Below are 111,621 nucleotides of genomic sequence, written 5' to 3' on the forward strand. Positions count from 1 at the left end.
AACAACATTGCTATAGATGATTAGAAGGAGGATGGTCTCCCTTGTAGCTCTTACAAGACAAGTAATTTCTCTGATTGGATCTGTCATGCTAGTCTTATGGACTTGGGGTTCAAAGGGCCTGCCTATACGTGATCTAACAAAAGGGCGGCGTGCCATAGGATTAGAGAGAGACTTGATAGGGTCCTAGCCACCCTAGAGTGGTGCTCTCTCTTCCTCTCGGCGAGAATATTCCACCTCCCGGCCATCTCAAGCGACCACAATTCTATCCTATTAAGCACCTCCCCCTCATCCAAGTGAGTCAAGCGAAGGTTTAGAGTGGAAACCTGGTGGCTAACCTCCGACTCATTCCAGGATTACTACAAGAAGGCTTGGTCTGATTCATATATCTCAAACCGCCCTCTTTCCCAACTTATTTTCCATGGTAAGGAAACTCAAGGATTGGGCAAGAATGAACAACCACATCCTAAGAAGCAAATCCAGGTGCTAGAAAAAGAAATACTGAATATCCAAACAAATGTTGCATGTGAAGCTGACTAGACCAAGGAGCTTGTTCTTAGGAGTCTGCACAATAACGTCCTCCTACAAGGGGAGATCTACTTGCATCATTAGTCGAGGGTAAGATGGCTAGCTTGGGGAGATTGCAACAACAACTTCTTCCATTCCATGGCTACAACCCGCAAACGGTGACAACTTGAGGATTGGCACAGATGAATGGAGTAACTGCCCTAAGAAGATTAGAGAGGCCTTGCAGGATCACTTGAGGCAACAACCACTCACCCTCCCTCCTTGTTCAACCGTCACCTATCCACCCATATCGAGTGACCTAGGATTGATCAAGAAGTAGTGCCGGGGTTGTTTACCCCTGCCACCGATGAAGAAGTTGAAGCCACTTTAAAAAAATCTTGCTCTAGATAGAGTGCCAGGCCTGGACGACCTGAGCGCTAGATTTTTCCAATCTAATTGGAAAGAGCTGAAATTGGCCATCTGTGAGACAGTGCGGAGGTTCTTCATCACCAAGAAAATGGATAAAAGCATCAACAGAACAACCATTGTCTTGATTCCGAAGAAAGAGGCCCCTACAACAGTGAGTGACTATAGACTTATTAGTCTATATAATACGATCTATAAGCTCATCTCTAAGCTACTAGTAGAGAGAATGAAACCCCTTTGCAACCCCTAATCACCGACGCTTAGAATGCTTTTATCAAGGACAGACAAATTGTAGACAACTTGGTCCTTGCTCAAGAAATGATGCACTATCTCAAGAGCTCCAAAGAAAAGTCTGGAGCCTTTATCATCAAGGCAAACCTCTCCATGGCCTTTGATCACTTGCATATGCGACTCCCTCAAGATCTTTCGCTTTCCGGTGGAGTTTATTGACCTGATCAATGGCTATCTATCTTCGGCTACTATGGCGGTGGAAATCAACGGCCAAATTGATAGTTACTTTGCTCCTTCTAGAGGAATCAAACATGGCTGTCCTTTTTCACCATTTCTATTCATAATCGGCTCAAATGTTCTCTCAGTGCTATTGGAAGATGATATTGTTAGTAATTTCATGTTTTTGACATGAATTTTTATTAACTTTGAGCTAACTTTTAAGTGGGGCCCAAAAGGGGTACCTATTTTGTGGGTAAAGGTTACTATGCAACTTAACTCACACACACACGCGTCGCCCGGCTCGGTTCAGTTCGGTTCGCACGCACGGGTCAAGTCCAAAATATACTAAGTATTTTTATATATGTACATGAGCATTTATACAAGTCTAGAAAGTATTTGGATTGAAGAATTGCAGGATCAAAAGAGAAAAGTTTTCGCGTTCGAACGACGCACTCTCAGGAGTTCACATATATAGAGAGATTGCATTCAAGCTGTTCGAACGCGAACACAGGCGTTCACATATACAGAGAATGTGTTTCAGCCATTCGAACATCAGCACAAGCGTTCGAACGCAATCAAGGGTCATTCGAACACACCCTGCTACGTTCATAGTGGGTTCACACATATAGAGGAATGCTTTTGTGCGTTCGAACGCATCCTATGAAAATCAAGCTGTCGCGGTTGAACGCACCCAAGATCAAGTCAGGTCGTTGGAACGCACTTGGGCCACGTTCGAACGTACCTGCGTATTTTGCAATTTTTAGACTTCCTGATTACGGATATGACTTGGATTTGACTCTATCTTGAATACATATAAAAGCATTATGAAGCCCTAACTCTAGTATGCTTGGTGAAGGCAATTGAAGGAGAATTCTTGAGCTACATCGTTTCTTCAACCAACAAGATCCGACTCTTCTACAAGGCTTAAACTTTCGTCTTAAGGGCTATTTAGACGAAAAATCAATCTCGAGAGCTACTGAAGTTGGATATCAATCACGAGAAGCGGTGAATCATGGGTTCTAACTTGCAAGACTGAGAGGAACAAAGTTATTGGGATCGACAGGTTGTTTTGTGAGTCAGTCATGTAACTGTCATTATTCTAATGATTGGTTTTGATCTGAGTTTGGATCCGTGATTTTTTTTCCGTTTGGGTTTTCCCACGTTAAAATCTTGGCGTCTATCTTTTCTTTTATTTTTTAATATTTCTTTCGTTTTTTACTTAAGCAAATGAGTGATATCATTGCCTAGGGTTTAGATACATACGTGTATCTAGGTGTTTTTTCACAATAGACTAAGGACATTAATTGTAAGCCCATCACATAGGTTAATGTCACACATCAATACTACCATCCGAGCCCTCGGCTCCACATCATCTTACTACCATGCGAAAATTCTAAGTCATCGCTTATGAATATACTCACCCTGTATCATCAGGTACCGCTAGGTCCACATCATCCTACCATTTTATCTCTCTATCTTAAATACCCTAAATGGTATTACCAGAGGCTTAACACCCTTTCATCTAAATCATCATCTCGAGAGAGTACTGAGACGTGGGCGTTAAACCGATGGGGCTACAAACCACTGCATGAGTAACTTACATTTTGACAATACAGCTCTAAGGATATAGTAGATCTTAGTCAAGAATAATCTCTCATCTTTCACAATGAACCTTCTAGGGTTTATATGAAAGTGAGCTTCAAAAACCTTCTTTCACCATTGTTTTAATCTCTAGATCTCTTAATCAATCTTCTCCTAGAGATAACCTAAGTTTAGGTCAAAGACCCTTAAATTACCTCTTCATACCCCCCCTCCCCCCCGCCCCCCCCCCTCATAGTAATGTAGATCGTGATCCGTACATGCGTTCAAACACCTTTAAATTCATTCAAACATCTGATACAGAAAACATTTCTTTGTCATTTTCAATCTTAATATGTTGGAACTCTTTACAAATGCCTTACCCACATAAATATCGGTATCATATGCGTTCTAACAACTTCTATATGGTTAGAACCATAACTTGAAATTTAGTCTACCACTTTAAAGCTTCATCAAATTTGTGTTAATGCTTGTATATAAACCTATACATGATTACTTATAAAATTCTATTTTAGAACACATTATCAATTACACAATAAAATATAAAAACCCTTACATTGTATATGAAGGTTAACATCAAGTTGCCTTATGATATATACTTTTTTAAAGCTAGTTGAGCAGCCCAACTTGGTTGAACAATTCATTACCAATTGCTGGCCGCTGTAGGTTGATGCAGTTGTAGAGCAGTACAAGAAGGAAGCAGAAGATGTTATTGTAAAAGAGGCCGGGAGTTCCAACAACTTAATTTTTCTTCTTTTTACTTAGAGCCGGTTATTTATTTGAAAACTTCTATAAAGCTTGACAGTTTTAGTATAACAAAAAATATTGTAAACATTCGAAATAAATAATAAAGTTATAGTTTTGAAATAATAGATGGAAAGGAAAATTTCTCATTGTCCTTTAGGTAATAGTATTTTTGCCATCGTCACTTTATATATTTTGAATAAGAGACTATTAGATATTGGTTATCCCTGATTTACCTCCAAAATTAATAGGATAGCAGCTAGCAACTCTCTTCTCGTTGGCTTAGCCAGTCTTGAAAATTTCTTCTATTAATCATACATACAGGACAATGCCAGCTTATCTTAATTTATCAAGACCAAGTGGTCTGCAAGTGGTTTTCCACGGAGAACTTTCACGACTGGAATTATGTGGACGGCTTACCAACTTGATAGTCATTTCTGTCGAAGATTAGCCAAACAGTCTTAGGAGGAATAGAGAAAGAGAGCAGTTCTGGTTGAAGAGAGAAAGAAGAGAAGAGTGATCATGGCCGAACTTGCTCTAGCCTCTGCCATTTTGAAGCCTGTGATCGAGAAATTGAGCTCTGAAATCTGGAAGCAGCTCGAATTACTGTGGGGTCTTGATGGAGATCTTAACAAGCTGAAGGGGACACTTGAAAACATCAACAACGTGCTCCACGTTGCTGAGAAGAAGTCCATAACCGATCCAAGCGTGGGAAAATGGCTGCAGGAACTGAAGAATCTCGCTTACGACGCGGATGATGCGCTGGATGACTTCCAAGTTGAGTCACTGCGGCGCAGTGGCCATCATCATCCCATCGCAGGGAAGGTACGCGACTTCTTCTCGGCGGACAACCAACTTGCATTTCGTTATAAAGTCGGCAAACAGATTAAGAAAATTAATGAGAGGATAAAGGAGATAGATGAAAACAAGAATAGATTTCAATTTCCAGTGATAAGTGAGGTTTCTGTGAACACTGGATCACTCTCCTACTCGGGGAGGGAGACTTTCTTGGCCAATGATAATCAGGTCGATGAGTTATATGGAAGAGGTGAGGACAAGGAGAAGATTATAAGCTTTTTGGTCGAGACCGACAATGATAAGATGTTATCCATCCTTCCAATAGTTGGATTAGGAGGAGTCGGAAAAACATCACTTGTTCAAATGGTCTTAAAGGATGAGAGGATTAAGGAGGCCTTTCGACCTCCAAGTAGCCCACCTCCAATCTGGGTTTGTATCTCCGAAGAATTTTCCGTAAAGGAAATTGCAGGAAAAATCATCGAATGTGTCGCAGGAGAAAAATGTCATCTTTCTGCCATCGAGCCCATGCGAAGTAGACTCTCCAATCTAATTGGCGGAAGGAAAATTTTGCTTGTGTTGGATGATGTTTGGAATGAAGATGTTTTCAAGTGGGAAGACCTTAAATCCTTGATCAGTTATGCTGGATTGGGAAGTAAAGTAATAGTAACTACACGCAGTGACGAAGTTGCAAGGATAATGCGTACCACTAATTCACATCGGTTGGATGTTTTAGAGTTTGAATATTGTTGGAAGTTGTTCAGCCACAGGGCATTCCAAATTGGGACAGAAATGGAGAATCCAAGGTTGGCAGACATAGGAAAAGAGATTGTCAAAAAGTGTGGAGGGGTACCATTGGCAGCAAAGGCTCTGGGAAGTTTGATGAGCTCAAGACGACGAGAAGATGAGTGGGTTGGTGTTAGAGACAATGAAATTTGGGAATTATCTCGGAATGATCAGCATAATCAAGTTAAAATTCTGCCGGCTCTTGGATTGAGTTATGAGCACCTCCCGTCTTATTTGAAGCAATGTTTCATATATTGCTCATTGTTCCCAAAGGATTACGTGTTTGATGTTGAGGAACTAATTCAGTTATGGATCGGCGAAGGCTTTATTTCTTCATCAAGTAGAGGAGAGCATCCAGAGGCCACTGGCAGGAGGTATTTTAATTCTCTGCTCCAACGATCCTTCTTTCAGGAGGAAGATAAAGACGAGCTTGGCGATGTAAGATGGTGCAAAATGCATGATTTAATCCATGACCTTGCTTGCTATATTGTGGGGCCTGAATTCTCCGTCAGAGGGAGAACAGTGGAGGAGAAAGACAAATGTCGCTATCTCTCAGTAGATCTCAGTGTTCCTCCTGAAACAATGATTGAAATGGATGCCATTGCTAAAGCAAAGAAGTTACGTTCGTTCATCTCAGTGCGATGGACAGAAGAATGCAACATAAACTTGAATATACTTTCAGGGTTTTTGCACTTGCGCGTGCTACGTCTAAGGTATCTTGTAGAGATGAAAGCGTTACCTAGCTCAATTGCTAGACTAAAACATTTGAGGCACCTTGACTTGTCAAATAATAATATACAAACACTGCCTGAATCTATAACTAGACTTCGTAGTTTGCAGATATTGAAACTCGCTGACTGCTTCAATCTCCAAAAGCTGCCTCAAGGCATCAAGAAGATGATCAACCTCAAAACTTTAGATATCTCAAATTGTTTTAATCTGGATCGGGTGCCACCTGGGATGGGTAGACTAACGAAACTTGAGACGCTTTCATTATTCGTCGCTGGCAGTGAGCCTGGATGCAGCATTCTTGAGTTACGGCAACTAAATGTGCTGAGAGGTAAACTGGAAATCCGATGTCTCCATGAAGTGAAAGATGCAGAGGAAGCCAATTTAGCAAATTTGAGTGCGAAGACGAGGCTACAGTCATTAACACTGAACTGGGGCTTGGACGATCAGAGAGGGAAGACAGAAGATGTGAAGAACGATGTGCTCGAAAGCCTGCAACCTCCTCCTTTTCTGAAGGTATTGAAGATCTATCACTTTGATGGTAACAGGTTGCCGAGTTGGATGACAGGAGGAATCCAGAGTCTAGTGGAAGTAGCACTGGAGGGTCTAAGAAGATGCGAATGTCTTCCGCCACTTGGCAACCTGCCGCATCTTAAGTCTCTTTCTGTAAGTGGAATGTCTGCCGTGACGGAAATTGGACGTGGTTTTTATGGGGATAGAGGCTCATTTCCTTCTCTGGAGAATCTTACCTTGGACGAGATGCCTCTACTGGAGAATTGGTGCACGGTGGATGCAGAAAAACCCTCAGAGATAGCGACGTTCCCTCGCCTTAGTACAATAAATATCTGGGAATGCCCCTTGTTGAAGGTTCAACCGTGTCTTCCGCCAACGGTAACGACATTGCGAATTTCTAATAGCAATGTTCAGGTATTGTCGGCTACGAGCCTGCGAGATTCGTCAAAGCTGAAAAGCTTATACATACGTGGATGCCAGCTGGCATCATCGGAATCCAACGGTTGGGATGGACTATCTTTCCTTACCGCCCTCGAAGAGTTGGGAATCGATGGCATTCCAGATCTAGCCAGTCTTCCGGCGAGCATCATCGAACCTCGCTTCCCCTCCCCCCGAACAATGCAACTTGGATACCTTCCGAGCTTCACATCACTGGGAATGGATCTGGAAAGTCAGGAAGAGACGCCTCCCTTCTGCTTCGCTACACTCCAACATTTGGAGATAAATAGTTGCAACAGATTGACGGCACTGCCCAAATGGTTGGGATGCCTCACCTCCCTCCAGAATTTGTACCTTCAACATTGCAAGAATCTCGCGGCGTTGCCTGAAGGTCTGCAACACGCTACTTCACTCAAGGAATTGAACATCTGTAATTGTCCTCTTCTAGTGAGTCGATGCGAGAGGGAGCAAGGCGAGGACTGGCACAAGATTGCTCATGTTCCTAATCTCAGGATCTTCTAATATCCTCGTACTTCATTCTTTTGTTAATAGAAGTGATCTCTCCACTTTCGCTTTTATATTATCAACTCCTCTTGATGGATTACCTCGCGCTATTGTAGCTTATCTTATGGCAGTAGCAATAGACATGTCAAATGTTTTCGTAAAGGAGGATTATACAAATCTGCCTTTATAAATAAAGGAAGAGTTGATGGCAAATATGTTGAGTGAGTTGGTCTTCTTTCTGTATAGAAAGTATGAATGAACGTGGTTATTCGCAAAAGGGCCTGCTTATGTTAATACATTCTTTTTGTATCATTTCGTTTTGTCTGTGTTGTAATTTTCTAAAGCATAACATGTTGGAAATGTTGAATAGATATTGTTCATATTAAATAAAATTTGACGATAGCTTTGTATCTTTATCCTATGAAACCTACGTTATTATATAGTGTGATCAATTTTATCATAGGTTCAAAATCAGCTCTCCATTTGAAATTATACAACTCTGTGACTAATTAACCATTTGGTCCTCCAAGAACAGTCTCGAGAAATTTGGATAGATTTGAAATAGTTGACTACTTTATATGTTTATTCATGTTAAAATGATTGTAACATAATTTTGTAGCCGGTGCATCTCGTGAATATTTGACGAAAGGAGGTTATTTTATCTTTCTTCGTATTGGTTCATAGGTAACATTGATCCAATTTTCATTGATATTATTCAATAATTTGATCAGGAATATAGAAAGGGCCCTTCACAACCAAAAAAGATAGTTAATGTAAGATTTAGTTTTTAGACTTATGACATGTTCCGGCCTTAATCGGGTCACCTCACGGGAACGTTAGGTTCGGTAGATCAAATCCGTTTATCTAAATTTAGTTTTTTTTACTATTTTTGTAAGACTTCTAGTCTTGGGCTCAAGCTCAAACACCGTTCAAGGCCAGCTCATGGGCTTAATGGGCTTACATGAGTTGGTCTATAATCTATATAGAAACAATGGTGTAGGATAGGATTAAAACCCAAGTTGGTTGGATTACTAAAACTACTTTAATCAACTATGCTACATAATATTTATATATTTATTTTGATATATATATATATATATAATATAATCTCACATATTATATATCAAGCTTATCCAAACCGAGTTCGAGCAAATTGATTTTAGCTCGCCTCAACTCGATTAACCTTTTAAGCTCAAAATTTTAGCCTGCGAGCTTTTTTGACAACCCTATTACCCAAAACTAATAACAAGTCTCCTCGATGCATTTCAAATGCCTTTCTAGGCTATACAAATGCACAGATCTGATGTGAGTTCAATTACAGTTATTTTGAATTATTTGTTAAGTTATCCATGAGAAGAAAGACCTGTCTGAAGCAAAGGTCATCACTCTTCCTCCTTCCTTCAACTGTTGTATCTTCCTAATCCTTTAAAACTAGCCACTATTCCATCATCTTCTCCCTAAATAATTTTTTCTAATAATTACGCAAGAAGGTGTGAAATAAAAGTTTTTCAAAAATATTAGAGGTTTATAGAAATTTTAATAAAATAAAATATTTGTGGAGAATGACAACCCCAATAATTGACGCACTGTCTGAAATTTCTTCTATAATCCTCCAATTTTGTCACTACTAGTACTTCTCGTACCAGGTATCATCACGGTCTGTCAGCTTCTTATGTGTTAGGTAGTGGACTAGTGAGCATCTCCATAGCAATGGTCGTTTTTTCCCTTCTTATCGACAAAAGTAGGGTTCTTTTTGCAAAAAACAAAAGAAAATTCACATTCCTTGCTCCTGGATGAGTTGAGTTCCAAAAGTAAGGTTCTTTTTGAAAAAAAAAACTACAAAAAAAATTAGATTATTTGCTCCTAGATGAGTTGGGTTCCAAAAGATTTGTTTTTGTTCTTACTTCTTGTTTATTTTATAGATTATAAAACTAGACGTTAATCATTTATATATATATATATATATATATATATATATATATATATATTCTAAAAATTAAGGCTAGTCATACTTCTCGTATTACTCTTCTTTCTATATTTATAGATACGAGCATATAAGGAATACGAGAATAAATTAAGCTAAATTTGAAGTTTTCCTCCCTGATAAGATTCCCTCTAATATGCGTACTACCATCACTCGTGCCTTTAGCATGAGGGAAGCTTAGTTTCCCTTTAAGTACTTCGGGTTTAAAAATCACTCCTAAGAAGTTACTTATTAGGGATCACGAGAAACTTTTATCTAAGATTAATGTTAAGTTAGCGGATTGGAAAAAAGTCATGTTTGACTTAGACTAGATGCATTATCTTTATTAATTCGGTTCTTAACTTCATGCCCATATATCCGATGTCCTCTACTCCTCTTGCTACTACCGATCGTATATCTAAATTGACCCGCAAGTTCCTTTGGGATACGAAAAACTCCAATAACAGCTTCAACTTGTTGGCTGGGATCATATCCCTAAGCCTAAAAGTGAGGGTAATCTAGGTTGTGTCTACTTTATGGCTAACAACATTCAACGTGTTATTAATAAAATTCTGACTACTCGCTATGGTACTCCTCACGCTTGGTTTCTAGAAAATTAAAGCATTGTTCTTCTACCTAGAGTATATAAACAGTCGCTTTATTAAGCTTATTAGAATTGACCTTTCCACTAATGTTCGGAAAGGTCCACCCCTTAACTAGTAGCCAACATATGTTAACATGCAATTAAGACACTTTATTACTTCTCTTTCTTAGCTCATTATGAATGGCCAGTACGACTATAATATTGTTACGACTATGTTTAGTCCCGAGCTCATCGATTCGATCTTTAGTATCAATCTCCCCATTTGAAACTTTTGATGACATTTGGATCTAAAAGCTCCATTTTACATGCTAGTCTTAAGGAGAGATGATCTAATGGTTTTTAGATGTATATGGGTAATGGGTTTATCGGATCTTGAAAAGGCTTGGGTTCAGGGCTATTGTGTTGTTCTATTGTGACAAATATGGAAATTAAAAAATAAAATCAATTTTTTTAATAAGGGGGAAGAGTTTCACAACATTTGCACTAAAACTTTAACACTTTCATAACAAATACCATGCTCAAATATATGTTGGAAAAATGAAGCTTAGTCCCACCCCAACATTTGTTCTACTGGATCCCCCATCTCTTGGGTGGATCAAAGTCAACTCAGATGGCTCTTTTGTGAACAGGTCGATAGCTAATGGGTTAGCTTCATAATTCGACAAACTGATGGTTACGCTATCTTTGCAGAGTGCATATGCGAACCTCGCAAGTCAATTCTCATAATAGAAGCAATTGCCATGAGAGAAGCTCTTATTTGCACAATCCAAAAGGATAACTCTAATGTTTGGCTCTAGTCAAACTCAACAGTTCTAATCGGTATTTTGAAAGATGGCAATAGCTTTCGTCGTTTATTGCCTTTATCATCAATGACATCAAAAATCTAACTAATAATTTTGATAATTGTAAAGTTACTTATACATCTCACAAGCTAATTATGGTGCTGATTGGCTTGTAAAAAAGGAAAGAAGCCTTGAGTTTGGGTATACTTGGGATGAAGATTTTCATTATGAAATTGTTCAATTTTTGTCTTCGACTCTGGTGAATACTTTTGTACCCAATTAACCATGATTTTTTTTTGAAAAGAAAACTACCTCAAGATAGTTTAGGCAATTTTTAGTCTTTTATTTTCAAAAGTAACAAAATTTTATTTATTCCATTAGGGGCGAAGATAGGTCAAATTAACCCCGACTCAACCTGCTATCAGACCCGATCCAAATCAAACTCGGATAAAAAAAATTTACTCAACCTAGATACAGATTCAAATACAAATAGAAATTTTTTTTAAAAAAAATTGGATACGAATTTAGATATGGATAGATTATTTAAAAAAACTCGGATACGAATACGGATATGAATATTACCTAGAGATTTTTTGAATTATTTGTAGTTATTAGTTTGCTATTTAAATAGTGAATACTGATATTATTATTAATGATGTATTATATATTATTTGTAGAGATTAATTTTGCTAATTCTATAGGTATTTAACATGTAAGATTTTTTGTAACTCTTAGTATGTTGTATTAATTGTGTCAAGAAAATCGTCATTTATTCAAAATTCGATCTATATCTTTTTACAATCTAATTGTCTATCCAAAATTTATTTGATCCGTGTCCGAAATTTATCTGTATCTAGTTAGTTAGGTTACGATTTTAAATATTTTGTTATCCATTCAGTATCTCAAATATGAGTTGAGCACTATCTGACCTTTATTAAATCAGTTTTCGCCTCTAACTACATTAGTAATTAGTAGGTTAAATTTTGGGATAATTACACTAATAAATTATTTTTCATTTTCAGATGCACCCTCTTATCTTTTCTTGATACACATACACCTCATAAACTAACCAAACCTCTCACTCCCTAACCGTGTTAGCAGAACACATCGAATAACTATTTTATCCACAACTTTCATCTTTTCTTTTCTCTAAAATAATAGCAAAATGAATCTTAGAAGGCATAAAAATTGATTGCATATATTCACATGTCAATTTCTTATCAGAAAAATCTAAGTGATAGCCAACAAAAAAAAAAAATTCAAAGGTATTCCTATGTTATAAAAGAATAAATAAGAGGATCAATGTAAAAATAGTCAACAAGTTGTCTAGGTGTAATTATCCTTTAAATTTAACTTACCTTATTTTAGAGGCAATACAAATAAAAAAAATAATTGGTGGAATGATAAATGCATTTCAATATTTTTTTTTTCCCTTTGAGATCACAATGTCAGATTCAATAAGAAATATTATCTCTAATCAATACAAAACCACATCATTGGTCAAGCTTTATCTATCCCAACCATAGGATAGATTCATGACACTAGGTATAATAGAGATAGGTTAAAAAGAAAAAAAAACCTTTGGGCATTGAGGAGGACCCCACATTTGTGTGGTGTTTGGTTATATGGTTTGGATATGCTTTGGAATTATTCATTATTCATGCATTTCTTATCCAAGAACATGAATGCTATTTAATTTTGGTTGTTGGCATATTAGCTGGAGACCTCCTTTGAGAAATTTATTAGAAACATCCTATAATTTATTTTTTAATATTCCAAAAATATTTTGACTATGTAAATGAAGTCCTACTAATCACCCTAATTATAATCCAAATTGAAGCTTTTATAGAGCAAAAAAAAAAAAAAATCTATATAGGTACTTTCCTAAATGATAATGTTTAGGGTTTATAAAAGGAACCACTGACGGTTTCGATGAGTAAAATATTCTATATGGCTAGGGCAAAAATATAAAACTTGTTAGGTGTTGTAAATAATTTTTTAAAGTCCCGACTAAACTCAAAATACAAAAACATAAAACTTGTTGATGCTTGTATAAATCTTTCAATTTGAAAATTTATTTGATTCATTCAATCTTAAAGTTATTTGATTCACACTTACTAATCTGGGAAGAGGAAATAAAATATCTATAGTCTTTGTTAAGAATATCGAAAGAAATAAAAGTGCAATATATAAAAGAACTATTAATTAGGGTTTTATTTTAAAATTATATTTATGTAACATAAAATATAATTTGGTCCGTTTAACTTATCCTTCAACACTTTAAACTTAAGCTCTTAACTACACCAAAGTAAATTACCAAATATTCCATCATTCGTAATAATATTTCTCCAAAATAAAATATGTTACTAAATGATCAAACTATTTGTATCATTATCGTATCAGATTATATTTTTATTTAAGTTTGAAGTAAAGTAAAGTAAAAAATAAAAATAAAAATTTGAAAATCGAGCTAAATCTTAGAGAGGTAAATCCAGCATAAAAGTGAAAAATATAACTAGAAAAGCCTGCTATCATATGAATAATCCATTATTCTTAAATTTTATCCCTATTCCTGTAAAGGGCCAGATTTATCCATCGATCTATGCTCATGTCAAATCTTTCACAAATCAAACTGGGATAAGTCGTTTCCTTATTCCAATTTGGCGACTCTAATCCACGCTGACTTGTCCATTGGTCAAAGTCTAAATGGTATCCTAAGAATCTAAGAGGAATAATCATCACAAAAATACCAAGTAGACAGTGATCGATTTCAATTAATGAAACCAATAGGGAACTTAATTATGTTCTCCTCTTTACTTGCTTATATTTGAACTAATTATGTTCTTAATTTTGAGGTAATTCCCTATATAATAATATAAACCCTTTATATAAATCCAAGTCGCATATTTATTTATAAAATATATATGTAAAAGTATTCGTGAAATATATAAGGAAGTACGTAGAATTATTGTTTGCTTCATTATTCATATGTGAAATAAACCTGAATTGCAAATAACACCCTATATTTTGGCTATATTATGAGCTCTTTTTTTATTTATACATTAAGCCCTCACTTTGTTGAAAAAAATATTAACTGGATAGGACGGAATAATGAGTGGAATATTTCATCCATTTTAATAATATTTTTATATTTTCTATATTATTCTTATGTACTTCCTCTGATATCACTTCTGCGAGTTAATAGCAATAGTTAAAATTAATTAATTTTTGTAAAATTTAATCTTATGATGCGATTTTAATATAATTGAGATGGGCTTAGTTTTTTTTTATACTTAACTTAACTTGATGGTTGGATTAGATTATATCCTGTCTATCAAATAAATAAAAGAGGAGTGTCTTATTTATAATATAATTAAACTATTTGGTGTTATTTAGAATTAGAATTGTCATTTTATTTTTCTTTTTTATTATATTATATTTATATTTTTTTTAAAGAAAAAAACTTATGGCTACGGGCTTCCCCTAAAATAAGAGAAAGAAAAATAAAAATAAAAATAAAAATAAAAATAAAAATACAGCTCATCTAGTCAGAATTGGCTTTGGAGTGAAGAAATTGAACTCTCAGGATAAATGTTTAAAATTTCCCAATTTCTCTCCCCCATTAATTAACTCTCTCTCTCTCTCTCTCTCTCGTCTCAACCCTCTTCTCTTTCTTCTCTCCGACAAAAGACCAAATGGGAAATTTTTAGACAAGACCAGGAGAACCCTCTCAATGCCAAAAAGCAAATCCTCTCTAACGCCACCAACCTTCTCCTCCCCACCACCTCAATAGAAAAAAGAAGAAGAAGAAGCTCCAATTTCTCACCTCTTCTAAAAGAGAGAAACCTTCAATTCCTTTCCCAGACTACACCTCAAAGTTTTGGTCTCCTTCCAAAGTTCTCAACTTTCTCCATTTCTCCGCTTCAAAATCCAGTATTTTCTCCATTTCTTGTTCTTTTCTATTCCCAATAAGTCCGACTTCTCCTCCTCAAACTGCCCATGTTGTGGTCTCAAAGGCGCCTCCTTTTTGTGGGCTATTTATAGCTTCGCTTCTCTCATCCCTTTCTCCTGCTCGAAGAATTGGGAAACGAGCATCTGGGTCTTGTGGGAAATCTACGAGGAACCATGTCGGCAGCTCCGATCGAGCCACCATTGCCCGAGGCATCGTCGCCACGGAAGAGATTCTCGAACCTGCGAGGAGTCCGTTGGCGAATTGGTCTTGGAATTCTGCCTTCTTCTCCATCCGCTTCGATCGGTGATCTACGGCGTGTCGGCGCGGATTCCCGGAGAAGGTGAGATTGGATTTTTAGCTCTTGTGTACGATTTTTAATATGTTATGTATCTTGATATCTTGGTTCCTATGCTTTATTGTGCCATACTTCCTTAATTTTCTCCTCTCGATGAAGATTCTTGTGTTTTCTCATTCGGATAATGATTGTTTTCGTGTTTCTCAAGTTTAGTTTTCCGAATATGTGATATATATATTTTTTAATTTGATCATGCTTTGGATGCTGATTTACTATCTTTAATTTTTTTTCTTCCTTCTTTTTTCATGTTATGGATGTTTTGTTTGTTTACTTACATACCTTGATAAGGTGATTTTAGTTTTATCCTTCCTTTATTTATGTATTAAGTTTTATATGGGTTCTCTTGTATCTTGTAATTCCTTTGTTAGTGTTGGAAATGTGCTTTGTTTTCTTCCTCTTATGTTTGACTGCATGTTGCTTGTTCCTGTGCATAATATCAGTTCCTTTTCTAGATCTGATTATTGGCTTCGCATCCATAATCTCAACATCCTCATCGTCAAGTGCATGTCTGACAATTGAGCTGTTGGATACAGATCTAATATTCTTTTTCTAGTAGTGAACTGCTACTGTCAGTTAAATTTTCTAGTCTTGAATGTTGTGCGCACTTGATAATTTTCAGTTGAACAAGCTGCTATAAGAGATTCATTTTTTCTCTTTTTGTAATTTATTGTTTGTCTGTGATAGATTTGATGCTTCCAATAAAATGTATTAGTTACAATATAGGAAAACCCTACTTCTTGATGGATCTTCTCCCATCTTCTTGCTGAAAGAGTGCGATACTGGTCCTGTAATTATTTTTTGATCCTCTTAAACAGTATACAATTTTCCCAAGCACAGCGAAGCCATTTGATAAACAGTGCCCTTTTTATAGGCCTTGAACTGTTTTTTTTCTTAAATTATATGTACTAAAGTTTTATTGTATGTCCAATATGAAGAATATTTGCAATTCCCTAGAGTGGATAGTTTAATGTGGTTGTGAAGAAATTCTTAGACCATTTTTGTTTAGTTGGTTATAGATGCCATTTACATAGCATCTTCTTCCTTTTCCCTTGTGTACAAAATAACTAATTGCATCTGAATTCTGCCTTCACAGGTATGCAAGTCTGAGGAGGCGTCTTCTAATAGATCCTCATCTTCCTAAGGATGAGAAAAGATTCCCCGGTCCTACCATGGACAATCCTCTCTCACAAAATCCTGGTACTTGTTCATTTACTTCACATTGAGAAAGTTGTATATGCGTGTCACTGATACCCTTTCAGGGCATGACTACTGTCACTAGCCAATTCCCTGTTAATACATGTTAGAGTATAAAAGAGTTAAACCACAAGTGAAAGATCATATTCTTGTTTAGCTGTAGACTTTCTGGAATTCCTTTTATTAACATTCTCTTTGGCTGGATACAAACTAGATGTCTCCTTTGAAGCCTTCAGAAAGTTATATATTGAAATTCCTGTATAATTTAGCATCATGCCTCATGATGTCTGCATTGCAGATTATCATCCAGATTCTTCTGCTAATAGGTTTTGGTCAAATTTTCATGCTAAAAATATGACTATATGCATGCTTATATATTCTCAACTTTGAAATCTAAATCTAATTGGACAGTCTTACCAGAATGGGCTCAATATTTATGATTGTTTACTCCATTTTGGCATCAACTTAGTGCTTTTCCATTTGCCTTAAAGTCTTTCACTTATCGGAAGCTTGTCTTAGTGGAGTGCACCTATGGTTGATGGTGAAGAGCAATTTAATTATATGAAAGTTAGCAAGCTCTTAGATATAAATATGATACACACTTCCTCTTAGATATAAATATGATACACACTTCCTCCTTTGAGAAATATAACATTTCAAAAGTGATGAAATTCAAGAGCATTTTCTTTTTCTGCTCATAATCACTTATTGATATACCCTGATCTGATCCTCTCAAGATTAAGAATGATGATCCTTTCTGCTCACATTCCTACAGACAGCACTTGGAGCCGCTTTTTCCGAAATGCTGAGTTGGAAAAGATGGTTGACCAGGATTTATGCCGATTATATCCTGAAGATCGAAGCTATTTCCAAACACCTGCATGTCAAGCCATGTTAAGAAGGATACTGTTGGTGTGGTGTCTTCGGCACCCTGAATATGGATATCAACAAGGCAAGTTACTTTGGTATGAATGATATCTCGTAATATCTGGCTCAAAGAATCCTTCTTTGTTGGTTGTTAAACTTAAGGCATTTATTTTATAAGTATTCAATTCACAGCTATGTTGAGAAAACTGATCACCTTACTAACATATTACACTGGAGGCACATGTATATCATTTTGGTCTTTATATGATACCTATCAGTTTCATGTATCTGATTGGATGCAAGACAAGCTCTCATCATGGTATCATTACCAGCAAAATTGTGGTGCATGTTTTGAACATCGTGAAAGATGCTATTTGAATGTTTGGAGTCCTATAATTTTCTTTATGATTTACGAAAGTGACAAAATTGGTACATTATAACAGGAATGCATGAGTTATTGGCTCCTCTGGTATATGTTCTTCATGTTGATCTGGATCATCTGTCTCAAGTGCGAAAACAACATGAAGACTGTTTTAATGATGAATTTGATGGAATATCTTTCCCAGAAGGTGACCTGATTTCAAATTATAGATTCAAGAAGGCCGGCAAATGGAACTCAATGTCTGATAAAGGGAATGATCATCAATCTGCTCCCCAAATTTGCAGCCTTGATGAGCTTGATCCTGATACAAAGGATATATTTTTGCTGAGTGATGCTTATGGGGCAGAGGGTGAGCTAGGTGTTATATTATCAGAGAGATTTATGGAGCATGATGCTTATTGCATGTTTGATGGATTGATGAGTGGGGTTCATGGTGTGGTTGCTATGGCGGAGTTTTTCTCGCCCTCTGCCAATATTGGATCTAGCACAGGCTTACCTCCGGTCATTGAAGCCTCATCTGCATTATATCATTTGCTTTGTATTGTGGACTCGTCTCTTCATAATCACCTTGTCGAGCTTGGTGTGGAGCCTCAATACTTTTCTCTTCGATGGTTGCGTGTTCTATTTGGGCGAGAATTTTGCCTTGATGATCTTTTAATAGTCTGGGATGAGTTATTTGATTCTTCCAATAGTATGTGCCGAAGCAATGATATAGACTATAGCTTTAAGGTCTTATGCTCTGCTCGAGGGGCTTTTATTGCAGCAATCGCAGTTTCAATGCTTCTTCATCTAAGATCATCACTACTAGCCACTGAGAATGCAACCGTCTGTCTGCAGAGGTTATTGAGTTTCCCCAAGAATTTTGACATGACAAAGCTAATTGACAAGGCAAAAGCACTACAGGTTCTTGCTCTGGATGCAAACGTGTCCTCATCTTCTTTCCAAAGTAGTTCCAACAGGAATAATTGTGCAATTACCAGAGGTTATAGTCTCCCAACTGGCTCAGCTTCTCCTAAAACTCCAGTCCATCTAGTGCCAGATAGTTACTGGGAAGAGAAATGGAGAGTGTTGCATAGGGCTGAAAGTGACAAGGACTCCGGTTCTAGTCAAACAAAGAAACAATCTCTGGGTGCAAGATTTGGTCTGTCCAGGACAGAGTCGACTCCTCCGACAACAAAGACTGCAAGCAGGGTAAAGGATTCTGGGTCTTCTATAAGGCGAAGGCTTTTGGATGATTTGACTCCAGATACAAATAAGTCAGTGGCAGATGATGGTAATTCCCGATATGATGAAGTTCATGTTATCTCAAATGAAAATGCGTCTCTCCCTGTGGAAGTTATCGAAGAAAAACTTTTTCCAGAGCCAGCTGACCAAAATACACTGAGAAGGGCCTCAGATTGCATGGCTGAAGAGACATGTATTAGTGGAGAGAACTCTTCACTGTTTTCCACGGCTACCAGTCCTCAAAGTGTTGGCAACGATAATGACAATGACTCTGAGAAGAGTAGTGTTACTTCAAACTCATTTATTGGTGATAATGATGAGGAAGTAATTCATACCGAGGAATCTTGCAGCCACAGTTGTGATAATTACGTAGTTCCAGACATAAAAACCACATCTAGTGTTAAAACTGACCCAGATGGATCCTTGGAAAAGACAGCAGCTTCGAAGGAGAGGAAGTCACTCTCTGGTAAATTTCAGTGGTTATGGAAGCTTGGTAAAGGCTCTGCTGAAGGGAACATGGAGAAGGAGTCCCAGCCACCAGCCACCAGAAATACCATTAAAGATGTTTCCTGCACTTTAGCTTCTGATGGTTGTTGCGATTCCTGTGGAGTTAGCCGAAGGATAGATGCAAGTGATAAAAAGGTCATGGGCACTTTGAAGAATCTTGGGCAGTCCATGCTTGAGAACATTCAGGTAAAATATGTTATTCTTAGTATGTTACCTTTTTCAGTGAGTTTTACATCTAACTTTTCAAATTTTTGGTGCTTACGGATAAACAACTAGAATTTTACCGTATCAGAACATAAAACTCAGTTTGTCTAACTACCTAAGTCCTCCTTAAATTGTTTCTCCATTTGATCTCTTAAAACTCTGCAACACTTGCCAAAAATTCCCAGGCTTTCCAAGGCTATAGCTAGTTTCTAGTAGACTGTCTCATCTTTTGCAGGGGATCATAAAAGAGCTATAATGGCTCACAGTCGGCCCGTTCTATACACACATCTTTTGTGGTGCTAAAATGGACCTGTTATTACTTTCCTTATTATCAGAATTTCCTTGTTTACCCTATTAGTTCAAAGCACAGCTGAGTTAACGATAACAAGGATTTTTTCTTTTTCTGCTTTAGGTCATCGAGTCGGTCTTTCAGCAAGACCGCGGTCAGCCCAGTTCATTAGAGAACATCTCAAGCAACATTCTTGCAGGGAAAGGCCAAGTTACTGCAATGGCAGCTCTCAAGGAGCTTCGAAAGATTAGCAACCTGTTGTGTGAGATGCGAGTGGAGCTATAATAAATCCTACTCTTTTCAGATGTAAGTACACCATTCTTTCTCGGCCAGTAACAATAAGAGTTCAATGTCTCTGGGCCCTTTCTCCCTCAGTGTGTCTACCACATTGGTGGTTGTAATGTACATACAAGCTCCATTCATCTGTGAGAATAATAATCTTCTACGGGAAAAAAAACCTCTCAAACTATGAATGATAGAAATCACTTTTGATCAAGTTGCCAAGTAGTATAGAAGGGTAAAATATATCTTACTCTAGAATTTAAACTACATAAGGTTTTGACTTGGGAAATAGAGTTCAAATCATTAGTAGTCCTCTCTGATATGTGCTTGCTCGATGTAAATGGAAAAATGCCGTTCGTCAGTATTCACGTTACATGCCACGTGGAAAACACTATCTTCTGAGCCACTTTATATGAATAATAATGAGATAAGCCAATACGTAGCAGTCAATAATGGCGACGATCCAGAGGTATCCAACCAACTTACTTCATTGATACTTTTTAACTTGTTTTTATAAATAACACCCCGTATTTTGACTATATTATAAATAAAGCTTTTTTCTTTATTATAAAAAGAGCCTTCTATTTGCTAAAAATTAAATGTCGAATTACATTCTAAATGTACAACAAAATTAAGCCTATGAAATACCCTGATTTCTAATAAAATAGAATTGAATCAATCTTCTAAAACATTAAAATCGCATCTAAGCACTAAATCCCATGAGATCAATGAATCTAAAACTTTTGTTGTTTAATCTCAATTGTCCTATCAGAGAAGTAAAGATAATATAAAGATATCATTTTATTATCACATTCCTTCGGGTGTGTTAAGTTAAATTTAACTCAAAGATTTGGCATGGTATTTTTTTTAACAAAATGAGGGCTTAATTTATAAACAATAAGAATAGAAGGCTTTATTTCTAATATAGCTAAACTGTAGGGTGTTACTTGTGATTGTTTCCTCATATTCGGTTCCGTTGGATGCTTACGAGTTGCATTACGTAGGATGCTGAGTTTACTCCTTTGCCCCTGACACTGTCAACTATCAAGGGTACTTAGGGAGGTACCGGGAGGGACAAATTCGTACATCTCATCGTAGTTGATTTAGCTTGGAAATTTTGCCGTGTTACACGAGTTCATGTCGGATTAGTGAAGTAATATTAATTAAGCCTCCGTATCATCATTTCTCTAACACATTTTTCGATGATTAATTAACGAAGGAGCTATATTAGAGGTTTAACATAAATAAATAATAGAATCTATGTGAAACTGGACAATAATCCAGAGGATCTTAGATGTATAGTTAACCCTATTTTTAAATATGTTTACTCAAACATAAGTAAAAGGGGAAAGAAACTCAGCATCTTGGATGAGTTGTATCAGATTATGTAAGTCGATCATGGAGACAAATATGATCCGAGTTAATGTGTTTACATTAGTAAGAATATGTTAATCGTTGTTACTTTCAACTTTTTAGAGCATCTCCAACCCGGTTCTAAAACTCTAAATTTGGAACCCAACGAAGCTCCAATCTGACTCCCAATTTGGAGCCAAGTGGAGTTTTGAAGCCCCATCTAAAAATTTGGAGCTCAGCTAAATACCAATTTTGCCCTACAAAACTTAATCTAAAAATTTAAATTCCATTAGTATCTTTTATTAAATAATCTAATTAATTAAACTGAATATATAATTAATTTTACTAATTATTTTTTAATAAAAATAATACTATTAGAATGCTCTCATTGAGATCTTTCAAATGAATTTAATATTAAATTATTTAAGTTATTTTAAATATTTTATTTTTATTTTGTATAATATAATTTCGATGTTTTTAATTAAAAAATAGTAATCTTAAATTATTTCTGAAACTATTGAATATTAATATAAAAATATCAATGAGATTTTTTTAATCATATCTTTTTTATTAAAAAATAATAATACTAAGATGACCTGAGTTGGCTTAATTATCTAAATATATGCATTGAGAAATACTCGCCCTTCTGAAATGTTGATTGGGTGAAAATGGCTCCAAAGGACAAATGAACCTTAAGGAGTTGATCCATTAAACTTAAGCCTATTAAGTCTTGTTGGATTGGAAGAGTGAGTCTAACCATCAAATTAAGAATGACCCAAAATTGGCTCGGGCCAAATGAGACCCAAACTCTCATCGGTTTGACATTGTTAGGCCCAGGCCGACCGACCTGGCTCATTAAATCTAGCCCCGCCCACCAGATGATCACCTTTAAGCTTGACTCGGCTCATGGCCTGCCCTTCTTTTGTATGCTTCCCATCTCCCTCCCAGAGTCCTTTTAAAGCATAATATTCAGGATGCTCATGGGGTGAAGGTAGGAGGCACATAAAACTGCAATGACAATTAGAAAAGAATTGTAGTCTCTTCTGTTTTTATTCAATTGTGGGCATACACAACATCATTTGATGCCAAGATTGCTGCTTGATCCTTACAAGTAGATGTTGATGGCCTGCTGAAGTAGTGGCAATGAAAGTACATGCAAATGGAATGAGAAGGGAGCTTATCTGGAGATCCTATGGCTAACATGGTTCCTTGTAAGCAGCAGTACATGGCAGCAGAAAGACACTAAACATGGTTCCTTTGAGATAGGGGAGTAAAGATACAGTCCAACATTGTGGCAAGTTAGTGAAAGACTGAGCTTAGTTTGGCAACACAGTTCGGTGAGCATGCTTGTTCACTTGCCAGAGAACATTCAGCACACCTTGAATGCAAAAGCTGGGGGTCAAGGTGAATACAATGGATATAATGAACAAGCACTGTAAAATCCATGACAACGAAATCATCTTAGCAGTTTTTCCTAGTATGCCATGAAGCCAAGGTGTACTTCAGATAAATGGCAATGTATCATGTTGTAGATATGAATATGAAAGCACCAACAAGACAACAGGAGGTTATTAAGCAACAAATAACTAGATGTGCTTCAGTACTTTGCAAGACTCTAGGTTGCATTGGAGTCAGAAGAAGAAGAAAAATACCCAATGCAAAGACTAGCTATTACAGCTGCAATCCAGTTTTTGAAGAGAATACAAGAACTTCATTTCCTTCATCTGCTTAGACATCCCTGTAATTCTACTCAATTGAAATTGTCAAATAGATTCCCGGGATGCCTTCGGCAGGTGTCCTCGAGTGCTGCACTTGTTCATCAAGATATTGCGTAAGCATCTGATTCATCCAGATACTCAAAAGGCAATAATTTTTGGGCATACACAGAAAGTAGTTATAGCTCATACAATTATGGCTCATTGGTAAATCATGCGTTATTGCTTTGGTTGGCAAATCATGAAGCTTCTACACACAGATAATGTTACAAAAGCACTAGCAGATTCGCATCATAAATAAGAAACTCTACTAGTACTAGCTAATTATTTCTCTTAGATTTGTCTCACCATATAAGGCTGATGTAGTCTCATAGATCTTACGTCAACAACCTCAGTAGATACCAGGTACAATCCTGTAAGGCACTTTATTGCAGTACATCTTCCAGTATTTGCCATACCTGCAAACAGTCATGAACACATCATGCCAGAACTACTCAAAAGGCAGTCAAACTTCAAATGTAACCTCCTAAAACTGCAAAGCTCAATTCTTCATCCTAGTTTCTAGAGAGCACATTCTTTAGAATATCAGATGGAGATTAAGGAAAAGAGAAAATATTAATCCATGATCAAGAGCATGCAAACAGCAAATTGTTTGAGAAAGATAGCTTATTCTTGTTTCACTTTCTGGTGAGTTGAGTATCTAGTGGCGAACATCTAAAAGAACAAAATTTACTTCATGGGCTCCTGTAAGCTGAAACGAGGCTTATGAAGTATCATCAGAATATTTGAAACTCAACAATGTCCCAGGTTCAATTTCCAAAAATAATACTTATCTCTTGATAAAGGGAGCAGGTTCCAAGCCACAGCCTAATTTTAGCATAATATCCTTAGAGACTCAATCGTGACAGTGCTTATCTTTCCTCAGTAAGGCCACATCAAAATATGCACGTAAAAAGTAATATACTAATATGTACTTAATACTCATATAATGATCCAGAACAAGTTTGTTTTGTTTATGTTCAACACTTTGACCCATAGAAACAGCCTTTTCAGAAAAAGCAGTACTGCCGTGCACATCTTACTTTCCCCAAAACCATTCATTGTTGAGAACCTAGCACATAGAATGCCTTACTGTCTTACATTTTAAAGAGTTAATTGCATCTGGTAAGTTTTCACTGGATATTAAGAGTTGTTTAATGGTCTTAGATTAATATGTAAACAATAAGCATTCTAACATAAGCAATTGATCTAAAAACTTAAAACAGTTAGATGCAGACCACCAATGCATATATCATGCCTTAAGACGCCACATCACGAGCGGCCCCTATTGCATTGCACGTGGAAAAATGATTTCTAAGAAGATTGGGAACTTCGTATAAATACTAGAAAATAGGGACTAAATGGGGCTTGACGAGGTTTAGACTCACAACTTCCCTAAAAACTACCTCTCATACCATATTGGATGTCCAGTTGACCAATACTACGTCACACATACAAAGTTAAAACAGAATGATGAGGACCAGATTTACTTACTTGGATGAGCACCGATCATCGTCCCTTTTTGCTCGATCAAAAAGAAGAATAGTCAAAAACAACACATAGAAGTAAGGCAGGAACTGCATAAGGTACAAAAAAGGAACACATTAGAAGTATCCTAGAAAACTAATTATGGATGAATATTACACAATGAGTACATGATTGAGAAGGGCAGGTGCAGTCCAGAAAAATGCAGATAGTATCTCTGGCACATAGTGGAAATGACGAGATAATCCCCACCTATAGCAAAAGTTTAATTAGTGCATCTTAGTTGAAAGCTTTTTAACTATTAATGAGATAAAGCTTTCTAGTTAAAAGAAAATGTCACGTTAAATATTCATCTCTGGTGACATAGCTAATGCAGACATATTACAAAAAGAGCCCAGAAAGACTCACCATCCAGAAGTTAGGAGAAGGCTGGTTTTCGTTTCACCTCTTGTGGTGTTATATGAGGCCACTATCTGGAATTTAGTCATGAACATAGTGAACAAGAGATTCCCCTAAATTGCAAAATAATTAGAATGACATTGAAACACTCGAGAGGATAGCAACCTTTGATGGAGCTCTTCCCCAAATCAAGCACTTGCCATTTGTTCTACGGAATACTTGGCGTTGTCTATCACAGTCATAGTTGATATATATGCAGAGAAGTCCGGCAGCAAGTATAAAAAGAGCAAGCTGCAGCATGTCAAAGCCATTAAATCTTCAAGTTAAATACTTGTTAACAAAAATTATGAATAAATTATGGACGAGAAAGCAAATCTTTCCACTGAAAACTTCAATGTGTTTCTTATGACTGGTGTAAATATCAAATTAAATTACCTGGGTACCCAGATTCACCGGGTGGTTAACAAGGTACATCCCAGGAGAAGTATAGACAGATGGGACCCAAACCAAGCAACCCCAGCAGATGTAGAAACCAGCTGATAAAGAACACAATGTCAGTGAGAAGTTAACTATAATTATGGCATTCACAAAAGAAAGAAAAATGTCATCTAAGTCAAGATTATAACTGGACCCTTTTTGATATCATACACAATACATAGCGGATGATATTAGTGCTCCAGGCACCCAGTCACCAAAGTAAGTTTGAGAGGAAAAGGGCATCCTAGTGCCATCCAAGACACCATTAAATGTAGTCGGGAGAGGATAAGTTTCACGTAGCCCTACCGTGGTTCCATGACCAAGTTTTTTAACCCACAATGCAATAATGGATGCTGTCAAGCCTTACCATCACAATAAGGAATGCCCTCCGAAACTCAAAAGTGCAGTAATACTTAGGGTGGTTTCTATGTCCACAAGTGTACTCTAGTGTTTCTCTTTTAAGAACATGGCATGCTAAGAAAGAGCATTGAAGATGCATGTATTTTCCGTTGATGCAAGCCCTTCAATAAAGAAGCAGTAGAGTACATGTCCCTCACAATGCAGATGAAGTATTCAATCATTAGCCATCTCAGATGCATAAAATAGCTCTGAAATTTTGTCGCAAGAAATTCGACTTCAGAAATGACTTCCAGGTACAGCCAGTTCAGGCAACATAACAAGATAGATAGTTAGCCTATTGGTAAAATAGTAGTGCTCCAAGAATTTAACAAGGTGGAACATCCTTAGAAATCCATTTCTTTTAAATTGGGAAAAAGAAGACTTACCTTAATTATCTGCAGAAGTCTAGTAATTTTTTTCATAACTTGATCCTAGAAGACAATGCATATCTGGTGATCAGTTATATAGTTATGTATTCTGCTACTTCTGTAGAAGAAAGGATTACTGTTCTACTTCTGTAAAACTAGAAGAAAGGATTACAAATACGGCCTTTCATGATTGCACTATTTTTAATTATACAATGATGCAAATCAGGGATGCCATTAGCAAAAGAACAAGCATTACTGAGGGAAAACTAACGTTAAAAACAACTACCCCTTACAAAATCTTAATAAAGTATAGGCTATGTTAATGTCAACTTGAAAGACTAATGTTTTCACAATCTATCTTACGCTGCAAAGGGAATCTGGAAGTAACTCTTCTTCTAGATTCACGTTAATCTTTGACTTCCATTTACATAACACAGAAAAAGAGCAAACATGTTAAGTTCATTCCTTGAAATTGAGACATATAAAGCAATTCTCCACCTCTGTCATGTGCGATATCCATAGTGCACCAGTATCCAGACTCCCACCAAAAAAACTTGGTGATGTAGACCAGCATCAGTAGAGTATTCACAAGCATAGAATCAGCCACTTGTCCATTTAATTCATACTGCAAAACATGAAATTATATGTAGAAAGATTAGAAGGGCATATTTTGTAGTTTTTAATGCAACCCTTGAATGAATTTCTGACTCAAAGATATGGCATTAGATTATAAAAGAGAAGAAGTCTTCTGTCTTTTCTTAAAGATGAGAATAAGATAAGGGAGCAACTATATGTACAAATCAGCATATGATATATGGATGATCATTTCCTAAACAAGTTCCTCTTGTTAAAGGCAACATATTTTCCATTTTGACATGCACATTTATGACTATCTCAGGTGATATCCTCTCATAAGTCAAAACATCTTGAAAGTGAGTAGACAAAACACACAAAACTATATGCATCTATGAAACCTAACGGTCAACAGTTATGTAGTATAACAATCATGGAATAGTCAATAGAACTTTTGATTGATAGAGCTAACGACAAAGTGAAAGAAAGCAAGATAGAAATTAATATATAGGTGAGTTCAGACAAGCAGTAATGAATAATAAAATAACAAATACTATACTGACCTGTTTGATGCAATAAGTCACAGCAAGAACAGCCCATGACATCATGCCAAATCGGCAGTTTGTGAACACCTTGATATCAAAATGTTTACCGATTCGAGGATAAAGTTCCATTCCCTGCATAAGGTACATATATCTCAAGCAACTAGTTCAATGAAGCATATACTTCCGGTCAACTGTACATGCAAATTGAATTTTCTTTTCAAATAGCAAAATTTCTTTAGCTATTCTTGGTAGTTCATCAATTGAACAAATGCTAAATTGCTCATTTTTCATATGGTAAAAACTTATGACTGGATAAATTGAAGGGATCACACTACAAAATCATGAGCAAACAATTTACTCTATGTCCTTCAGAAAGAATATTACCAGCTAATAATGTAGCATCAGCATCATCCTTCTCTCTCCCTCTTATCCTTTAAAAGTCTACTAGCTAATAATTTAGTATGAGCATCAAATTTTTAGTCTTCAATTAGTCAACTAATGCCTATGGTAAATTGATAAAATCATAAAACCACTGCATTCATCAGCCCCTTGTTAGAAGTTGTGAATACCGTGATCTTCAAAATTTCATATAGAATTATAGATGCTTCAACGACCTGAAAAGAAAAGGATGATGTCTTCATCCTGCTGTAGACATATGAATTAAATTGAAGTATTCTTTTTCCTATTTTTTTAAATAAACATTAAGATTAAAAAAACCAATGTTGTAATCAAAGTGACAAAGGACCAGATAATGGATTGTTCACAAATAAGGTTCAATAATAAAAATTCTGTCAGCCAGGCCAATTTGATAGTCATTCACGGGAAGAGAATCAGATACTAACTCATAATCATTAGTGGTACTTGTACTTATTTATTTTTGGTTAATACCAGCAAAATGTTTTGCAAGGGAATAGTTTAAATTATTAAATCAAAAATGGCAATCTGTACAGTCTTCCACAATTAAACAGTTCTGATAATATTTTTCCAATTCGCATTTAGATTTTTGTTCTTTTTTCCTTTTTGCATGTCCAACTATGTTAATTCCAGTTCTTCCAGAGGAAACTCTTATGTTTTCTTGCAGAAAAATAAAGAAAAAAGAAGAGTTGTTCTTGGTTGAACATGAGAAAAGGTGATCCTGAAAGGAACATTACATCAACTTCATGCTGACTTAAAACATTACAAACTAACATGATCTTTTATAGTTGATATCTTCTTGAAAAGTCTTTACAAGCACTGTGCATTACCTTGTATTACCCTAAATTTGATGGAGATACAAGGGAGGTCTGGAAAAGGTAATTTCAGTTGTGAAAAGAACAGGGATGCAAATCTAGATAAATATATGAAACCTAATTTAGAAGAAAAAATAAAAGTGCTGTCAAAGGATCTTATAAGGGTTAACAGAGCAAAGCTAAATATGGATACAAAATATTCCACGAGTCAATCATTGCTTAGAACATAAACCATATTATTGTGTCTGCTATCATAGGAGTCCACTTCTAATGACCAGAAGTTGAAATTTGCCAGGAAATGAAACAGATAATAATGTTAGTCAAAAGGTAAATGGAAGATAAGATGCTTGCAAGACTCACCCAGTAGAAGTCAATTATCACATTGCCAGAGGATCCAGAATCAGATGAAGATGGTGCCACGTGACCCTTAAGAGAGATGGAGGATTTATAATACAATATATGGGGGGATATAAGAAAAAATAAACATTGATAGTCGACTTACTTTTATGTACAAGAAAATGCAGAAGACAAAGCTACCCACAATTAGTGCTGCATAGATCTCCCCCAAATGATCATATACGATTGCAGGGTTAAATATCCCAAACCTAATGGAGAGGTAAGTTAGTGACTACTGGCAGAGTACTGTAACTCTCATTGAGGAAACCAATAGAAACAGCATTAGTACATAAAATATACAGAGAATTACAGGCATAGAATTGTGTTATACAGTTAAATTCAAATTGATAATTGCGCACAAATTGAGAAAACAAGAAAAGCTATTGGCACCTAGATGTGATAACATAAATAAATTGTCTAATAAAAAGAGTAGAACAACAATACTATTACCTTAGATAGGAAAGAGGCTGGATCATATATGACATGGGCAATTGGTCTAGAAAGCATAAGATATCTTTATGTTAAAACAAATAGAACTGGTCATATTTACACCTTTGGAATGCAACAGGCATTTTTATAGTATTGACCACCAAAGCGCAACCCACCAAACCTAATCCTGAAGTAAGAATCCTAGCTACTAGATGTGTAAAGAATCTAAGCCAGGATTGCAGAGCAGCTATCCAGCTACATATTCCTTAAATGCTTCAGCCTTCATTTGGGTTAAGATCGGGTCTTCCTAGGTAAGTTCTGGCTCGCAAAGGCCTACATACCATATTTAGGTCAAGTGGGTAACTCAAATAAATTGTTAAAACAACCTCCAAACATTTTAATAATCAAATAAGTTCACTTAGTAATATAAGTACTAGATTTTCAATAATGAGATATGTACATTGGAAGAAGAAATTTTAAAAACTAAGATATTCAGCAGATTATGAACTTGATATATGACAGAGTTTCAAACTAGGTCTGCCGAATGTTGAGTTTACAACTACATAAATAATAACATCATCCAGCTAGATTTGCAAAAATACAAAGCATACCAAAGTCCAGAATCAATTAGGTCAACCGGGCTGATGGTTAGCTTTAAGTGAGCAAAATACAATTACAATCAGGACTAAGTATATCATATATCCATAGTTTGCATGCATTCCCGATATTCTGGTCACTACCACCATAGGCTACAGTGGTAAACTACATGATGATTTTGCAATACTTGCAGCTAGTGCTTTTATAAGCATATGGCACATGCTTCCTAGGTTCCCTTTCTTGTTGACATGAATAATTTCCTTCATGAAAAACTCTGCACTTATGCGAAGGAATGAATGAGCAATGAGGTGAGCTTAACAGTGAAGGGGTTTGATAGAGAAAATCGCAGTGAGGTATGCTTGGCACCGTAAAATCAATCATACTATAGTTATATGAATGGGCTTGTTAGACAAAAAAAAACGATGCTTCCTTAAATTATTATCTGACCCTTACTAAAAAAAGTTATAGTAACTAGTAAGATATGTAATGGCCATGCAAGGACTAAAACCAAAGATATAAAAGCATTGTAACAAAAAATGAGAAAAGAAACTGAGAATTAGACAAATTATTGAAGAGCTACTTGATTAAAAATGAGTAATCAAGACCAAAGACAAGTTCTACTATGTGATAGGTAAGACTTACCACCAAAGACATAGATATGTTAACAACGTTACTGCATAAGCTTGCAAACCATTGGCCTACAAGAAAAAGAAAAACTATATCAGATAATGCTTTTTATTGAAATGATAAAAGTAAGAACATATATCAGTCCACATTCCACAAGGTCAGTAGATTGCTGCTTTTGTTGTTTTAACGGCAGGATCTCCCATAGTGCTTCTCATTTCTTCACTAGCTGTCTATCATTTGCCAAAGGAGATTGGTCGGACATTTGAACCACACAATCAATCAAAGTTTTAAAAGACCAGAAGCAATAGGCTGGCAAATAAGGGACCATCTAACTACTGAGCACTAGTGGTTTCTACACGGCCCCATGAAATCAAGGCAGCTCAAGCAAAAGTACACAAAAAAATTAAATAAAGTAAAAATACACAAAAATTACATAAACTAATGCTAATATTAATACATAAACCAACAAAATGATATACTGCATATCTACTGAAAACTAGGGCTGTCAAACAATCACCAGCTCAAGCTTCGCTTGATATATATTCAATTTAGCTTGACCAGATTATAGATGAGCTGAGATCGATTCATTCTTTTAGGCTCTAAATTGATTTTTTGACCTGAGACTGATCATAGGCAGACTTGCACATGCTCGGCTCGATAAGGCTCGAAATATTGAATGTGCATGTATAGGTTACATCCTAATAGAAATCTAAGGGCTCAGATCGACTGCACAAATTTACATTTCGGTCCAATTATCAGTTCAAGCTTGACTAAATCAAGCTCGACCAAAATAGTCTTAAGATTAAGCTCGAATGTAAACAAAACGAGGCGAGCTTGATTTTAGGCCTCAACTAGATCAAGCTCAGCTCTATTATACCCCTCCTAAGGACATAGTAAACCCACATACTTGGCAAACTATACAACATTTTTAAGATTTTCAAGCCTACTAACATACTCAAACATGATAAGAGCTACTGAGGCAGACAAGCAACCCAAGTGAAGCCTAGGTATACCTTATCCAAGGAGGAATTTAAACAATAAGGGAGTCATTTTTTCAAAACAATGCAACCAATATTCTTCTTTTTCTTCTCTTCTATGTTTAGATGCTCCTAATTAGTGCATCAATTAACTGGTGAATATTGTGATGCAAAATGCTAATCATGAAATAATTTCAACTTGTATCATTACACTGAATATGTAAAATATGTAGTACTAATTGAGAGAGCTAAGATAATTTCTTGCAATTTTAAAAGGTTCAAAATTAAAATAAAAGGTAGGATACAGGAACATAGATAATCTTGCTCTTATCTTTTAAAGTTTCAAATTTGTAACCACTAAATGCAGATAATGGACATAACAAATAGCAACATCACTATCATGGATTATCAAGTTTTGAGATTCAACTTTGATCATATGCAAGCTGCCCCTCATTTTCTGTCATATCGAGTAAGTTTGAAACCTTTTCCTGGATTAACAATTGTTCTGCATGCCAAATCAATGCAAGATGTATCTAATATCATTCTTGGAATAATTTATGTGATACAAACCTTGTAGACAGGTATATTTCCAGATGGAGAAACGGGGCCTTCAAACCTTTTCCCAGGAAGCGCAAGCTGAAGCACAGCTTCAAAAGCAGCAAAACAAGCAATAATCTTCCATGCAATCAGGGATGGCACTGGACAGATATTTTTAAGACCCTGCAGCCCATGTTGCTTGAGATACTCATAAGTTTGCAATACCGAACCATCAGCATGAACCATGGTGTACCATCTGCGACAAAAAAGAGAGTAATAATTCAAGCTACATCTTCCTGCATCTTCAGTGATAATCTCAAGAGAAACCTGATAAAATAGATTTAGTAGACGAACACCAGGAGAAACGAAGTTGGCAACCAGAGGTACACCCATTGAGGATCCGAATTTTAGTAATTATTCTGTATATGTCCCAGGTGAGATATCCCTTTCTGCAGCTAAATTAGAGTAATTCCCAGAACTCAGGGACTCTAAATATGCACAAATTTAACACGGATTTTCTTTATCAAGACATATTATTTAACCACTTTAACAATTTACTGAACAGTTCGTGGGAAAAACAAAACGAAAACATAAAAGACATCCTCTAAGGTTAGATCTTGAGTCTCTCGGTGAACAACGTACAAAATACTCAATAGTATGAATGCCCTGACCCGGCATTCATATAAAGAAGCTCTCTCGGATCCAAAGTTGGCTGCTTACTAAGATCCACAATTTATTTAATTAAAGAGAAATGTTTCTGATCCAAACCAGAGTCACAGAACGATCAGCAAAGCGTGATCAAAGAAGCACAGAAGCCCAGTTCCAAGATTTATTAAGTTCAACAACAAAAGGAAACATTAAAAAAAAGTACCATAAAGAAAAGGAGGTCACGGATCACCGTCCAACCTAACAATTCGCAAAAACAAAACAAAAAAATGTTCCAAAAAAATTACAAAGAGGTTATCAAAAAACCATAAAAAAGGTGTCAAAAAGTAAACAAAAAAAAAATCCAAAAGAAAGGGGAGAGAGCTCACATTAATATGACAAAGGGAGGACAAAGCGTGAGGAGCGAGATCATGGAAGTGTAGGTCACCAGCGCCGAGTGCACCGTCTTCGATTCCCCCATCTCTCTCTCTCTCTCTCTCTCTCTCTCTCTCTCTCTCTCTCTCTATTTTTCTCTGTCGCAGGATGATGCGGAATAAATAATATCTCCTCTTTCCGATTGCAGTGTTCGTACTTCGTATCTATTGTAAGTTGCACAGGTAGAAATGGCCCCCGCCAACCCCTCATTAACTTATCGTATGCGGCGAGTCCATTATTAACCTAAAACTTTTGACTATTTCCGCCCACTTAACCTCACGAATAACCCCTTCTTCTTTTTTTAATTCCCCTTATTTCAAAATAACATTTAAATATAAATAATAATTATATTCTAAACACAACTACTATTTATCAAAATTATATCCACATTAATTCAATTACTAATTTACCCTTCATATTTATTCTACCTATCTATTTTATATTAAATTAAAAAGTACTTATTACAATTTCATAATAAATTAATAAAATTATATTTTTCAAAGATTATATATTATTTTTCACTCTTTTTTCTTTTTTTCTCGCTTTATCTCCTAAAATAAATTTAAGTATATTAAATAAACGCATGTTTTTATCATATTTTTGTATGATTGATATTATTCTAGATGCAGCATTAAAAAATTTATTTAATCGTATTCAATTTTGTATCTAAGTATCTTCAAATTTGATCTATAAATTAGTTGTATACGATGAAAAAATAACAATTACGAGGCATCCCAAAAAAAATTAAGGGGGGGTAAAAGTGTAATTTCACGAAATAGCAACAAGGGTGAATATAAATATAACTAACAATTTACATTAAAGTATTATGGAAGTTCAATTTTTTAATGAAAAGAAATCTGAATCTCAAACGGGTGGGTCCCAGCCTCTATGACATGTTGGTCGTTGGTCACGCTGCCCGACGAGAGAGATTATGGCTTCTTGGGTCATGTTTTACTCCCACTTGGACTCCTCATTAGTAAACTTCCATTGCGTAAAACAAACCATCGCCGGGGGCCCACCACCATGTTCACCGTTTGTAATGGTTACCGTCGATTGCACCCAGTTTGGTGAACGTTGCTCGTCCCAGCTCCCGACAAGCTGTGCTCGACGACGCCAGAAGAGCCAGCTTTTTCCTCTAACGGAGTTGTGCACGTCGCTCTCACGTGGTCCATCTATTCAGCTGAGTGCTCGATTGTGCTGCATCTCTGGTCCTAAGTTTGCCATGTGCAGCATCTTTTTGCCCACACATATTTAGAGGTGATCATCCGTCGATGCGGGCCGGGCCGGACCGAGTTCGGGCTGGGCAGTGGGCATTGTGTTAGCCAGCCCGCCAACGGATGGGTAGGATCGGGTCAAGTTGGGTTCGAATCGGATTAAAATAGTTTAGCCCGTTACTGTCTGTCGACCCGTGAGAGAACAGGTTGGCTTGGCCGTGCTCCGCCTCCCTCCTCTCCCACTCTAGCTTCTTCTTCCTCCCCTTCGATACCAAAACCCTTTCAACCCCTTCATCTCATCGTGCAAATAGAAGACAAAGTCTCGTTTTCCCGCTCCTTCCATTTAAGAATCTACGTGGAAAGAGATAGGCCGGTGCTCGTCCTAGTGCTGATGATTATCCTAGTGGCAGAAAAAATAGCAAAAATCAAACAAGTTGTGGATGAAGGAGATGAAATAGCAATTTACTTTGGAGGTTGGTGCTCATCCCTGGTAGTCTTTCGGCTTCGGCGAGGCAATTCGGCCGACGGCGGCCTCTCCACGCCACGCGGCTCGATGAAATTAGAAGCGGTCGCGCGATGAGAGGACCTCCTCACCTAGTTACCGGCTCACCCTGAAATCTAAATCCCCAAATTTAATGTGTTTTCTAGTCTCTACTCTCTAGACTCTAATTAGTAGAACATATTTTATATATAAGCATATACTCAATTCAGATCAGTGATTCATTGATTCTAGACCTGTCAGATCTTTGATGGAAACCACTAGTGTGATCTAACAGTCTAGAATCACTGATTTGAGTGACTAGTGGTTTGCATCAAAGTGACAGACTCTTAGCAAAAAATAAATGAAGTAGGTGGAAATAAATTAGTTATAAAAAAATCAAATAGTTAAACAAAGGAGTAAGTGGAAAGATATTTTTGTAATTAAACAAATAGTTATATATAAAAAATAGGAAGAATTTTTTTTTCACATTCCAACTAGATTGGCTCCTAACCATATGTCTATCATTTGCATAATTTATTGTTAATTATGAAAAATAAAATAAAATTATATTAGCCATTAAGATCTAAATATTGAAATCCTATATTTTCTATTCCAAAATGATCGTCTTTTGCGATCTATACCATTCCAAAATGCTTCAATTATTTTTTTCCCCAAACATGATCTATATTCAACAATGAGCCACCCATTTGTACTGAAAGGAGATTCTAAAAGTACAATAGATATAGAAATAGTCAATATATCAGAGGCCATAGAGACAATAATAAAAAATATCATCTCATTTGTTTTTCATCATGCTAAAGTATCTATTTTATCCCTACTTATAAAATAATTAATTATAATATGCTTGAAGCTCGATGATTTCCCTCGATACTAATGAAGAAAACTCATCATTTTAAGTCAGGTAAGAAATGATTTTTTAGTGCTACCACTTAAAAAATAATAATAGAAAGCGAGACATATAGAAAGAAGAACTATATATAGAATAATCATTGAAAAGCCTTTCAAAATAATAGTTAATAATTATAGCACGAGAAACATAATCATCTTGTTTATCTTTATATAAATGATTAAAAAATCAAAATTATCAATATCTTTAAGTAGAACCGCCTGATAATGAAGCCAGAGTTCCCAAATCAGGTTGAGGTTGAGATGCTGGTGTAAGATTAATTAAATTTTTACCCTCTAGTTACGATTCTATATGATTATCAAAGTAATCCATATTGGAGAGAATTTACTAATTTGAAAACTAAAATTCTTGAAACCTTCAATCTGGAGAGAACTTAAAGAAATTAAAAAATTTGAGAATGTACGATAAATCTATAAGATTTATCATCTATTTATAAGCATGAGAAAATTTAAAAATTATCAAATTACCGCTATAAACTAGTTGTTTATTTTTATTAAAAGGGTAAAACGATAAAAAATTGTAGGTCCTATTTTGTGATTTTTCAGAATATTTATTTCTTTTTAGAATTTTTTACCGTTAGCTTATTTTTAAAAAAAGAATAATTTTGTTCCTCCCTAATTTCAGAAAGATAATATGTCTGAAAATTTTTAAAACTGTACAATTTCGGCAAGACGCACTGATGGGAGAGGCTTTCATACCGAGCTTTCGAATTGAGTTGATGGACGGGCTTCCAAGCCAAGCGAGCAAATGGCTTGCCCGTGCCACAAGCAGGGCACAGGCAGGCTGGGACGTTTAATCAACTCTACACATATTGTATTAATGCCCTTCAATCTCTAGGAAATATTTTATGACTTAATTACACTTTACTACATGTACTTTAACACCGTATAGTAAAAGTGCATAAATACTCCTAGAACTATAATCTTCATTTAATATCCTAAATTTACATATTGTGAGAAAAAAATATTAGATTTTATTAGTTGATAAATTAAAATTATCTATCTGACTTTACTTACTTCACCTTTTTTTCTTCTTCTTCTTCTTCCCTTTTCTACCTCTTTAATTCGTCACTACTTTCACATAACTTATATCCGACTTATTTACTCTCTACTTTGAAAAATGCCAAAAGGTATAACTTAGAGAAGAGATAAGATTGCCAGAAGTCATGCGAAAAAGATGTAGAGAGATATGATGTCTTTAGTATTGTTGTTGCTTGTGCTAAAAACCATATGGGAAAACTGTAGAGAAATAGGATAAAAAAGTTTAGGGCTCGGAAAGAAAGCAGCAAGCATTTTGTAGTTCAGCCGAATAAAGGAAACGAGGACAAAATTATCTAAAACTTTTTTTTTAAAAAGCATACTATATACGTGTACTTAACATATGAGTTTTATTTCATGGAAGGCTAAGCTAACAAATGCGTTTAATTGTAGATTTTTAAAAGTATAAGAGAGTATATATACACTTTTGTAGTACATAGTAAAATGATATCGATCAAAATATATTGGATAAAGTGTAATTAAGCTAAATTCTATTTCATCCTCTTCTTTAACTTATTTATGTTTTAATATTTTTTAATCTAAATCGATCATTGCTTTTTATTGTAAATATTTTTTTTAAAAACCTCATATTAAGGGGCATGATATTGTAGTAATTTTTTGGTTTTAAAACATAACTACTAAAATTCTAATATTATCTATGGCACTTTAGTAATTTGGCTTCCCTACTTTTGTCTTGACCTATTCTTATGATTTTCTCTCGTTAGGGCAACAAAGAGCCCATTGGATAATTAGAAGATTATTTCCATTTTGTAAGCATGAAGTGTCTCCTTTTGAGTATTATATTTATTTAATATAAATTCCTCTTTAGAAATCTAAGAGATCTTCTACCTCATGTTCTTAATTTTATAATTTATTTAAATTTGAAATTATTAATTAAATAAATTTAAGAACTTAAATGTTATAAGAATTTTTAAAAAAAATTATCGGCCATAATGGTTATTTTAAAATAATTAATTATCTAAATTTATTTATGGATTACAAGTTTGAAGAAATTTAAAAGCCTCAAACAACTATAAGTACTCCCTTTTTATGATAAACTATATCGGAAAATTTTAAGTCAAATACAAAGAATTGACTAGTGTCTCAAAAATAATTTCTTATATATTATTTTAATTGAGTTGGAGGAGTAATATTTGTTACGATCCGACCACATGGGTTAAGTCGAGTAAAGTTAAGTCGAGTCAAATTAGTTACTTAGTTTTAACTTTCTATTTTAAATTTTAATAAAATCGAATAATCCGCATGTGGATTCGATCCACTAAGGATTTTACTCTTATAAATATTGGTGGATAAGAATCATTGAGAGAAATTTGAGTTTAGCCGGTTATTATTTTCATCATTATCTTTTTACATTAGCCGTTAAATTGTCCTTATCTTCATACGAATAGATCATAATCGTAGATCTCTTTCAAGCATCCAAACCCTAGCCACCTTCTACCTCCAGCAGCTACCCTATTACACGGCCGTTTACCACCCTCCGACGACTTCCACAACATCAAAAATTACCGTTCTACCCTCCCTAACATATCTCTACTATTTTATTTTTATCTTTTCATCTTGACCTCCCATTTAGGTGAACCAAAACCATTAGAACCCTACCTCACGAGGCTACCTCCACTTAAATTTTCATAATCATCCTATAGACAAATCGTTCTAAATCTGGTTCGTAACATTGGTATCAGAACCAACGTTCCTCGGAAGATGGTAAACACGCGATCCAAGACCCACAAGAAGGGATCGACCATGGAGGACCAGGATCTCATCTTCGTTCCATTGGGAGTTGATCTAGTGCCCCCGCCACCACCACCACCAGTAGTTGACAACGAGCCACTGGCATGGGCGAAGGCAATTTTTAAAGATTTTTCTAACGAGATCACTAGATCCATTGCGAAGAGCGCTAAGAGGATGGACAAGGCTATTCAATCCTTGGCGACAGCCCTCCTAACTCAGCACAGCCACCTTGCGCTACCAGCATTGTCGGCCACAGCGGGACCAGGCTAGCCGCAGCCACCATTACCAACTCGTGAAGGAGGGGATGAGTCGGACCAAACTACGGCCTCAACCCCTCCTCCGGTAGCGGTGGGGACCCCTCCGGCCTTGTAGACCTTCCCAAACACAGTGCCACGCTAGAACCGCCCGCAATAGTGACCGCAAGATCATCTTCCCCACCCGCGGTGGGAGCTAGGACTAAAAACCCTATCTTCCCACCGGTGGCCATCCAAACGCTCACGACCCCTGCCACCACGACCGGTCCCTTCCACGGGACCCTCACACCCGAGCCCAGGCCACCTTTCACATCGGCACCAGCTAGAAGACCGCTAGCTGCGGCGGTTCATGCTGTAGTAAACCCGCAGCTGGTGGTCGCGGGTTTGACGCTCCCATGCCCACCGGTGGCCATGGCTAACTTCCTTCGGCAGATTGCTAGCCAGTGATGGCCGCCATAGCCATCGACAACCGTCGCGTGGCCGAACCCGACAGCCACAACCGCAGGAAGCTACCCATATGTCGGGGTGGCTCCGCCGCAGCTTCCTATTCACCACTGTTCCCCTACGGTGGGGCCTCTGGTCCCTTCCACAGCTGCTAGGGGCCGGTGGATCGGCCAACGACACTCCAAGACCACCGCTGCATCAGCTTGAGCCGGAGCTCGAGTTTGGCCCTCCACCACAGCTCGCCACCGTTCCACCGCCACAAGGACTAGCTAGGGGTCGACTACCGGCGACACTCGACCGAACCCAGCCATTGTCGCCCCCATGCACTCTGTGGTGGTGCCCCTAGGCCGAATTCCAAATTTAACCTTATGGTTAGAGTTAGGTTATTAGAATGAAGGAGATGAAGCGCACAATTTTTGAGGCAGGCTAAATTTTCGTGAACCAGTTTGATCACCTCATGCGAACCAGTTTGGAACCTATGAACAAGATCTCGAGCATGAGTATGAGCCCGAGGAAGAATGGTGGAATGAATTGGTGGGGTTGCGTCGCTAGACTAGGCCAAACTCGCATGTAGCCCGGGTGCGACATGAGCCAAACCCGTGGGCCTATGACCCACGAGACCAGCCTTGACTATGAGATCACTTCGCCCGTGATGACAGACCACATTTTGGGATCCAAACTCAAAACGTCAAGCTTGATTTCCCAAAATTCTCTGGAGGAGACCCACTAGACTAGACCTATCTAGCAGAGCAATTTTTCACGTATCATAGCACCCCCGACCACTAGAAGGTTCAGTTAGCCTCATTCCACTTGGAGGGCATGGCGATTAGGTGGTACCAGTCGACTGAGCGGACTCGACCATTCGAGTCTTGGCAGAATTTTGCCAATGCGATTTGTGCTCAGTTTGGTTTGACCTAGTATGAGGACTTTCAGGCCATACTGACTAAGCTAATTTTGTCAACAACAGTTTGAGCTTACCGGGAGGAGTTCGAGCGGATATGCAACCGTCACTAACTAGTCTGACTCGGCCTTGAAAAGTACCTTCATTAGTGGGCTTAGGCCTAACATTCAAGCTGAAGTCAAGACTTTGAGGCCCACTACTTCTGACGAGGCCTTCTCTTTAGTTGTTCTAATGGAGTCCAAGTTAAATCAGCTGAACCAGATCTCCAAGGAGGAAGAAGAAAGATGGCCCAAGCCCACGGCCCACTAGAGACGGCATTTGCCCCGACTCAACCTACACCAATGGCTCAACCTAACCGACAGATGATAACACACAGCTTTGTACCCAACGGCTTGGAAGAACGTCGAAAAAAATGCTTGTGTTTTTACTATGATGACCGATTTACCTCCGGTCATAAATGTAAGCGTTAGCCAGCCCATGCCATGTTGTATGAGTATAAAGACGTGAGAGACTAGTCACCTTGAGGGCAAGGTGTCAGAAGCGTGGTGGATTGTTACGATCCGATCACATGGGTTAAATCGAGTCAAGTCGAGTCGAGTCAAACTAGTTATTTAGCTTTATCTTTCTATTTTGAATTTCAAATAAATTGGATAATCTGCATGTTAATCTGATTCACTAGAAATTTTACTCCTATAAGAATGGGTGAAAATGTGTTGATAAGAATCATTGAGAGAAATTTGAGTTTAGCTAGTTATTATTTTCGTTCTTATCTTTTTACATTAGCCGTTAGATTATCTTTATCTTTATAGGAGTAGATCACAATCGTAGATCCATTTCAAGCATCCAAACCCTAGCCACCTCCTATCTCTAGCAGCCACCCTACTACACGGTCGTCCACCACCACCCTTGGCTGTCCACCACCCTCCGACGCCCACCATAACATCAAAATTTACCGTTCTGCCCTTCCTGACCTATCTCCACTATTTTATTTTTATCTTTTTATTCCGACCTCTGATTTAGGTGAAACTAGGGCCATTAGAACTCTACCTAATGAGGCTAACTCGATGAGGAAGATGAGGGAAGAGGTAGGGGAGAAGACTATTTGGAAGGAAAATGAGCAAACATATAAAACAGATAACAAGAAAGAGAAAGAAAAAGGTTCACAACTGGGAAATAACTCTTTTGGATATGGAAAGGAGAGAATTTGAGAAAGAAGATCACAGGGAGAGATGGATCACAACGGAGAAAAACTCTTGCGAGAGGAAAATTTTTTAATATGAAACGGTATGTTCGTTAGGCACACTTTTCCTGCTGGGGTGAATCCTCCTTCAGAGAAACAAAGACTAAGGCATTAAATTAGCAAGTTTTTGACCAACTAGCTATGTTCCAATTTATATTAATCAAAATAAATTACTTTTTAAATTTATTAGCAAATAGAGTCTAATTTACTGTATCCCTAATAAAAACGTATTAGCGTTTTATCTCTAAGCAAAAATGTTAATCATTTCAGCGTTTTTGTCTGATTTTATGCATTTTTATTAGGCTATAGTAAATTAAATAATATATTTTTGATAATAAGTTTGAGAGATAATCCGGTAAAAAAAATGTCCGGTACGGTAAAAGAAAAACTTTTAAATTAGCTATCAAACATATTTGATAGCATAGGAGACAACATGTACTTCTTAAGGTACAGAAAAAAGAAATAATTTAGAGGGTCTCTGCAGCAATAAATTGAACTTGTACCAAATAGGCAACATGAATTGGATATTACAAATGCATATATGTTAGTAACTTTCTCAATAGATATTTGTTTAGCAGAACATGGAATTGCCCTGGATAGTAATTAAAAGCAATTTTCAACTGGACAATAAAACTCTAAATTTGGAGCCCCGATAGAGCTCCAATCGGGCTTCAAATAGGGCTCTAAATTTAGAGCCAGCTATAATAGAGCTTCAAATTTATAGCCCCATTTAAAAATTTGAAGCCCAACTCCAATAATATTTAATTTTTAAAGATACCAATTTTACTTACAAAAGCTTAATCTGAAAATTTAAATTCTATCTGCATCCTTTATTAAATAATCTCATTGATTAAATTGAATATACAATTAGTTTTACTAATCAATTTTTAACAAAAATAATACCATTAGAATACTCTCATCGAGATCTTTAAAATAAGCCTAATATTAAATTATTTAAGTTATTTTAAATATTTTATTTTTATTTTGTGTAATATAATCTTGATGTTTTTAATTAAAAAAATAGTAATCTAAAATTATTTCTAAAACTATTGAATATTAGTCTTATATAAAGATATCTATGAGAGTTTTCTAATATTTTTTATTAAAAATAATAATATTAAGAGAACTTATTAAGTGATTTAAATATAATATATATATATATAAATAATAAAGATAGAGCCCGGTGCATTAGAGTACACCGGGCTCTTAGCTCTATATTTAGAGCCTCCCTTGGAGATGCTCTAAATCGATGTTCGAAGTAGCTAGAGCATCTTTAGGTAGGGTTTTTTTATTATTTTTTTAATAAAATTTTATGGTTAGAAAATTTTGATAGACATATTTATAATAAGACTAATTTTTAACGGTTTCAAAAATAATTTTAAATTATTATTTTTAATTAAACACATTGAAATTATACTATGCAAAATAAAAATAAATAATTTAAAAAATTTAATATTAGACTTATTTTAAAGATCTCAATGACTGCTTTTCAACTATACTTTTTTTTTGTTAAAAATTAAATAGTAAAATTAATTATATATTCAGTTTAACTAACTAGATTATTTAATAAAGGATACAGATAGAATTTAAAATTTGTTATTAAGCTTTTATAGGGCAAAATTAACATTTTAAAATTTTTGAATAGTATTAGAATTGGGCTCCAAATTTGGAGCCCTATTTGAAGCCCGGTTGGAGCTCTATGGGGCTCTAAATTTAGTGTTTGCTCTAAATTGGTGTTTTAGAGCCAAGTTGGAGATGCTCTTATAAATCAATTATTAATGTTCAAAGTTTAAAATGATTTTGATCCAAAACTTTCATTATAATGACCTACACTTAGTTCCACTAGTACATCAAATGTCTTTAGATCTAATTAGTAATTATGCTTGTCAATATGCCTCATCTACAATGCATTCTATTGTTTAGATTTATGGTACCTACATCATCAAGGAGTAAAATTAGGATGAATTATATTTAGACTCTCTGAACTATTATTATTTTTCACATAGTTCCTCTAAGTAATTTTTTGGCAGCATACAGACCCACTACTACTACTAAAAATATCTCAAAACACCCATTTTGTATCATTTTTATTATCTTTTTTATCTATAAATTATCACGTGTAAACCACATAAGTAATTATATAATGCATTTAAACAAATATTTTAGAGAAAGAAGAGACAAAACTTTTGATTAGCAAAATACAAGAGGTATTTCTTCTCAGTTTTTAAGGTGATTTAAGTGTAATTATCACATAAAATATATGCAGCTTAAAGAGAGCATCACCACTAATATTTTCTTTTGGTTCTTTTGACATAATTTTATCTAAGAACTCTTCAAATATCAACCATTTGGCCCACTCAAGTCTGGCAATTGGGCCAACATCTCCTAAGCTCTGTTTCGGCCCAACTCGATCCAAGATTTCTTCTCCTTCTTCTTCTTTCTTTTCTTAAAAAAATAATAATAATAATTCTAAAACATTATTTTTCCTCAAAAATAAACTTTGCAAATAGTCAAAATGGCTGGTTTGGAGGGGCATTGATGAAATTAGACCTGTAATTATTAATTTTAGTCCTCTAAAGTCTAAACATTAGGGATTGAAACTGATAAAAATCATATCTGTGTTCATTTTTTTTTTTCTTCATGGATAATGACCTTATCTACCATATCCACTAAGTATTATTATGGATGTATCTATTCCCCCCCTTTTTTAATGTATAAGAACTTGTAATATAATTACTAAAATCTATAGATAATTAATAAATATAGGTGAAAGAAAGATTAGAGATATATATAAAATAATAGTAAGTTTTTAATATCACTTTTTACATGGTGTTTTGAAACTAATTAATATGTAAATATTGATTAGATGTTGTTCTTTAATCCTTGTTCGTATTTATATAGACTATTCAGATATGGATACGAATTCAAAATTCAAGATGGATAGAAAAATCTAACTTGCATCAAGCAAAATTCAAGTATAGAATCGGATCAGATCAAATTCAATATGGCCTAGTTTCATCCCTACTCGGCCATTTTGGAGGATTGATTTTGTTATTCTCCTTTCAAACCCATTCCTACCGATGAAAGATAATTCTTCTTAAATTCATCACATATTCTCAAATTGGCATTCTCTCACTTGATATCTCAATTTTTTAAGTATTATTAGTCTCGTGAATGTTCTCCAATAAAAGAAGTTCCCTCAAATTAAACGTGTAATTATAGTATTTTAAATAAAATATATAGTGACATGATATTTAAAAAAATTTCAAATGGCAATCATATAAACAAATTTGACTTGCAAATTTGTTTTTTAAGAAAATTCATAGATTCATCATTTTATTAGCTTCAATAATCAAATAGAACTTAATCGAAAAAAAGAAGAAGAGAAAATAGGGCAACGACCTTAAAGACAAACCTTACACTTGGCTGACAGATCAACTGAATGACAAAGAAATAAAATATCAAGTACAAGAACTTATGCATGATAAGAGACGAAGCAAGTAGGGTAATGGCCTTAGAAGTAAACCTCTCACTTAATCAACTTTGGTGGTATAACAAATCAAAAAAAGCAAAGCTCAACAAAGCTAGTCAATGCAGGAGTTGTGCTAAGACCTCCTAAGCTTAACAAAACTATCTATAGACGTGAGATGATATATAAGATAGTTTATATAGATATTGAGTTGTATCATTATTTGATATTTGTACTCTATTGTATAGATGATGATTTGTATAATACAGATCGGATTATAGTGTACTCATGTATTAGTGATTTTAATTGTATCTTGATGGTTTGTCGTGGTCTATATAGACCCTGCTAGATTATGTAGCTGTCTAGTATGGTTGTTGTGGGCTTAGATATTCATACATTAATATTTGATTGATAGTATGATTTATTTCTGAGATGGATTATGTTGAGTACAAGTATATCTGTGCGTGACGAGCTCTACCCGTCCTGTCGCATGCGCTGCGCATGCCATGTGGGCGCATCGATGTGCACATTCTCATGCCGAGTGGGGGCGTTACACAAACTTTGCCTTACTTGTAACATCATTCAAGAAAAGCTACAGTACAATATGGGAAGAAAAGAAATTCAAATTCAAATTCAAAATCGTAGCTATTTATATTAATTTTTGGTCATTCAAATGAAGGTATTTTTGCATATAATCATCTATATTTCAAGCTTATTGTGGAAAAACCTCCTCTCTATTTTTCTAATACATATTTCAAATTGCCTGTGGCTTTGTTAAGGATATTTGTAGAAAACCACCTCCACTAATTCACAAAGAACATCCTTTCCTTCTATATCATTTTTATTAAGTTGTCCTACAGGTGGTTTTATTGAATAGATAGTAAGAGAAAAAGAAGAACCTTTTAGCTATTAAAAAAGAGGAAGAAGAATGAAACATACATGAAGTACTTTTCTGCTTATATAGTTGAAAAAAAAAGAGGAACTTATTTGCAAAAAAAGGTCAAAGGAGGAGGAGGCCTCTCTCTTTGCGGGTGAATGTGAAATTATATGGTAATTTGCAAAATAAAAATAAAAATAAAACTTCTTGAAAATTCAAAACTTTCTCTATTCCTTCCATACCAGCACTCCAAAATCAAAATTAAACTCTTCAGAAAATTTCTCAAACTCTTCAAAGAAAAAAGAAAAAAAAAGAAAAAAAAAAGGGTATCCTCTTCTATTGGTTTCCCTCCTCTATGGCTTGTTGGAGCAAAGATGGCCTCCTAACAAAACGGCCCTGCAAGAAGAGAGAGAGAGAGATTGCTCAGCTCACTAAAATGGTAATAATAGAGATCACATTTAAGTCGAGAAGATACAAAGGTTGGTAAATACAAAGAGATAACAAAAATCTTACACTTGCCTTCATCCTAGGGCGTTGGTCGGCGTTCGTCTTGCGGACTTGGTACCGGATCTTCTTCGAGAACAGCCTACTCCTCCTCTTCTCCTTGTACCTCATTACGCTTGCCTCTCTCACTCCACCTCCAACCCAATTCTCTGGGATCAGATCCATGTCTGTCAACTTAGCCTGCAATAATAGGCCCAAAGCATTGATCAACAACTGAGGGTATAGTAGAGATTTCCACCGCTTTCAAAAGAACGGTCGACAAGATTTATTACTTGCAAAGATACTGTATAGAGTGAGCTCAATAATTTGCTTCTCGAGATTGTGAAAATTGTTATACTTACGAGAGCATCTGCGGCGGTATTGGGCGACTCGGAACCGTCGGAGAACATCGACCCGTGATCCGACCACGCCGTCAAGATTTCGTCGTGATTCAATTTGAGGCCCAGACCAATTTTATTCGTTTGTTTTTGTGTATTAGCCTCGGTAGGTACAGGGCTCTGGACTTCCACCACTTCTTCCTTGTCAACCTTCTTCTTCTTCTTCTTCTTCCTCTTGTCGGACGGCGGCGTTGGCATCTTAAATTTGGGGAGTATGTCCTTCACAGGCACCGTCGGCGTCCACCGGTATCCACCGTCTCGATGCCTTAATGCTCGACGCACGTTTATCCCGAATTGAAACCCGAGACCAAGCTCGAATTCACTACCTAAACCAAATCCCATTAGGCTCTGGAGATACGGATTGACATCGAAATTGTGGAGAAGGGCATCTTCATGGTTGCTACTAGTGTTGTTACTGCTGCCCATGATGCTGTCTATGCCGCCTTCCACTTCCTCGTCGAGGATGGACTCCGCGTCGAAGTCGTCCTCGAAAGTGACCGGCGAGGTGGGCTCGAGGAACTCGTTGTTCGCCGGGCTCTGCGGAGCAGAGCTGGCATCCCTGAGCTCACTGCTCACCGGACTCGGAGACAAGGAATTGTGGTCAAGGAATTCGCTGCTCACCGGGTTCTCGGGTTCAGGAGACGGCTTGTGGATTAGGAAGGCGGCGTCACTGAGGACCGGGAAGGCCGGGAGGAGATCCGAGGGCTCGGGGAAGGGATTAAAAGGTTGCGTTTGCTTGGAGATCTTGTTGAGGCTCTTGGTGGAGGAGAAGATGTTCGGGTATATGGTGGAGAGCAGGGCGGCAGCTTCGTTGTAGGTCTGGTTCGGTCTCTTCCGCGGCGTTCGCGGCTTCTTGAGATAGATTGCGACCGGAGAATTGCTAGATTCCGAGAGAGTGGAGGAAGGCGAGGAAGAGTGCGAAGACCAAGGCGGAGAAGAAGAAGAGGATTTTATGATGTCGAGGTCGAGCCGGTATGTCCGGCCGCCGCCGCCGCTTATACACGACGACATTGCAGGCTAAAAGGAGATGGAATTATAACCCAGATGAAGTCTTTTTATCCCCTAGAAGAGATGGAGCAAAGAGAAAAAAGAACTCCAAAGGAGCTAAAACCCTAAACCTCAAGTTGTTGAGGGAAGAAGGAGATACAAAAATTAGTATAAGAAAATCTTCAAAATTCCGAAGACCCAACTCAAATTTTACTGAGGCAAGGCCTTAGAAGACTTCAAAATTGAAACTTTAGTATGGAAACTAGTAAAGGGTAAAGAGGAGAAGAAACTCCGCAATGCTAAAACCTCTCAAAAACCCAACTTGGAGCAGGCAGAAACCAATCGAACAGTACTAGCCAACATTCCAGTAGAACAAGCTGGAACAGGGGATTGCAGCAGAGCAGGAGAAATCGAAACCCACGAAGTGGGTGTTGCTTGGAATCGATGGAGGAGAGCTCAGAATGGGATGTAGAGCTCCGTTAGCAGAGAAAAGGTACGGACTTGTTCTGGCATTAGAAGTAGAGAGGGTTGGGAGAATGTGGCAAAGATGAGAGTAAGAGGAAGAAATAGACAGCAATCACGAGACGGCAAGAGAAGGAGAAGAGAGAGGAGAGAGAGGGAGAGAGACGAGGAGTTCAAGAAGAAGGAGAAGGAAGCATTTTAGAGAGAAGAGAGCGGAGGAATGCGACAATCCTCGCTTTCACCAGCCGTGTCTTGGCATCTCTCTCTCTCCTCTGTGTGCGGTGGACCACCGCAGGGCTTTCTCTCTCTAGAATTGTGTCTTTGCACAAGCCTTTCTCTGCTAAGATGAGGACCCAAATACCCCCTAACAAATCTCCCTCTCTTTCTAAACTTCAATGCCGAACTAAGATTAGGATAAATTACTATAAGATTGTTTAGCTGTTAATAGATCATTTTAACCTGGTGTTGATGATGTGAATTGGAAGAGAAAGCCAAAGTGATTGTTTTTAGTTCATTAATTATAAGATTTTTAGAGTAGCCGAGCTCACAGTGCATGCGTGTACCTGGTTCATGTACCTAGTTTTTCACAACACAATTTAACAGTGACGCCATTGAATTTCCAATTTTTTTTTCAAAAAACAGATTATTAGAGTAGCCAATAAATGCAATGAAGCATTTGGATCCTTAAACTCTTCTTAAATTCAATGCCGAATAAGAATGTTGAATATTTAATAACTTCAGTCGTGGATTTTCTACAGCCCAAATTGTAGAGTTTTTGTACAACCAGGATATGTGTTGGGTTGTGATTGGCGGTAGGTAGAGAATTTTGGTTTTACTCATATCAATTACATATGTACTTTTTCCTCTCTCTCTCTTCTAAGAGGAGGGGGGGGGGGGGGGGGAAGAAAAACGAAGTTGTTGCATATGTACTTGGGACTTCCCATCCAATAATTTTCAAAGGAGTAGATCGCTCGAAATCGAGGGGCAATTTAGCAAACTCCACATTTGGATTTACTCAACCATATCTCGCACCATCATGGGAAGCCATTGCTTATCCCATGACGTGGCAGCCCCTCATTGGCTGTACTGGATTCTAGGGCCTACGTGTCATCACTTTTGTTGGATCGCAGATTTCACGTGGCTGGAGGTGCGGGACGTAGGCATCTCTCTCTCTCTCTCTCTCTCTCTCATTCTCTCTCTCTCTTCTCGGATCTCAGCAGTAGATCTCAATGATTTGAGCAATTTGGCTTTGTTTTGGCATTTCTTATGTGGTGGCCTTTGCTCCTACGTTGTGTCTCTTAGGTTCAATCACTACCGATGACAACCCTTTTCACCTCCACATTTGTTAATTTCCCAGCCTCAGTCAATCAATCCAACCCCATTGGTTCTTACTTCTTTAACATCATTTCTTTTGTACCTATTGAGGAAGATATTAGTACTCTTTAGATTTTTTTCTTTTCTTTTAGTTACAATACAAAACATATCGTTTTTTTTTCACTTGTTTTCATCAACAATTTTGCAATATGTTACATGGGGTAGAAGAGGTGATTTCTTTATATAATTTTGTATGAAAATGGGGTCTATCCAAGAGAATGTTAGCATTTTCAAATGGGGACATGCCCTTCTTCTCGTCTCTATTCTTCTAGGTGGTGGTTCAGAGAGAGAGAGAGAGAGAACTAAGTCGGTAGATGTCCCCATAAACAAACAAACAAATCTATCATATGGAAGAATAGTGTTTATAATATTGAGATCCCATTAGTTGAGAAACGCTAGAGATTATAGACAATAGCAATATTTTTTACTAACATAGTTTCATGTTTAAATGAAGATTTATATATATATATATATTTTGCATTCAGAAATAGAGATAGTTTGGAATTTTACTTAAATTGAGATATTTTTGGTAGTAGGGAAGAACAGGCAAAGAGCCAAGGAGTGCAATCCAAAAGCCTGCACTCTTGTTGGCCTTCTAATTAATGCAATCCCACTAGCTGTTTGTTCATCAATAGTTTTATATGATTGCATACTATTTCTTTTAAAGCCTCCGTTTTGTTTCAAAATTTTCTTTTTCTCCTATTCTAAATTAAAACAAAAACAAAATATTCTATTCAAATTATTACATGCACAAGCCCAATTACAATTTCAACTTTATTTAATTAAAATTATTTTAAATTTTTTTTTCTCTCTCCTCTCTTACCACCCATTATCTAATTCCACAAACTAAAATGATAAAAGTTTAATTTAAATTTCTATATCGAATCAAGAGTATTTGAGTTAATTTTCACTTATTATTTATACGTTATCTCAACTTTAGAATCACGTTAAAGATAATTATTACATCACTATTTTAGATTATAACTAAATATTAAAATATCTTACTTTAGATTAGAAGTATAATTTTAGGAGGCGTAAGAATCTATAATAGCTATCTAAATTTGTTTTCTTAATCTCAAAAGAAAGAAGGCTAGTTTTAGCAATAATTTATATATGCAACTAGTTTATTATAACTATTTACAGTGAAAAATATGTAACTTTTCATAGTGAAAGTAAGGAAATTTGAAATGTTGACCTTTGCTCAGATGGCCCTTTTAGTTTAATTACATTTTACCAGTACAGTACAAATCTCTCTGACCTTGTGTCCCTTATCCCTTCATTGGAAGATTTGGAGGTTTCATGGCCTCCCTCCTGATACGGATAGACCCACATATACAACCATGATATATGCATGATAGAGAGAGAGAGAGAGATGATGATGAAGTTTGAGCTATAATACAACAGGACCATCAAAAATCCAAAGGTGCCCATTTGCCTCTCAGAGACTTCCTAAGGATGGACTGTTGGGTGGGATCCATCTAAGATATGTATAATCTTTTCTTTTGAGAAGTTTTACCCCAACTAGGATATAGTAGTTTTTTCCTCCTAGGATTTCTATTCCTAGTACTAGAAAAGATGAGAAAAATTGGAGTTTATATATGGCCAATAAGGGTTATTGAATAGACTATCTTCGAGTTTCTCCAGTGATTAATAGTAGTTCATCCTCCAGGCTTCATTTGGTTCGAGTAACTAATTGGTCTCATTTCTTTGCTAAGTTAAACTAAAGATAGTAATAGTGCTTAACTGTAAAATTAGGCTGAGTTTATCTTAATTGTTACGAGTAAAATAGTATTTAGCCAAACTCACGCTGTATCATGGACCACATCTCAAATCGGCATATTTTTTAATTCACAATACTAATCTTATAGATGATGCATCCAACTTAAAAATTAGCCTAATACCACTAAGTACTCCATCCTCAGAGTACGAACTTATATACAGTACTTAAATGGCTTCAGATGCTGATGCTGCTGGTGTGCTGATAATGTCTTGTACTCTTTTCTTTTTTCTTTTCTTCTTTCTTAATCCTTATCTCCATGCATGCATGCATGCATAGGGGCAGGCATCTTGAGGTCTTGAGAATGGACACATCACTGCTTCTTCCTCCGCCGTTCGTTTCGGATAATTTTGAGAGCATGATCGAATGATCAGGCCCACCGTCCTCTGGGGCGTAGGGAACTTTGAACTGACCAAGTTTCTCAGCATCAGTCCTCAGAAGAGGAGTCAACCAACCCTTATCTCATAACCTAATAATAATATTATTATTATTATTCTTTTGTGCTAACTGTCATCAGCTAATCAGTAGGTGCAGGGAGACGTTAGGCTGACTACGAGTAAAAGTATATAAAAGTGCATCTCCTACTGCAATGGGTCTCTGCCAGTATTGGGGTTTACGTAGCCTTAGATCTATCTATCTATCTATCTATCTATCTATCTATCTATCTATCTATCTATCTATCTCTCTATTAATTATATTTCAAACTATGATGTTTTAATCTAAGATTAGTTTAAGAAAAGTTTATGGTTACAAGAAATCGAACAAATAAAGAAGATTACCAGACACGGTGTTTTCGAATTTTGATGCATTAGAAGCAAAATAAAAAGAGTGAAATTTTCTAGTATTATTTCCTCTTGTATCTCTAGAAAGCTATCCCTTTTTTTAGGCTAATGGTGAACGAAAACCCAAAGGTAACTCATCTAATATTCTTAGTATAAAGTAATGGCTATTTTACATAATTCTGGCTGTACAATGTTTTAAAACATCTTAATTGCACTTATGTTTAATTTTCTTTTTGACCGAACATTCGTGCCATAGATTTAGTTCTTTATCAATCAGTTTGATAAAGATCTAACGGTTAAAATCTTTAAGGGTATAATAAGAATGAAAGATATTACCAGTTCAATAGGTAATTATTTTTTAGATATATAATCTTGCACATTATTTTTTTGATAATTATATTATCTTAATATTTTATCAAGTAAAAAAACATATATATTATTAACTGATAGTAATGTATATATATCAAAATAAGGGTATTGATGTCTCTTACAATTAACTTGATAAAAATTTAATTACATTTTATCTTTTTGATTATTTTTTATTATTTACATATATCTCTCGTTAGTTTAAGATTGATTTAAATTAAATTTTAATAGATAGAGATAGAGATAGAGAATTATATTTAAATTAAAGTTTATCTCCAAATAATCAAATTTAAATTATTTAATATTAAATAATCTTCTATAATTAAAGGCATAATTATATTTAAGAGAGAAATCTTAACGGAAAAAAAATTGTGTAGAGCACTTCTTCGTAAAGTTAATTGTTTATCGATCATTTTAATGAAGATCTAATAGTTAAGATCTTCAAGAGTATAATAAGAAAATCGGAAAGTTAGACACACGTATTTTGATGAAGATCTAATGGTTAAGATCTTCAAGAGTATAATATGAAAATTGGAAAGTTAGGCACACGTAATTAAATCTTCTTAACTAATATATTATTTTTCTTACGTAATATGTGGTACCGGATATGAAAATTGACTATTATAGCCGTTAGATTAAGATTACAATTTTTAAAGGTATATTTAAGTATTTGTCCATATAGATCAAAAAACCAAAGCAATCCTTGAAAGATGCAGAAGATTTTTAATATGAAAGAAACCTCTTTCAATTGAAGACATAAATGACAGATACTCTCAACGAGTAAAAATTAATACAGTATCAAATGTAAACACATAATATAGTTACGACATGCCCCATTTCTCCACCCATGACTAATTATCAAAGTTGTTTTTACTCGTTAGACACTTGCAATGACCTATTCCTTGAGTACTATATCACTTATTATCCCAGAACCCATGGAATCGAAAAACTTGTGCTTCTATACTCCCTCGAGATATTGATGATGTAGATGAATAAGATATTCACATTATAGCTCTGCCAAAGTTAGATCTTGAACAAAAGATAATCTCTCTTCTTCTTCTTCTTCTTCTTCTTCTTCTTCTTCTTCTTCTTCTTCTTCTTCTTCTTCTTCTTCTTCTTCAGCAAAATTCCTAGGGTTTTGATATGAAAGGCTTGTTAAACACGATATTTTCATCATGCCTATAGAGGTGCTGAACATTTCTACCAATACAACTTGCTCTTACCAAAATCTCCTTCAAAGCTTTCCAAAGACAAATTTTCAAATATTTACATAAACGGCTCTAAGGTGTTCGAAACGGCTGTGTCAGACATTTAAAGACCTAACAGATTAAAACACGTCTGAATCTCCAAGGTCCTTCGAACGGTCAGCAACTTTGCTCTTTGTTGGAATCCATTCAATAAACATTTCAATGGCTTCATGTTCATCCATTTGAACGGATTCCCTACAGCACTACAGATTGTGTGTAGGGTTAATTAGATATTTTGGAACACTTTCAGGAATATCTGAAACATTTTTGACTTTCAGTTTTCACCTAATGTTAAGATAACTTATGTCTTGTTTGATAACTCTTTTTCGATCGTCAGATACTACAAGATTTATGCATGTTGTTCACAAATTGCCAACTATAAAAAAGTAGACTGACTGCCTCTTTGGATTCTCTAATTTTAGAATCTAGAGTATCTAAAAACTAGAGAATTTAGATGGTCATCTAAGTGATTACTCTAGTAACCTTTCATATGATAATCACCTCAAGTTTGGCGTTTGGCATTCTGAGTTAACAACCACTACAGTAAGTCTGTCAGATTGCTTCATCTTTCTCTTTCCTCGTTCTTGCCTCTCCCTCACCACGACCCCTACTGAGTTAACAACCACTACAATAATTTCTAGCATCTGTTTTAAGAGGAGGGGATTTATCTAGAGAATCTTTGTACAATAATTACATATGTTAGAGTAGATTACTTTTTTGGCCCAAAATTCTGGAACTTTTGCAGTAAAAATGGAGTAATTTGTTACTGTGTTTTGACATCCAAACAAATGCTAAACTCAAAATTATAAAATTCTATGGATTTAATCAGTAACTCTAGTAATTCTTAGGTTGCTAAACACTCCCTTATTATGATAAATAATCAGTTGGCCTAAAATTGACCACTCCAATTTTGTAAAACTGATATCAATACAAGAATATTATTAATTTCTGTAGTTTTGTATGTTTTGAATTCCACCAGTCACCAGAATTTACTGGATTATATTATCACGTAGCGTAAAAATAGTGATCTTTGTATAGCAATTTACTTTAACCATTCTACAGCTACAGATCAGATCGAGTAATTAAGCAATAATGAGCAGCTGAAATAATTTCTTTCAATAGGATATTTGGAATCCTCTAATAAGCTATCCAATGAGTTAAAGATTTTTTTTTTTTTTTTTTGCGGGGGGATCGTATGTTTTTGTCATATCTTTATCTGAAATTTGCTCAATATTATTTTAGATACATTAAAAACTTTATTCAATTATCTATAACTTTATTTCTAATAGGTATTTTTAAATTCTATAAATTTGTTAAATATGATGAAAAATAGTAATTTTAGTTTGCATATATAAAGAGTATAAAGTGATACAAATAAAACTATAGTGCAGTGAAGCGAATTTATGCTTAACTAGATGGGGGTAAAATATGATTTTCCCCTTTTATAACTTTTTTTTCACAAAAAGTACACATTTCTTACTAAAATATGAGCTTTAATTTGTAACACATTAGCAAAGGAAAACCTTCTTACTGGCTTACTTATATAGCTAGGCAGGTAGTTGGGTCACACTAGCCTACAACAAAAATATTAAATTCAAATTGCTAATAGACATTGGAGCTGAAATTTCATAATTTTTTTTACTAAAACATTATATGCACATAAGTGTGCTATCTATCTACTATGACTCATCTTTGTAGAATAGTTACCCTAGTAATCCAACTTCTATATCAAAGAATACTTAGCCAATTATTAGTCTACCTACTCATAATTTATAAAATAAAATTATCCTTTAAAATATAACTAAAAAGAGAAAATGAGTAGTCATCTCCAAGTTCATCAAAACAAGGAGTTCTTTTCTCTTTTAATAAGATTAGAATGTTATTAAGTAGAGCTATACAAGAAACCTTATAGTAAGATGTAGACATAACAACTTGACTTATAGCTAGACATGCATATCCCATCAACTTTTAATTAATAGTTGGTAGACCTACAACTATTGAATTTTGTGGGGTTGGTAAAATAATAAACTTAATCACAATGTAAAAGTTACTTATTTAAGCATTCATAGGTATAAGTTGTGCAGTATTGCATAGGTATAAGGTCCATACACCTTTATGACTTCAATATTGCAAAAATTAAACTGAGATTAACTATCACAATAATTATTCCTTGTTCTTCTATATTATTAATTGTCCCTCGGCATAAAATATTCACCTCCAAATACATATGCTTCTCACATGGGAAGTAAACATATGATGCTCACATGACCTAATGATCAACATTTCCACATAGTATTAAAGTAAAAATTGATTTTACTTACAGAAAATATAAGTTTACAAGAAAAAATAACTCAAAACACAGGCTATGACAAGCCTCCAAAACTACATATCTCTAAAATTTAAAGTATCCAACCCACGTAGGACCGACAAGACTAAGAACACCAGTTGTAAGCCTCTAAACCATATCTCTAATATCATCGCATATAGTAATTCCAATCATCAGGCATAGCGAAATACGGAGCATGTAGTCCAAATCATCACACAGTTGAATAAGGAGTACACAGCTAAAAAAAAAGCCCTAACCTTGCGTATGCATGCCATAATATATCTACTTTATTATTATAATAATCACACATCATGTTAAAATCTATATTATTTCTAAACTATGGAAGATTCACTTGCTTCGAAAATATATCTAGATTGGGATAAACTCTTCTCAAATGTCGATCTCTTTATGTACATCGAGATCCTCCATGTATAGTGACAGATCTACCAAATAATGAAATAATCGAACATAAACAAATATAATTACTTAGACCCAACTAATTGTTTAGACTACACACTGCCGATGTAAATTTGGGTAGGTTTAGATTTCAAAATTTAACTGCCCAACTAATATTGTTAGTATCTATGATATTTTAAAGTATTATTAAATATTGGTGCACTTAATATATGGCTATTCTATTAATTTAATTTAGTTAACTTAATCAAATACAAAAACTGTGATGGATATAAAAAATTTCTATATCTATTACAAATTAGTTAAGGTAAATTTATGACAACTAGTAACGCTAACTGTCATACGATTTGCACCGGTGACATCCACCTATCTCACTTACTCTACATGAACAATTTGCTCATCGTGGCTTAGGCCACTCAAGTTAATGCCATATGCATTTTGGACTGACTAAATCGGTGCAGGGAACTCACCAATCGAAAGGTGAACTTCGACAAATTGGAACTTTACTTGCTCACTAGGATTGGGATAGCAGTTAGCGAGTAGCTAAGCGAGGTGCTTAGCTTGAAGGTGGCGGGCTTGTCATTTAGGGACCTTGGCATTCTCATCTCGGGCAAAAGAGTGAAAGTGCAAGAGCATCATCACATGGTGGAACACATGGAGAAAAGGCTTGCTGGATGGAAGTAGAGCCTTCTCTCGCAGGCCGAGCGACTGACGCTAGTTAATGCAACCTTGATGGCAATCCCATCCTACTGGCTTGGCAGCACATCGTTGTTGGATTTCGTGCTCAAAGCATTGTCTAAAAGAGCCCAAGCTTTTCTCTGGTTAGCAGTGCAGGTCGGTGACTTCATCTCATCAACTGGGACGTTGTCATCAGGGCAAAACAAGGAGGGCTTACGGTTCGGAGACTCAAGGAGGCTAGAACTACTCACCTAGGCAAGTTGGTCTTCATATGGAAACTATGCAAGCTGATCTGGAGACTCAAGTATCTAAATAACGAGCTTGTAACTTGGGAAAAGATCTTGAAAGCTAAGTATGGAAGCTGGAATGAACTTCTTTTGAGATCTCCTCCATTCCTATGGGCGCCGCCACCACAGAATATTCATGGATTTGGTGGCCACACCCAACGGGAGACACTTCGGTTAAGGCCATCTATACCTTTTTGCTGCCTAAGAAGGTAGACTGATGGAGCATATGGAGGGTCCGTTGGTGGCTACATGTGCCGCCTAGGATCAAGATTTTCGTATGGAAACTGCTTTGGGGTAGACTACCCACAAGAGATTACTTATATTGGGTGCTAGAGGTGATCATTAAGAGGGCTGGGTTCGGGTCGAGCTTACCGAGCCACCTGATCTGGGAACTATGTTTGCTAGCCCATCTGCGAGTGAGTCGGGTCAGGCTAGAATAGTCTAGCCTATTATCGCTCGTCGACCCGTGAGAGAGCAGGCTGGCCGGGCCAGGCAGGGTTCCACCTCCTTCCTTTCCCGCTCCAACTTCTTCTATCGCCCAGCAATGGGGTATTGATGTGGTTGACCAGCTCCGTAGCAACAACCAACAGGCTCTGACCACCGTCGACACCCATCCAAATATCCCTGGCTCGTCGAAGTCAAACCCCTTCTCCTTTGCTCTATTTATACAACCCAATTGATTGAAATAAACCTATCTCAACTACTTCTTCTCCTCCTCCTTCATCTAGTTAATTCGATATATCCATGAGAAATACCATTGGTCTCCCTCCAATTCCATGTCTCGGCGCAACGTCGTATGTCATAGTAATCAAGCTGGTCTTCTAGGTGGCCCAACCTAACTCCTCCTTAAGTCGCAACTCACTAGCGAGGTCATGTTTGAGTACCCCGACATAGGTGTGTTCATGGCAATGAGGTACCAATGTGGTCCTTAAGGAAGAATCCAAGTGTAAGACACTTGTCTTGGTGTGCTTCGGTGACAAGTAGTGATCTATTAGAGCTGCGGGCGCCACGTCCTCCATGATGACTCTGAAGAACTCCATCTCCTAGATTGAGCGATTACTTGGTCCAGCCAAATGGGCAAGCTTTCCTACAGGTTGACGGGAGGCCAATAGGCCGGGATTTTAGGTTTGGCAATGGATGGGCTTCTAAGCTGGGCAGGGCAGACAAAGGGTTGGCCCATGCTACCTATTGGTAATTTAGGCTCGGGCTGAGCTAGGTCCGGGCCAAGTTTAGCTCGGTCCAAACCAGGCTGAGTTGGGCAAGGCACGGACAAGTTGGGTCGTTTGATCTGCTCTATCGAGTGCACAGAGGTCCAGAGGACTAGTGTGCCTTGTGTGGTCTGCATAGAGAAACGATGGAGCACTTATTCTACACCTATAATGAATAGCATGGCGATTTAGGAGGAGCTAAGGATGGTGGAGGGCCTAAGGAACATCCCGATCTACTTAGACTGGATCATTACAGGAAGGGGTATAACTCAAGTAGGAAGCTTAGAGGCCAAGAGAGTGATTGCTACCATCCTTTGGTATATTTGGAAGAAAAGATATGTGGTGATCTTTTTAGTGACAAAGATGAGAACTCTCCAACGGTGGTGCGCTAGGCTCTAGCACTTGCAAGGGAGTATGGACAAAAAACAAAGCTTACAGGCCTAACGACAACGCGAAGCAAGGTAAGGTGGCAACCACGAGAGGAAGGTTGGATCAAAATTAACATTAATGGGGATTTTTTGGAGGGTGCATGCAAAGGGGGTGTAGTAGGAGTATTGAGAGATGATAAGGGTGAGATGATCTAGGCAGCTTAGGAACCTTGCTTGAGTGTGTTAGCATTTTTCGCATAATTGTGGGCGATCCGACTAGTACTCAAATTGGTTGAGAGAAGAAAACTCTGTGGCTGATTTGGCAGCAGCTAAGGGTAAGGTGTCTTCCGATCCATTTTCTTCTAAGCGGCTATGATCTTCCCCCCAAACTTCTGTAACTTGATTACTACTAACGCTTTGATTGCAGTAGTAGAACTTTAATACTAAGTTGGTCACGGCTCCTTTGATTTACAAAAAAAAAAAGAAGAAGAAAAGAATAGTCGCACATGTGCCTTGCACGTGCCTCTATTTTTTTTTAAAAAAAAAATGCATATAACACTCTGTCTTTTAACGAAATTTGGTTTACACCTTACAGTTTTATTATTTACTAATTAAGCCCTAAAAATTAGTGAATATATGCAGAAATATCGTATCTTTAGATCTGTTAGTTAAAGTTAACTAAATATTTAAGTTAAGTTAACTATACTAACAAAATTATGAAAACACCCACAACCAAGTTATACTAAGGGTATTTTAGTTATTTTAAAAATAAAATATCTCTACTTAATGAAATTAGTTTAAATTTAATATACAATATTTTCTGCATATATTTGTTAAATTATAAGGCTTGATTTATAAATAGTAAAAATATAGTGTATACCATAATTTTATTAAAGAGTGGTGTTTTATAAAAAAAATTCTTTCTTTTCTTTTATAATATTACAATTTACAACTACTACGGACAAGAAGAAAATTTGGTCTCCAAAATTATATTTTTGGACGAAATTATATTTCTAGGCCATTAAGAAAAGAATAACTAAATTGAAATTCTAATAAGTTCAATCATTTGCGTCTAATAAAAAGAAATAAAATTATTTTGAAAAGTTTGCTCTTGAAGTTATGTACCAGCATTATTAAATAAATAATGCTATTTAGATTTTATCTATTCTTCCGGTTCCCAAGTAGCTTATTAGTTTATACCATGATTTCACCAAAGAATCTTAACAAAGGGTGCACTTCATCTCCAGAGTGCCTTGGTGCATCTATCAAATAACTCAATGGATTGCTTCTCTTAAGACCAATATTTCTTAATTGAATAGGCTCATACCAAAGCATGTGTGATGGGTCATGCAAATTTTAAAAAATTTCACAACACCTACTTACTCAATTTGATCCAAAATCTCATATGAACCGAGTTAATGAGCGTTTCAGTTTTCCTTCCTTCCATTGTGATACTTTGAGAAAGACCTTGTGCCCAACCCGAAAGTCTAGATCTTGACACAAGCGATAAGCATAACTCTTTTGTCGACTCTGAGGTGAGTAGCCTTTTAAAGTGTTTTTAAATTTTTTGTATTTTTCCAATGATGTCTTGAATAAGAACTGAATTATTCATCTTCCTTTGCCCCACTTTATCCGAGCTATTAGGTGTTTGACACTTTCAACCATACAACGCCTCATAAGGGGGTATTACAATACTGAAGTGATATCTGTTATTATATGCAAACTCACTTAAAGAAAGATGTTGATTCCAACTTAGTCTAAAATCAGTTACCGAAGCCCATAACATATCCTCCAAAGACTTAATTGTTTCACCTATGTCAAATGTAAAGAATGTTGGGAAGAACAGGGACATCAAAAATATGAATCATATATTTACTATCTATAGAAAATTACAAAATTATGAGCAAGAAAGAAACATCCAAAGTGCAAATTTGAAGAATAGCAAACAAAACGACAGAGAGAACAGAGGGAATTAATAGAAGCGGGTGTTAACAACTCACACACTTCAATAACAGTTTTAGCTAACAAAGAGCTATGGTTTCATCATTTATATTCTAACACCTTCCTTAAATTATAATCTTGAGATATATTTTACCAAAAAAGTTGATTTGATTTAAGTGGGCAGAGTTTTAATTTTTAAGTTCAATTCTATTTAGATACTCTGGATTATCACTATTTTTTATATACATTCTCTAAACTTTTTGTTACCTATGTGTATTCCTAAATTAAAAAAAAAAATTCATATGTATGTGAAAAACAATGATAATTCAGGAGATCTAAGTGAAATTATGTTACGATCCGACCATATAGGTTAAGTCGACTCAAGTTGAGTTGAGTCTATTTATCTTTTAATTATTTCTTGATGTAAGTCTTTTAGGAAAGTCTAGTTTAGTCATATGAGCCATTAAGTTAAGTCGAAATAAGTTATACAGCCTTTAAGACAAGTCCAAATAAGTTATACCAGTCTTTAAGGCAAGTCTAAATAAGTTATGACAACCCTTAAGACAAGTCTAGTTAAGTCAAGTAAGCATTTAAGACAAATCTAATTAAGTCATGTAGGCTTTTAAGGCAAGTTCTAATTCGAGTCGTGTCAGCTTTTAGGGCTAGTTTTAGTGGGACTCGTTGTAACCGACCTCTATATATTGAGGGTAGGGCTTTTTTGTTATTTATCTAATAATCGAAGAATCCAAGTATATCAAAGCATTGAGAATTAATTTTAGTTTAGTTATTTTTTTATTACCGCATTTACTATTTTATCGTAATCGTTAGATCGTCTTTACCTTTCTAGGAGTAAATCATAGCCGTAGAACCTTCAAAGCTTCCAAACCCTTGTCACCTCCTTTCTTTAGCAACCACCCTACAATACGGTCATCCACCACCACTTTTGGCTATCCACCACCCTCTAATAATTGCTGCAACGTCAGATATTTACCATTTGGTTCCGTTCTGACCTTGTTCCACTATTTTAATTATATCTTTCCATCCAGATATCCAATTGATGTGAAACAAAAGCCATTAGAATCCTATCTCGTGAGGCTACTACCACCTAAATTTTTATAATCATCCTACAGACTTGTAACAAATTATTTTTATTTTTTATTTAATTGGTGAGGCAGGTCTAACAGAATTTCAAGACCTCCTACTCTGGTAACCTGCTTTTCTAGAAGCTCAAGCTCTTAATTAGAGAATAATGTTTTTATATTTTATATTCTAAATGTAGTAATTCAACGGATAAATTAAGTATAGGCATATATAAGAGATATAATATTTTGAAGGATGTAGTTAGAAAAGAGATGGAAAAGAGAGGTAGGATAGAATAACAAGGTTATAACATAAAAGGTTTCTAACTTCCACTTTTCCAAAGTTAGAATGATTTAGGACCAAACCAAGGCTACCAAAATACCCAAATGATGGGAAAGTTTCCAGCAAAATTTCTCCTTATTGTTTAGAAGCAATGTGCTTAGAATATAAGGCCTTAAACTGATCTCATGTACATAGAATCCAAACCCTTTCTTTCAAAGAGATCTTTGAAGATACCTCATGAACTGTGATACAATAATTTTTTTTAGAAAATTTGTATATAACACCTTGTTTTTAATGAAATTATAGTTTACACAGTATATTTTCACTATTTGTAAATCGAAACTTATAATTTAGTAAATATATGATAAAATATACTAGGTTAAATTTAAATTAATACTATGAGAATATTCTATTAAGCAGATATATTTTATATATATAATGACTAAAATGCTCGTAGTATAACTTGTACTTGACGGTATTCTTATAATTGTTTTAACTAACAAATCTAACATCATGGTATTTTTTGTATATATTTACTATATTATAGGACTCAATTTATAAATAATAAAAATATAGAATATAAATTATAATTTCGTTAAAAGATTAATGTTATATGTAAATTTCCCCATGATATTATGATGTTATCATACCACAAGTACTACTCCAAAAGACTTTAGCGTTAAGAAAGAATAGGTGAGACACAAACATATTCATAGTATTGAAATGGCATATCACATAGTAGATGATTGGTTTAGTTCCATATTCAACTCATGAACCATAACTCAGTATCACATTACATCCCTTAAAAATAAAATCATATACTTTGAGGTTTGAACTATTTAAAATAATATAATCTTCATCTTATTAAAGGGCTCTTATTGTTAATGTAATATTACGCTGGAGGAAAAATATAATTAAACCTAGATGATATTTATACATCCTATGACATAATTACATCTAGACTCTTAAACTATTGCTTCTCATTGACTCTTCTAACCTACTATTATATGATTAATCTTAGATCCTCTATGAATCATTTCACTTTTATTTTAGAGAAAAGAAAGAGACAAGTTATAAGTATGATAGTGATTTAAAAATGGGCTATAGTTCGTATGTGTAACGTACGATGGTATATACATGGTACATGACAATATTAAATTATAAATATTCCAAAATTATAATTCTCTCTTTCTTTCTTAGCTATGAACATTTCTATTAAGAATCACAAGTGCAATTTAGTGTTACAATAAAAGAGAACTGAGGTGAAAATAATTGGTGTGAGCTTTTGAGCCTAGACTAAACAAACTTTAGCTTTAGGGTTAGACATGGGTTATAATTGTTAGATAACTAACTAATCTAAAAACTTAATAAGCGATTAGGTAATGTTCTAAAATCATTTGATATGCTTCTAAGATCCTGTATAGTAATTGTTAACTCACCCATTATTATACAACTAAATTATTATTTTTTAATGTCATAAGATATTAGAATATATATATATATATATATATATATAATCTACTTATAACCCACCAAATCTAATAAGATGCGAACTCAATAAGATTCGATTACTTTGCCACCCCTAGTTTCCCATAATTGATAAAAGTTTAGATATAAAAAAAAATTAATTACACTTGGATCTCCTAAACTATCACTCGTATAACTCTTTTGAATTTTTTTATGACATATAATTTCTTGAACTACTAAAAAAAATCTCAAATACCCCTTCATTAGGTTTTCATTAACTTTTTATTCATAAATTATCACATGCAAATAACATATTTACCCTTATATATTGGAGCAAAGAAGAACGAAAATTTTTAGTTTACCAAAATACCCTTACCTTACCCTTACCTTCGTAGGAGGTATTTTGGTAATTTTAGCCTTTTCGTTTATAATGCAAGATTAAAATACTTTTAATAGTTCAGGGGATCTATGTGTCACAAAAAATAGTTTATGCGAGAGGTTTTTTTTTTTGATCATTTATGAGCCCGAAGGTTAAATATAAGCTAGACAAAGGGTCAATCCTTCCAAGATACAAAGACACTTATGTCCTATCAAGTTTTTAGCTGTCTAGTCTAGACTTCAAGCCATATGCATCACCGAATAATTGCTCGGACCAAATGCCATCGAGACCTGCTCCAAGCTGTTGCCCGTTGCAAAGCTACTCCTCTAAGCTAACCATAATACTGAGTCATCAACCGAATCAAACTAAGTCATCAAACCACCAAATAATTTCTTCACAATATTATTTGGGGTTGGAGTCGAACTTATTACCATTTTAGTCATGAGGAAGGTACTTATAATTTTATGGGAGATGTATTTGCGTGTGTATGTATAGTTTAGGAGTTTAACTGTAATTATTCAAAAAATATATATTAATAAATATCGGCCAAAATTAAAATGCGAGCGATGGTGCCAGCTAAGCAAGTAACTGCGTGGCGGTTACCCGACACCCTTCCGTTAACGCATCGTTTTCTTGGCATCACAAAGCCAGCGTGGGGACAGAGCAAGAGGCGCGTCTATGTAATTGCCATAAATACCCTTTCCGAGTTAACGTAATATCCAAGTCAGCCCCTATACTTTTTGCTTAGTTGTCAAACAAAAGCAACCAAAATTTTGTTCTCAGTCCTTGTCGGCAGGTCCCAAGATACTTATTAGATTCCCCAAATTGCCCATATAGTTTTCACTCAATTGCCGAAAAACCACTGTAGCCAAAATAAATAAACAAATAAATTAATAAATAAATAAAAGTCTTGAATACTTTGATCAACCTAAAAATTTTGAGAAATTTATCAAAAATTTCCTCCATTTTGCTTTTATTAATAATAATCTTCCATTGTAAACATATTTATTATTGAATAATTTTATTTAAATTTTACCCAAACAAAAGCAACATAAACCCCATTAGATTTTAAAATGTAGTTTCATTTATTTTTATATTAATCCAAAAAAATTATTGGTATTAAGTTTATTCTGTTTCTATTTTTATTTTAACTCATCTATATGGTAATTGACCATTAAGAAGATATTTTAAATAAAATATATAGATTGACTGATAAATATTTATATGGTGGTGTGTGAATTAGGCAACATGTAGAGTAATTCTTTTAATCCACTTCTCCTAAATTTTGTCTATTTTTTTTTTGGATCAATTAAATTTCACTTTAAAAATATCAAATAAGTTATGTAGGTTAAATATAGTAACTCTTAATGTATTATATACCCACACCCACTTATTTAGGGTCTCCATCTAATTATGTTAAAATATAAATATATTTAAAACCTTCACATTCATATCGGATTATCCTATTGATTTAAAAATTACCACCCCTAATTTGTCTTACAAGAAGAAATTATAATCTTACAATGACTTAGACTCCCATAAGTAGCATTGTAGGAAACCTTGTCAAAAAAAAAGTACTAATTCTATTGTTTAATCTATGTTTAGCCTATAAACTTATGATCAATAAAGAAGCCAAATTGTTGACGGTATATATAGAACTTAAATTGCAAAGTTCAAGGTATCACAATCTATTGCCCATTAAGATTTTTTATATATATTTTAGTTGAATGAGTTGCTTAGAATGTAATCTACTTAGATCTCCAAATATAAAAGCAAAGAATAATTTTATGCTCAGGTTGGCATGGTTGCATCTAAGTTTGATTTCTCTCTCTACATCTGACCAACTCTAATTAAAACTAAGTCAATACGATTTTGTAAGGACAAGCTTGATCAGATGGGTTGGGGCCTCAATAACTTTTATCAAGCAGGCTTGTTTTCAATGTGATCACAAGTTAACCTGTTCCAACCACCAAACTCCTCCAACCTTCTCTAAACTTGATTCTATTTTTCTCTCTTCTTTCTTCATTTCTTGATGCCACCTACTTTGCTCACCATAGCCTTGTTTCTAGGGATGAAAACGGATCGAATACGAATCAGATAGTGCTCAACTCATATCCGAATCCATATTTTTAGTCCGGATACAGATTCAGATACGGATATTGGACAGATAGTAAAATTTAAAACCATATCCTAAATAAACTATACGGATAATTTTCGAATAAAGGATCAGATCTTAAATGGATATTGATTGAATTTAAAATAATTATAATATTTTATTTAGATATAATTAATACAAAATCATTAAGAGTTTTACAACAAATAATTTTTTTGTATGTCAAATATATGAATTAATCTCTATAAATAATATAAAACGTATTATTAGTAACAATATTAATATTTACTATTTAAATAAGTAAACTAAAAACTGTAAATTATTTAAAAAAATATGCGGGTAAACAGATATCTGATATCCATATCCGAATCTGAAAAATATATGCGACCCGTATCCGAATCCGTATCTGAATTTTTTTCAAAAATTCTATTCGTATCCGAATCGGATAGAAAATCTTTATTCGAATCCGATCCGAGTCGGGTCAGATAGCGGGTCGGGTCGGAATTAATCCGACCCGTTTTCACTCCTACTTGTTTCAGATTACGCCACGATCTGTATGGACTCTGAGAGTCTACCCTAACCGTCAAGATTGTTTAGGTTTGAGAAGATGTGGGTTGGATGCCTTGGGTTCAAGCAGCTAATTTAAGGCCGGTGGGCACTCTACCACTTCCATTCTAACCTGACAATGTCTTTCATTCTTAAGTTACTCTTCTTGAAGCTTAGGGTGTACCGGTTGTGTGTCTCAAATTTCTATAGCATCAAGGCAAGGAAGGCCTCTCTACTTGAAGGCATTCCTGCTATCGATAGCCTAGAAAGGGAGACTCTCTCCTCTAACCCCAAAGTTAATCACAGATTTTAATTGAAAGGCTAGCTCGCTGACATTCTTTTATAAGAGGAAACTCTTTCAAGGCCGCCCTCCTCTCCTCCCATTGGGATAGAATGGAGCTCTATTTACATGCCATAGGATACAATCCTTGGCTTTAGATTCCATTGACTCCCCCTTCTCAGAAGATGAGTTGTTGTGTCTTTACAAAACTATCCTTAGATAGCCAATGAGGATTGATAAGAAAATTGTCAAAGTGAATTAGATCAAGGCTCTCTCAGATCTTTTGGCCTTAGCAACGTTAACCACTAACATTATGTTGTGGAAGTTTTCCTCTAATAGAGCCTTCTCTCGTATCTTGCTTAACTCCCTATTGCTTCAGGGCACATCTTGTCCGAGCTAAGCAACTTATTTGTAGAAGATTTAGTTGCCTTTTAAAATAAAACTTTCTTATGTTTAGCTATCCTCATAGGGGCCATAACAAGGATCTTTTGGCCTACAAAGGCATCCTTTAACCCTTCTCTTTATCCTCTAAGAAAAGGCATTTTCTTCTTGCTTCTATTTCTCCCTAACTTACTAGTCTCTCTAGAACTAGTGTTACATTATCTCAAAAAATGGCACAAAAATTACTTTACATATCGCAACAAATACACAAGATATCCCTACTTAACATATCTATTAAAGCAAAGAGAACTGCGTTACCGTAACACATTTGATGGCCGATTTTATAAAAAAAAGAAGATAATAAATGGCAAGCCAATTTCTATTCTTTATACTATTGTGATCGAAATCATTAATTTATCGTAAAATTGCACCCTCGTTCTACTAAAAGAATAAGACGGTAAAATTTCATAAATAATAGAGTTAGGCAAAAAAATTCAATGTCTTCTCCCTCAACTTTTTTTTATAGTTCTTATATACGAATAATTATTAGTTTTTTTGTTCAAAGATAATGTTGTAGATAATTTTTCTTTATCAAAATTGTTAAACTTTTAACATATTTTTTGTCCTATATCTTCTCTCTTTTTCCGAAATGTGCAACATAAATAAATAAGTATAAGACTTAAAAGATTCTTGTCTCAATAAAAAAAAAAAACCCTAACTAGTTGTTATATTTATAACTATATATTTCATATCAAAAAATACTCTAAAATATTGTCGAAAGGAGAAGGGGTAGTAATTATGTAGATCAACAGTAAACAAATTCTTCTAATTCTTTCTTGTTACATGCTAATTTTTTCATATTCTATTGCCTTTATTTTTATTTTCTCTGCTTATAAAACCATCCAGAATGGGTAGTAATTGGAAAATTATTGACTAATTAATATATAATATTTTCCCAAAACAAAAGAAGAGTTGGTAGACTGCTCGAGATTCCCAGTTGTGTGAGATTTAAAGACCCATTGTTTGCTTCAAACTTGTCTATAGTTTGGCATGAGATTTATTCCATTTGCATGGGGGTTTCAAAGAGGGTGAGATGTATGAGTAGTAGGAGGATGCTTAGAGGTGACTTTAGCCGCTGCTGTTTGGCGTTATTGGAATGCAACTAAGCAAAGAGGCAAAAGCTTTCTATTAACCTAATTTTAATTCTAGATTCTCCTGGGAGGATAACAACAAAGTCTTGATTCAAATTAGAAATCTTAACTAGAGATTATTCTCTTTTAACCTTCGAGAATTTATTATCTTTTTTTTTCTTTCTCATAATGACTCTAACTGTCGGAAATACCTTGACCTTTTCCGTTAGGAGTTCATTATGTATTCAGAAAAGTGCAAGAAGTCATTATGTAGTAAAATATGTTCAGGGGTCGTTATAGAAAAGAGTGATAGTTTAAAATTTAAAAAGTGTAATACTTGTGAAAACACACACAAACCTAAGAAAGGAAAAAAGAAAATTAAAACCCTTCTATTTTTATTTGCGTTGCTCATAGCAAATTAGTTTTCACTTCCAAAATTAATGTCAATTATTTTGCCCTTTATATTATCTCTTTTTATAACCTTTAATATATTCATATCATCTGCGTTGACAATATATAAATTAACATCCTGATAAAGCATTAGTTTTTTCATAATAAGAGTGATTTTCTAGCAAGACCATCAAGTTTTTGATATTTTGGTCCTCTTTTGTTAAAAAAAATGTTTCAATTTTTAAAATTTAAAAATTAGTGGGATTTGGGGGTTAAAAATTAAAATCATTTTTTCCCAATAAATTACTATATAAAAAAAAAGGTCATAATAATAAGAAAGTGAAATGTTTTTTCAAATTTAAGGCAGAGGGAGTAAAATATTTTTTTCACCTAAAAAAAAAATCATTCCATAAATTCGTAAAGTCGCTTTCAAAATCAAGTAATAGTTATTGCAAGCATTAGCCAATGAAATCAAAAATCTTGGATTTGACAACATTTGTTGGGATTTTAATCATTTCTCACTTCATCCATCACTAACCTACATGATTTGGATTGCCTACCATTGAAGAAAGAGTGCATGACACTCAAAGATATATATAAAGAAAAGAGATTTATAAAGCAAGCCAGAAGAAATTGAATTTAAGATTTCGTTAGTTCCCAATTTTCCCATCATTTCATGCCAGACAAAAGAAGCAAGTGGGTAGTTTGTAGAACCACTGGATTCTTAGGGTAGTTTGGTCTTTTCGGGTACCCCGACAGTAGAAAATGGGCTGCGAGGGAGGTGGGAGGATAGTGTTTTAATCTTTTCTTCTCTCTCTCTCTCTCTCGCTTGCTCACGCTCTCGGTCACACTTTTCTCTCTCCTCTGTGTTGCGGCAATGGTGAAAGGCGGCGCTTTTAAGCGATTTCTTACGTTCTTTGATCGGCCCTGATCGTAGAACCAGTAATTCTTCTCTTTACATCTCGAGGTATGGAGAAATTTTGTATCCAAATTCATATTTTTTTTCCTTCTTCTCTTTTTATTGCGTCTCTTTGCTTTATTTCGTGCTTCTGTCATGTGGGTTTTGGATCTTAGAGTTTGATCTCTTGATCTATTCTTGTGAGTTAGTTTTTGATGGAAATGAGAATGTGGGAGTTGCTTGTACTGACGGTTTGGGATCTGGGTATAGGAAAGGTGACTTTTTTTCTCGACTTGAGTTGGCATTTTAGGGGTTTGATTTCCATTTTGTGGATCGTTCTCCGCAATGTGGTTTTAGCATGATAATCTGGTGAAATGTTTGATGATTTGAGATCTGATAAGCTCTGAAATACTGTTGATTTTTTGTGTGATTCTGCATGGATTCCAAAGTGGGAACTTTCTGCTCGATTGTGCTTCTATGTCCTTGGCATAGTCTCAGTAGATCTGGGTTCTTTGAACTGGGGCGATATGATTGTAAATGTTTGGATCAATTAGATTAGTGACATTTCTGGTTCTGGGACGATTCCACTTGTAGATCTATGTCTTTGGAGAGAATGTGATGCCAATGGTTGGATTTCGTGGAGTTTTAATTGTACTGAGTATTTGTTGAAATGGGAGGAATGTTGTGACTCATCTTTGAGATCTTGGGTTCGCTTTTGGAACTTTAGCTGTCGTTTAATAATTTTATCACTTGTAAGATGCTTTTTGTGACATGTTCTTATTTGGTGCAATTTTTTAGGATTTGAGCTCTGAAGTTTAGTTGCGTCATCTTTTGTTGATCATGATATTGGACTGATTTGATCTTGTAACCCATGATGCTGTATTCTGCTCCCAATTATTTTTTCTAATTTATATGGAATTAAGTAGGAAAATTTGGCATCTATTTCACTTGTGATTGCATTGCTGGACTTTGTTTACATTTATCATTCTCTTTCCTATCTTGTTATGGAGGTTGCTTTCTAAGTCTGGTCTATGGAAACTTGGAAAGTGTATGAACTTTGTCGTGTTTGGACTTAATGCTCATTTATCTTATTTTGAGGAAAAACAGTATGCCTGCCTTAGACTGCAAAATATTCCACAATTCACTTTGGGTTTTGGAAATCTTGGAATCTAGATTGTGATGCCCATGAAATTCCATAGGATGGTAGGACTAATTAAGTCAGCAGATTTAATCTGGTAGCTTCATATACTTAACTTGGTGTTGGAAATAAAACCATGTTATCTATCCGTTAACAACTCTCAGTTCATTCCATACTATCTCTCCAGTTATATGCTTTAGCTTTTGTATGTCGAGTTTAATTGCTGATAATGATGGGCTCAATGGGTACACGAGGACTGAGGTAATTGGGCAGTGAAGATGTCCAAGTAATCTAGTTACTTTGTCTGATCAGCTTCTTCTTTCCTTTTTTAAACAATTGTAAGGAACAATTTAATATTTTAATCCATCATGGGATAGAGATAGAGAGAGTGGCTGTCTTGTATGACAAAAGTGCTTCTTTTGATGGATTTATTGAATAAAGTGGGCATCTATTGACTAGGATCATAATATATGGGAAAAAGGAGGTTATTTGACCACTAAGGGTGTAAGTGAGCTTGATCGAGGACAATTCTATCGCGGTGACCTTCAATTCAATTTTGAGACTTGTGTGATCAAGTTTGACACATTTCTTTTCATCGTAAGACTTACACTGAAGGATCAAAGTTCTAGATTTGTTTGGCAAGTTGCATGCATTTCATAATCATGCATAAATCGAATCATAATCCAGCTTGGAAGAATAACTACTTGGGAAAGTATGAAATGCGCCTCTTGACAGAACTAATTCATGAGAAGACTTACCTAATTTAAAAATGACGACTATTATATTGTTATATGTACTTATCACACCTAAACTGCATTAACCATTATTGTTTGTAAATACATATTGTACGTTGAGGCTTATTGTGAGGTCTGCTCAGCGTCAGCTGGAAGTTGATTTTGAGTCAATTACAGTGATCAAGTTTGGATCATTTGTAACTAAATCAAGCTTGGTATAAACTAAAGTAAATTGAGTGCAAGCTGTCATTTATTCTCAACCAGAACAGTATAATTTGAAAACTGGGAACCAGTTTGGCAATTTTAATAGAATATGTGGCACATATTTTGATCACTAACAGGCTGCTTACTTGATTTAGACATTTGTACGGAAAATGGAGCAAGACCCTAATCTAAATTCTCAATATAATTTGGTTCAAAGCATACTATTGTATAGAACAGAATTCTTGGTTCCAATTTTGGGTTGCAAATATGTGGTTATTTAATTCTACCAATTAATATATCCGATATAGGTATGCATGCAACTCTTTTTCTTTATAAGATGCAAATATTTTGAACCTAAAAGATTTTTCTTAACATCTCCGATTGTTTGAGATTTCTTCTTTTCACCTTTTAAAAATGGACATCATTTATGCCCTTATAGGATGGCAGGGAGAAATTGGTTTTATGTTGTCTATTGGTAGTTTATTAGTAACACCTTTTAGGATGCTTAATGGGTGGTATGTTAGGCAGTTGTGCTCTTTGCTCTTTAGATGTTTATTGTTCTTTAATATGTACTCATCAAGTTGCAATAATTTGATGGACTTTAATCTATATGGAACAAAATAATTAAAATGACAAACCACAGATGAAATCTTGTATTGCCTATTTATATTTCTTATATTCCTTTCCCTGATATACTTTTCTTTAAATTATTTGTAATTTGTTTTCCTTGCAGTTAATAAATTGGTTAGTCTTCTCCCAAGCCGCTGGTAAAAGTGTAATCACAAAAGGGGGATTTGAATGTTCACTCAGATCCATCATTAATGATTTCAATGGTTCAATATTTTCTGGACTGATTCAGATCCATCATCTTCGAGTTGAGAGATCAGTGCTTCGCCTGCTAAATTTTTATTAAACAGTTAAAGTAAGCTGATGGGTTCCAGATTTCCATCACATCAGCTCAGCAATGGCCTGTATGTTTCAGGCCGACCTGAGCAGGCAAAGGAGAAACCCCCTGTGATGAGTTCTATAGCCATGCCATACACTGGTGGAGATATTAAAAAATCTGGGGAGCTTGGTAAAATGTTTGACATTCCCATGGAAAACTCAAAGTCACGAAAATCTGGTCCTATTAGCAATGCACCTTCAAGAACTGCATCATTTGGAGGCATTGCCTCTCATTCAGGACCCATCATGCCTAACTCCACTGGTCGGTCTAGCTATTCTTCAGGTCCTGTCTCATCTACAGGAATTCCAGGTTCTGGATCATCACTAGTTACTGGGGGCTCAAATCGACAGAAATCCAATTCAGGACCCCTTAACAAGCATGGTGATCCGATTAAGAAATCATCAGGTCCTCAATCTGGAGTTCCAATGGCTCGTCAAAATTCTGGACCCCTCCCTCCAGTACTCCCAGCCACAGGGCTAATTACATCTGGGCCTATTTCTTCAGGACCTTTAAATTCATCTGGTGCCCCTAGAAAAATATCTGGTCCCTTCGATTCTACTGGACCAGCCAAGATACATAGCACTTCTATCATACATAACCAAGCTGTCACTAATCTCAGCCAGGAAGAAGACTTTTCTTTCAAGAAGAGTTTCCCCAAACCAATATTATGGGCAATAGTTCTTCTGTTTGTGATGGGATTCATTGCTGGTGGATTCATTCTCGGAGCTGTTCACAATCCCATTCTTCTTATCGTTGTTGTGATTTCCTTTGGTATTGTTGCTGCGATTTTTGTTTGGAATATTTGTTGGGGAAGGAAATCTGTGATGGGATATATTGCTCATTATCCTGACGCAGAACTAAGAACTGCAAAGGATGGTCAATACGTCAAGGTTTCTGGGGTAAGTTACTTGGGAATTTACTCTTCTTAGTTCAACTTTTGATCACACTTGCACTTTAAACATTTAACTATGTCTCCCTGATTAAATGTTTCCTTCCATATATTGTTATCATATCTTCAGCTATCAAATCTTTCTCTTCCTTTTAGCATCCAAAACAATGTATGTATTTGACTAAGGTGATGATGTGCCTATTTGAGTACAGACAATTCTGATTAGCACCAAAGTGACCTCCTATAGTCTCGGTGTTCTCTCCTCCTCACTTTTCACAAACTTTTCTTGTTATAGCTGAAGAAACTTAATGTATACATCCCCTCAGCTATTGTCTGGAATTACTATTACAATAACTTCTTTTGAAAAAGTAAATATAGGAATTCTTTTTTGTAGAATGCTCCTCTAATTAAACATTCTTTTATGACTTGTTTCAGACAAAAGGAAATGTTAGTAAGGTTATTTGTCAGTTGTTAACTTGTTATAGAAGAGAACCCAAGAAGTGGAACTGTCTGTTTGGATTTGTCTAATCTGTGCCTTTTCTTTAGACCAGCATAAGGAAACCTGGTCAAAATACCTTGGCTTTAGTTGAGAGAATTCACCTTTATAATGACTAGTAACATAAAAGTTTTTGTGGCACCTACTGACAGTTAATCATGTATAAAGCTAATCCCTTTTTGGAGCTGGGTGGTATCTGCACTATGTTTCTCAGAAGTTTAAGGAAGCTTGAAACATGGCTGGATGCCCTATTTGTCTTCTTGACTTTTCCTAATTAATTCCAATTTTAGAACATGGATGTCCTTATGACTATTAGTTTAAACATTCAACCTGAATGGAATATGAACATTACTACGTTATTATTTCAGTGTTTTGAATTTCCTTGGTTTATATCTCCTCTTGAACAATCCTTTTTCCCTCAAAATTATTTTAGCGTCACAACTTTAAATTTAAGATGTGATTATGATGTTTAGGTAATAAGATTACTCCATCATTAGGATCCTTGGCCAATAATCTTGATTTTCTGGCTTCACTTTATATTCAAATATGTTGAATGTGGATATTACTTACTACCGAGGATATAAGTATCTGCTGTGTGGCCCTTCCATCCAAGGGATGTGCCGGCCTACTGTATGACCATTGTGCTGCCAAACGTATAGGGTGGCAGAATTAGTATTTCTTCCACTGACTATTTCAGAATCTGTGCCATTCACTGCCAACATACACTGACCGGAACTGTAAGTTTCGGGCTGGATGGTGCAAAGCAGGAGATCCTGTATTGGCTACTCATCTTTTTGATAAATCCTATTCATGAAAAGACTTATGTCCTTATATATATATTGCAGGTTGTTACTTGTGGAAATGTTCCCCTAGAGTCATCTTTCCAGAAGGTTCCTAGATGTGTGTACACATCAACCAGTTTATATGAATACAGGGGTTGGGACTCCAAGGCTGCTAATGCCCAGCATCGCCGTTTCACATGGGGTCTACGGTCGTTGGAGGTAAGCAGGCTATATTAATTTTATGATCTCTCTCCTAAACTTTGAGTTTAATCTGTGTTGGACTCTTTTAAGGAATTTGTCAAGGTACCTTTATTTGCGTACAAGTGAAGTTTGGCTTTGCATCATTTTCCTGATTTTGGTTTGTTAATTCTTTCTTTTCTTTTCTGTCATTTGGCAGAGGCATGCTGTTGACTTTTATATTTCTGATTTTCAATCTGGTTTGAGAGCATTGGTCAAGACGGGTTATGGTGCCAAAGTGACACCATATGTTGATGAATCTGTTGTGGTTGACATCAATCCAAACAACAAGGACTTGTCTCCTGGGTTCCTTAGGTGGTTAACGAAGAGGAACCTTTCAAGCGATGACCGTGTTATGCGCATGAAAGAAGGGTACCAAATTCCATCCTAGTTTGTTTGGCTTATATATTTCCATTCCTTCTTTTCCTTCCTTTCCTTTCATTTGATGTATTAATCTAATGTTACATCAAAGATGCAATATCTGCCTCCAATTTCTCAATGAAAAAAAAGGCTATAAGTCGTCTGAGAATCAAGGAAAAATAATAAGTTGCTTAATGAATTAGGTAAGTCGTACCAAATGCTATGAACCTAATATGACTGCATTATATACTCCTGTAGGTACATCAAGGAGGGTAGCACTGTAAGTGTAATGGGAGTAGTCCAAAGAAATGACAATGTACTGATGATAGTGCCTCCTTCGGAGCCATTCTCCACAGGATGTCAGTGGGCCAAGTGTATTCTCCCTGCAAGCCTCGAAGGGATAGTTTTGAGGTGCGAAGACACTTCAAAGATCGACGTTATTCCTGTGTAGAAGATATAACTTTTGGCCAGCCGTAGTCAGGCGCATACCACTTCCAGGGTTTGTTTGTTGGCTGTTGGCGGTGGTAAATGCCTGAAATGATAGTAGATCTACATTAAGTTAAGTTGGAGGTGTTTGTTTCTTTGAAAGGGGTGTATAGCTTTTTGTTCTTCTGTTCTTTGGAATCCCATCTTTTTGTGTGGAAATCCTAGAAGCTTTTGTATCAAGGATGGGTTTTGATATGGCAAACTTTCTCGTGTCTTGAGAAAGCAAAGAAGAGTTGGCCTTCAAATGTTTCAAATCCCTGGTACTGAAGCACTGTCCTTTTGCTGTTCAAAATAATCAAGATAATCTTACTCTGTTGGATGAGGAATAGAGTGCTATCAGAGACAAAGGAATAGCAATCCAGGATCTCTAGACTTATCCAATGTATACTTATTCTCTCTCTTTTTTCCTAAAAAAAAGTCTCTTTGTGGGGAATAATTGCACCTATGCTAGATAGTCCAACTTCTTCAGCATTCTTCTTCATTTGATTATGCAACTAGGAGATTTTCTTCTAATGGAATATATAGTTCCGAATCTATGTATCCGGTAATCAACGGAGGGATGAGATCTAACACCGCCGTGATATTATGGAAACTTTCCGTTCCGAAAGTTCCATCGAAAGTTAGGATCTATGTTTGGCTTGCGATGAACAACAAATTACACATTTAGATTCTCTTCTACAGATGGGTATGCATCTGGATGTAATATTATGTTTTTTTTGTGACAATAATGAAGAATTGGTGAACCATCTCTTCTCCACTTGTGAGTTGTGAGGGTTCTTGGAGGAAAACTTCATATCAATTTTGCTACATTTGAAGTAATTGATTCGCCCCTCTATGAAATAGTACAACAGCTTCAATCTACAGTAGGAGAGCTGGAAATTTTTTTATATAGAATTTCAATCCATGGATAGATTCTATGAACTCTCTTTATTAGGTGCTAAAAACTTGAAGCACTCAGTGGGCTTCTTGTGATGTTAAGTTCAGCAATGGCAATCTCAATCTTCTCCTTCATTTGAGCACCATCCATCTCATCACTCTGCAGAGATATAAGTCTGGTTAAGTAACCCAATATTATTTAGTCAACCATTTAAGATGCATTATTCGAGAAAATATATGATATAAGTTTTTCTATGTATGTATACCATTATACCATTAAAAAAAAAAGACTCTTATTTGTGATATCATACTAGTGACTTTCAAATTAAGTCTAAATAACTTAAGAAAAATATTTGTAAATCTTAAACAGTTAATTAATTCAGAGGGATACAAGCAAATATAAATTTAAGAGGTGCATACAAGCAAGTAAGAGAGTTTAAAGAACATATATATACATATATATATTATTAAAAAAATCCTAAGATATATAAGATATTAGCTTCCGTTTCTAAGCCTTGTATTTGCTCTGATAATTTAAGCACGTTGTGAATGTTTTGGGTGTGGGAATGATTGATGGATAGAAAATTCTAAGTATGTCAAGTGGCAAATGGAAGTCATGCAAATGGCTGCTTGCCTGTCAGAGACTATTTGGCTCTTTTTATAGTGCAATTCTATCACATGCTTCTTTGGGAAGGAAAATAAAAAGGCTGCAGAATGACATCTGAACCACACTTTTGTCTCCTTTTAACAAAGCATCACATGGTTAAATTTTTAATTTTCCTATTTGTCAACTCCTTTACCTGCAGGTTTTTTTAATGTCTGTGATATAGAGAAAGAGAGAGAGAGAGAGATGATACCTCGACGAACAGAGTATGTAGGAGTCTATCAGAAACAGAGGTGATGTTTGCTGTGATAACTTTGAGGTGGAGAGACTCAAAAACTTGACAAATCTTAACCATGGTGTCCCTCTTCTTGTTGCAAGTGATGCTTACTATCAGTATCTTGTCACCAATCTCAGACACCTCAAGCTGCAGAAAGGCAAGATCACAACACACCCACCATTAATTTCAAACTGCTACCTCCTTCCTTCCTTTATTATTCCCTCATTAAACTAAGAGAGACAGAGAGAGAGAGAAAGAGAGAGAGAGTGAAAGAAGAGAGCTCTACTTCTATGAGTTGTATGGGTGATGAGGTAGTAGAACTGATTGGCCTCTTCTTCTTCCTCTGCGGGAAGACCATATCTTGGCGCTGCTCCACGTCGACAAACGATGCCTTCTCCTCTTTCCGCAACTCGAGCTCGGATATCTCTGCTGCCATTCGTCTCTCTTGATCTTGGAGTTGCTCAATGTACTCGATCGCGTCTTTGATTATCGACGCCTTGTCCATCTGTCTACAATAAATACGACATGAGACGAGCTACTAACGCCTGCTTACCACGAGACGACGTAATTAAACCACTTCGTCATTACCTTTGTAATGTTAGGGACGACACTCCGTAGCAAGTATAGCTTCTCGTTCAGCTTCCTCCGCCGGTTCCTCTCCATTACGATGTTCCTCGCCGCCACGGAGGACGTCGAAGCAGGCCCTTCCGGCGAGCTCGAGTCGTAGTAGCTTGACATGGCCTCCTCCAAAGCCCACGAACTTCATATATACAAGATTAAAAACAACAACTAAACAAAATTAGAAAAACCAAAAGGACCCAACAAAATTTTAATCAACAATTCAGAAGACAAAGCAGCACCTCAGATCTTCAGACTCTAGGAACATCTTGGTTTCCCAGTAAAAGCTGTACTCAGGATCCATGTCATCCATTTTCTTTTTTTTTCTTTTTTGTTCCTCCTCCTTTCGGGGAATGGAATGGAAGAGGAGAGAAGAGGACAAAGGCCAGTTGCTGGAGTTGTCGTTGTTTATATAAAGGAGAGAGTAGAGAGACTGTACTTAAATGGGAATAGAAGCCTAGAAGGCAACGAATGGTCATCGGATCCGCGTTAGACCAAACAAACAAAACCAAAAAAAAAAGAACCACGTGTAACACTAGAGTAATTGCACTTTCCAAGTAGGAGGCTGGAGTCCACGTCAAGGTTTCCCTGAACACTATCAAATCTATATGCACCTGACCAGTTGATACTGTAGATACTAACATAATATCTAATTTAGTGGTTGGTTTGTGACGTAGAATTAATTATTTATCAATCGCTTTGATGAATATCTTAAGATTCTTAAGAAAATATTACCAATTTAATAGGTAATTATTACATTATTTTTTGATAATTATATTATCTTAATATTTTATCAATATATATATATATATATATATATATCAAACTAATGGTATTGATATCCTTTTATAATTAAATTTTATCTCTTTCATTATTTTTTATTATTTATATATATTTTTATTTGATTTAAATTTAAATTGTTTAGCATTAAATGATATATTCTATAATTAAGACATATTTATATCTATCATAATTATATCTACAAGAGAAATCTAAACAGAAGTAGGCACACAGAATCAAATCTTCTTGACTAACATATTCTTTCTTTACGTAATATGACTTTAAAACTAGGTATGAAAAGTGGCTATTATAGTCAAAGTGGGTATTGAAGTATTTGCCTAATAATTGTAGAAGATTTTGACGACAAGATTGATACCGTAGATACTAAGATAGAGATAAGTGATGTAACTATCTTAAGTTCTGCGGTTTAATTTAGATAAAATCAAAAGGAATAAGTTGAATATCTATTTTAAGTTCCACTTACGAACCTAAATTAACTTTTAGTCAAAGTCTAAATCGAATTGGGCTTAAAGAATACGGTACTACTGTAGGTTGAAATCACCTGAATTACATGTTTGTTGAATATCTATCTACTTTTGAGGTCATCTCAATCCTAAGGTATGTTCCCCTAAATTATTTTCACCCCAAAAGATACAACTACAGCATAAATATTCCTACCCAAGTGAATATAGATTTGTGGGCAATTAAAATAATCAAGTCCACTTGCACCCACATTGAAAATTAACTAGAGTCTCTAATGTGTTTCATTATAAACTTCTTTTTTTTTTTCTTTTGGTATTTTGGTTGGAATCTCAATCCGAGTCAAGTCTTTGGCAATCTCTTTCATCATTCCCAGTCTAATATTCCTAAGATTTGGAGTTATGTTTACATTCTAGGCTTTATGCAGTCAATGCACATCCCAAGTCATTGTTTAGAATTTCTCACATCTCTTTAGAAGACTAAATCTTCACCACCGTCCATCTTTTTGTTGGTGTTTTTTTCTTTCACAATGATGAAATATTAGTTACTCTGTTCAACAACTTAATTAAGTGAGAAGAAGGAATCAAACACCTAAAGCATAGCATTATGGTTTGGACGGCGGATGCCAACTATCTTTTGAGTGAGTAATGGATGGATATACCTTTGTTTTGTTGGATATTCACCAACATATTGCCTCATGGTTGATTGCATGTAACACAGTATAATAAGCCTAAGGCCTCTTGGATCCCTAAGCATCTAAGTTGAACTTGTTGGGATAGGGGTCCCCAAATAGTAAGAAATTTGGGCCCATCTTAATAAGCTAACTAAAAATCCTTTTTTTTTTTTGTTCCACTTTTTGAGAACGAGGTTCTTTTATAGTTATATTTGACAAGTCCTAGGGCACAAGTAAAAGAAGACATATAGGGTAGCCTTTGAAGAATTTTAAAATAAGTTTTGAAGATGCGATGGCCTTGTGAATCTTTGAGTTGGAGGAAGAGAACCCCTCGACCAAGCAAACAACAACGGTGGAATAAAATTAAAATTACTTAGATTTGATAGTAAGATGCAGATCTGGCGAGAGGGGTGATAAGAGAGCGACGAGGGGAGGGGAGAATAGTACAAATAATAAAAAAAATATATAAATAATCCAAATGGCTCGGATCTTGTGCTAAGGCATAGATTTGGCAAGGGAGCGATGGGGAGCAGCAAAGGAACAGTAGGGAGCAATGAAGGAGCGTTGGGTTGAATTGCCTCGGAGCAAATAGGGAATAGTGGTGCGAGAAGCTATGAAGGAATGGTAGGGTGGGAAGCTATGAAAGAACGATGAGGAAGCGATGGCGAGAGGATGGCAGAGAGGAAATGAGGAGACAAGAAATAGAAGGAAAAAAAAAAGGAGGGAATGAAAAGAAAGATAGAGGAAACAACGGGGTGGGTGAATAAAGGCTCTCCCATTCATCTAGCCACTTGGCTAGGAGAAGGGAGAGGAGGTAAGGACTAAGGACACAAGCAATAATGATGAGGAAGGTCTTTACGAGAAGGAAAAAATTCAGAACCCTAACAAACCCAAATGTGAGCTAATTTGAATTCGAGCTTAGCTCTAGCCTTAAATGAGATGGTTGATATAAAGTTCAAAAATTCAAGTCTTAACCAAGCTGGTTTGCTCAAGCTTGATTTAAATTTTAACTGAATAAAATTTTAATTCAAACATAAGGAAGAAGGAAGCTTAACTCTTGATGTAAGGAAGCATGAAAGGAGATAGATCAAACCTCAATATATTAATTCTGCACTAAGATCACCTAGAAGCTCTTTACTAATCACTTTAGTTCTAAGGAATATCAAATCAAATGCATCAACTTTTGGTGAAACACCAAAGTTAGAAAAATTAATAAAAATCACAATTTTTTGTTAAGAAAATAAATTAAACTGAACAACATTTAGCCGCAAACCTACAAAACTTTTTATAGACTAACAAAAGACAAAAAATAAATTTAGTCCGATGAAATGATGAATTTTCTATTTATGGAAAATTTTGACCTAGACAAGTAAAATCTTATGTAAGTTAAGAAAAACATATAATCAAAACAAAACTTTCCTAAAATAGCAAAACCACTTACTTCAAAGCCTAAATGGAATTTAATTGACATCCACTTTGGACCCTAACAACTTTTGGTTGTGATGTGCTTCAATGAAACATGTCTTACATTAGAGTATCAATCACATTCAAATACAAACTCACCACATCTTGCTCTTTCTATTTCAAGTAAATCTTTTTCCTTTTAGAATAGAAATATTACTATAATTTGATTCGTAGATCATTATCTCTTGAATAGATTGGCAAATCAAATTGTAATCTCAGACCCTTTGAATAGATCAAAATTACGGTTTTTCCTCCATCATCCCTGTTTGGAAACCCTAAACCAGACTAATAAATTAAATTGATTTAGAATTCTAACTTCTCTAAATCTATTGTTTGGAACTACTAAATGATGATATTTTAATTAATTTTAAAATATTCTATAAAAATATGATGATTTGATATCGGGTTTCAATTAATTTATGTCAGGAAGGTCAACTTTTTCAAATATTTAAACTAACTCCTTTATTGCATTCTATCAACTTGATGGCTAAGTCACTGTTTACTTATGGAATAAGAATAGGTTTATTTTATAATAAGCTTTCTTATTCTGGTGTAGTAACTAAACAATGTCTTATCTTATTCTAGTATACTAATTTAATATTCTATCTTATCTTATTACATACAACTTTCTAAAAACTAATTTACTAATAACCTAAGATTACTATTTTACGTTTTGATATGACAACACATAATTACCGATCCTATTAATTACAATTGCTCTCTCCTTTCTAAAGGCAGCCCCATATACTTGCACAGCGAAGGGTATTATCCCAACATCTGAATGCAGGGCTATTATTCCGCATACCTAAGTGCAGAGTTATAACATCGCATACTCGCATAGTCTGCACAAACTCTACACTTTTTACACATACTTGTGTAGTGCGAGGTTATAACCCTGCATACCTAGTAATGCAAATCCGCAAGTAATGCAGAAAGTTAAAAAATGCGAAGAAGTATGCATTAGATACAGTATAACGCGGATTTATAGAATTCATTAAGTCCGCACTTGTAATAAAAATATATTATTATTTTAAAAAAATACTATTTACTACTACTACTTTAACATATACTAAAGGGTATTTTCATCATTTAATTTAAAACATAACCAATTTTCAATACAATTTTATTATTTTTTTAATAATTTAAGTATATCATATTAAATATAATTATTATTTCTTATATAAGTATTGAGTTAAATATTAGAACAGCTTATACTAGTATTATCTCTCTTCTTCTGGTAATAAAAATTAGAATAGTTATGTCTATTCCACTATTATTCAATAAATGAATGGAAGCTAAAGGATAAAATAATAAGGAAAAAAAACATAATGAAATAGATTTTGTTTCCTCCCAACTACAAGATCAATTAGATCTCATTTCAATTTTATAAATTCTATCCAAATAAAATCCCATCTAGAATTGGCACCAAAGCATAACCTAAAAACAAAATCTGATGATTCCAGACTATACCTATTACATAATATATTAATATATTAATTAAATTGAGCATTATTTAGTTGAGCCTCTAGAATTTTCAAAAGATTTTAACTTTCTTTTATATCTTGGAGAAGGGAATGATGACCTTATAAATGATCTCGGATATATTTGAGTACCATTTTGCTCCTCTGTGATTTAGACTAATAATAAAATTATTATTTTCTCACCATAATATATACTAAAATGTTTGAATTGTCCTTAACCTTCAATTAAAATTACTCACTGGGTTTCTATTTTTTAATTCTCCAATTTAATATTACAAGTTTAAAATCTTAGTTAATATCTAACTATCACAATATATTTCCATCTAAATAGAAGATTCAAATTTACTAGAAGTATTACAGTAATTTTTGCTTTCTTATTTTTAATATATAAGAAAAGTAAAAGTTAGCTTTCTTTAATAATGTGTGTGTCATTTATTTTATAGATCATAATCATATATGCTAATTATGGGTTAGATAGAAAGGATAAACTTTTTTAGATACATAAGTTGTCAACTCTTTTTAATGTCATACCAAGCTAAAATCATAAGCACAAGCTAACTAGAGAGAATTTTAGTCTTTTTTATTTGGATAGAAATCATATGCACAAAAACTAATTTATATTTTAGATGTTTTTTATATTAAAGTCATGAAAATTTGTATATAATACTAAGTCTTTTAATAAAATTATAGTTTACCGTTGGAAAAGATCTCTCTTTCCGACCCAAGAGATCTATAATAATGAAATCTAAAATTGATGTCAATTAAGAAAAATATGCAATTAACAATACCAAGCACCAAAGAAAGCTAGAACACCAAATTTATGTATAAAACCCTTCTCAAAGGGAAAATTCACGAAGCATGAAATTAAATCCACTATCAAGAGAATTGGTACAGAGAATATCACCACAACAAGTCTCTCAAGGTCACAAGAATGTCATCCATAAGAAACCAATAACCCAAGCTTCAAATTAACAAGTTTAGATAACACCTCCAATAGAGAAACCTAAACATTCTTGAAGCAAGAACACCCTTGTAGATGTGAAGAAAAAAATCCTTGTGCATTGATCCCAACTAAAAAATCCTCTAGTTGCAAACACTTGTTGTATGTAAAGAAAAAAAAAAACCTTTTTTTCTCGTCTTCTTTTTCACTAAGTGGCATGAGCAAAAGTGCCCCTTAACAAAAATCTTACTCAACCAATTATTAGCCAAGTAAGTCACCTTATGGGGTTAGCCCAAACCAACTTAGTTAAATAAACCTAACATTTATACGCTATATTTTTACTATTTATAAATTGAGCCTAATGATTTAGCGAATATGTGTAGAAAATATTCTACCACTAGATCAGTTAATTAAACTTAACCAAATCTTTGAGTTAAGTTAACTAAAGTAAAAAAAAAACTATGAAAATATATTCCACTAAGTTATACTAATGACATTTTAGTTATTTAAAAAATAAGAGTATTTTAGTTATTTTAAAAATAAAATATTTTCATTTAATATAATATTTTTACGGTGTTAGTTCAAATCTAACTCAAAGTATTTTCTGCACATATTTGACAAATTAGATGGTTCGACTTGTAAATCGTAAGTACGTAAACATCAATTATTAAATGAGACTGTTTTTAATTGGCCACAAGTACACGTGTTCGTCTCCTATTTGCGGGAGTCCCGGGTCGCATGTATATCTGTGTTTGCGTAGCTCAGCGGATTCCTTTTTCGCCTTCCGTCCACCGTGACAAGTAATCTCTTCCTCTCTAGCACGTGGTTATACATGTGGGGCCACGTGATATGGCGTCGTTCTGTCCTTTATTCCGCACGTGACGACGCGTGGAGGAATAGAAAGAACACGTGGTTCACGGGGTTCATCCTCTCGAGCCTTCGCAGGTGGCTCTGTAACTCTGTAAGTTCTCAAACGAAATTTATTTATTCTACCAAGAAAGAAGACAAATTAATTATATATATATATATGGGATTTTTTTGAAAAATAATTTTTTATTTTAAAATAATAAGTAAACATCGTGTAACATCTCTATTTTAGAATATAAATAATTTAATATCAAATGAAATAGTATTTTATTAATATTTTCCTTCACTTTGTATCACAATTAAAATATATTATTACACTCTTATTTTAAAATATTAGCTAACATAGGAATAATTAATTTCTAGAATAAATATCTCATATTAAGAATAATAAATAAGAATAACTATTCTAAAATTATTTATCCTTTTCACTATTTATCTTAGTTTTTATATTATAATTTATATAAAAATATTAGGTTTAATAAGTATAATTATCTATTTTTTTAATATATACAGTATGTAGATATATCAATCATCTCAAATTATCACAATTTCCTAACAATTTTTGAATAATATATATAAACATCAAATATCTAAGTACCCGTCTAGTTGAAGAATAATCCAAGAATTAAGAATCTCTTGCTCATAGTTTATACCTAAACACCACCTAAATCTATCTAGTATGATTAATATCATAGTAGACATTCCCATAATATTACTAATAACATAATTTAGAATCGGAATGAGAGAGGAGACTTAACTATATTTAAAAAATTAATATTAATATTTATCAAGATACTCCTAATTCATTAATTACTTTATACACTTTATTATTAAGGGGGTAAAATAATATTAAATAAAAATATACTGGATTATCAAGATATAATTAAGGCTTAAACTAATTGGGAATCCAGAAACTTCAGCTTTATCCGAGGCACGTTCTGTTGGCTTCCATCTGCAATTTGGATGGGGGGCCGAATTGGTAGATGGTAGTACAATCCTGTTATTTAAAGTCAAATGTTAGTTTAATTCACATATATGTTACAGTTATTTATATACTTTATTGCTTGTAGTTTGGACCAAGAACACTTTTTATTTATTATAAAACCCTTTATTCTTTTCAAAATTAGTATATATTTAAGTCCACTTGATTTAGACTTGGACTAACAGAATGTTAGGTTAATATCTATCTGGCTGGGCTCTCCCAACTCCCAATCTATTTATGCGACATTTCATGCCGCTGTCTCCTTCAAAGAAGTGGTCTCTTCTCCCTCTTTCCCACGTGTTTTCTGCTCTCCAACGCGGCGGACTTATAGACTATTCCACTCTCCCCCCCACCCCCACCACCTCTTCACAGTTCACACACACACACACACACACACCACTATATATATAGAGGAAGGAGTGGACTCCAATCTGGGCATTATCCTTGAATTCTACATCTCCCACAACCAAATCAAAAAACGAGCAAACATGGATGCCATGGAGGCGGAGTACAAGTACTACTGGGAGATGAGGCAATTCCTGGAAAACGAAGAGCTTGGCAGGTTCTTCTTCTTCTTCTTCTTACCCTTAATTTGGATTGAGATTTGTTCTTGTCCGAGTTTGCTGAAACTTTTGGATGTCTCCTTAATTTCCTCGCTGCAGCTTGTTGGTGTTCGAGGACGCCGTGTCAAACTACTACGACTCGAGCTCCCCGGACGGCTCCGGTTCCAACTCTTGCACCCCCGCCGCGAAGAACATCGCCATGGAGAGGAACCGGAGAAAGAAGCTCAATGAGAAGCTGTACACTCTGCGGAGCGTAGTCCCTAACATAACCAAGGTAATTGAAGTCTCTGTTCGTCTTACCCAAAATCTAATTCAGGGTCTAGTATTGTAGACTAATTGATGGACGCTCGATTCGTTGTTGTAGATGGACAAGGCGTCGATACTCAAGGACGCGATCGACTACATTCAACAACTCCAAGATCAAGAGAGGCGAATCCTGGCCGAGGTCTCGGAGGTCGACTCGCTGAAAGAGGACAAGGGATCGTTTGGCGATTTGGAGCAATTGGATGATCTGAGCTGCTTCCCGCAGAGGAACAAGAGGAGGAGGTCGATGGGTTCTCCCACCCCGTCATCTATCGAAGTCATAGACGTAATCCTCTCATTCATTCATTCTTTCGTTCTTTCAAATTAATGGCGGTAAGGAATTATTAGTTTGAAATTAATGGTCTTGGGATCTTAACCTTTGCGCAGCTGAAGGTGTCCGAGGTTGGTGACAAGTTACTGGTGGTCAGCATCACTTGCAACAAGAAGAGGGACGCCATGGTCACGATTTGTCAAGTGTTTGAATCTCTGCACATCAAAATCATCACAGCAAACATCACCTCTGTTTCTGGGAGTCTCTCGCACACTCTGTTTGTTGAGGTGATTTAACCTTAATTTCCTCACCTTTTCTTGTACTTTTTCCACAAAACGCACGGCTTTGGCATGGCAAATGCATGGAAATCAAGTAAATTAATGCTAAAACCCTTCGATTCCACACAATCTTCAAAACATTTTCAAGCACTTGCACATGTAGAATTGGATAAAAGAATTGTTTAAAGATTGCCAAAACTGACCGTAACCACGTTGTGTGCACAGAATTCACATGATTGAAATCGACCTTTCTTTTTTCTTTTGTTTTTGTCCTTAATGCGACGTGATAAGATGTTCTAACTGAAAGACAAAAGAAAAATCATATATATAGCATTGAAATCTAATGCCTAATTGACTTGAAAGATACTTCTTTTGCCATGGCTTGATGAATTAATTTCCTTCCTTTCAGGCTGAGGAAATGAGTAGTTCTCAAATGAAGGAAAAGATTGAGACTGCCATTGCTGAGCTTGGTGGATCAAGAAGCCCAGTTAGTTCCATAAGCTATTAGCAGTTTGGAGGATCCACAGAAGCTTAATGTGTATGCCTCTAGTTTTTTTTTTTTTTTTTAATCTTATATTTATGAAGGGAATGTATAAATAGGCTCTGGTGGTCAATCAATTTATATGTTATAAAGATTAATTAATAATAGGTTCTGCCCCGCTTATATATGCCATTCTTTGCTAATTGTGATGGGAAATTACTTGACTTTGGCTGCCAGATGCCCCCTAATGATTCTAAAGCTCACTATATTTCTGGGTACTTCACAAAATTATCGAATAATTAAAGTACCCTTAAAGCAGTAACTTTTCTTAGTGCGTTGGTCGACTTTCTTAGTCAATTAGGTTAAGGTTCTTCAATCAGATACAGTGGTCAAGATTTTAAAATTAACTCTCTTCTTTGGATGTTTAAGCTTGTCTCAAGCCTAATCTTATAAGCTAATTAAGCTTGATACGTTTTTTCCCCCTGAGATATATCTTGAGTTGCTCATGAACAACAACACTTATATTCTTTTTTTAACATAAAAATTTAATCGATAACTAAACGAAAGAAATATTCTTAAGAGGTCACTACGCTCACGATTAAAATAAACAAACGATGAGCAACAGTTCATAAGATCAAAGTATAATTAAGTAAGTCATGAGAAGTTAGTTCCAAGCAAGTGTGTGTGCGTGTGAATCTCAAGAAAGTTATTTGACTTCTTCTTTGTTTATCCTTAATTTTTAAGGATAATTTTCTCCTACCTCCCTAAGTATTCTTTTGTCGAGTTTTTAACCAAACTAATCATGTTTTAACATATTTTTATCGAAATAAATTACTCCTCAAAGTTATTACCAAATAGAGTCTGATTTACTGCATTTTATCTCTAAGTAAAAATTTCTGTAACTTAATCTTTCAACCGTTAAAACAAAATTACTTAATAATAAAAATACTAAACTAATTAGTATTTTTAAAACTATAATTTAATATTTTTATTATAATTATAATAAATTAGATCTTATTTAATAATGAATTTAAGAGATAATTATTTCGATGCAAGAGGAGTTCTAATTTGTTCAAAAACTCTCCCTTTTTGTCTCTCTTTTTGACTTACAGCAAGACAAAGTCATGAAGCCATTAATTGTACGTGTATAGTTATTTCTGGCCACAGATTAATCACGGCGAGATGATCGATCATAAAGGCATCCTTTACTAATAAACTGAAAAAAAAAGGTGAATTATTCTGCACATCTGGCTGAATTAAATTCGAGGATAAAGTACCTTTGAGACCTCCATTGGAGTCTTCAGTCAAAACTGTTGATGCCCAAGAAAGAATACAAGAGAGAAAGAGAGAGAGAGAGAGAGGTCGGCATTGCCAACGACAACAAAGATGACGCATTAATAATGACATATGCATGGTGAGGTCTGCAGCATCTTAATATCCTTCCATTTGCTGTCTACTTAATGTTTGGTATTCAAAAAAGATGAAATGCCAGTGAACTCCACTTCTTTTGGACAATGACTTGGAAGGCGAATTGACTCTACAAAGCTGCTGAGAATATTTTGGACTGTGGACTTAGGGACCTTGGAATGGTATCACAAGATGCTGCACAGTTGCACTGCATTAAGAACATATACTTCCACACCAATGATTCCATGCTAATCAATTAGTTATTAAAATTACTTTTTTTATCTATAAGATATTTTACTTATATGACTAGATTAATTGATAATAAATTAGAATTTTAAGTGTTTTCTTATTGTTTATTCTTTCCACCATACAGTAGTGCTTTCTAGAAGGTGGTATATAAGTGTTTGAAGAGTAGTGTTAAAACATCGAAAAATTAATCCTTCGTATAAGTATAATTTAGTTTCAAATAGAAATTCTAAATTTGAATGTTTGGTCCGGATTGAAATTAGTTTTCTCCAATTATTTAAGAGTTTGACGGGTATTAGTTTAGATCTTCGAAATATGAAGAAATCCTAGCTAATACCTGTTACATATAGACTGAGGAGATCATCATCACCAAATCTTAGCGGAGCTTCAACTTCAAAGTGTAGTGAGACGTGGGCGGTCCAAGTTGGAGGACGTCAACTTGAGTTAGTCTATTTGCATAAAAATTGCGAGATTTGGTGAGCAATAATATCTCAACCTTAGTTATTGGTATTTGGTGGTGTGAAATTATATAAATAAGTACCTGTATTTATAGTGGAATAGGTTGATCCAAATGTGATTAGATTCATAGTTTATTTCTCTCTACAGAGAAAGAATTTTTCACATAAATTAAAAATGACTAGCCTTTATGATTACTTTCATTATTCTATGTATAGAGGGCCTATAGGAGTTATTAAGTCATCATCTTAGAACTATATTTAATTGATATAGTGGGTTTCTTTTATTTTAGTGAAATCATTAGCTATGGACATGCCTAAGAGAAGGAAAATCGATCGTTAGATCATCTCTCTTTAGATGGATTTAATTCCTGCAGTCGAAAGCTAGGATAAAAATATTCTTCAAATCTATATAGATGAAAGGGCATGGCTATATATGATTCATAATTATATTTCTTCTTGGATGTTTCTAGGTGCAACATCTATAGGGATATAGATAGTTATCCATACCTGAGACTTGTGACACCTAATTCAAAAGAAAAACAAAATGAAGAAGTCTTAGGAGAATTTGATTTATCTGAATGATAATTGATAAGTAAAATTTTACAGAAGGATTATAAATTTTGAGTGAATGTATTAACCTACATTTTATTGATTAAATAATTTAGGATCTGCATAATGTGATTGAGACTCGATCACGTCATTTTATAAGAAATATTGGGTTTGCTAGGACGAATCAAGTTATCATCTAGATTTCTTGGGCTATGACATTTGAACGATACTAGATGACATTCGAACGTTAAAACCCTATCAAAAAAATAAGGCTCTCAGATTTTGTGCTCGAACGGTCACAAATCGGTGTTCGAATGCTACAACCCTATTAAAGAATAAATGCTCTCAGGTTTTGGCATTTGAACGGCTACAAACAAACTAAGGTGGTTTATTTGATGTGATGGTGAGAACGATTTGGTGGTGGAATTAATGGAGATTGTGAGATGTCTATGATAAGAATAAAATGGACAATAGAGATGATGATAGCATGATGTAGATTTGTGATTTAAAATGGAAGAAGGGGGAGAATATGGTCGGCTCTAAAGAAGAAGGAGAATCGACGAATAAGAAGGGAGGAGCTAGCTGACGGCTAGAGATTGATGGTGGAAGGAGAAGATGGTTGGCTTTACTGAACTAAGAGGATGACAGTCGAGAAGGAAATGGATGAAGTCGACTTGACAACATCAGTCTTAGATCGAATGAGAATGTTGAGAGAGATAAGGTAGATGATAGAAATTTCAATATTCTTGCATAATCCTAGATAGACCTTCCATATATTTAGAGGCTATCAAAATTTAAAATAATTCAAAATAACTCTAATACGAGATAACCTCATTATTGAATGAAGACTTTGTTAGTCTTACGGGCCTTTCCCAGTAGGGCCCGAAGTTGTGTGCAAATAGTTCACAAATCATGAGGTAAAAATTAGTACGAGCAGACGTAATAATTCACGAGGTACGATGGTATGACGCTTGTCGGTATTAAAATTTTAATCAAAGATCTAATTTCATATTTCATATTCATTTTATTATACGTCGACATTCAAATCTAAATCTAGTTAAACTCAAAGATGACATGGAACTAAGTTTAATTAAAAGCTCACCATTTAATATAAAATAAGACTAATAATTTTTCCTAGTCATTTAAATCTGACACACATAATAATAATAATATAATAGGATTAAAAAAATATTTATTAAAAGTAAATTATATAATAATAATAATATGTGATATTTATTATTTTTGTTACATACATAGTTTTTATTTGCAAGGAAAGATGGAAATGGTAGTTTTCTTTTTCCACCCGTCGTGAAGGTACGTACAAAACCTGCCGTTTGGCCCATTTTGACAGCCCAGAGCCCGCGGTAACCGCAGACGTACAGTACGGCGATCCCGTGATCGTCGCGGTGGACGCTCACGCTTTACGCTCCATGCCTCGTGATTCCCGCACACCCCATCCGACGGTTCGTATTTGTTCGTCAACGGACCAGACCCACTTTGCTCTCTTCAGCTCCAGCTCTCCCCTGTCCTCGTCTTCGTTCCCCCAATTTTTCTAGGGTTTCCTCTCCTTCTCCCTTCAGTTCTTCTCGATCGAAATCCTAGGAATATTCGACCGAATGTCTCCTACGTATCCTCCCTTGGTCCCGACCGTTTGATCTCCTACCTCGATTTCTCGTCGAGGAATTTCGGCTGATCTCTTGATTTGGAGATGAGCGAAAATCCTAGCCATCTCGCTCACCCGGCCGCCGGAGGCGGCGGAGAAGCGCAAATGGTCGCGGCGGCGGAGGCGATGCAGAGGTACGAGGCGAACAATGGTGGCGGCGGGGACCGGATGGAGGAGGACCACGACGTGGCCGTGGAAGGCGATGGGATGGACGGAGATGGGCCGTCGGATCCGCACGGCATCGTCGCAGCTCCGATCGGGGGCAATCAGCTCACTCTCTCGTTCCAGGGGGAGGTCTACGTGTTCGATTCCGTTTCCCCCGAAAAGGTGAGAACTTTTTTTTTTTTTTAATACTGGCTTTAGAATAGTCATGGAGTCATTTGGATCATGTTGTTGTAGGTTCAAGCGGTGCTCCTGTTGCTGGGAGGGCGGGAGATTACTCCTGCTATGGGTTCACTTCCGTCTTCTTCCAGCTCGTACAATAGAGTACTGTCTACCTTTGTTTTTGTGTGTTGGTAATGATAGAATTGGGAGCTGTTGGGCTTGAAATGATACTACTTTTGATGTTCTACAGAGAGTGAATTTTCCCCATAGAGTGGCTTCTTTGATGAGGTTTCGGGAGAAGAGAAAAGAGAGGAACTTTGACAAGAAGATAAGATACACTGTTCGGAAGGAGGTTGCACTCAGGTGAGAAGTGGATGCTTTGAAATGTTCAAGCTGTTTCATGTTGAAGATATTCTATAGATCTTTTGGGCGTGGGAGCCTGTATGTGAAGCATAATTTAGATTGTGAATGAAAGATATATTTAGAGAAAATATTTTCTCATGGCTTCTATCAATAGAAAGTCATAATCTTGAATAATACTCTCTTCTCCAACAATTCAAATTTAGCATTGTAGTTTTATGCTTTTACTCTGGAGTTTCAATCAATAAACCATTCTTTGGTAAGTAAACTCTCGTGATATGGTTTTAAAAATGTACTTTTATGCTTTATTATTTATTTTTTGGAATATGTGAGGTTAACTCTAGTCTGAATGATGATGGCTAATGTTTGATTTGAAAATGTTCATTACGAAATGGTGCTTTGTATGTTCTATTTTCTATTCAATAACTTGTACTATTCATCTGCTTATAACTTTTTGATAGGTTGCCTTGTTGTTACTGGTCTTCTGTTTGCATAATAGGCTATTTGATTCCATGCTGATAGAATTTCTGTTCATTTTGTTTCTTTCTTGTTCCTCAAATTATCAACCATTTCATAAACATTTGGTGGTTCTTGACATACAAGATATTAATATTGTTTCTCCTCAGGATGCAACGTAATAGAGGTCAATTCACATCGTCAAAATCAAAACCTGAAGATGCAACATCAGATGTTTTAAGTTGGGATGGTACACAAAAATGGGGTTCAGTGGAAGGTCGGCCCTCATCTGCATCTGAGTAAGTTGGTCAACCAACTAATAAGGCATTAGAATGTTGGAATATCATATCCACTATTATTTTGAGTGCATAGGATTTCGTCCTTTTTATGTGACCGTTGATGTTTGAAATTGCTAACGCTTTCATTTAATATTTTAGTTTTTTTCATTGGTGAATGTTTTGCTATAGCGTCAACCTTAAATGCATAATAGGGTGTCTCTTTCCAATGTTTGATGTGTCATTTCTCTATGAATATGATTTAGGTGCCATCATTGTGGCATTAGTGCAAAGTCTACACCAATGATGCGTCGTGGACCTGATGGACCGAGGACTTTGTGCAATGCTTGTGGATTAATGTGGGCAAATAAGGTTAGCCATATTATATTTGCACCTTATTTATTTCCTGGTGACTTTACATTGCTTTTATTTAGTCTTTTTTTTTTTAAGATTTTCATGATTCTACGACGGTATCTTTGATCTCTATGTTGGTTGGGGAAAAAAAACCCTGAGTCTAGCTTAACTTTGTTGATGGGGAGTTATTGGATCCTTGGAACTTGGAAGCATGCAAAATAAGATTGAATTATGTATATTGGATGCTTTAGTAAATTCTATAAGGTCAGAGTTATATGTTTAGGATGAAGGGCCAAAAGATATTTAATGATGTGGTTTGTCCTTTTCTCCAAGTATGTATTTCTGATAGATCTAGCCATATAGATTTATTTTTTGGACTAGAGTCCTCTAGATTTCAATAGCCCAAGGATAGAGTGATGACATTCATATATAGCGGTGTAAATGGGTAATGGAGCTGAGCTCAAGCAAGCTTGAGCCTAAGAGGAAAAGTTCTAAAAATAGCATTGATACTAGATTTTCATCAAATGGGTATTGGTGAGTCCAAAATTGTCCCTAAAATGGATTCCTTTATTATGGTTAGAGTACTAATTGCTAAAAAATCAAAATTATTGGAAACCAATTTTGAGCTCATGCAAGGAGCTAATGTAGAGTTGGCTCGAGCTTGGCTCGGTTCTAGAAAACCAATTTTCTATTACACTTATAAATGATTTGGAGGACTTCAGCTTATAGCTTTGACTTTCATGACACCAAACAATAGGATATATAACAACTTCTCCTTTTTGCTGTTATATTTTTAAACCATTGGACTACAGCTTATAATGCAAGAAAAATCAGAAATAATATTAGGGATGTGAGAATTGAGACTAGGGCTTATATGAAGCAAATATCTATTACTAACGGGTGCTAACACAATATAAGGATTTCAATTATAAGGTTTGTATTTTGTGTATGATTATTGTGGACTCTTCTATTAAAGTAAAAATAGTAATTTATATTAACCACGCCTAAGCCTCAGAATTTACATCATTGTGGACTCTTCTATGCAATAAGCAAAAGGAGGAGGCGCTCTATTAGAATGCATAATTAAGGACTCGGCACATCTGAAGTCCAAAACAAAACAATAGCGCTATCCCGACCTACAACGACGAGCCAATTAGCCTCCGGATTTCCTTCATGGTTAATGTGGCGAAAGGATTGAGGTGGATAGGTGCGAAGCACATGACAAATTTCTTCAATAAGGTCCCGTATTGTTAATGGAGCATGCTTGCTATTGCGAACCGGTTGCAGCAAGGGGAGTTAGTCAACCTCACATGCAGGGGCCAAAGGTGAAGGTAGTTTGCACAAGTGAGGTCCTCCATTAATGCCCAAGCCTCCACATGTAGAGGGTCCCCACACTTAAGCAGATTCATAATAGCACCTACACCAAGCTCCTTAAAGTTATCGACAATATATCCTCCAATGCCACAATCTGAGGTAGATTAAAAAGATCTATTGAAGTTAAGTTTAAATATCCAATTGGAGGGAGGGACCATGGTTTGAAAGATCGGCTGATCCCGATCCAGATTTCTCCTCTCACGTTGTTTCTCTCTTTATTTCTCTCTTTCCCTACCATAGGTATTGTTCTCAGATGCAGAAATTCAGCTACGGTAAACTCCAGCGATGCAGATCTAACTCCGGTACCTCGTGTATGTGATTTTTTTTAATTTTATTTATTTATTTCTCTCTTCTCTTATTTCTTTATTACAATTTTTTTCTTCTCCTTTACTGCGGTGGAATTTTTTTCTTGTTTTTTCTTTTCATTTCTTCCACACTCTCTTTCGTTGCAACAATTTTAAGTAAGTATTACTTTAGTTTTCTAGGCTTCATATGTGAGTAATTATTATTTTTTATTTTTATCATATATTTAAACTTTAGAAATTTTGTAGCATTTTTAAATAAAATTTAGAATTTTATTTAATTAAAAAATAGTTTGATCTGATTTGATCTTAGTAGTCGATACAGCTAATTTGATCGATATGCCCGATACATATCCTTTTTTTTGGGAGATTGATCTCAACCCCAATTTTTTGAACCTTGAGAGAAACCACAAATTCTGATATCCTCAATTGGGCCATGCTCACTAAGTAGGAATCAAAGAAATAGTTAGTTTTTTTGGACAACGTTGTGCAGAAGAGAGAGGAAGTAGAAGGCATATTAATTAACCAAATATCTAGCATTGTGACCTTTGAAAAAAAGAGAAAAAGATGTTGGTCCTTGGACTTGCCTTGCCTTTCACTGATCCATGAGGAGCAGAGCCGGTCTTTAGAGAAAGTGAATGCCGCCTCGAAAGAGGTCATGCAAACATCCCAAAATGCCTTAGGCAAAAAGAACATATTAGAAAGATATGATCAAGATCCTTATCTGCATTACACCATGGGCAAAGAGGAGAGAGAATGAAATTTAAAGCACAAAACCAGGCCTTGGAAGGCAACCGACTCCACGCCACCTTACACCAAAAAAAAATAATAATAATGTGGGGAAACACCGAAAGGGTACAATTGACCACTAGACATCCCAAATTCCAAGCCCACTCAAAGCCATCCTAGATTTCAGGCTCATGAGGAGTTTGGCCAACCATAAAATCATAGGCAAACTTAGGGGAGATTAGACCAAACATATTTGCATATCTAGTCATCCGTGAAAGGGAAATGAGGCAATGAAATAGATTGTATTTGTTGAGCAAGAACATGACTGGACCAAAGATTTACGAGGCCAAGGTTCCACTCTCTATGATTTATCAGGGGAAAATTATGCAAGTCAAATAAACTCAATAGCCTTCTAGCTAAGCCGATTGTAGGTCTTTTCCATGTCTAATTTAATCATGTCAAGATGACCTATTTTAGAATGCTCTAAAGAATGAGCCATTTCTTAAGCAACCAAAGTATTATGAGAGATATGCCGCCCAACCATGAAGGTTGTTTGCTCAGTGCTAACTAGGGCTAGCAATAGTGCCTTCATTATGGTAGTTACCTACTTGCGATGGATGAGCCACCTTGCGAATTAAAATAATGTAGATTTAGCCCCAATAGACCAGACAGGTGCCACTCACTTGAAACTGACAGAATGCCTAGCCAAATGGTCCTAGGGTATCCCAGCACTCCTAGTAGAACTCCACTTGAAAATCATCTAAGTCAAGCACTTTGCCAAGCAATATAACCAAAAGAGTCAGTCGACTCTCCTCGAGGGTGAAAGGTTATAAGCTCATCATAGCAAGCTGTGGGCATCTCTGGAATGCCTAAAAGCGGCACACTAGTTCTCCATTGATTTGTGGGGTTCCAAAAAGCTGAGTAACCATAAAACCTTAGCAATCTTGATGCACCTCATGTAAGAAAATGAATACCAATGAGTCGGAGCAATAGCACCTTCCTTGGTCTTGTTGATTTTCCTAAGAAAATACCACAAACTAGGGCATCAAAGCCTTGTTGATTCTAGAAAACACCAAGAACATTGGAAAACTCTACTAATTTTATTCCATTGACCAAGTATCCCCTTTTTATTTGAATCTTCAACAACATATAGGAAAGAAATGACCTAAAAAGCAAAATCATAATTTTGCTAAAAATAGTAAAAACGAGATAAATACAGATAGAGCTAATACTAAATGTCCAAAATTTGAAAGAACCAGTCAAATTCAGGGTTTCTAGAAAAAGATATTAAACAAACAAATATCTTCTAAACTAGTAAAAATGTGATTTTGGAGGCCTAAATGATGGAATTGACCAAAATATGATTGCTCTTAAAGTGTGGTCTCAAGTTTTGCTCAGAACAGCGTTTCCACTGAAAATAATCTATAATTTTGCCCAATTTGGTGATGTTATCCAGAGACCCTTTGATTCAGCTTGGATGACAATCCTAAATCATCATACGCTCCTCCTTATGCTGCTGCATCATCTTCCCTAGGTTGTAGAAAATTCACCCATGAAAGGGTATAAGATGTTTGACATTGAAGACATCTGACATTCGAATATGATTGGGAAGCTTCAGTCTATAGGCATTAGGATTAATTTTCTCAAGGGCCTCCAGTGGACCAATTATATGTGCAACGAGTCCATTGTACTCCCCAACAAATAATCAAGCATTATTTAACACAACCCACACCAAATTGCAACATCAAATTCCACATGTCGACACTTGTTATCAGCAGGTTGCTTGTATCTGGTCATCACTACTAGGAGATTCTATTGAGTCATCTTATGAACATTGTGAAGTTGCACAACAAAATCCTTGACCTTGCTATGAGTATGCCAAATATCAAGTAGGGGTGCTAAGTCACGTGGATTATGCAACATCAAGCCATACACAATGTGAAAAAGACTAAAGTTGGTGCTATGATTGACAAAGCAATAGAAGGCAAACATGGCTTGATATAACTTTTGATCCCAAGTCTTTAAATGATCACTCACCATGCTTCTAAGAAGATCACCCAAAGAATGATTAATGAACTTTCTTTGCCTATCTGTTCGAGGGTGACAACATCAAACCATACACAATATGAAAAAAACTAAAGTCAGTGCTATGTTTGACAAAGTGATTGAATGCGAACTCAGCTTGATATAACTTTTGGTCCCAAGTCTTTAAATGATCACTCACCATGTTTCTAAGAAGATCACCCAAATAATAATTAATGAACTTCGTTTGCCTATCTGTCCAAGACAACCGCTACTAAAATCAAGCTTAATATTAGATCATCTCTATAAGTTTCTCCAAAAGTGGCTGAGAAAATGACTATCTCTGTTAGATATGATAGAGAGAGGCAACCTATGAGATGGTAGATCTCTCGAAAGCATAATTGAGCCATCTTCACTATATCACTGCAAGGTTTCAAAACTTGATATATGGATTGGGATCAGTCGTTAGTAACGGCTGTACCAGTCATATCGACCGTCCGTATTGGATCAGACTATTTTTTATTATCTAAAATTCTAAATTTTATTTAAAAATACAGAAAAAATTCTAAAAATTTAGAAAAATTCTAAAAATGTAGAAATTTTTTAAAAATGTAGAAAAAATAATGGAAAAAATAAGAAAATAAAAATCAGTCACATATGAAATCTAAAATCTAAAGAAAAATCTTACTCAAAAATTTTAATTTAAATTTGTCAAATTATTACTACAGAACAATAGTAAAGAAAGAGTTCTCTTCATTGTTGTTCTGTAGCAATAAGAAAAGAACCATTAAAAAATGGGTGACAAAGAGAGAGAAATTGGAAAAAAAAAACTCACTTGAGTTTACCAGAGTGCAGAGTAGCCAGGACTCACCAGATCGACCATTGGATGAGTTTGGTGAAGTAGGAGGAGAGTGTGTGTGAGATAAAGGGTAAAAACTTAAAAATTTACAGCGGCTTGTGATAGTGCCCCTATAGATGTCTATAGGGTTAGGGTTAGGGGCAAATGGATGGAAGAGATGGATGTGCACAAATTTCAAGACAGGTTAAATTTTCTCAAATCGGCTCGATCACCTCGTGTGACTTTTGGACCCATGAGTATGATTTTGGGCTTGAGTACAAACCAAAGATGACTAGTGGAGCGACTTGGTGGGCCTGCATTAATTGATTGAGCCAACTTGCATGCAGTTTGAGCTTGATGCAAGCCTAACTCGTGGGCCCACAAGCACGTCATGAGCCAATAGATTTAGCTTGTGTACTAGTTATCTTGACGGCAAGGTGTCGAAAGCGTGGTGGAGTGATACTATTCTACCGCGAGAGTCAATCAGCTAGGTTGAGTCTAACTAAGTGTAGTTAGAAGTGGTCATTGTTTATTTGGAGGATTATGAGATAAATAGAAGTGGTCATTGTTTATTTGGAGGATTATGAGATCATGGAATGAATATTGATTTAAGTTAATTTTTTCTCTTGTTTTTACTGTTAATTGTAGCCGTTATTTTTTTAGGAGTAGATCTAACTTAGAAACCCTAGCCATCATTTACATCTATGAGCAACTCACCCATATGGCCGATCTCCACCATCCCATGGTTGTTCCATCCTCTAATGATTGCCGTAGCATTGGTATTTCTATTTTTGTTCAGTTTCGATCTACTTTCACTTTTTCCTTCATAACTTCTCATCCTGACATCGGAATTTCATTATTTCAAGCCATTAGATCATAGACTCACGAGGCTACCTCCCATAAAAATTTTAGAATTTTCTTGCAAATAGATTAGTCCAGATCTGGTTCATAGGGGGGGCTTATTTAGAGCTACTGGTGTAGTAAAGATTAGTTTCCAGTGGTTATCTTCTCTCTTTCATCTTCTATCCTTTCTTTTAATCTTCTTCTAAATCTATTTTAAGCCCATAGAAATATACCACATGTTATATATCATGTATTGTAGTTAAAATTGGTTGCCAATTTATGTTATTGACCTAATACACCTTTTAGTGAGGATGGGAAGACAAAGCTTCTCTGGTTGGATCACATCTTGATCTGGCTTGGGGAAGATTAATTTTCAAACATATGGTAGGGCCTGTATTTAGAAAATCAAGACTGAATAGGTTTTGGGCCAGGATTGTGCTTCAATGCCATAGCCTGATCCTGGTTAAGAAGTCAGAATGTGAACAGATGAAGGCTTTAATAACAATGGATACTTTGATATCTTAACCATCAATCCAAATAAATGCACGACTAGAGATTTCAACACCCAGACACCAAAATTGTCTCCTCACATCATCTGATCTAGCTTCTGGATCCACCCATCTGCCTCTTTAGACATCACTCCTCTCAACTTGGAGGAAACTTTGTAATCTTGTATAATTGGAAGAATATTGAAATCTCTTCAAGTTATCTTATTATATAAAGCATTTGATCTAGCTCTTTTCTCTGAAGACCATCATCCTGCCCTTCTTTTTGACGTGTTTAGTAGGTTAGCAGCATCTCAAGAGTAACAGCACTTGGAAGCTAGGCTTGAACTTTCATTGCTTGTCCTTTTCCTTACCACCAGACCTGTCCACTGCCTGACTGCTTCAACAACACGCATTGCTGATCCTTTCTCTCCTGCACTAGCTCCATTACCTCTGATCACTCAGGCAGTCTCCTGCCACACCGTCAATTCCCTCCACTGATCAGCACTCCACGAGTAGCTGCTGCTGTCTTGTTGCTATAGCTATGATTGCTTTAAGCATGTCCCAACTATCATACATATTAGCTATCTTTCCAGTTGATGAGCTATTTTACATAAAGAAAGGCGACATAGAGGATAAAAAAAAATTGAGGTATTTGGGCTTTTGTTCTTGGGTTTATCTGTAGGACTTCAATTTACTTTTGCTTTGCTTGGTCAAGACCTTCTATGGTGGGCCTAGGCTCAAGCTTAGGTAGGCCCACCAGTACTTGCTCTCTCAGTCATTGGCATTTTTGGAAAGTCTCCAGCCATCTAATTGGTCAGCTAAGTAAACTCAAATGATATCATAAATTTGTTGTTGAGTTTATGGTGGCATTCTTGTTAAATATTTCAGAAAATGAAGTTGCATTATACTGTCTAACTGAATTGGAACGTAATTTTATATATGTTTCTCCTTACCCATATGGTTCTGCAGGGTACATTGAGGGACCTTTCAAAAACTCCACCAGTGCCCATTCAGATTGCCCCTTCGGAACCAAAGGATGGAGTAAGTTTTCAACCCGTCAGCCTGAAAAGCAGTTCTCTTAAAGATGTCTTGCTGTACATTAATTCATCGAAATTTGCACTACCACATTGATTCATTGGGTCATACTTATAGCTGCTTGTGAAATTGACAACCATTGAGCAACATTGGCTGAGTAATATTTGGGGGAAAAGAAGTACTAAATCTGTCCATTTATGCTTTACATCCTTTTTACGTTGTTTTAATTTAATATAATAGATTGTGTGATTTTCAACTTTATATAATTTGTCGTTCTGGTTTTAGTTTTACGAAAGAAATCTGTTCGTTAGTTCATGTATCCTACTTCATCATAAGATTACTCTCTATAGCTTAGAGTCATAGGGAGTAATTTTGAGAAGATTGTAAACCAGGCCTTGTTTTAAATCGTATGAAAACACATGGGACCCCTTGTAAAGAAATAAAACCATGAGGACCCATCTTATAAAGTTGGAAACTACTGGGATCTAGGATCTATTTTTATAAGAATAAAATAACACTGTAGGCTCTAATTGCATAATTCTACAAAGTAGAAATCCAGAGACCTTTGTAGTATATTTCCCTATGTGATGGAAAATTGGTTCTGAGAACAGTGTGTTATTATTGGCATTTCTTTCATTTCGCAGACATGTATTCATGACTCCATATTAATTTTACACTTCTTTATCTAATACTATCAGCATTTCATTTTCCTGCAGAATGGAAATGCTGGAGACCTGGTCGAGCAGCACCCTGTTCCAACAGCTTCTAACGGCCATGATATATCATCCTGAGAGGAATACTGATTGGAGAAAACGAGTCGATCATGGAGCCCATTCCTTCGCGAGAGCTGAAATTGGTTTATACTATCAGGCAAGCATGTACTGTAACTTACCAGAGGCAAAATATTTAGGAGTTTTCTTGCCCATGGTCGTGGGTTAAGATAATGTCCGTAGATTGTTTCATACTTGTTTCTCTTGATTGTATCAATAGGCTACATTCTGAGTTTCAAATCTTTCACAGCTTTTGCTGGTTAGTGTGCAGGAGAACCTTCCTAATGTGCATTGCAGTAACGTAATTATTTGATCATACTTTAGTTGCCAATTCTACTGCATATTTATTTGCTGCATGTGACCCTTATGTAGACAGTCTCGTGCAGTCTCATGCGAATGCCTTTAATTTACTGTGTTGTTGAAATATGTCCATGATAATTAAGTTATCCTTTTATTAAGACAGCCATTCAGATGGTGTTTTTCTAGTCACGCATATAAGATATACACTTAGCACATAATTTTATAACCCAAATAATTGTTCCTCTCCAATATAGCGAAGAGATCAAGTGACAGCAATAAACCTCCAAGAATTAAAGATTGAGATTAGGGGTGAAACCGGGTTGGATTTTATTGGTTTCATATCCGAGGTTAGTGGATACAAGTTGAGATTCCTATCCATTTTGACATTCGAAATTGATCTGTAATTGAGTAGCTCGGCAAGGATATGGATTGAGGAAAGTTCCTGAATAACTTCTCACCAAATTTCTTCAAATATATATATATATATATATATATATATATATATATATATATATATATTCTCACAAAAGACTGGTTTTTTAGGAATAGTTGCTAAGAGGGGCCAGAGTGATAGCTTTTTGACACAAGAGTCTTTCACTTAGCCTATATTAGGCAGCATTATAGATGAGACAAAGTATCAAGCCTACTACTGGCATATATAGAAATACAAGAAGATAGTCTTAATCATCATGTAGGTTTCATCAAGACAACAATCCAAGACACAAACTCCAATAAAAAGGGAAAAGAAATTCACGACACACTAGCCCTACGCTACAATAGGGCTAAAAGAAGAAAACAAAAAAATGACAAAATGACACACTAATACACAATGCCTAGATCTGAGCGGAGAGGCATAGATCAAAGCACAGGTGGCACAACAAATGAAGCTGAAAAGCACTGTACAAAAATCTAGCGACACAACCATGAAGAGACTACAACGACTGGAGCTGAGGGGGCAGAGGAGTGGCGTAGGGCAACGGTATAGTAGGTGATGGCCTAGAGCGGGACAACATGATAGGTGATGCGGAAGGGGGTAGAGCAATGTAGAGCGTGACGATAGACAACAGAACAACGAGGTGAACCATTAGAAAAGAATAAGAGCTAAATGGAGAATGCAACGCTGCAAGAGAAAGAGGATGAGCAAAGGCTTAAAGGAAGTGGAATACTAAGAGAACTATACAAGAGGGGAGGGAAAAGATCAGAAGTGAGGAAAAACCCTGCCCACCCCTAACCACTAGGTTAGGAGAAAAGAGAGGATAAAGATGCCAGCAATAATGAAACTCTCTAGGAAAAGGAGGAAAAGGGTGGCCGAACCCTAAAAGAGTTACTATGGTCGATGTCATGAAAAAAATAAAGAAACACTATATTAGTCCTCACAAGAAAATCTTTTACAAATAAATGATCAAATCTTGAATTGCAAATCTCATGCAAATACAAGCATCTGTTCTCCGGGTGTCCAAATCCAATCTATTCAATAGCCATGATGGCTATACGCATTCCAAATTAGAGTAGGTCACATTTTCATGATGTGGAACTCTACCCAAAAACTCTATTCCTACTTAGCAACATCTTCTTCTTCCTTCCTCTTTCTATTCTCTCTCTTTCTATGCCTAGCTTAATTGGCTACCCTCCTCCATCATTCTCCTTTCTTCTCCCCCATTTCTTATTCATCCCCCTATTTTCCTAGAATTCCTTGGCTTATGCAATATCAATACCCCTATTACACAAAACTCTCTCATCTACGAATAGTATGATCTGAATACGTTATATAAATTATGACATACTATCAACATAATATGATATCAAATAATGTATATAGATATATATTGTGGATTAAGTGATTCACTGTCTTATGCAAAGAACACGAGGTTTAAGAAGAAAGTAATAATAAAATGACTTGATATACGAAAAATAGTTTAAAAAAAAAATGAACGTGACGTCTCGATCAGAAATAATTGCACAATGTTGTTTCGACGCCATTTTCCTCTGCAAAAAGAACAAAGACGATAGAATTTAATCTAACAAGTAGTATATACAAGCATGCTCAATTGATCTCGGTCTTGGGACCAAAGACAACAACATTACATAATTCCTTGGCAGGAGTGATGGCTTTTGTACTGACAAAGGGAATCAATTGGATAGAGCTTCAAAAGAAGAGCCCATTCACACAGAGAGAGAGAGAAAGAGAGATGGGAAATTGCTTATTACATTCCTTAGAGTAGTATCCTAAGCTGATGTTGATATGTGTCTCCCATGCAATTCATCCATCAAGCTGCAATTAATGTCTTATTCTTGTGTTCCATGTCCCACTAGAAGCACATATATGAATCTCAGTCTCAATCCCCATCTTTTTGTTTCTATCTTTCTTGTCGTCTGTTACACCACTGATTTTGTTCCTCTGAGGAGGAGAAAGAGGATTCAAAACTTAGACCACCATTGATTCCTACCTCTCTCTTTTTTTTTCCTTAATCTGATCCTCTTGTCCCTCCCTGGCATGACAAATTGGCTACTTGTTGTACTATTTACTATTGGAGATGACATATGAAGCTTTAAATTGCTAAAGAATTACGAGCTGTATATTTATTAAGTTTATGAACTCTTTATAAGTGTCTTACCTACATAATAAATATATAGAATCTCCATTCATACTAACACTCTTTAAATAAAAATAAATTATCTCCACATCCAGGGATTCAATAAATATAGAATAATATTTGCTCAACAATATGCCACGCATACCATTCAGAGCAACAGGACTAGCTTTTTACTATGTCAGCAGTGGACCATGGAGGCCTAAATGTCTTGAAAATAATTCAAATTTAAGTGAATAGCTCAAGTCATCTACAAATAATGGACAAACAATTAACATATCAATCATTTCTAAGTTTTATTTCAATTTATATTCCTCATTACGTTATCAATATAGTAACTTTGAAATCATAGTATTAATAAGATATTGGAAAACGTATCTCAACTCCTCAACACCTTAAGACACACTACTAAATGTGAGAATGGCCGGGGCTAAATCAACTATAATCAAATGGAGGCCTAAAGGCTTTCTTTTAAGACTATCTATCACCTGAGACGTTGATGCATTGTGGGGATAACAAGGCGGTCCTAGTGAACTCACTTGTACTTGGTCTTGGCACACCTTCTGTTTGTCTTCTTAAAACTAGTCTCGTTTTTAGGGTTCAAGATCCATCATCAAGGGTCCACCCTCCCATTATTCATGACTAGTTCAACCTATCTATGATTAGATCGGGTGCCATTGCATTGCATGTATAGGTGGGAATCGGGTCGCATTAGCCAAGTTCGGATCAAATGGGGGTTTCGGTTAGGTTAAGATAATGCAATCACGAAAATGACTCATTTATTATATGAGTCAAAATTTTTAAATAGAACGTGTTTATTAAACAAGTTACGCAAGTCATAAACGAATTATAGGATGATATAAATTATTTATGTTATAAACGAGTTACTCAGGTGATAAATAGGTTATTCAAGTCATAATCGAACTATCATTTCATAAATAGGTAGAGATAATAAATACAAATATGAATCATTTAACAATTGGGTTGGAGACAGATTAAATCATTTATGACCCAAATCAATTATATTATACTCAAACATGTTTAGTTAACACCTTTTGGGTTCATGTATCGTATTGCATGGGCTTTCATCTCCCTTGTGGTATCACTAGGGGAGCTAGGGTGTCGCTGAAGAGCAAATAGTTCGAGATGGTCCGAGCACATTGTTAGATACATAGTCATCGATCGATCGTGCTTTTAGATAGTTATGATTGTTCTCTAATTTGAGTATAATGCACCGTAGAATTAGATCAAGAGTTATCAAAATAGCCGATACATGTGATCAATATGTTGGCATATATCTGACAACACTAATAATATCTGGAACTACTCGGAACTACTCGGATCAGATTGGCCTGCGTTAAAGTTATTCGCATGTAGTGCTATGGTAGAAAATCGAATAAATTTCAATCTCAATATTAATGAGATGATTCAAACTCATAACCTTCGCTATAGACCCTAGAATAAGAACATTTAACTAGAATGCCAAACTTTTTTTGGCAGATACTTGTAATAAATAAATTTATCCTTTGACCAGGGGTGCAAGTGAATTGGGTACATACAGTAATATCATTAACATCATTGACTAGGGACTAGGGTGCACTTCTGAAATTATATTATATAAGTGAATAAGTAGCTAGGTGAAATGCCTACCTCTTTGTTCCAACTCCAATCATTTATGACCAAGAAGTAATCCCCATTAATTTAAGTGAAATACTTCTTATGGCTTATTCCAACATGCCACTATAAAAGTGTGCTTACATGTTATTAATATTGCTAGGATTAATAATAAGAGAAATTTATCAAAACTTCTTACATTTTGCCTCTACTACTATTCACAACCTACATAGATATTTATCATTTTATCTTTATAATTTTTTATGTCTCAAAATTATCGTGAGATAACCTTAACCTGACATTAGTGGAAGGATTAGAGAACATTTCATTTTTTTTTAAAATAAAAAATCTAAATCTAAAATACCTCTGGCTTGACTTTAAAATCTGATTTCCCTTATATTTTAACTTTAACCCTAAAAACATACTCAATGAAATTTAGGTTATTTTATATTAATAGATAATCTAACTTATCTATATGATACCTATCTTTTAGAAAAATCTAGCATTAAGGAGATTTTGTTACGATCCGACCACATGGATTAAGTCGAGTTAAGTCGAGTCGAGTTAGTTAGTTAACTTTATCTTATTGTTTGAATTTCAAATAAATTGGATAATCCGAATGTGGATTTCACTAGAGATTTTTACTCCTATAAATAGGAGTGGATATATATTGATAATAATAAGGAATGAATTTATCGTAACCGTTAGATCGTCTTTATTCTTTATCATAACCGTTAGATCGTCGTATCTTTCTAGGAGTAGATTATAGTCGTAGAAGCATCTGACCTTCCAAACCCTAGCCACCACCCTTCACCAACAACCACCCTACCTTACGGCCGTCCACCACCACCCTTGGCCGTCCGCCACCTTCTAACGACCGCTACAACTTTAGTTAATTAATGTTTCGCCCTATTTGACATTGCTCTACTATTCTAACTATAACTTTCAATTGGGATCTCTGATTGACTTCATTTCAAATCCATTAGAACCCTAACTTCTGATATTATTACCTCTCAAAAATCTCAGGATCATCTTATGGATGGATCGTTTCAAATCTAGTTTGTAATATATTTTTACTCATTAAAATAAATATGTATAAGGCGTGAATAATAAACATTCATATAATATGATGTGAATGATAATAAAAGTAAAATGTACGGTGTTTTTGATAAAATTATAAAAAAATTGAAGAAGTCTATGGTTGATCCAGATGTAATTATCCCTTATTTGTAAGTGTAACATTGTAACATTACTAGCGAGAGAGAAGAACATGCTATAGTAGACTAGTAGTCGTATGACAACATGCGTAACTTTCTAGTAGCATATTGATTTCTTTTTCTTTCATTTTTATTTCCTTTGAGGGAGAGAAGTGAGAATTTATGATGTCCCAGTTAAACCAATGTTTAAACCAAGAAATTTACTGCTATATATGCATATATATATATATATATATATAGAGAGAGAGAGAGAGAGAGAGAGAGAGAGAGAGAGAGAGAGAGTTGTAGTAGTAGTTTGGCATCTCTAAGATTACAAGGAGAGAAGGTCCCAGAAAGATAGCTGGCTATATATGCATGCCTTCTTTTTCAGTCTTTCTTTCCAGATTCGTGTCTTTATCCCCATGCAATATCGTTCTCATCTCAGCGTTTCACTTTTAATATTCTTTGTACGGATCTTTAATCCCCCCCTTCCCTCTCTCTCTCTGTATATATCTATATATATATATATATTAACTCTGCTTTAAAGGTAGTGTTACTTCTACTCTAGTGACAAAGAAATCAGCTACTAATTAACTTCTTTGTTTAGAGATAGTAGGAACTAATTCTAACCCAATCAAGGATAAAACATTTAATTGTTGGAGAGTGTTATGATCCGACCACCTGGGTTAAATCAATTGACTCAAATTTAATCGAGTCATGTTAATTAGCTAGATTTATTTATTTATTTATTTTGAATTTCAAATAAAGTAGATAACTCGAATGTGAATCTGATCGGACTTTACTTCTAAAAATTGGAATAATTATATATTGATTATTACCATGGAATTGATTATTGAGTTCGGTTATTTTATTATCTCGTTCTTATCTTTTATTGTAGTCGTTAAATCGTTATTTATCTTCGTATGAGTATATTGTAACCGTAGAACCTTTCTAAGTATTTAAATCATAGCTATCCTCTTTAACCACCGACAACCCTATTATCCACCACCATCCTCGGATGACTGCGACATTCTGTTCTGGCATTCTTCTACTATTTTATTTTTAGGTTTTCATCTTGACCTCGAATATACGTGAAATTAAATCCATTAAAATTCCAACTCGCGAGGTTACCACCACAAAAGTTTTCTTAATATTCTTACACCCAAATTGGTCCATATATGATTTGTAATACAAAGTGAAACTTCTAACTTTTATAGAGGAATTGAGTGTCTCTGGCATTGGGATGTAAGATACAGTTCAAAAAGATAATTGGTCAATCTTCACTTTTTAAAAACAGAAAAAAAAAAAGGAGAAAGGGCTTTGTCATTCTTTATGGACAAAGATATTCAAAATTCAAAGAATATATTAGTAAATTACAAAGTTAATTACACTTAGACTCCAGAGACAGATACAAAATAATAAATAAGTATTTTCATTTTTCTCTCTTTCTTTCTCCAAATTACTAAGAAAAAATAAATTAGACCGATCTATGCAAAAGGGAAAATAGTTCAATAGATCTAAGTAGAATTATCATAAATTAAGATTAATCACATAACATTATTAGGATGAATATATCTACTCTCAACCAATCTTTAAAAAAATGGTGTTTGTGGGATTAGGATAGTTGAGCAGTTGATAAATGCTCCTGTGGTGGTGTTGGTGACCAGAGCACCAAAACCCTAGTCAATGTTTTATAATCTAAGACTGTACTTAAACATTTTGTTGAAGTGGAGGGGAGCAACATAAAGAGAGCTACTATTTTCTGAGACTATCACCAATTAATGTGACTGCACAACAAAATGAGACACAAGGGAGTTTTTTTTTTTACTTGTATAGTGTAGAACTACTCAATGATCCAATATATATATTTTTAATTCTAGTGAAGTAGATATCATATTGAATCCATACCTCAAGGAATATTCTCTAAATGTATCATTATTTGTGACATGGGAGGTTAGTCGATGAGCACTTAGCATCAAAAACCCAAATTTAAGTCCAAATTTTTCCTCTTTTTTAATTTGAAAGTACACTCACGTTCAATAATGTATCCTCAATTACAACTTGTTCTATTCTATTAATACAAAGACATCACTGGGATTCACAATCGGGTCGGGTTGATATTAAGTTAGGTTAGATCCGGATAAATTTAAAGAGTTTTTTTTTTTATCAAATTAGCTCTTCCCCAAGTTCTTTTTTTAGATTTTTAGTACATTTTAAAACTTAAATACAAAATTATATGTGTCGTTTGTTGTAACTCATTTAATCTAGTATTTAAATTTCAAAGTGAAAAAATAATAATAGAAATTTGGCAGACTTATAATATTCAAAATTTAAAGTATGCTAATAATTTCATGGATAGGAGAGACAGAATACAAATTAATAGACATCACCTGGGTTGACAATCATGTCAAGTAAGGTTAAATCAAGACAAGTTTAAGCCAATAACGACATATTTTATCTATCTCTTTAATTACTGAATAAATATAATTGGGCTTGATCCCACTTTTCTCACAATAAAAGTTTAAGCCAGCATAAACATAATATATTTTAACAATATTAAATACGAACATAATTTATTTATCAAATGGAGAATGTGGGTCGCTCATTTAATCCATTTAAGAAGTAAGTTAAATTGGTTTAAAAAATGGTTAAACATATTTTATATGGGTTAGATATATGGATTAAAAAAACTTTATGAGTTATCCGGGTTTACATGGGTTATTCGGATTTTATGAGTTATTCACAAGTTATCTGTTTTCATAATTGAGTTATTGAATTATTTAGGTCATAATCTCGTTACAGGGTGATAAACTGATTTATAAATAAAATATATTAAACTCAAGCGCATTTAAAGTCTTCCAATTCATGTCAAGTTGCTGTGTTAAGAGAATTGCCACCTTTAGACGTCATCACATCACTAAATGTTATAATGTGAAGCATATCAGGAACTATAAAATATCCTTCTCATAGATCAAAGTGTTGTCACAAACCCTACATGTAAGTCTCATTATACAATCAAGGGATTTCACTTAGTCTATCAATTACTAGGAGGGAGACCCACAACAACAAGGAAAAAAAAAATGGAGGGGCAGGGCATGTGCCCTGCTTGTGCCCACCATCACCCCTCCCTTCTTACCTCCCTATACTTACTTAATAAAAGAGTAAGTCTTTGTCATGCGAAGGGAGAGGGAGGAGATAGGCCTAGCCTCGCTGCGCACGCCATCGTCGGCGTGCATGTAAGGTGGGCCTCAAGCAGTG

The 111,621-nt window shown here is 35.3% G+C and overlaps 8 protein-coding genes across 10 annotated transcripts; 5 read left to right on the plus strand and 3 right to left on the minus strand.

Annotated features, from left to right (window-relative positions):
• Positions 1 to 4,245: 4,245 nt before the first annotated feature.
• Positions 4,246 to 7,506, plus strand: LOC140772855 (putative disease resistance protein RGA3). Its single transcript, XM_073115075.1, has one exon. It carries the CDS (start codon positions 4,246 to 4,248, stop codon positions 7,504 to 7,506), a length of 3,261 nt encoding a protein of 1,086 aa, XP_072971176.1.
• Positions 7,507 to 14,475: 6,969 nt separating this feature from the next.
• On the plus strand, positions 14,476 to 20,285 carry LOC140774851 (uncharacterized). Its single transcript, XM_073117999.1, has 5 exons — positions 14,476 to 15,129; positions 16,238 to 16,341; positions 17,114 to 17,290; positions 17,649 to 19,504; positions 19,935 to 20,285. Exons 1-5 carry the CDS (start codon positions 14,963 to 14,965, stop codon positions 20,094 to 20,096), a joined length of 2,466 nt encoding a protein of 821 aa, XP_072974100.1. The 5' UTR covers positions 14,476 to 14,962; the 3' UTR covers positions 20,097 to 20,285.
• Positions 20,286 to 22,944: 2,659 nt separating this feature from the next.
• On the minus strand, positions 22,945 to 33,469 carry LOC140774852 (7-dehydrocholesterol reductase). 2 transcript variants are annotated; one of them, XM_073118001.1, is made up of 14 exons: positions 33,273 to 33,469; positions 32,272 to 32,494; positions 30,740 to 30,795; positions 29,178 to 29,280; positions 29,036 to 29,101; positions 27,465 to 27,578; positions 26,827 to 26,953; positions 25,520 to 25,620; positions 25,250 to 25,375; positions 25,094 to 25,158; positions 24,856 to 24,937; positions 24,695 to 24,777; positions 23,510 to 23,619; positions 22,945 to 23,252 (listed from the first exon to the last, which is right to left on the minus strand). In XM_073118001.1, the coding sequence occupies exons 1-13, from the start codon at positions 33,362 to 33,364 to the stop codon at positions 23,553 to 23,555; spliced, it is 1,305 nt and encodes a 434-aa protein (XP_072974102.1). In that variant the 5' UTR covers positions 33,365 to 33,469; the 3' UTR covers positions 22,945 to 23,252; positions 23,510 to 23,552. The 2 variants fall into 2 exon arrangements, with proteins under 2 accessions (XP_072974102.1, XP_072974101.1); XM_073118000.1 differs by having other exon boundaries at positions 22,945 to 23,619; positions 33,273 to 33,468.
• A 12,352-nt stretch (positions 33,470 to 45,821) lies between these two features.
• Positions 45,822 to 48,557, minus strand: LOC140775151 (protein CHLOROPLAST IMPORT APPARATUS 2-like). Of its 2 annotated transcripts, none has more exons than XM_073118417.1 (3): positions 46,761 to 48,557; positions 46,429 to 46,599; positions 45,822 to 46,311 (listed from the first exon to the last, which is right to left on the minus strand). In XM_073118417.1, exons 1-3 carry the CDS (start codon positions 47,805 to 47,807, stop codon positions 46,252 to 46,254), a joined length of 1,278 nt encoding a protein of 425 aa, XP_072974518.1. In that variant the 5' UTR covers positions 47,808 to 48,557; the 3' UTR covers positions 45,822 to 46,251. The 2 variants fall into 2 exon arrangements, with proteins under 2 accessions (XP_072974518.1, XP_072974519.1); XM_073118418.1 differs by having other exon boundaries at positions 45,823 to 46,311; positions 46,435 to 46,599; positions 46,761 to 48,556.
• Positions 48,558 to 69,713: 21,156 nt separating this feature from the next.
• Positions 69,714 to 77,116, plus strand: LOC140774332 (uncharacterized membrane protein At1g16860-like). The gene is made up of 5 exons (XM_073117288.1): positions 69,714 to 70,028; positions 72,769 to 73,880; positions 75,212 to 75,367; positions 75,546 to 75,757; positions 76,004 to 77,116. Exons 2-5 carry the CDS (start codon positions 72,966 to 72,968, stop codon positions 76,194 to 76,196), a joined length of 1,476 nt encoding a protein of 491 aa, XP_072973389.1. The 5' UTR covers positions 69,714 to 70,028; positions 72,769 to 72,965; the 3' UTR covers positions 76,197 to 77,116.
• Positions 77,117 to 77,139: 23 nt separating this feature from the next.
• On the minus strand, positions 77,140 to 78,999 carry LOC140774333 (transcription factor bHLH35-like). Its single transcript, XM_073117289.1, has 5 exons — positions 78,849 to 78,999; positions 78,577 to 78,748; positions 78,275 to 78,493; positions 77,965 to 78,135; positions 77,140 to 77,267 (listed from the first exon to the last, which is right to left on the minus strand). The coding sequence occupies exons 1-5, from the start codon at positions 78,917 to 78,919 to the stop codon at positions 77,169 to 77,171; spliced, it is 732 nt and encodes a 243-aa protein (XP_072973390.1). The 5' UTR covers positions 78,920 to 78,999; the 3' UTR covers positions 77,140 to 77,168.
• A 7,678-nt stretch (positions 79,000 to 86,677) lies between these two features.
• Positions 86,678 to 88,355, plus strand: LOC140773946 (transcription factor bHLH35-like). The gene is made up of 5 exons (XM_073116738.1): positions 86,678 to 86,835; positions 86,936 to 87,110; positions 87,201 to 87,425; positions 87,527 to 87,697; positions 88,098 to 88,355. Exons 1-5 carry the CDS (start codon positions 86,762 to 86,764, stop codon positions 88,194 to 88,196), a joined length of 744 nt encoding a protein of 247 aa, XP_072972839.1. The 5' UTR covers positions 86,678 to 86,761; the 3' UTR covers positions 88,197 to 88,355.
• A 3,964-nt stretch (positions 88,356 to 92,319) lies between these two features.
• LOC140774288 (GATA transcription factor 20-like) lies at positions 92,320 to 102,980 on the plus strand. Its single transcript, XM_073117215.1, has 7 exons — positions 92,320 to 92,819; positions 92,892 to 92,978; positions 93,067 to 93,179; positions 93,803 to 93,931; positions 94,174 to 94,279; positions 101,827 to 101,898; positions 102,609 to 102,980. Exons 1-7 carry the CDS (start codon positions 92,538 to 92,540, stop codon positions 102,681 to 102,683), a joined length of 864 nt encoding a protein of 287 aa, XP_072973316.1. The 5' UTR covers positions 92,320 to 92,537; the 3' UTR covers positions 102,684 to 102,980.
• The last annotated feature ends 8,641 nt before the right edge of the window (positions 102,981 to 111,621 follow it).

Source organism: Typha angustifolia, chromosome 13 (assembly GCF_048772165.1).
Source record: "Typha angustifolia cultivar Huaian chromosome 13, ASM4877216v1, whole genome shotgun sequence".
Taxonomy (NCBI): domain Eukaryota; kingdom Viridiplantae; phylum Streptophyta; class Magnoliopsida; order Poales; family Typhaceae; genus Typha; species Typha angustifolia.

Coding starts and splice junctions, on each gene's coding strand:
- LOC140774332 (XM_073117288.1), top strand. CDS start 72,966: ATGGGTTCCAGATTTCCATCACATCAGCTCAGCAATGGCCTGTATGTT. Junction 73,881..75,211: donor AATACGTCAAGGTTTCTGGG/GTAAGTTACTTG, acceptor TATATATTGCAG/GTTGTTACTTGTGGAAATGT. Junction 75,368..75,545: donor GGGGTCTACGGTCGTTGGAG/GTAAGCAGGCTA, acceptor GTCATTTGGCAG/AGGCATGCTGTTGACTTTTA.
- LOC140774851 (XM_073117999.1), top strand. CDS start 14,963: ATGTCGGCAGCTCCGATCGAGCCACCATTGCCCGAGGCATCGTCGCCA. Junction 16,342..17,113: donor TCCTCTCTCACAAAATCCTG/GTACTTGTTCAT, acceptor ACATTCCTACAG/ACAGCACTTGGAGCCGCTTT. Junction 17,291..17,648: donor TGAATATGGATATCAACAAG/GCAAGTTACTTT, acceptor ACATTATAACAG/GAATGCATGAGTTATTGGCT.
- LOC140775151 (XM_073118417.1), bottom strand. CDS start 47,807: ATGTCGTCGTGTATAAGCGGCGGCGGCGGCCGGACATACCGGCTCGAC. Junction 46,600..46,760: donor ATACCGCCGCAGATGCTCTC/GTAAGTATAACA, acceptor CTATTATTGCAG/GCTAAGTTGACAGACATGGA. Junction 46,312..46,428: donor GCCCTAGGATGAAGGCAAGT/GTAAGATTTTTG, acceptor CTCTTCTTGCAG/GGCCGTTTTGTTAGGAGGCC.
- LOC140774852 (XM_073118001.1), bottom strand. CDS start 33,364: ATGGGGGAATCGAAGACGGTGCACTCGGCGCTGGTGACCTACACTTCC. Junction 29,281..30,739: donor ACATATCTATGTCTTTGGTG/GTAAGTCTTACC, acceptor CCTCTCCATTAG/GTTTGGGATATTTAACCCTG. Junction 25,376..25,519: donor CGGTGAATCTGGGTACCCAG/GTAATTTAATTT, acceptor GACATGCTGCAG/CTTGCTCTTTTTATACTTGC.
- LOC140773946 (XM_073116738.1), top strand. CDS start 86,762: ATGGATGCCATGGAGGCGGAGTACAAGTACTACTGGGAGATGAGGCAA. Junction 87,426..87,526: donor CATCTATCGAAGTCATAGAC/GTAATCCTCTCA, acceptor ACCTTTGCGCAG/CTGAAGGTGTCCGAGGTTGG. Junction 87,698..88,097: donor CGCACACTCTGTTTGTTGAG/GTGATTTAACCT, acceptor CCTTCCTTTCAG/GCTGAGGAAATGAGTAGTTC.
- LOC140774288 (XM_073117215.1), top strand. CDS start 92,538: ATGAGCGAAAATCCTAGCCATCTCGCTCACCCGGCCGCCGGAGGCGGC. Junction 93,180..93,802: donor CGGAAGGAGGTTGCACTCAG/GTGAGAAGTGGA, acceptor GTTTCTCCTCAG/GATGCAACGTAATAGAGGTC. Junction 94,280..101,826: donor GATTAATGTGGGCAAATAAG/GTTAGCCATATT, acceptor ATGGTTCTGCAG/GGTACATTGAGGGACCTTTC.
- LOC140772855 (XM_073115075.1), top strand. CDS start 4,246: ATGGCCGAACTTGCTCTAGCCTCTGCCATTTTGAAGCCTGTGATCGAG.
- LOC140774333 (XM_073117289.1), bottom strand. CDS start 78,919: ATGGATGACATGGATCCTGAGTACAGCTTTTACTGGGAAACCAAGATG. Junction 78,749..78,848: donor CTAGAGTCTGAAGATCTGAG/GTGCTGCTTTGT, acceptor GTATATATGAAG/TTCGTGGGCTTTGGAGGAGG. Junction 78,136..78,274: donor CACCCATACAACTCATAGAA/GTAGAGCTCTCT, acceptor GCCTTTCTGCAG/CTTGAGGTGTCTGAGATTGG.